The sequence below is a fragment of the Aythya marila genome (genome assembly GCF_965140915.1).
Source record: "Aythya marila genome assembly, chromosome: 7".
Classification (NCBI taxonomy): domain Eukaryota; kingdom Metazoa; phylum Chordata; class Aves; order Anseriformes; family Anatidae; genus Aythya; species Aythya marila.
This window is the reverse complement of record NC_139048.1, coordinates 2,466,358-2,593,127: the sequence shown is the minus strand read 5'-3', so window position 1 is coordinate 2,593,127 and position 126,770 is coordinate 2,466,358. Positions and strand designations below refer to the sequence as shown.

Below are 126,770 nucleotides of genomic sequence, written 5' to 3'. Positions count from 1 at the left end.
ATATACCTCATATATAGTCAAATTTAGCATATGTACATAGACGACGTCACTCAGTATATGATTTACGCACTGAAGACTAAAGGGAAGCATTTCAGCCCTCCTAAGCAAATAAGAAACAAAAGACCCATCTCCATTTTCCTTCCAGACCTCCGGTTAAATTTTAACCTCAGAAAAATGGGTAAACTTCACCAGACTGGTCACTGCTATGGGTTTGTTATCCCGGCCATTCTCCTTGCCATGTGGTTCCGTGCACAGGGAGGTGCTGCTGGTCCTCTCCCAGGAAACTTCTGTTAAAAAGGAGAAGTTCCTGTGCTGATTCATCTGTGCCACTTGCCCCTCTATGAAATACATTTAAAAGATACACATTTAACTAGAAATCTTTGTCGTGGTACTAAATTTGAGGGAAGACATTTGAAGCTGCTGCTCAGTGGTCTTCCTTTGGCAGACTCAACCAAATGCAAGTGAGCTGAGTATTTGTGCCTTTAAAAATGCTAAATAACAGAGACTAAGAGCTGCAGGAGATGATCTGTACTTTCTCTCCACATAATGTTAATGATCTTTACTTTTCAGTGGCTATGCTCAAATTTTTGTGGCTCAAATTGTTGAAAATCTCCTGAGGCCAGGGGAATCGGCCCTGCAAATAAGCCCATAATTTTCCTTTTCCTTTCTTGTTACCTTGTAGTTAATCTATCCTTTTATGATGGTACAATTGCTTGTATCTTTTCTCCTCACAGCTACCTAAAAAACAGTGTATAACATATATTCTGCACATTGCTTATGCATTTCACAACCCGTCCAGAGTGAAACCATCACTAGCCAACGTGGTGCTGCCTGCTCCTGTTAAATCTGAAGGATTACATTAATGGGTCCAGGGGCTCGCCAGAGCAGTGGCCGAGTCCTCGCAGCAGGCTAGCTCCGTGCAAGGAGCTTTCTCCTCCAGTGGCAGCATTTTTGTGCCTTACTCCAGATCAGGCACTCACATGGAAATTGTAGTTTGACATGACACGCCTCATCACTTCAGAGAAAAGAGAAGAGATTGGTTTCCTCCAGCTGGGATAAAATGTTTCCCCACCAGCAGCTTACCAGTTCTGCTGCAGCCAGTGAGGACGCCGTCCTGCACAGCAGTTGAACAGAGAAGTCAGGGCAATTCACTGTCACAGGCAGCAGAGAGATTTGGGATAAAATTGCACAGAGCCCTGCATCTTTAAAGGTGGAATATATATTTATCTTACAATTATGTACAAGTTAGCTTGCTCCAGGCATCCAGATCTGCTATAAAAAATATAAAATGAAAGCTTTTACTTGCAAACTGAGTGTTCAAGCCTGGTGCTGATCCAGGCAGGGAATACCCTGTGCCCCTGCTAACCAAGGCTACGTGAATGGCCTCTGGCCAGGCTACACAGCCTCCTTTAGCTAACCCAAAGACATTTTCCTGCGGTGGCTTATGACATTTCATAGGTTATTTCGTTTCCTATGTTGCAAACGCTTTCTCTGGGCAGAGGACCCCCCAGCTGCAGCAGCCCCAGCAGAGCTGCTTGCAGGTCAGTGCGCTCATCCGTGCCCAGCACAGCTGGGGAAAAGTCACGGAGAAGCCACTGCAGGTCAGTTTCTGTTCTATTGCAACCTCAGCATTTAGTGAACGTTACTGGCAGTTTATAAAATTTCATATTTAGTTAAAACCTTTTGTTTAGAAAAATGTTATAAGGCAAGTCAATCTAGCGTTGTGGCTGGCTGGCAGGTGCACTGGTATTTGCGGTTTTCCCCAGACTCCACCTTTGAGGTGCCCTCTGGCAGATCACACAAAGCTTTTATGTTCTTTTTAGTTTCCTTTTTTCCACATCTAATTGCAGAGGAGCACAGCAGCTAAGATGGCAAGTCCTTGGGCTGCTCTTGGCTCCAAAAGGGGGTCGATAATGCTCTACGTGTGCACAGCATTGCAGGATCAGGCCAGGCATTATTAATTGTCTCTGCCTCTTCTAAGCTGGATAATAGGTAATTGAAACAACTTGCTATAAATGTAATAGAGAATACTAAGAAAGAGATTGATTTTTTTTTTTTTTTTTTTTTTTTTTTTTTCCTGGTAGCTTTGCAGCCAGCTTTCTGAGAGGTGGTGGAAATAGGAATCTGCTTATGCCTCTTGGACTGGGTGAGGGAAATCGGATAAGGCTTCGTGAACTTTATTGTAGCTGGAGATGAAAATTTGAAGCTCAACTGAACTGCAAAATTATAGCAACAACTGTTTGGGAAACTTGGATGTGATACTTTTTCTGTGTGTCTGTTCCCAGTGCCGCTGTGCAGTGGATTTGTACTGTTACATCCTCCGACTTCTTTCTTCTATTGCTCTGATCTTTTTTACAGCACTGTTGAAAGAAAAACAAACACGTTTCAAATGCCGCTTGGAATTCTTCCCAGAAAATGACTAAATCTTCTCAACTGAGAACTCCATCACTAGATAGTTATTGATTCCTGAGCTCTGACATTGAAGGGTATTGGTAAGCCCTGGAGTGACAGCTGGAATATTACGCTGCCTCCGGCCCCTCCAGAGCCGCATCCTTTCATGTGAGCAGCTATCGGAAGCAGCGACTGTTGGTTTCTGTGTTGATAGAAAGAAAAAAAAAGGCAGAAGATCCCACAGCCACCACATTGGTATCAATGGAAATGCGATGAGCAAAATCCATTTTTAAAATGATCGCCTCCTGTACGAGCATCCTTCAGTTTCACCATCTGAGCGAGCTGGCTGGTGTTTGTTCTGGTATCCTCAGGCACAATCTGTGCTACTCCCAAACAGCATTATAATGCAACTGTGTTTTGTGCTCAGGCATCCGAGAAGCTCGTGGCTGAATGTGCTTCATCCTGGGAGAGAAGAAGTCATGTTCAGCTTTGTCTTTTGAGCTCCTTGCCCAACTGGGACTTGTGTGTGTGGTTGCTTGGGCGTGTGGCTGTACCAGCTTCTTAAAGTTCTTAGCTGTTTGGAAAGGATAGTGTAGTCTACTCTGGTAAAGCAAGAAGTTAAAAATAATAATAATAAAAATCAACCTTTGAAAACAGAGGTGTTTCCCATTTATTTTTCTTTATACCCAAATGTCAGTGACTTCAGCTACCAAAACAGCTGAGTGCCATTAAAGCACTGAAGATATCCAAGGGTATCGTTTCCATGGCCCAAAGATGACTGGACTTTAAAATAAATAAATAAAACATAAAAATCTTAGGCATCAAAAAGCTGCTGTTATTCATGACTGAATGCTGCAAGTTGAGTGGCCCAGTATAGTTTATTGAAGGTGGGGAAAACACCTTCTGGTCTTGCATGAAACAGAAAATACCACTGTTACAATTTTTTTTTTTCAATTTAATAAAATGTGGCTTTGATCTGCTTCAAGGTTTGTAATGTTTAGAACAAATCCTGGAGGTGGAAACAGAGAGAAGAGCTGGCAGAGCAGGCTTTAATTTATTGCAAATTCTGTAACAATTATAAAGATATGTAGCCCTGAATACTTAAATATATTCCCAGATACTTATACTTTCAGACTCCAAATGTAAAAATCTTAGCCAAATACATCTTTGAAGTCATTAAATTAGCTACTGCTGCGATGTTATGTATTCATGCGCTTTTTCTCAATTATATGTGCTTTAGAGAATTTATCCTGTATTTTTCATCTGAGATATATTTGCAGTTACAAAACTGATGCCTGTATCTGTTATTTGCTGTGCTCCCTGATTTTATAATTTCTTCAGCACGTTCACAATTTGTGTTCCAGCATGTTGGGAAGGAGACTGATGTACTGTGCTGCTACCCAGCGTGTAACGGGCACTTACCAGTAAATGTGAAAGCCTTGCAAATATCTTGAGAGCTTTTCTCTAAGTGAAGGAAAGGGAAGGATTAGATTCTCTGTCACATACTTTAATAAGAGTATAGATGCTCCTCCTTGAAATCCTTTCTCTGATGCTGTGATCATTCATTACAGTCTTTTGTTTTTACAGGCATTGTCCAGACAGCAGGAAACAATTTTGCCTTTCTTCCTGCTATGAGGCTCAGTACCATGCTGGAATACTTGAAATAAATTGTTGGCATTAAAATGTTGTTGTGCATTTCTTACCCTGCGTTTCTTTAGCTCGAAGCCAAGAGGACACCGGAGAACAGCAAAGGGCCTGTGAGTGCTCACGGGGACGTTTTCAGCCCTGCCACAAGGACAGGGTTGGCACAGGGGAAGGAGAGGTGTGGGTATCGGGTCCTGCAGGAGGTCTGGCGGCTCCTTGGGCAGGTTGGGAGGGAGGACAGGATGGTTGCCAAAGAGATGACATTGCTGGGAGCGTGTCTGATCCGTGATGGAAAGAGAGGACAAGACAGATGACCAGTGGGCCGTGAGCTGGACAAAGAAAGGCCGCTGCTGGAGCTCTGTCAGGATACACATGCAAACAGCTATGGGTCGTTACCTTATTTTTGCTTCAGCTTTTCAGTTTTCTAATTTCTTGATTTTTTATTTTTCCTTTTTTATGATAAAGCAAGCATGCTCTGTCAACATAGCTAAATTCTGCCGTAACAGCCTCGCTTTTCATGCTCTGCCCTTTTTACAACAGCATAAACTCTCTTCTGGCCCTGTCTGGAGAGCACTGACAACAGGTTTAAAGGGGCTTCTTTCTTCAGATTGCCAGATCCTGGACTTTTTGCAGTCTCATCCTAGTTTTCTGGATAAAGCACTGCATCAGAGAACATATGTTTGTTGTTTTTTTTTTCTTTTTTCACACTAGCCAGCAACAGAAGCCTGAGGCTTACTGGCTGCTATCTGCCTGCAGCTTGTTAGTGTACCCTGAAGACATCAGCCCCTTAAAAAGGGGTTGGAAGTGTCCTGGGTACAGGCGGTGCTAGAGCAAGAGTGACTGTGTGAGCCCCTGAGGGCTGTGCCCGTGGCCTCCTGCTCCCTCAGCCCTCGGGGACATCGTGTGCGAGCTGTGCCCTGTGCTGCAATGACACGGGGCTTGTATGCAGTGTACAGGCCACCCAAGCTTCTTTCACAGCTTTTTTTCATGTTTGTACTATTTCTTTAGATATTCCCATTGCCTACAGCAAATCTCTTTTCCCCAAGTAATGTATTAATAACTATCATGTGCATTGTCTTTGTTTCTTTTTTGTACAACTTCGGCTTCATATTAATTTTTGAACCACAATAAAATAGGACTTTTAATCTTTGCACTAATACAGAGTGGTAATTTTATCCAATATTTATAGTAATCCCATTTATTTTTTTGCTTGGATGTAAGCAGCCATTCAAATTTGTATACAATTTCTTGTAAATAGTTACTCGCAAGAAAATTGCTGACTTGAAGTCACTTGATCTACAAACATATTCATTGAAATCAAACACCTTCCTGGTATTGTGCCCACTCGTGCCTCCATTTCTGTTGAAAAAATTTAGTATTGTAGTAAATTACTGCCTCCCAGTCAACGTGATGCCACAGGGATGTTGTTATGATACAATTAAGTTTTCTGCAGAAGACAGAAATATTCACAGGTGCCACAATATTTTGGTCTGACAGCCTTTTGCCACAGTCCCTGGTTGTCTGCCATCCTTTGGTGCTCTTCAAGTCAACACGGTGCACACGGACATGGGTTTTTGAGAGTCACATGTGGGCAAGTCACAGAATCATAAAGGCTGGAAGAGACCTCCTGGAGGAGAGGTTTCTTCCACAGGAAGATTTCCTCAGTTTCGGGATGAGGTATCCTAGGGACTGGAGACAAAAGAAGGCAAGATGTGAATTTAGGCTCCTTGATTCTCTCCTTTCTTTCATCAATCCCCTCCTCCTTGCCCTACTTTTCAGCCTGATGTTTCTATTCCGGGTTTCACCGCCTTGACTCCTGCAGCCCAGGCTGTGCAGGGGTTTTCTGGAGGGGCAAATGGGTACGAAGGGCCCCAAAAAGGTGCTCCCACCCCACTGGTGGCCACCCCATGCCCTGTTAGTGACAGGGAGAGGCTGGCGGTGGGGACCTGCGTCTGCAGCCCGGAGGATGCTCAGGTCCCCTTGAGCCATACCCCAGCAGAGCCCTGGGGAAAGGTGGTCAGGGGCCAAACCCCGGCTGGAGGCGAGCACCCAGCCGTGCCCGCAGCCCTTGCAGGGAGGAGGGAGATGCTCAGAGATGCTCGGAGATGCTCGGGCAGCAGGGCCGACCCGCTGGGCGCCGGCATCCCTTGGCAGGCAGGGGGGGGACCCCACGAAGCCCCCTTGGGGGGTTGCGGGATGGGGGCTGGATGGGGGCTCCCCCGGTCCCCCAGGAACCAGCCGGGGCTGGGGCGAGGCTCGGAGCCCCCCCGGGCGGCCGATGCGGGCCGTGGCCGCCAGGCGGCTCCGCGGCCGCTCGGTGCCGAGGGGAGGAGGAGGAGGAGGTGGAGGAGGAGGAGGAGGAGGAAAAAAATTTCCTGCCTGGCTGCCGCCGCCTCGGGCCGGAGAGCGCCAGGGCGGCCCAACCGAGCCGCCGCCGCGGCGGCGGGGGGCGAGAGAGAGCCCGAGGGTGAGCGGGGCCGGGGGGGGCGAGGGGTTGGGGGGGGAAATCAGGGACCGGGGAGCAAGGAGCAGGGACCGGGGAGCCGGGAGGATGGAGCCCGGAGCCCCCCTCGGCTGTGGGGCAGCGCGCTGGGGGTCCCCATCCCCGCTGCGCTCTCCCCACGCGTGTCCGCGGGGGGCTCGGGGCCGGGCCGGGGGGGTCGGGGCTGGGTGCTGGGGATGTGCGGGCCCCCCCCCCCCCCCGCACGGGGTCCGTGCTCTCCGCCCGAGAAGTTTGTGGGTGCAGCCCGCGGGGAGGGCTCGCACGGGGCTGGGATGGCAATGATCCTGGAGCGCTGCCCCAAAGCGGGGGGGTTTTGCGGCTTCTCCTCCCCTGCTCGTGGTTTTTCTCCTGCTCGTGGTTTTGCTTCACACGCTCGGAAAACGCAGCTGAGCCTCCAAGGGAGCAAGGCAAGGGCAACTCTCAGCTGGCTCCCCTAAGGAGCCGGTGTCGAGCTTGTGCCCTGCGGGTGGTGGAAAGGGTCGGTGGGTGCCTGCTGTGAACCCGACCGGCGGTGTGTAATGAGAAGAGGGGAGCCCTGAGTGCCATTTTCCTGAGGTCCCTCTCCTTCTGCCTATTTCGGAGGAGTTGGGTGCTGTGCGTGATGCTGCGGGGCTGCTGAACCGCTGCCTGCCTCTGATCCGCGCGGTGTCGGGGCTGGCAGCTTGGGAGGAATGACATTGCTCACCCCGCTTCCTTCCCCGAGGTGTTACAAGCTCCGTGAGAAAACTTGGGAAGGAGACAGAGAGGGACTGAGAAATGAGGAATGTTACAAATTGGGAAATACCGTACCTTGGGAAATCCTGCTGTTTGCACGGCGATATTCTGTGCGTTAGGGGACTGTACAAATGAACACAGGGATTAACTTTTGGTGGCAATTCATGGCATTCAGGTGGAAACTGGCGATGTCATTTTGCAGGGACCTTTCTGTGGGTACATGGGAGCTCTCCTGGCCCGGGGGCGTGTTAGTTTCCCAGTTTGTTCCTGGTCCTGGCCCTGATGCTGCCAGGGTGATGATTTGGAGCCAGGGCTGGCTCCTGTGCCCTACTGGGCAGGCGGGGAGTGGGCGAGCACAGGTAGCTCTGTGCACGGGTGAGCAGAGGGAGCTGAGCTCAAGGCACTTGATTGCTCAAGTGACCAAATCAATTATTGTAGAAATGTGGGAGAAGGCAGAGAAAATGATGGGAGAAACAAAAGGACATGGGCGTAGTCTGCGATTCCTTTAATTTGCTTTGTCTTTGCTTACAAATTAAAGAGTTGTGCAGGCGCTGTGCTCTGTCGCACCAGCCGTCCTCGTTGGCTGTGTTTAAGTAACATATGCTGTGTTCCTAAACGTATTTAATGTATTTTTCCAGGTAAAAAACAAACACTGAAAGCTTCCTATGCCCCAGACACCTTTAATAAAACCATATACCTCAGTCAGTGTGACTGTGATGTGTGGACTGCAGTAATTTATCCTGAGCCTGTGAAGTGCAGGTGTGATGCTGACAATTTTAGCACATTTGGGTCCTTGTTTGCTTTTGTATCTTGTTTCTTTTCCTCCTTTTCACTTCATACATTTATGCTTATCTGTGTGCTTTCTGTCTGTCTAGAGTTCCCATCTTGAACCCCAGCTTTCCTTGGCTCTCTTTTTCTGCCCCTGCCCCCTGTTGCCTTCCTGGGTCTTGTTTTAGGCAGTCCACTGATGGTGTCAGAAATGCACCGGGTGGCCCGAAATGGCCTGATATGGCCATGAGCTGGGCGGCCCTGGTCTGGGCACTTGGCATAACACCTTCCTCCTGCGCTGTCACATGTGGGTGTCCAGCAGGATCCCTGAGCAGATCACTTGTACTACAGCAAGGAATAAAAACAAGCCGAGGCAAGTGCTGTAAGGTGTGCACGATGCCAAACGTTGTGTATAAATGAAAAGCAACCTTCAGCGTTTGCCATACCGGGCTGCGGTTCTGCAGGAGCTGTTCAGCTGTGCAGAGTCTGAGGATTACGTTTGTATCTCCTCTGAGTGTGTCATTTTGTAAATACAATGCTGTATTTCAAGCCGTTTCCAAAATAATCTTCAGCATGGATTTGTGGTAGGGCTTAACACCAGCGAGAGCCCGTGTCTGGAAGTTGTAGCAGCTCACTTATCTTCATTTGTGGCTCGGTGGAAAAGCCGTGTCATTATGTAGCAGCACCAAGCTGGATGGCTCTGTCTGAAGTACCACGAAAACTTCTCAGTGCAAGCAGTTTCCAAAAAGCCATGTTTTGCCAGAAGGTGCTGATCCACCCACATCAGGAGGTCATCAGGGAGGGGACAGATCGGGCTGTGTTGCTGCCTGGGGAGCGGGGGAACCCGGCAGCCCCAGCAGGGCACCAAGCCCTCAGAGGGTGATGCTGATGAGCAAGGAGGGGAGACTGCTCAGCGTGCTGGTACATGTGTGAGTTTATTGAAAAGCAGCTCCTGGAAAGGACTCTTGGGAGCTCTGTCAGGGTTATCAAGAGCGACGTGTTTGAGGCAGACGGGGAGATGCGTGAGGAACTGCTGCCTGCTTAAAATGGAAGGCCGGCTGTCCAGCGGTGTGTCTGATTTCTGAGGTAAACATGTGGTTTAGCCAGATCCTGGGCTGTCAGGCTGCCTTTTAGGGAAATACTCGTTTGCAAACAGCTGCATGAACAGTGCAGCGAGAACAGCCCCGAGAGCAGGGGGCGCGGGCTGGGGGCTCAACCCCTGTTCACTCCCCACACACACAGCTCGGAGGCGGCTCCCAGGCCGTGGGGCTTTTTGGTGCTGGTTTCAATACAATATAAGGAAAACAGAGGCTCCCGTAACCTAAAATACACTGTGGTTTCCCTCAATCAAGAGCGCCGTACATTGAACGGATGCGTTATTGAGGAGTTGTGAATCGCGCCTTCGCTGCGGAGCTGAGTGCGTGGTCGCCTGCGTGCACTGCTCGTCTTGTGGGGTGCGAGCAGTCTGGGAGAGGGATTCAGACACTGCCAGAGCTGATGTGATGCAGCAGAATTCAGGCTGAATGAAAAGTGGCTGGAGCCACCGGGCTGCTACATGCAGGCTTTCTGCAGCTCTCCTCGTGGAAATCTTCTATTTTTCCTCATTGCCTGTGCCCTTCTGCGCAACGTTTTATCCAGGTGTAGTCTGTCCTGGCTAAAATAAGTATTCTATAGTCCCAAATTCTATAAGTATAAGGGTTGTATTAAAAAAAAAAAATAATGTTCCTATTTATTCCAAACTTTTTGCTGACATGTAGATGTCTTAAACAAGACAGTCTGGGAGAATTGTGTGATTCAGAGCTGCAGTGAGATGCTGGTAAGGCAGAGATTAGGAGAAACCCTGCACCAGCAATTTATTGAAGTATTTGTACAGGATTTATTTTTTTCTGAGTAACTCACAGTATGGAACCTATTTTTAAGGTATGTCTTATAGTGTTGTGTTTTTAATTCAGTCGGCTTTCGGCAGGTGTAATGATTCCATCAGTTAATCCTCTCACCTGCCAAAATGTACCGGGTTGTCTGCAGAGGGTGCCTGTGGGAGAGGGCAGAATGGATGGGAGATTTCCTTGCTGATAAGCAAGGCTGATACCTCGCACTGGATTTTGAATTGCAGCGTGCTCAGATTTCTCTTTCACAGCGAGCCAGCCAGCGGATCACCTGCAGTGGGACAGCTCCCTGAGCACAAGTGCAGTTAAAGGCTGTTTTTTCTACTGTTATGCTCTTCCACAGCAGGGCCAGCCAGGTGGCCTCGCCAGGTGAGGTGCTGCAGGAGAGCCTGGGTGCCTGCTGCGTGTCCCTGGGTGCTGCGCTTTTTCCAGATTGTGGGGAGTGAGCTGAAAACCAGTCTTTTAGCTTCTCAGCCCGCTGAGTACATCTGCTGACAGTCTGAGGGATACAGCAATGCCCTAAAAATGCCCTTCTGCCTTTGACTCCTATTGCCTCACTGCTGAAACGGCAAAGTAAAAGGATCTGGGCACAGAGATCTAGGGCAACAGTCCTGTCTGTTATCAAGGGTGTAATCTGGCCAAGAGAAGAAACAAAAGTGGAAATAAATTTATTGGGGTTGGTTATTGCTTGCAGTGGCATTTTATTGTTACAGGAACTCATGGCATGACTCAGCTGTGGATTTCTCTGTCCCTTTTAATCTCAGTTGTAAAGAGAGTTCAGGCCTTAAAACTTTGATTATCATAGATCTCCATTTTTTCGACTGTAAAGTGATAATCGTCAGTAAGAATAAGGGATCTGAACAGGTAGAAACAAAAGTGTAAATTAGGTGGAGGTGAGGTGAGATGCAAACTATAAAATGAGTGATGTGTGGCTGTGCAGGAGATGGGTGCCTCGTGACCAAATGCCTAGGGGAACCTGCACCCACTGCACCGCTGAGCACCGCACACCTACACGGGTACAGCTACGTCAGGAATCACCGGGAAGGATGCAGTCTGGGCAAAGCTTTGGATAAACAGCAGTATGAATTTTTAGGTAAAAGCAAATAAGAGAAATTGCAGAAGGTTCACAATGGAAGTTAGTAAAACTTGTGATACCCGTGTTGGTTAAGATAAGCAGAACACTTAGGTAAATTGGAGGACAAACTTCTCTGCCTAAACCACAGTTAGATGACTGAAGAGGTTTCCTCCCAACCTCTAGGTTTGGTTGCTCTAGGAAGGATTAGAAGATAATTTAGAAAGAAATATGCAACTATCTATTCATGATAATCTCAGTGCTCTGATACAAGCGAGTTTCCTGTTTTCTGATGGTTGGGTTTTAATTTAGTTGTAGCTCTTGAGTTTTCTTCCTTTTCAGTAAAATTGCCATCTCTTTCATCTGATGTAGCGATTAAAGAAAGCTTGAGTAAAACGGAAAGCTGCTGCAGTTCATGGCAGTGCCCCTTGCAATGCACTAACCCAAGACCAGCCCAGTGTTATCTGCCAGAATAATCAGACTGAGATGAGTTGTGGGAGCATGAGGCTCCTAAGTGTCACTCACTCTCCCGTGGATGTGCTGTAATGTGCATTGCACCAAGGACAGAATTTTGGTCGGGTTGTACAGGGCTTCTACTTTCAGGGCCTGAGGTCCTGCAACCTGAAGGTCACAGCACCCCGTGGTCTGCTGCTATCTTGTTTAGGTGGTCCTGGCATGGGGCTGCGCTCCGTGACCTTCCTGCTGTATCTGCAGGATCTGTTGTAGAATCCAGATCTTAGGTTTTATAATCCATTTTTGAATCATAGAATCATTCAAGTTGGAAAAGACCTCCAAGATCATCCAGTCCAACCTTTAACCTAGCCCTGCCAGGTTCACCATTAAACCATGCCACTTATCTTGTCACTTGCTCGCAGAATTTGCCACCTCCCTTGCTGCTTTTAACGAAAATGTTGATCAGAAATCAAGGATGAGGGTTTGACCAGTGACAGAAAGACCTTGTGATCAACACTGGAAGCCAACTGTGAGAACTTGTGGTTGAAGACCGTCAACTACTTGCAAATATTTCCTTACTAAGAGCTGTCATTATTTGCCTCCAGCGCAGTCCTCATTTTCTTAGAAGGCCAATTCTCTTTTCAACCAACTTTTCTGGCTTTTAACTTATTTTTGGCACAGTGTGGCAGTTCAGAAGCATGTCTGCGTGTGAACTCCACCAAGAATTTACTGTAACTTATGAGGACATTATTTTTGTAACATGACTTATTTTGTAACCTGCCTAACTCTAGTACTGGGTCTGCTGCCACTTCCTAGTATGCTTCAGCTGCACTTTTTAAGCCTTTTTAATTTTTAAACTTTTTAAACTTACAGTGCTGTAAAGCTTTGTTAGGAGTTTGAATCTGCCAAGTTGTACCCAAATTACTGTTTTTCTTAAAAGATCTTAGTGCTCCACATGCTTGTTTCTTCCTGTGTAGCTGTTTTCATAACAGAGTTCCAAACTAATAGCAGAATTTAATAAACAAACAAGCAAAGTAACAAAACCTGTCTTTATCCAAAACAAATCAATGCATTAACCCTTCCTTCACCTCATGTACTGTTTCTCTTAGTAAATTACATTTTCATTGTGTCATTTCTCCTTTAATCTTATCCTCTTTGCTGCTTGTCCTTTGATCATTATTTGTCTTTGCCTTAGTTTCTGCTGTTGTCTGTTGTCTATTGCTTGAGCTACAGCATGGTGCTTTTCCCGAGTACTGGAGTATTGATTCAAACAAGCAATGACCACTGCTTGTATCCTGTGTTCTGAGGGATTGGATGTCTCAGACGCTTTCTGAGTTATTTAATTTAGATCTGTATTTCATGGGCGTATTTAATTACATTGCACAATGTCTCTTAAAAATTGGAAAAAAAAAATGTTGAAAAACTGAATATCTGCCGCGTTCCATCCTGCTGATCTTGTACAACTGGGCAAAGTTTGCAATTTGCTACCGAGAGCTAGATGATGGTTAAACAGCTTTCAGAATGCAGAAGAAAAGCCTTTGTATAACCAAGTGAAAATGATATACACTTTTCCTGTTAAATATAGGGATCAGTTTAAATGGATCCACATTATCATTTTGTTTGCAGTTGTCAAAAGCTCATTAATTTGAAGTTAAACTACCTAGCTTGCTGCTTCAAATTGCTTTTAAATTACATGTGTGCTGATTGGTCTTGAAAAGCTAATTTAAAACCCCAGCTGTGGGCACATTTCAAGGCCACGGGTACAACACTTTGTTCCAGTCTGGTTTTCACAGGCTAAGCTGTCCCCTGTGGCACCTCCCTGGTTCCCAGCAGAACCTTTGGGAGAGGGACTTGTGGTGACTTCAGTATTTCTGGGAAGGCAGGAAGAGGAGGAAAAGGTGGAAACGGGGACCTGTATTCAAATAGCGACCTATTTGCATTAGTTAGTTTAAACTGTTAAAAACAAATGTACGACGATGTGGTGTTGAGATAATTGGGGCTGTCATATCAGATGATTATTTCCAAGGAGAGACACTCCTAGTCTGCTGCAAGCCCCTCTCTGTTTAACACAGGCCCCTGGCTGCAAATACAGAGCGATGCACAGGAAAGCTCTGAACAGTCACATCCTTCACTTTTTTTCTTTCTGAATGTTTTTAACTAACAAAATGGCAAAGTAATTTAAGTTCCATGCATGTAACTTGGGAGTATAAGTTGCAATTTGTTTTGAAAAAGGTTGAAAACTGCTGCATTGGATCAAACTATTTGCCCCTGAAATTGAGCCTCATTTACCAAGATCTTCAGAGGAAGAAACTTACATAATTTCCTTTAAAAATCACTGAACCCTCAACACTTTATCTGTAAATGCTGTTTTACATTTCTAAAGGCCCTTGGTTAGCAGTTCTTTATTTGAAATGAAAGCTTAATGCCTTCCAGAAGAAATTACACATTTTGTCTAGAATTACTTCTGTGTGCAAATAAAATCTTCAAGCTTAGTCCTGATAGCGTGCTGCTGCTGTTTGCCCTGCCAGTGGGTCTACATCCTGCTTTTTCCTCTGGCAATGTCACATTTAAATGGAAGAGATTTTAGCAGGTTAATCATGCACTTTTCGATTTTGGTGGGTTTTTGTGTTTCTTTCCTTTATTCCGTCTTTATCTACCAGTCTCTTTCACATCACAGTATCTGCAGGAGAGAGGTTTTTTCCCCAATTACTCCAAACCCTTCTGTGTTTTTGTTTGTTTTTAGTGATCCTACAGGCAGGGAGGTGCAAGGAGACGACTCACATTGTTGTCACACTGCTGTGCAATGTGTCTGTGTCACTGCTAAAGGAATCGGAGAGTCTTGCGTGCACCACCAGCATCTCTGGGAGCTGTTTCACTTTCTGGATGATATTTAGCTGCTGCTATTTTCATAGCTTTTGTGGTCACTGGGGGGGTACCTTCTGTTCCTCTTTGGGGACCGTGTAAAAGAACTGAGATGTGGGGAGGGCTCAGGGGGAGCAGTGCAGGGTTGCTGAGAGGTGCTGCTGTCTTCAGCCACCACCACAGCACTGATGTTTTCCGCGGTGGACGCTTTAGGATGCTGGCGGAGCTCAAGATAGATTTTAAGAATGCTTTTGCTGTACTTGTATTCAAATTGGACTTAAAGGTAGCTGGTGATGAAATGCTGAAAGGAGAGAGAAGATTATATTAGAAAATTCCCTCTGGTGGGAGGGCTGTAATTTATTTTTTTTTTTTTATCGGATAATTTATCCTGCTTGCAAAATGAGATCAAGGGCAGGCAGTGCTTGCTCATCTAGAAATAGATTAGCAAGAAGGAAACCCTTCTGGCTTTTGAGGTGCATTTACTTACCTTAACCACTGTGGCAAGGTAAGAGCCTGAATCGCCTCGGTGATTTTGGAGATGAAACTCATGTCGGGGTACTTGGCAGGTGGATGAGGAGGAACCCACTGCTCCCGTCCTGTCCGGCTGTGCTCTGCTGCGCCCTGTCCTCTCTTGAGCCCAACTGCTCTGCCCCTATAAGCAATATAATGTCGTTAGGGGCCAGAGCATCCCCAGCTTTGTCCCAGCTGCCCTGAGGAGCAGGGCTGTGGCTGGGTGCCATGCAGTGACACTGCTGTCACTGGAGGCTGGAGGCAGAACCGCTGCTGGAGCGTGGGAAAGGAAGGGGCTGGCCTGCAGGGCTGCACAGCATGCCTCTGGTGAGGGGGGGAGAAGGCAGTGTTTTATTAGGTTTTAGGCTAGAAGCCTACTCACAGCTGTGTACCAGTTTTCAGAGGTGTATGCAAAGCTTTTTTTGCCTTGATACCTACTTTTAAATCTGTTTCCAAGTCCTAAGTTTAATGGCTTCTGTGGAACATTGTCTCCTTGTCCAACACCTCCAGACTCCCCTGCTCTGCGTAATGTTCTGGTGCATATCCCTGTAGCTCTCCAGCAATGCTTTGGGCAGCTCTTAACCTCTTCGCTGGCGATGTTCCTGCCCAGAGGTCGGCTGGAAGGTTGGATTTGTTTGTTCTTACAGCTCAGCACACAGCAATGGTGGTGCTGCTGGTGGGGCTCTCCTGCGGAGCTGTGCCATGCCCCGTCCTGCTGCCCTCCACCCTGCTGCATCTCAGCTTGTGCAGCTTGTATTTAACATCCTCATCGCTCAGTGGATCCACTAGGCTTGGCTTTTTTTTTTTATTATTATTTTTTTTAACTAAGCTGCTTGCAAAATATTTTTTCTGAAGCTGTCAGTGACTCAGACGCATGATGGTTATTTCCCCTAAAATGTGTACACCCTGCCTGGAAGTGAATAAGTGAGTAGCTGCACCTCATCTGCATTCCTGGGCTTGTGCATTTGTTGATAAACCCTGTAACAGCTGTCCACAGAAGACAGCCCTGTGATTGTGTGGCTGATAAGGGGAGCGCGGTCACTGTCACAGACAGGGTAAGGGCGTGACATGGCTCAAGTGGTTTTCAAGTACCTGGGCTGCATTACAGAAACCAGCAGAGCCTCCTCGCTTGCTGTTCTCTGGAGGTGTGCATTAATATGGCCAAGAAAAAGGGGCTGGTAATTCAAGAACAGTGGGCAGGCAGACTGGCATCATGTGGTAATAGTTATGTTAGGAAATGTTCTTGTAGGACCACTTCGAGAACATTCCTTTTATAAAAGTAAACTTAGGAACATTGTTTTTACTATATTTTGTTCTTAAAAACAAAACAAAACAAAAAAACGCCTACAAGGCTTGTCCTGCCAAGAATGACAAGCCTGTTTTATGATGCTTCTTGCCTTAATGATTAAGTTCATCTGCTATCCTTTTAAATGGAGAACACATTGAAATTTGGTGGAGAAGTGCTGAATTAAAAGGTTTCACACCCATGCAGTTGGAGCTCAGGCTGGAGCAAGGATATTGTTCCTCGGTGTGTCTGTACACACACTGCTCTCTGTTACATGTATAAGAAATGTGTGTTCGCACTGACTGTGCTCTGAGGGCACTGCTTTTGCCATGATCAGGATGGAAACCATTTGCGAATGCTGCATAATTGAAGCCCCCAGGAAGCCAGATATATTGCTATTTTAGTATTACTGGAATTTTAAAAGCTTGTATTTTCCAGTTTATAAACTTTGGTATGTGCACCACCCAGCACTAAACCCACAAACTAGCAAGCTGCCTGCCTTAAACTCTCCCTTCAGTCTTTGAAGAGGCTTTTCTTTGAGGCAGCTCGGGCACCTGCAGCAGGCTCCTGCCCAGTCCCTGACTGATGGAGGAAGCTTGGGGAGATTAACTGCTCAAGTCTGAATGTTGGGTAATGTCCATTTCATATGTGTCTGCGCATTTGTAATGATTTTCTTTTCCTTACAGCTAAAAGTAATTCAAATGGAGTGTTGTTTTCTTTTTAATTATTATTATTTTTATTTTTTCCCCAGCCATAGGACAGCAAGTAGTGTCCCTGGGAAATTGCTGCTTCCTTCGCCAATAGTTCATAAGACGTGTATAAAGACCTATACTGCTAGACCAGTATCAGACTAACAGTTTCAGTAAAAAATAGCTGGAAAAAAAAAAAAAGTTGCAGCAAAAGTGATTACTAATGGACTTTCCTGTTTCAGCGTTGAGTATGAAAAATCTGAATACCTTGCAAATGTATCTTTATGTGCATAACAGACTTGATGTGAAGAAGATTTTTATGGCAAAATCAAACATCATATTTTTAATCTATTTTTTCTAATGAGTTGAATCTAGGCATGTTGTAGCTTTCACAAAGGTAAGCACATTTTCTGATTGCATTTCGTTTTGGGATGCTCCATGGCTGTGGCAGTTGCAGTATTTCAGGTTGCTTAGGGATTCAAGTGAACGCGAGAACGAAGCAAAAAAAGCTGACTGTAAAAAATAAAAAATAAAAAAAATCCAAAACCTATTCTATTTATTTGAGTTTTTGTTTTTTTTTAGCAGAGGTGATAAAAGCACATCTGCTGCTGTGTGGTAGGCTGGTGCTCAACCCTAATGTGAGGAACCACAAAACCCCGTTGTTTTGAGCGCTGTGCTGGCGCTGGAGCTTCCCCGTCACGCAGTGCCTAACACTGGAGCTATTCATGCCGGCTGATTCAAGGGGCTGACAGCAATCTTTATCTGGGCATAGAAACTCGAATTTTCCTCTGGGACAGAACAAAGCTTGAGAAAAATAACTGCGCTCAGCAACAATTTGTTTCATCCTGCCAACAGCGAGGCAGGGGTGTAGGGAAGTCCCTGCAGGTGACAGCAGCTCTTCTCTGCCCGGGCTTTATGGCCGTGCTTTGCCCTTCCTCACAAGTGAGTTGTGTTTTTTTGTTATTGTTTTTATGTTGTTGGGTTTTTTTAAACTAGTATTTTTTTAAAGACTCACTACGTTGGGAGTCTTGGACATAATGCTTTCTATACAAATCCCTCCTAGCACTTGTCTGTTTTCCTAATACTGTACTGATTATATGTGCATTGATGTATTGTATCTAAGAAATGCAGTTTCAAAATATTATTGTGATTCAAAACAGAAGGAAAGGGGAACTTTTTGGCCAGTTTCAGTGTATAAAATCAATAGTTAGATTACAATATGTACAAATTGCAAGAAATGCTGCAATTTTTGAGAACTGATGGCATGCTAGGGTTTGCTGCTCAGGGACTTGCAGCAGTTGGACAGCAGCCAATACATTATCAGAATCTATTAAATATTTTTGTAAATTTTCAGAAAGGAAACAAATCTTTAACTAGATATTTAAGAACTCCTCTGGAAACCTTTAAAGACCAACAGGTTCTTCTTCCTTTATGGTTTCCTAGCTTTTTAGGTCTCCCTGGAAACATACAAATGCTTGCATCACATATCTATTTTTTGATCAGTTTTTAAATACTACAACTCTTTTAATTGCAACACATGCTGTTTGGTAATATGAATTTGTGAAATACTGTGTCATTTAAATCATTTCATACTTGATTTGTGGTAAATACATAGTCAGATTCAAGCTGATGTGCCAGGATAGTAAGCAGTGATAATTGGTTGCTGTTTGTTGGGACAGTAACCTACACTTTTTTTTTTTTGTCTATTTAATTATGGTCAAATTAAATGATCAAGCAAAGAAGATGTTTATGGTAGCAATTCCAAAAAGCTTCAGGGTCCCAAAACAAGAGCTTTTTCTGAACCAAATCCCCACAGCCCGTGTTGTGTCTGGATTATGTGTCAGCCGTTGTTGTTTCTTTTTTTTTTTTTCCCCCAAGTCACACAAGCAGGTATTGACTGTGTTTACGCTGTCATGTCTTTCTGTAATAGGAATGGGCACATGATCTTGTTTATAAGGTTTCTGGTATGCCAGAATCATGTGTGTTCTTTGTTTCCAAGCAAACAAAGTCAGGACAATGGAGAAAGGATATTGGTATTAGGCCTCTGGGACATATTTTTTTTTTTAAATAGCTTTTAATAAGTCTGACCTGATATCCTGAGCAATCACGGAAAATTCCAAACGGACATCTAACTTTCCTTATTTTAGAAATGCGTCTGATTCCTCTATCCCTCATCTTTCTCTTTTTTTAATTTAATATGCAGGTTATTATTTGAATGCCAAAGTAGCTAATCTGCTGGTGGTGTACCATTGTATCTGGAAAGTTCAGCAAACATTAATTCTCATCACAGATCAAACCAACTAATATAGATTTAGTGTCGTGCCAGAAGGTAAAATGAAAGTAAAAAAGGATATAAATTCTTGAAATAAATGGCATTGCAGGAGGGAGCCTCTGAGTATGGCATTAGATGATAGACTTTGTGTGAGAGTGTCCTGAGTGTCAGCCCCTGAGTTTTGTCCAGATAATATGAAGTCTTTCAAATTTTTTCCCAAATCTTTCACTTGTGTCTAAATGAACCAGGAGCCTTCGTAGTTTTGGTTTGTAAAGGGAACAAAAACTGTGTGGTCAACTTGTGGTCCAGAAGCTTGAATCCAGACTGTTGCTCCTTCCACCCTTTGAATAATTATTCCATGTGTTTAAAACTGCATTTTAAAGCATTGTTTCCTGATAACTTGCTATTACTGTTCCAGGTCCCCATGTGGGGATAAAGGCTCTGAAACAGCCAAAGGAAATGGGAAAAGTGAAAGCAAGGGAAAAACACCTTGCTGCAGTGCCCATGCTTACCTTCTAACACCCTTCTCTGACCTTTTTTCCCCAGGCAGTCCCCGTCCCTCTGTGCCTAAATTTTCACTGCCCTCTGAGGGAAGAATTTCTTCCAAATATCTAATCTAAACCGGCCATTTTTTTTATTTAAAGTGATTACTCTGTGCTTTATTGCTTCACTCCCTGATAATGAGGGAGTTTGTTACTGAGACAAACTGTGTTGTTCATCTAGCTGGAACTGAAGTAGTTGGAAATGTCGAATGTGAGGGGATGCAAGGGGTGCTGCGGGTGGGTGCAGAGCAGGGGCCTCCCCTCGCTGTTGCAGGCCTGGCCCCAGTGCAGTGCAGACATCCAGTTTGATGTTGTTTGTGTCCAATTTGTTAGAACTGGGGTGTTTCCAGGGTTGTTTGGACAACAGAAGGAATAACTTTCTTGTTGGGACCACTGAGCAGCAGTTACTGTGCGTGGCTGTGTCTGAGCAAGGCTCTGTGTCAGCTCAGCTGTTGGGTTTGCTGTCAGCATTTCCAGAAAATTTCTGCACTTTCTTTCTCCTTTTGCAATGTTTCTGCATAACGGAACAAACTTACTGCGTGTTCTCGATGAGTGAACTTCAGTGGCTGGCTGTGCTCAAGGACAAGCCGCTAACCAACATGGGCTGTGCAGTCAGCAGCACTTCTGCTATCCCTGAAACAAACCACTTGCTGTTATTGTGAGCAAAGCATATGATATATGTGGACATAATGTGATATTGTGTACATCTGTATGGTGTTCAGGAGCTGGGGGCATCTACGTTAATGTTGTGGTACATTGGGCTGTTCCCTTTTGAGTCTATGCCTAGGTAATTTGGGGAGCTGAGTGTGGCTCTGCTGGCAGCCTGGTAGAGACAGGTCACACAGGAGCTTCCTTAAATGTTTTTACTAAAGCATGAAGTGATCATCTGTGGTAAGAAAGAGATACCTATGTTGCTTGTTAGAGGAACAAGGATAGCTGTCACATAGGAAATGACAAAATCCTTTCTCGTGATCACGTACATAATTTGCCACAAAACTGAATAAATCTTGTTGGCAAACGTAGGTTTTGCAGAAGAAGAGCTACAGAGAGGTCTTAGCCTTCACAGTAAATGCAGGAGGAATGAAGAGAGAGAAATCTCACCACTGCTGTGCCTTCACTAAATGCACAGATGTATTTACTGCCTTCAGTAAAAGTGACTCAGACATTTTGCATATTGCCTCTAAAAGATTTAAAAAGGATTGTAATGATTAGAGGCTTTTGACTTGGTAATTGTCCTCAGCTTTCAGTGTTGGTGCCATCATTTCATTTCTGAAGTCCCCGGGGCATGGTTCTGAGTGTTTCTCTTTTTTCTGCCAGTGTGATGAGAAGCTGCCAAACTGAGCGTAGCTCTGAGCTCACGCGCCCCCGTCTCAGCATCTTCAGAGTCCTGCTTTCGTGTGATGAAAGCAGTGAGAGGTTAACCCCAGACCCTGTCTATTTCTGTCCCCTCCCATGGATCTCCATGGGAATCACAGTTATGGGGATTTTTTGTGCTCCCCAGAGAGATGCAGCAGAGGAACACACAGTGATGCTGTGCCGCAGCCCCACAGAGGCCGTGGCCAGGCGTCGGTGGGACCTCTCCGTTTTGGGGCAATTCCCATCACTGTGGCTGGTTTGTGGACCTGCCTGCCAGGTCCCAGCACCATCTTGGTTCCTTCTCCACTTCAACCTTGGAGCAAGTGGAGAGAAGAGCAAATGAGGGGAGAAGGCCTTCCTAATGTGATAATTGATTTCTGGTTCTGTACTTCTGGGAGTTGAATTCGTCCTTGCAGGCCTACGTGACCACCAGTATCAGATGGAAAGGCTCATCTGGGAGATAAGCCCTTTTGTTTGAGTCTTTTGAAGGCAATCAAGTTGCAGAAGACACTTTCTTCATGGAAAAACAGATGACATCTGCCAGTGATTGGGCATAACTGTCCACTATTTAAGGAGCGAATGAAAGTAGGGGATCAGAAGAGCCTCTGCGGAGTGTTTTAGTCTTTCACCTTGAACCCCTACCCTCTATGACAAGTAAAGTGGAAATCTGACGCATTTAGTGTATTCACAGGCTTTCACAAAAGCTTTATAGACTCATGCAATTATGAGACCTCTTGACATTCAAACAAACAAACAAACCTGTTACGTGTGGACTTCACTCTGAAAAAATATGTGCAATGTACACAGTGGAAGTCATGGGACTCTAGGGGAGTCCCAGTACCTGTCCCTGTCCTCAGCCTTGAGCTAGGTATTTGTTATCAGTTTCACCCTGGAGTTGTACAACTCTATCTTCGTTGTATAAGAAGATAGTAAGGCTCCATGTGAAATCTCCCATTGTTGAAAGGAGGTTTATCTATTTTCATTTCACTCTCCCCCTGGTAGATTTTGTTTTGCATCTGGATTTCTGATTGTTTATCCAAGCCTCAAACATGAACATCTGACGTGCTTCTGGAGCCAGTAGAAATACTGACTTAAGGAGGAACAAAGTTCACCATTTCGCTTTGGATAGTTGTATGGAAGAATAGCCGAAATAACTCAAACTTACACCAGTTTTTGTTTTTCATCTCCTGTGTTAAGGAAGTAGTGGTTCTGAGTTTCTGCAAGATGGTCTTAGGATGGCAGCATCCAAGCAGAAAGGTCAAGTCCCTGTAGGACATATCCAGAGTATTTAAATCAAGGGAACTATGTATAAATGCGAACATGAAATGCTCCCTGAGGGCAATAGCTTTTATTTATCCCCTCAGTGTGACAGAAAACAAGCCTGGAACCATCTTCTTAAAGCATTGCTGCAAGTCTCTGTGGTGGGTGCTGTCCTCCTTTTTGCGCACCTACAGAGGGCCTCCAGGGAAGGGTCCTCTCCAGGCAGGTCCGTATTTGAAGCTGGGAGTTTCTTCTGCCAAACTGTAGTTTCTTCTCTGCAAACTGTAGAGAAACTTTTTTTTTTTTGTAGAGAACAGTTTTTTCATGTTTGTTCTTAAACTCAAAAAAAAAAAAAAAAAAAAAAAAAAAAAGGCTATAGGTTAACTTGCTATCAAAGCACAGTTTTAATGAAAATTGTCAATTGTAAGGGGGGGAAGTCACATCTATACTGCAGCGTTAGATTACAGTGTAGCTGTTGGCACATAATTACTTGAATCTTACTTACTGCCAGGTCTAATGTAAGGCTGTTCTGAAATGAAGATTAAGGTGATATTTAAATGTTCCCTTTTATTGAGGTATGTGATCATGAGAATCCTGTTGTGATAAAACTTCATGCCTCAGTACGCAATGCTCTTGTTTCTGTTTCTGTTGTACTTATCTAGGAGTTACCTTTCTTTCAGGCTGCTAAAATTCAGAGAAGAATAAAAACAGAAATTACCATCCACTGACTTGCGCCATTGTATTTGGAATAGTTTTTCTGAAGCACTCCAGTTGATGGAAAAATATATTCTTTAAATAATAATTAATGCAGTCTGTCAAGTACGTGAAGTAGACTTGAATGAAATGGGTTGTGGAAGAGCGAATGGAAGGAAGTAACTTGTTCACTCTTATCAGTGATCTGGCAGCGTGGACTCTGCTTCCAGGAGCACCCATTGCAGCAGAGCTGGTGACGTCCTTCTGGTTGGGAACGGGGCTAAGGTCTTCTTGCATGGTGGTTTCTGCCACTGGAAATAACTCTTCTGCCGTCTGTGCCAGTGGTTCACAATTTACTTAAGCATTACATGGAGACGACTACGGGACCTGTGAGTAGAGTCTGAGCATGGCTCAGATTTGCTCCTATTTGTTTCACTCAGAGGGGTCGGTCTCTCTGGGCTGTTTGTCTTTGCTTTTGCCTCCAGGAAGCCATTATGTGAAGGAGGCTTTGGACAGGAAAAGTTATAAAATAAATAGAGAAGACAGACAAAGGCTGAAATAAACGAACTAGTGGTATTCTCATTTTGTCATTGTGAATGAAGGCTGGTAAGGTTCTGTGGATATCATCTTCCAGCAGAAGTTTGTTATAGGTTTCTGCCTTTCCTTAGTTGCTTTCATGCCTCTGAACTGCCATTTACTGATGATGTATAATGTTATTTGTGGCTGTAAATCAGATCAGGGAAATGTTTCCTTCTGGAAGGACCTTGCTTTAGTATTTTATTTATTTTTAAACTGGAGAGTTTCTTAGGTTGGTGTATAGCAAATGGTTGTGCCAAGGCAAGTGGTGGTGTGTTGCAGAGTGGCTGGGGTGATTCTCAGGCTGATTTTCTGCCCAAACTAAAGCTCAAGTGTGACCATAAAAATGAGCTGGTGAACCCAGAAAATTAATCCATATCTCCTGAACCTCAATGTGATGTTCAAAAGAACTGTCATATTTTCCAGTATGTTTCAAGCCTCCTTTTTTTACATTTGATCTTGGACATTGTTTTTATTGCTGTTTGCATTCATCCACTCGCTGCATGCTTGTTTTCCCAGTGCTGTGAGCTGTGCTTCCTTTCAGCATAGCTTTGGAAAGAAGCCATAGGGTGGCCACAGCACAGCTGGTGGTCGTATTTAAGATGCCCAACAAATACAAAAGAAAAGAAACTGAATGCTAAGAATAATAGCATTTTTACTATTGAATCAGTATGAAACTTGCTTCAGAGATCCATGTCTCCATAGAAGCATGGATGGCTGTGAAGAAGCTGCCCTTTCCTTGGGCAGTGCTGCGAGGAGCCATAGCCAACACTGCCCTTGGAGTAGGAGTTTGGTGTTGCCTGATAACCCCAGGCGATGACTTCAATTTGTTGCTTCCCGTTGATTTCCCTGTTTGAGAGCGTACTCTTGGAGAGCTTAGTTTGTCAGATGTGTACTTCATTTGACACTTCTCTGATTGCCCCGGGGGAATTATCTTGGTCTCAGTAATCATTTCAGACAGAGTCTGTTATCAAACCCTAGCCTTATTTCTGGACGTTGCAGAATAAAACTCTTTTCAAGACATACACTGCTGCATGTTGATGCAGAGCTTAGTCATCAAATCCTCCTCCTGTTCATTTGTTAAATAACTACTTAAATGCCTTCAATGACAAATGTGTCTTCTTGTCAATTTAAAAAATGGAGACTCTCATGTGTCCTCTGTGTGTATCTCCTCTTATGTTCTTCAGCATTACCATCTTCCCTCCAACACTGGGGGTAAATCCAGAACCTATAAAGTAGAACCCTAAAATGTTTGCTGCAAACACACATCCCTTGTTAACTAGTATTTACATAAAACATGCTGACACCAGTTTGGGGAGACTGAGTAGGATGCTTTCTCAGCTGTTGAAATTTGCACACGAGATAGGAGATGTTTTGATTAAAAAAGAGCTGAATATTTTTTCCACTTATTCCCATGTGTCGGAATCAAAGCAGTGTTTCTCTAGGCATTTTGCCCACTTTCATTTTTTGTTCTCTTGTTCAGTTGTTTTGGATTTTTTTTTCATCAAGGTTGGGATTTATTTTTTTTCTCTTAATGGAGGCATGTAATAGCTTAATGAGATAAATACATGTAAAAACATCTTTCAGATAGAAATGAAGATCATACTGCTGATTTTAGATTTCTGTTCATTTTTAGCAGTATCTGTTAATTCATTCTTTTATTTACCAGAACAAGTAATAGTGAACCAGGGACAGGTGGTGAGAGACCTGTGAGACTTATTTCATGGGTAATGTCTTCCTGCTGTCAGAACAGCACAGGAAAAGATTACAGCTATAATGTCTAATTTACTTCTAAACATTCTTCCAACTTGTAAGATTTCTAGTATGAAGCCATTTCTGTGATAGCATTTTAGCATGTTGTTTGGTTTGTTTTGGTTTTGAGCTGTGTTTAAAAATCCTCCTCTCGAGGAAGGGAACTCCATCTTTTTTAATCAGTGTTGAAATGACTTTTTAAAAGCATAAGACAGGATCTTAGCTGTTCTCCCTGTAGTGAGAAAAACATTCCCTTTTTCATTTCTTTGTTTTTATTTGCTCCATGTGGATGCTGATGCTTCTGGCCACTCAGAAACTAGAGCAATATCTTTTTTTAGAAACTGGAACAGAATTTTCATAATAAACCTGATCTCCTACAGATTCAGAGCCTCCGCTGGGGGGAAGTGAAGGAAGGAAACTGGAATTAGGGAGGGTTATAAGCAATGTAATTTCAAGGATCCATATTCTAAAAAGTCTCCATGGGTTTGCTACTGCTGCTTGGATTAGGAGGCCCTTTAATTTGCTTTTAATTAAAATTATTTTCATTTATTCTGTGCCTTCTTCAAAGGTCCCAAGGCACCTTACAAACTTGTGATTATATATATAAAACACAAAATCCATATTCATGCGATGCTGAGGTTTCAAGTTAAGGATGAAAATGAATTTACTTTTTTATTACTGTTTTAGGAACCTCAATTCCCAATTATAATGTAAGTTTTAAAGCACTGCAGTTCTACATGTTTGATCTCAGAGACTGCAGGCCAAAATGTAAGCATTGACCTTTCATTAATATCTGATCTGAATCATATATTTAAATAGCCAAAGATTTATTTTTGCAACCTCAAAGTTGGAGGAAAAAACTAATAATGTAAATACCTTTTTTTTTTTTTTTAAAGGAAATGCATCTCCATTGCAGAGAACTCCAAAATGCTATGAAAATTACGTTTCCATGTAACAAATGGAAATTGTTACGTGGCTCGTAAATATAGTGTATGTACACCAATTTTAACTAGGTGATCTTAATGCTATGTAAATATTGAGGAAATTAAGAAAAAACTTTCCTAAAGATGACTGTCTTGTACCATGCTGCACTTCTGTACTCACAGTGCTTCCTCCACAATACCTACTAAAGAACAGAAGGAATGGGGCTATCAACAGGGAAACAGCCATATTCTTAAAGAATATTGCAGTGTTTTGTTTGTGTTTGGTTATGTGCTATTAAATAAGTGCATAAACCATAAGTCCAAGGAGTAGTATGGATAATACAGCCTCAGGTGTGCAGCTAAGCTGATGGTGGCAGGAGGCAGGCAGCAGCAAGAATGAATGAAAGCCTTCTTCCCAGAAACTGGAAAAGTTTATCTTAGGTTCATTCATTTTGTTTCAGAAGAAGCAAAAACTGCAGTGGCAGAGATGCTGCGATTTCTTTTCATGTTCATGAGTTTAGACAGCTCCAAATGAACACTGTGACATTTCGTAGCAGAACGGTGGTTTGCTGCAGGCACAAGTTCTCTGTGCATTTGTGCGATGTATGCGGTTGTACAAATTCTCTAATCGTACAAGGAGTTTTGAGACGCAGTAATTAAAATGGAAAAATAGAACAAAGTCATTAAAAGTGGTTTAGACATCTTATTTTGTAATAAAATTGTCTTGAAAAAAATGGGTCTTCTACAGTAGAAGGAAACCTGAAATTTCTGCTTGTTTAGAGAGAGCCAAAAATGTTACTGTTCAAGTTAGAGAAAGCAAAATGCCATTTTTGACATTACACTGTTGTTTGAGGATATTACACCAGAATTGTGAGCAGCATATTTTCTTATAATACGCTTTTTGTCTTCTAAATGAATCCAGCAGTGTTCACTGGTACGGGGGAGTTATTCATGAGGAGTTCACAGAACTTTCTCAGGATCTGGCAGCAGAGTAGAGGACTGTGCTCAGCAGTTCGAGGAGGCTTTTTCTTTTGCTCGAGTTAGCTTTTGGAAGGTTGGAATGTCAGCGTGAATGGCTGATGGACAGCATGAAGAGCCTGGTGTAGGCGGGTGGCAGATGCCAGCCGAGGTGGAGGTGCGTGGCGAGGACTGAGTGATCCCAGCCACCAGACAGCTTCAGCCTGCAGGATTTCCCTCCCTGACAGCTGAATGGTTCAGTTTGTGGCTTCTGTATTTTTTGTTTGTTTTCCTTCCACCTCTACTTCCCAAACCTGTCTCCCATCTGTTGCTCTGCGATCAAAACCATAAAGTCTCGGTGTTATTTTCTGGTATAACTGGTCAATAAAAGTGACTGAAGGTGTGAAAGCTGATGATACGTGGGGAAGCAGTAGTGAGAGACATCATAAGGTGAAGTATCTCCTTCTGCCTTACTGAGTTTTATGGTGGCAGCCGATTTCAGGTGGCTGAGTCTTTCTTCAGACCTGCAGTGGCAGGTTTCTGAGGAGAATCAGCCTGCTAAGGTGGGCCTCTGGCTCCTGGGGTTTCTGTTTTCTGAAAACATGGCTTAGGCTGTAGGAAAGGTGTATTTTGAAATACAGATGATAGCTGAAGATTAAAGGCAGAAAAGCCTTTTGTTTCTTTTTTCTTGTGTTCAGTTGGCTTGACTTACACAGAGTATGACATCTGACTGAACTATAAAGATGGTTAAAACTATCTTGTGAAACTGCTGTACTCTGTTGTGCTGGGAATGGATAATAATAAATGACTGTTTGGGGACTGTGGTCATCTGAGGCCAAGAAACATGCCGCAGGGTGATTTCTTGTGAAATTTTACTAGGTTAAGATGACGGACTTAGGGCCAGCTTACGCATTTATGGTGAAAACTGTACCAGTTGAATATTTTAAATGACACTGCAAGCCGCATGCATTGCATCTGCTATGTTTCATTGTTCCATTTAGGCCCAGATGTTAAAGAAATGACTGAAGTTATATAAACTTTCAGTGCAAATTATTCTCTTTGGAATTATGTTGGTCCCTTCTTGCTTTGGCTCCAGTGGGGTTAGCTGGAATAGGATTAGCAGAGGAACATCAACCACCACTGTTTCTATCTGAGTGTGACCCAGGTGCTGTGTGGGGCTTTTGTGGTGCTACCTCCCTGAGTCCCTGCCCTGTCCAGCAGTGTGGACAGGCCTGGAAATCCAGGTGAAGAGGCATTTCCCAATGTCCTCATGTGCTGTTTCAGGACAAAAGCTGTAGAAAAGTGCCTGGATATTACAGAGACCTAGAGGACAGCCTTATAAACGTCCCACGAAGCAGTTCTCACTGCTTTTCAGGCAGAGCAGCTGTTTTGAAGGCGAGTTGAAGGCATGTGGAGGGCAGGTCCCTGAGACAGCTGTGTAACTGCCGAGGGCTGGTCTGGCGTAGTGCCACCCTCTGGTATCATCAGAGTTTATCTGTGTGGTTATCCCCGGCTGGGTGTGCAGCGAGTCCTTGCACACCAGTGTTCCTTGCACACAAGGAAGTTCCTGAATGTGCACGGGGTAAAAGTCATTGTCATAATTTCTATTCTAAATACATGTAAGAAATACTTGTGGGAAGAAGTAGCCTAAGGCCATGCTTTCAACAGATGATTGGAGCAGGTGATCTCCAGAGCTCCTTGCCACCCTTGAGTTTTCTATGGTCAATTTTAAAAACACCTGTAATACTTCTTTCGGGACTTGAAATCTTGCCAGTAGATGCAATTAATTTATTTCAGGTGGAAAAGGATGCTTAAGAGAAGCCTTTAGGAGGCATGCATAAACCCATTTCAACCTTTTTTCCCCTATTTGGGGGGTGGAGGTGAGCCAAAAAATCTAGAAATGCAGGAGAGTAACCAGTGTGATGGAAATAAATGCAGTTGCACGCCTATCAGGGAATGTCTGAGTTGAGCTGTTTTCCTGCTGAATTGAGATGTAGTGACATTTGTGAGCTTGTTTCTCTTGAGTGCTTGTGGCAAATGGTCAAAACACTAGCAATTGAAGTCTGTTGAAATAACTGCAGCTCTTAGAGCGTTTTATATGCATCATGAAGCAATTTTTGTTGTTTCTCTAAGATGCAGTGGACGAGTTGGATGTTAGTTAATGTCCTCCTGAGTTTGTATTCTGTATACATACGAAACATCCTCACAAACATCCTTTGTACATCAAAAACATAGAAGGCATGCACAGCGTGACCTTTGAACACAGAGCTTTTTTCCTGTTTATGTTGGCCAGGACCCTTAAAAAATTATTTATTCTGTCATGAAGAAAACTGCCAAATAAGTTAACATCTGTGGAAGCTTGCGGAAGGTAGGTAGCGAAACTTGGCAGGCTTTGCACGTCAGAAGGAGGATGGGCCTTCCAGGAGATCATTCATGCTTTTGTGGGATGTGATATCTCCTTATCATTGCGGCCCCGTGGGATCTGAATGAAATGACTGCTACGACGCTCTAGCAGAGAGCAAACTGAAGTCACGTTTGCACAGCAGCTGTTCCTCGTTTAATCTGAACAAACAGGGGAGCAAAGTTCTTTATACATGATTTTCTGCTGGATGATATTCAGCCATGTATTCAGGTGTAACATCTCTGTCGGTGACCGGGATGGTGAGATGAAGTGCACGCACGGCGAGCGGGCTGGCAGGTGGCCTGGGTTCAGGAGGGCAGGGCTGCCCTGTGGGGAACGGGGAAAGCATGGGGAGCCTCCTGGTGTTGGCCAAAGCCAAGTGCAAGGCCGTGAGGACATGGAGTAAACATCACACCCCTGTGAAGGCTGGAGGGGAGACGGCTGCAGAGTAGGCCCACGCTGCAGTCTTCAGCTACCTGAGGGCAGCAGTGGAGAAGACCAAGTCAGGCGCTTCCCTGAACTGCCCAGCACGGGGACAGGAGGCAGTGGGCATAAGTTGACGCAAGAAAAGTTGGAACTGGCTGTACGATGGGATGAAAATTCTTCATGAGAGTGCTGTACGATGGTGGAGAAGGGGCCCAGTGAGGCTGCAGCACCCCTGCTTGGGGAGCCAGCAGCATGGGCACCCGTCCCACCGCCCTGAAGCATGGCCTTGCCCAAAGGGCCTTCTCAGCCAAAACTATTCAGTCTCACCCAGCACTGATGCCCAGCTAAAATCCTTCATAACTGTGAATTAAGGAAAAAAGAAAAAGGGCAAAAACTAATTCCCCAAATGTCTTATTAGAGTGAATTCACATCTATGTGCAACTGCAGCTGCACTCAGGTACATGCAGTGTTATTCTAAAACACGGGAGATCCTGCAAGCTTTTATTATCAATATGATTAACCTGTTCATTATTATTATGACCAGTCTAAGAAAATGTTTATCATTTATGTTGAGAGTTTGTACTGATGGAACAGTGTAGCTAATCACTGCAGATGGTTGTGCTGTTCTGTGGGAAGGCATAGCTTTAGAACATCCTCTGTCTGTAGCCACTCATTGAATTATACTTTAAATTAATTTTCATAAAGTGGCTGTACTTTTATGTTTCTATTTTTAGCCATGTTAGCTGCTGTACTATGAAAAATCAAAACCTATCCTGTTGATTCAGCAGAAAGCAAAATTTTATGTGTAAGTAATGCTCAAAATATTAGTGCCTCTAGCAGACTGTAAAGCAAAGTGGGAGCTTTATTTACACCTGGAAAGAGTTGTTTTCCTGTAATGTAAATCTGATCAGTATATTTGACTTCCTGAGTAAAACTGTTTGTAAAAGCATCATTAGAGTCCATAGTTCACAATTTTTAAAGAAACTAAAGTAAATCCTTATTTCAGGGATCAATAGATAATGTGTTTGAATACTGGTCAGTCACTACCTCCTGTCCTCTGGAAAGAGTTCATCTTCTTGAGCCATCCCATCGTATTTATATCAAAAACAGTGCTATTCCTACCTCACTAAACCAGGAACGGTTTGTAAAGGAAATGAGATACTGGTTTGTCACAGCTACCACAAAGTTTTGGTCTCTTTTGAATTTTCTGTGTTGAAAAGTAGTCGGTTTTGGTCAAGCTGGTGCAGTTAGTCTTACGGTAAGTCTGCTTTTGTGGTTTTAGAAATGCATTTTGCATATCTGAATAAGCATGTACTAATTAAAAGTCACAGACTGTTAAAAATCATGGATCGTTAATGATTTTCTTCAGTCTTTCAGCTGAAGCAAGGAAGGGTTTCTCTCTGCAGAATAGGAGGAGGAACCTCTGCGAGCCTCAAGTATTAACACAGAATTTGTTTGGATTTAGGTATTAGTGGAAGGAAAAGGTTGGGAAGCTGCACGGATATGCAGATAAGTTCAGGATTATATTCTGCTGGGGGAATTGCATTGGTTGAGAAAAGCTAAAGATGAGTGAGCCACTAGAGGAGCTCCTTTGGCCTCTGTTGTGCAGAGAAGTGCTTCGTTGTCAGCGCTGGTAGGTGAGGAGGCAGAGTCAGTGGTCGGGAGCCACAGCAAGTGACCCCCATGGTTGTGGTACAGCATTTAACAGAGCACCTCTGTGTTTCAGTGGGAAATCCCTCTCCAGTCTAAGCAGCATGGGGCAGCAGCTGCCTGGGGCACTCATGCTTGCTTGCATGAGTAATTTGGCAGAATTGTTCTGGTTTCAGGCAGGACCACCAATGATGGGTGTCCCTAGGTGCTGTGATTTGGTCCTCAGAGCTGAGCCAAAGGCTGCTGCTTTGGAGAAGTGCAGAAGCTGCTCAAAGCTCCAGTTCTTCCAGGCTTTCTCCTGACATTTGAATTCTCTACTGCCCTTTTCAGGGGCAGTGAGATTTCCTCAAGATCTTTGCTGTCTGGTGAGTTTAGAGATGACCAGCAGGGTGCACAGAAAGCATTTTTCCATGTTTTACTAGCTTACATTGAGCATAATTGGGTTGTGTCATATCTTTCCCTAGCTCTAATCAGGAAATACAAAGTTTGACCAGACCAAATAACTTTAAATCTGCAGATTTTGTCACCTCCCTATCTGTCCTTTTTCCAGGTCGTTGAAGAATGGCTTTTCTTTCATTTGTGTTGTCGAGATGCCAGTGCAGCTGCTTGTGAAAGACTGTTGTGAAAAAACAGTAAGTAGTTAGAGCAGAAAAAGTAAAGGGCAGAAGTAAGTGATTCACCTCCTAGCCGTTTGTCACCTGTGTCATGGGGTTAGATATATGACAATGTCAATATTTTGAAGTCAGTTTTATATTTTTTGAGGAAAATCCTTTAGATGCATTTTGTATCACAATATTATTCCTAGTGATCCCCTTCTATTTATTCCACAAAGCTGTACATTTTGTTTGTGTGCCTATATGTTACTCCTGAAGCAAGAGTTTTGCTTTATTATTGAAGAAGCATGATGTGCATCATTTAGAAAATATTCCCTGCAGGTTCTTCTTTCACCAGCTCAAAGTCACTTTAAGGAAGGCATTGCCTTATCTCAGTAACACATATTTGAAAGTCATTTAGTGAGCAAATTGCCAGATAATTGCATTGGTGGTAATTGCATCTTAAATTGATCTGCTGTTGAGAAAAATGCTGAAAATGAACTGTTCTTAATCTTGATATGAAAATATTGGTTCTGTTATATTAATTAGCATGCTGTGAAATAAGAATATTTTTTTAAGGGAGATGCTTAAGCTGATCTGTTTATTTTTAGTTAGTGCCTTTAGTTGGTTCCCTGGAAGAATCAAAGCTCTGTGCCTGTGTGAGAGAGAGAAAAAAAAGTTTATAGGTTGTCAGTCAATGAAAACTCGAAAGGTTTTCCATAAAACAGGAGTTCTGTGGCATATCTCATGGATTTTGTGTAGCTCTGTCAAAATACTTTTTTTCTCTTTCCTTCAACCCTGCTGTGTTCATAACTGTGTTGAATCCGTTATGGGCAGCAAAACTTCTGGGTTGATCTGAAGGGGTTTGAGAGATTGACCCGTCCAGGAAATAGCATTTCACTGCCTGTTGTACTTTGACCTGTAATTTTTCCTGATACTTCATTCCACTTCTTGTAAGGTAGCTTTGTGTCTGTGCATTTCTTCCTGTAGCTGGACGGGTGCATTTTCTTTCACTGACCTGGGTACACAAGGGATGACCATGAGGTCCAGAAATGTGAGGAGTTTGATTGACTGCTTCTTGCACTTTTTCCACACAGTTTTAAAGCTTTCATGACAGTTTTGGTGATGGCTGGAAACCTTTCCTTCAGACATGCTGGAGTTCAGTTTCATGGGATGTTTATAACTTTATTTGCTCTCCTCCCACAAGTGTGCTTTCTCTTTCCTTTAGAGTTGACCTACCTGACCCATAGACAAACAAAAGGTCTCTTGGAAGCCAGTGTGTTTTGATTGTACACGTTATAGGGTTTTGGTTGTTGATATACTTTTCCTTGAGAGGACAAGATGGGTACATGAAGTACTCAGAAATTGACCTAAGTTTAGTTACCATCACTTTTGTTGATAATTAGCCTTGTGGCTTTGTGCTATCCAGCGATCTCATTTTTTTTTTAATTTTAATTTTAATCTTTATATAGCATAGTCCTATGATACAGAGAAAAAATTCAGATAGTGAAAGGAGTGAAAAATCAGTTGAAGCCTAGAAATGAATTGCAATCCCATTATTTTTTTTCCCTCTTTTTTTTTTTTTTTTTTTTTTTTTGTTTTCTTCCCAGCAATATGACTATGGTTCTTTGGTGGCCTTTCAGGAAATATATGTGGTGCATTTGAGTATAAAGGGAGAAGAATTCAGTGTATGATTTCTTTTGAGAATTGCTCTGGAGCTGCTTCTGATAAGGCTAAGATATGTTTTATGAGACAGCTAATTTGCACTAAATTGTACATTAATGACTTCAGCTGGAAAATAAGATCGTAGGCACAAAATATGCGTGCCACAGGGCAGGTTTCTGTCGCCAACGTCTGATGTGATGGAAAAGGAAGGGATCTGCTTCAGACACAATGCAGAGCTGCTTGCAGACGTAGCCTCGTTCCATTTCTCTCCATCACTGCAGTGTGCTGTGCGTACAACTCCATTTATTTGCTGTTGAAAGGTGTGAAGGTGTGCAAAATGGGGACAAGCCAGCATCCCCTTCTTAGGGGGAATGGTAGACAGAGGTTTAGTAGGTCTATGAGGCCATAAAGGCCATCTGGGGGGAAGCAGGAGGCTGTCAGGACATCCCTGTGGGCCCGCTGGGGTTGGTGTGCGACAGTTTTTGGGACTCTGAAAATGGAGTTGTGGTTAAAACACTCTGACTTGGAGATAAAAAACCTGGCTTACTTTTTCCAAAGGTTTTCAGATTTGGTGGATGAGGCTGAGGACTGTCTGCTGACTTTTTTTTCATGTACCTGTATCAGAGGTAGATTTCCTTCATTGTTTCCCAGCATAGAGGTACGTGCACTGTGGCCAGGCTCTCAGTAGGCTGCTCAGCTGGAAAAAGAGAGGATTTGAGTTTGTTGTGGCTTCAGCCAGTCATCCATCAACTTGAACGTCTCCTTTTCCAGTCACAGGAGGAAAATTTTAATGTTTTAGCATGGGCAGAGCATCTTGGGTTATTCCATTGAATCCATGGGATGAGCAGTTATCACATGCTAAAGCCGCAAGCAAAATATTCAGAAATCAAGGTTTCCATTGCCAGGGAGGGACTACACAAGCATGCTGAATTTGGTCTATAAAACTGCTCACCCTTTCTTTGGCTGAAGTATTGTGAAGGAAGAGTTTGACGGGCAGCAGCGTTCAGGTGATCTGAAAAGATGGATCCCCTGGGGCAGCGGCGTTGGGTCTCCTGCAGTTCTGCATCGACTGCAAAACAGGTAAATAAAAGGCAAATTGACAGAATTGGTTTGTATAATGTAATTTAACAAATGTGTCTGTGTTTGTAGATGTGTGCTCTCTCTGGGACTACAGAAGGGAGATACAGGAGGTGTGTGTGCCTCCTGTCTTGACGTGTCAGGGTAAATTTGCCCAAAAGCTGCAAGGCACTGGGCTGGAGGAGCGCACATCTGGGCACGTAGCACCTGTGCACGTGTGTATTACACTGCTTTCATACTGAAGATCTCTGAGATGCTTTTTTAGACCTTTTTCTTCAGAATGGCTTGTCAAAAGGAAGGAAGGTTGACCACCGTGTTTCATATTCTCTGAAGCTAAAAGTGTCATTTAAGTAATTTCGGAGGATTTCTGTATCTGACAAACTAAAATTAAGTGTTTATGGTGCTGTGGCCTAAGGGAATCTCGACTCATCTTCAAGTTTTATAGTTGTCTTATTAAAAAGCTGCTGTTTAATTAGCTGTGTCATACTGGCAGTTTCTTTTTTTCTTTCTTTATGTCAGAAGAAGTAATGGGAGCACACTATTCTGATCCATAAAAACCTGGCTTGATACCTATAAAATCAGACTTTCAGCGAAAGCTTCACGTTCTTCTTCATATTAAAAGCAAAAGCATCTTCTGAAATGGGCCCTGAGGGCTGTGGTGGCTGTGTACAGGTACTACTGTGTTCTGCAGGGAAGCAAAAGGAAGGGTGTGTGGGGGATATGGAATAACAAATTAGTCCTGTACCATGCGATGCCTGCCCTGGAGCAGCTGTGCTGGTGCCTGGCTTGGAGTGAGAACCTCAGCACCTCCACAGCTCCCGGGGGTGGCTGCTGAAGTGCCCCTGTGGTGTGACAAGTGCTTCTCATTAGTCCTTCCTTCTCACCCCAAACCTATTTGTGTTCTGCCCTCAGTGTTCCACGTGAAATAAGTGAAGTCGAGGCAGTGTAAGCGAGGAACTGGAGGACAGGTTCGGCAGCAGCAGATGGCTCAGGCAGACATGCAGCTCTTGCCAGCTTTATTATTTCAGAGGATGCGATAATAAACATTGGGACAGAAAAAAGTATGAATTTTTAAATTAAAAAAAAAATATTAATTTTGCACTTTAGGAAACAACGGGTTTTGCAATGGGAGGAACTTCCCTACCCCATTATTTTGGTGGGTGTTCCTGGCACTTGGAGCCAAGGGGGGCGAGGGCAGCGCGGTGCCCACCAGCCCATTCCCCTGAGTGGGGTTACAGACGCTGCTCTTGCTGTTGTCTGCTCCTGTGTTTGTGCAAATACAGCTTGCAGACTGGGAACGGAGTGTCCTGTACAAATGCCGGATTCTTTTTTAAAATTAACATACTTCTTCATTTCCAAAATAGAAATATAATTCTCTTTGATCGTGGGTCCAGGATACAGTTTCGGTCCAAAAAGCTATTCCCATGGTAACAACCCAGATTTGACCAACGGGTATTTTCCACCAAAATATTTCTGGATGAAATAGCCCGGCATCTCTAAACATAATGGTCAAATCTACAACTTGTTATGCATTTCATATTGTCCCTATTTTCTGCATGTGTTGTCTTTTAAAGAAAGCTGTTCAGGATTGGTGGGAAAACAGAGTGACTTTTTTTTTTAACCCCTTTCCATAAAGGAAAACATTCCTTTATGCAGAATCCAACATACAGAGTAAGGAAGAGAAATAAGTGTTTTTAAAAATCCTTACAAAATTATATTTTTTTGTGAGCTATAAGAAAATCTGCTGTAAATACTCTGAGAAGCACTTGCTTGTGATAAATATTTCCCAAGAGCACATTTCTATATTATTACTGTTATTGTACTATTAATCAGATACAGTTTTTTCTTCCCCTTCTATTCCTTAGTAAATGTGCTTGAGTGTAACAATTCTTCTTAATATCAGTTCTTGAAAAGAATTGATAAGAATCTGAATGCTAACCGGTGCCTTGTCAGGGATTGAAAATACACAGGTGTTTATCAACGGTAATGCCATCAGGAATTCCAGAGGCGATTTTAAAGCACATTCAATAATAAAATCTCAGTTTATTCTGGGGAATAAAGGACAGTAAATGCATGCTGCTGTTGACACCAGCTGTCTCTGGAAAGCAAATATTATTTGGTTTGTTTATTTGTAGACAGCAGGGGCAGCGACAGCAACATTCCTGCACGATCGGGCAAGCCCTAGGAAAATCAATGGATGGATTTTCCATCAGGCGGTGCCTCTTGCCAGCCTGTTTCTGTTGAATGATACCGCCTCATGTTAGCATATGCTTGTGCACTCAGTGTTAGCTAACGTCCTCGATAGCCGAGCAGCAGCAGAAGGGGGCTGTGTATTAATATTGCGTATTAATAGCACGTGGCACAAATGGTCAGCGTGGGTGCATGGAGTGAGGTCTGCTTGCGACCAGGCTGGAGGGTGTCAGGGCTTCGTGCTGCAGTCAGATATTCCAGGAACGTTTGCTGTCCTGCCTGCAAGCCTCTGTTTCTGCTTTGGAGAAGATGTCTCATCATCTTTTGATTTATTTCTCATTGTATTTTCCCAGTTACTGGGCCTCTGCCAGTTCCTCTTCCTTCCATCTTGAGCGATGCTTTCAACCTAACTGTGTTGCTTGAAATGCACTGCTCAAAATTATCTGCTAATTAAACGCTGCGCTGCCAAGATTTGAAGTCCAGTCCCCTTAAAAAAAAAAAAAAAAAAAAAAAAAAGTTCAGAAGGACTTATGAGGACTTCATTCATGAATAAGTAATGGCAAAGTGCAGCCCTTTGGCCTGAGTTCCTAATGCTGCAGCGGGGAGTTCCTCCACATTCTGTCATTTTTCTACCACCACGACTTGGACACTGGCTTTAAACCTGCGATGTGAGGTGTTTGTACCTGTGAAGGTCCCAAAGGAGCCATAAGCCTTCCAGAAGGGAACAGAGCTGCCCCGTGTTCAGCGCTCAACTTTTCCTTCGGTGTGCCTTCCTGATTCCACGTAACCATGTGCAGCTATAGCCGTGTCTCAGAAACCAGCTGGCATCCATCTGCTCCCATCCACTGCAAGTTTTTCATTCTCCTGTTTACATATGTCACAAATGCATTTTTCTGGTTGCTTTAACCCAGTTTCTGCAAACCATGGTTGAAACTGGAGAGGTGGTTCTGCCCGCGTCTGTGGGCTTAAATGCAGTAAAAGAAGCAATTGGATTAGGGGGTGGGAGTGGGGAGTGCAAACGCATCCAAAGGTTGTAAAACTCCTGCTCAGCTCCTTCCTTCCTTGAAAGTCCTTCTGCTAATCCTTGAGCAGTGCTGTTAACTGGAGGCAAGAGCTTGGTATGTTGCTGGAGAAGGTGAAGTTGAGGTGAGCCTTGAGGGAGGGAGGAGGAAAGGCATCTCCCCAAGCAGGGGCTGTGTGCTCTGCTGCCAGGAGCAGTGCCCAGGTCAGCACGCTCTGGTCACAGAAGTTTTCTGTAATAGAAATCTTCTGTAATAGAAATCATCTTTTGTCATTATCGCTTCCATAACAACCTTCCAGGATGTCTCCTGGGCTGCATTTTTATTTCAGAGGTATAAAATGAGAATAATCAAAAGAAAGGAGGGTGCATAGCTCTATTGTCTTCCTTGAGCTATGACCCTTTTTGTGTGCTGCTTTGGAATTGGGAGGCTTCTTTGCAGGTTCAGAGTAACAATCCAGGCAAAAACATCATCGACCCAGAAGCAATCACCACGTTTCCATCTCTCAGCGCGTGCAGTTGCTACTGACTGGTGTTTATGGGGGAAATCTTGGCACTGTTGGGCTGCATGCTTTGTGCAGGTCCCAAAAAAACACTCCTTGCAGCAGCTCTGCCCAGCCTTCTCCTGTGATGCAAAATAAGATATATTGCATGAAAAAAACAAATACAACTATTCCTGTTGCATTCCTTACAGGTCTGGTTAAGCCAAACCTTTCATTTCTGCTTGCTTTTAGGCTGTGGGATCAGAAAGTATTGAAACTAGGGACTACCTACCTTCCAGCTGGCAATTCACACTGATAATCTTGTGCAGTGTCTGTCTTCTCCAGAAACCCAGCTGTAATGTGCGTGTGATGCTTACAGATATGGGCGTGTACTGTAACTCGGCCTGTGCACAACATAAAAAAATATTTCGGATATTAGAAAATAACTATGTGGGCTTTACTGCCAGGAGTGGTGGTGTTTGAGCAGCTGTCTGCTGTCAGTCTGGCTTGCAGGTGAGAACCTTAATTTTCAGACAAACCGAGCGCTGTGGGCTCTGCATGCACAAGAGCTGTGCCTTTGCAGGTTTGTTTCCATGCTGGCAAATCCTTTTCCTTTAGTATTTCTTTGTTGTTTGTTTTTTGTTTTTTTTTCCCAGTGCCATATGCTATACCCCATGACTGGGAAGGTCAGATGTGTGTCTGTCTCAGCAGGTAGCACCAGCAGATTTCTTTTTTGGGTGGAAAGGGAATTTTCCTCCAGCAGATGGTCAGTTCCTGTCCTCTGCACCTTGCACACTGTCAGTGAAATGCTTCCAGTTGGTCCAAACCAAAAAGTGTGAAAAAGTAGGGAAAGTATGTTGATAAATAAAGTTTTAGTAATTCCTTTTCTGTGTTGCTACCTAATTTAGTTGGGATCCTTAGAATAATTACAAAAGCAATTGCTGTATAAGTACAGAGGTGTTCCCTAGTCTCTTCACTGGTGGCTCCCCCTGGAGTGTGACACTGGGGTGGCAGTGGGGACATGGCACGTGTCTCCTTGTCCCCAGTGCTGTGCTGGTGGCCCCATGAAGGGCAGTGTCTAGTTTGTGCAGCAGGGCTCGGTCATTTCCATGCAGGAGCCCAGTTGTGCATCGTCACCCTTCTCATCGTGCTGCCAGGGCAGGATTTGCAGTACTAAAGCACACCCCAAAAAACCTAAATACACACTGCCAGCTGACTTCAACCAAACTGATGTGACCTCTTTTTTCCTTTGAAGTGTAAGCAGTAAAGGGAAGCGAAGCAGGTTTCGTTGTTGGTTTTTATTTGCAGTCTCTGCTGAGCCCCATCGTGTTTGCATCCAAAGGGTATTTACTTTACCAGCCTGCTCTGCTGTCGTGTGACAGATTGATGCAAGGACACGCTGCTGCAAGGATCTGCACGTGCAGCACAGTTCATTAGGAATATGTAATCAGATTTAAATCATTAGGTATTCTCTAAATGACTACGTTGGTGTCATATCCCTTCTCTGTATTATGAAAGGGAGAGAGCAAACTGAAAACGCGGCTTGTTGGGGGCTTTTTGTTGTTTTTATTTTTATTATTTTGACTTATGTGCCATACTTAGAAATTTAAAAGTTTGGTGTCAGAAAATATTGGAGGAGTTATCACTGTAATTTTCCTTCTTTTAATAAAATGCTGCCTGTTGAGAAGGTATGGCCCTGCATTGTAAATTAGTTTGAGCTGCATTTTGCCCTCAGAAGGGGGCTTTATGGGGAAATAAGGTTTCCTTCATGCTGGGAATCGCTGTCAGAAGCTGTTGCAGAATCATTCTCTGCTGTCCCCCCTGGAACAGCAGCTTCAGGAAACCACAGACCTCACATTTGGGGTGGTTAGTTGAGCCCAGGGCCTTGGCACATTGCAGCAACCTGCCCTTTGCTGCCTGTGCCTCACGTTCCCATTTAAGAGCATATAAACCTGGCAGTAAATCAGACTGCAGTCTGATCCTCTTCTGCAGCATGCTTCAAGAGCACCAGCCCCTACATTTCAGAGGCAAAGACAAATGCAGCAGCCTGCAACTTCACTGAAATAAATTGAAAAACATCCTCCGGTATGAATTTCAGCGTATCCAAGCTGCACAGATCAATAGCAAGTGATGCAACCCCTCTCTTGTAGGTAGGAAACGAAGGAATAAATGGATGTGGTTTAGCTTCATCTGTGTAGAAGTTAACGAGGATGTTTCTCTGTGTGTTGATCTGAGCTGCAAGTCAGAGGAATCGTTTCCTCTGCCACCCAGCACATTGCTCCTTCCAGCACTGTGGTGCCCACGTGCTGTGATGTCCCAGCTGGGGCACCGCCTTCGCTCCTGCCCCACGGCGGGTGCCATCGCTGCGGGTGCTGCACCTTGCGAGCCATCACGTTATGGGCTGGCCAAGGGGAGCTGCAGGTCCCGAGCAGCTATACTGGAAAATCTCCATGGCAACCCAGGAAAATAAGGGCCCCTTCTGGGAAAATGAGAGATCTCAAATTCTCTTGCAGCCAAGAAGTATTATTAGTGTCTGGCTGTAGTGCTGTCACATTCTTCTTTCAAAGTTTCTCATTGCTGAAAACAAATCATGATGGGGATTTTTCTAATGCTTTTGTAAAGGCCCTTGTAGATCAGCACTGTTGGCTCAATAAAAATAAAGGGGAATAAACCCAAAGTATTGAAGAAATGCAGCATTAATTACAGTCATAAAGTTATCAAGTGCAAGTTGTGTGTATCCCCATTTGAATGTTTGTACATACGTGTAAAAACAAACAAACCAGCCACCAGAACACCTTGATTTTGTAAGGGAAGCTTAAGTTACATTTTCTTGTTCTTATTTAAAGCCATCAGAGGACATATGCATGCATCCAGTCATTTTCTTAAATGCAAAACATGTTCTTAATAGCGAGCTCCTCTGCTGCTCCTCAGTGCATCGGTTCACTCTAGTTCTTTATATGCAAAACGTGCAGAATTAGTATTAAATTTTATCTGGAAGTTACTGAATTATTAAAAGTCTTGAACAGAACTGTGGAAAAAAAATGAAAAATTGATAATTACAAAGCAGCGTGCTACTGAGTCAGAGCCTGTTTTGCATTGAATTATCATTTCACGTCCTCTTCAGCTAAGAAGCTGAACTATTTAAGAAAATACCATATGATATTACATATGGCGTTTTAATAACACCTATTTTACTCTGCTTCTGCTTAACCACTAAATGCTAAATGTGAAATTTCAAAGCACCCCTGCCCCTTCTCACGAGAAGTCCAGCCAACTTGTCAAGCTTCGCTGGTTGTTCTCATGGCACGCGTCTCGCTGCCCTGCCTGCAGTGACCCCAACATCTGTCATAAAGTCAGACTTCAGTATTTTAACCTGGGTAGGAAACACACCCACGGGTCTCCAAATAGCAGTACTGCTGCTCCGGGTGGCTGGAGTTTGGTTTTGTCCATATCGATAATTTAAATTACTGGAGCGTTTTGGGTTGATAGCCTAAATCCATACATTTTTAGATATTTAAAGGAAGCAAAAGATTCCTGATGAAGTTTGCCAAAGCATGGAGGCACCGTGCTTTACACCTTGTGAAAGTACCCCTTCACAATTCCCCTTCTACCTGATTCGAAGAGCCGACGTGGTGGGTTACTTACTCTTAAGACATGTGGAAGTGAATATGAGCTGTTTTCAAACTGCAGGTTTGCATGCTGTGATTTTATCTATGGGAAACTACTTTTCTCATAGAAACTTAAGAATTGGAGGGAAGTTGCTGAAGTATTTTTAGCCTTCTACATAATTTGGGAAGTACTACTTCTTCGTTATGTATAAAACCAGTTCCCGAGGTTAACTAGGAATTCAAGATAATGAACAAGCTTTACTTGGAAAAGACACGTTAAGGGTTTTTTGGTCGGTTGGTAGTTTTTTGTTGGTTTGTTTGTTTGTTTGTTTGTAACTGCAGCCTTAGAATGAAGTTATTTTGGGGAAATATATTTTGGTCTATTACATCAATTTTTCCTAAGGTGGAACTTGAAGTTTGCAATAAAGAGCTGACCTCTACCCCTTTCCTCCCGTTATTAACATTTGAAGACTGCGATGGCTTTCCTCTGTTTGTTTATACGTGGAAAAAAGCTGACAGTTGAATAGATTAGCTCCATATGCCATTTCCTTCCTGAGAAAGTGGGATGACCTTTCTGAACGTACGGACAGGACGAGTATGGGCTGTACATCATTTGGATCATTCAAACCCATTATTTTGAATATTCTTGTCTCCATTGTGATATTAAAGCTAGGGATTAAGTTGCCTGAATTGCAAAGTAAACACTCACTTGAAACACGTACTGACAGTAAATACCTGAAATCAGAGAATCAGACGCTCTTAAGTTTAATAAACTGTGATTTGACCAAACGATCCTTAGTTTGTGGATGTCGTGAGGCTGCAGAGATCCTGCCTTGGCTGTTTTGCAAGCAACACGTAAGCAAATCAAAAGCTTTGCTTTTTTTGTCAAAAGTCAGTACAGCGAGCCCTACCTAGTGGTGCCTTTTGCAGTCCGTTGTGGTTCCTTGTTGTTGAGGGATAGAGAAGAATCTCTGGCACCAGTTCTAAAAGAAAGTGCCTTAATTACTGCTGTAATCTTTACCTGTGCTGCATTTGAACGCTGAAGCTCCAAGGACACTTTACAAGTATGTTAGAGGTACGTGCTAGACTTCACTCGAGTGTTTGAAGTTGTATTTTTTTCAAAGAACAGTTCCCAAGTTAACATCAAAATGGAACATTTTCAGATCTTTTTGGACATTTCTGGGAACACTCTATGAATTTGCCATCAAGCCCTCATAATTATTCCAGATTACTGTGTTACCAATCAGCCTATATAAAATATGCATCTAAAACAGCCCCGAAGAAAACTTAAAGCTGATTTTAATGCTTTGGGCTTAAATTTGAAGGGCTTTGCTGGGTTTGCTTGAAGAAATTCAATAAATATGTATTGGCTGTACTAGCCTAAGTGGCTGGGAGAACTCAGCGATGTGAATGGATTGTAATCCTTTGGTTAACAAGAATGGATCAGGAAAGTATTACAGGCTTACAACTCCCATTGTCATGAGCGTGCAGTGCATTAGCCTGCCTTTCACCAGCGATGTAGTCTTCCCTTTAAGTCAAGGTACCTGTTGCATAGAGGCAATGCCTACTTTGGGTATGTCGCAGTGCGTTCCAGCAGATAAATTAAATAAAAAATCTCTGCAGGTGATGTTTATTAAATTATTCACAATCAGAATAATACTTAAGTAATTTAAACGTGGTCACAAGATAATCTCACTAGAGAGCTCCCGTCAGGCAGCCACAAACATTCTCCTGCCCTGTCAGGGGATGCAGAGCCTGGATCGAAGGTTTTGTCCTTGTCTCGAAGGGGTTCCCCGCTTGGGTCGGTGCCTTGCTTTCTGAGTATGTGTGATGCCTCTTACAACCCAATAAAAATGTGCTCACTTTCAGCTAAACAATGTATTTCATGTTGATTAAAAGGAATGAAAGATTACAGGAGTATAAAAAGACAAGTAAAAATCCTGAAAATCTTAGAAATGACTGCTCCTGCCTCTTTGACGGTTATTTACATATAAACACGTCTTGTTTTCCAAGTAGTCTTCATTTCGGTGAAGAACCGAGCCCTACATCTCTGCTGTGAGATCCAGGTATGCATTTTAGAAGTGACACCCAAACACTCTGCCTGTTCAGTGGTCATAGCAAAGTTCAGGTAAGGCCGATTGTGATTCAGATCATCGGTGCTCTACATTTTGCAGCTGTCACATTTCTGATTCTGTTTAATTTCTTTGGGATTAATGTTGCCTGTGTATTTGGAATACTAATCCTTTCTTTTTCGGCCAATATCTTAGAAATACTGACAAAGTTTGCATGGAATTGTGGCTTAGCAAAGCTGAGATGCTGGGAGAGCTAAATGGAAAATTTATTGTTGTAGAAGATTCTCCCCGGATTTGGGATTAAAGAAAAAATGCGGCACAGGTGCTCGTCCAGGAGAAGGATCTGAGCCTCCCTTGTGGAGGTCTCTGTGCGCATCTTGCTGCTCAGTTTTCTGAGCCAGCAGGATGTAAATATCCAGGAAGGAAAAATAAAAGGTTGAGTGTAAACCTCTCAGATCAAAGGCCATCCTGCATCCTTTGCTCATTTCTGACAGACAAAACTTGTCTTCACTTTTCATACCATAAACAATCAGCCACTGCCCCAAATCTCTGGATTTTCTGGGGCTGGGAATAGGAGATTTAGGGGATGAGAGCTGTGACTGACACTGCATGCTTGCTTAGAGCAGATTCTCATGGGAAGGGGTTTTTGACCTGCACCTTTTTGACACAGACGTTAGTGTAGGTGAGGACGTGTCATGTTTAAATGTTTTTGCTGCAGATAATACTTATTTATCCCGGGAAGCTGAAGTTGTTATGACACTTCCATAATTATAACTGCAGTGGAAAGAGAGCTTATTTTCTATATATAGTGGTGATATTTAATTTATAATTCTCTGCTCTTGTTTGGGGCAAGAAAAGCTCACTCTCGCTGTCGTGTTTCTGAAGCAGTGAATGTGACTGCTGAGTGCGTAGGCAGAGATGAAACTAATTTGGAGGCCGTGCATACAGTTACATACTTATGCTGCACTCCTGCACTATTAAAATGGCTGAGTGAGGGTGTGAGACCCTGAAAGAGGCGCAGGCTGTGGTCAGGGGCAGTGAGGTGGCACGAAACTTGGCTGAACCGGGGAGCTCCAAGGAGAGCACGAGTGGGGCAAAACAGGCTCGCAGGGTCCGTAGGGTTGCTTCCAGCATCTTTGACCCCTTGACACCTGGCAGTCCCCCAGGCCAGCTTGCAGGTGGCATGGGAAGAGCTGATGGGGGACGTGGTGGCCGTGCTGCTGTGCAGGGGGACACGGGGCTCAGCGAGGAGAAATGCCAGGTCCTGCCCTGTGGAGCAGCTCTATACACTGGTACAGGCTGGAGGAATGCCAGTGGTTTCTCACGTCTGCTTTTTGTGCCCACCTTTGGGAGGTTATCCTTCGGTTGGCTGGCATCATGCCTGCTTGGCTTTAGCCCTGTGTTGTGCACTCGCATTTTAAACCCAGCTCCTTCAAACAGCAGCGCTTGCACAAATGGCTGATGCTTAAAACTTGGCCACGTGCGTATGGAATTGAGCATCGTGCTTGTTTTGCACAAATCAAGTTGGGATCTCCAGCTTTATTTAAAACCTGCGAGCAGAACAGATGTATGCATTGCACTGCATCTTCATCAGGGCTGGAAGCAGAAGCAGTGGGGAGGAGAGAGGGAACAGATGTTGCACGGGGAGAACCACATAAGCCCCTCAGGCCAACTCATTTTGCTTCTCTTTTTGTTGAAATTTCTTGGATTGAGTGGTGCTGCAGGATTGCAGTCACGCAAAGATGAATGCAAACGTTGCAGTTCCCATAGGGTGCTACAGGATGGCTAAGCTGCCCATGCTTAGTATTGCTCTTCCTCGCTTTGTCATTAATCAATTTATTATTTTCAGACAACTTGCATCTTCTGGCCCAGTTTTGTCCTTTGTGGATGCATAATATAGCAGGCTGAAGTTGCAACAGGAAGCATTAAGTAGTAAAAAGTTAGACAAAACAGAAATCAGCAAGTTTCACGAACAAAATTTGGGGTACAAAAATGACATTTCAAGCACCAGAGAGTAACCTTGGTTATTTTTCCTTAAGGTTTTCAAAGAGGATCTTCCTGCAGAAATTGCAGGATTAGTAGTTCATAATAAACATCACCGTTGACCAGAAAACCTATTTCTATATTGAGGGCTGTTCTTATGTGGCACTGAAGAGAGAAAAATCCTGATACAAAAACGTAGAGAGACCATTAGAACAAAATAAGTGCTATGTCCTTGGGTGCCGGATCTAATTATACATCCTCTCAAAAGACACAGCAGCTCTACCGGAGAGAGATTCCCGTATTTTGGGTAAGTGGCACACTTTTTGGAGAGGGTGGGGAAGCCACTGACCTAAATACATGTTTATCTGAGAACATACTGCATTACGGAGAGTTTTTTTTTAAAAAGCCATCTTAAGCTTGGTCCTCTGCATCAGTAAGGGTTTGGAGATTTTAAAGGTTACAGGACCCAATAAAAATTGCACGAGCTGTTCTTCCATGATTGTTTACTGCACGTTCTTTACAGTCCTTAATTTTCCTGCAATTTATCATCTTGAATGTTAGTATATTAGTATGTGGGCAGCAGCAATGAGGTGTAGAATAAATTGAAAGTGCACTGTGTAAGACTGAATATCACACCTGATTTTCACTGCTTTTTTTCAGTGGTATTTCAGAGGAGAACATTTTCTGGTTGTAACAGTTCAAATGTCTTTAAGGCTCCAAGGCACTAGGTAGAGATGCATACTGCTATTTTTTTTCTACTGATGAGGTGCTATCAATGATTTTTTTATGCTGTGAACACTGAGGTTTTTTCCAGTGTTCTCACATTGGAAGTTGCATCCCTAGCCCAGTAAGGAGGCTGCAGACATACGTCCTGCCACGTATCGCAGAGCAAATAGCCGAGAGATTCTGGGAGGGGACATAAGGGAGAAGGGCTGAGTTTTGCTCATATTCTGCTTTATCTAGAAAAAAAATAGGTATATTTGCCCGGACTGTTATCTTTACGCTGCAGAGCAATACTATGAGCACATAACAGTGTGCTGGGCTGTACAAAAGCAGTCCTGTCTCCTGAACTTCTTGAAACTCCCTGAAAAATGTATGTGCTCAGAAAGGTGTGTGCTCTCAGGAGAAGCCTCCGCAGCTCAGCACTTTGGTTCGGAGCTGTGCAGTAAGGTAGTTTGGTTTTCCTCCAATTTAACCCATGGGGTGCTGCCTGCCGGGCTCCGTTCCCTGCCAGCCTCTCCAGCCGCTGCCTTGTGGTTTTTCTCTGCAGTGCTTTGGGGAAGTTGCGGCAAACAAGGGTTAGCGGGGGCTGGAAAGGAGGCGGAAGAGGGCAGTCGGTGTGTCTGCAAATGCCTTGCCCCTTCTGCAAAGCTGCAGTACAGAGAATTGCCGTGTCGGCTGTGGAACTCGTTCCTGGGTGACTCCAGCCAAGGTGTCCCCAGCTCACCAGCTCCAAGTGTCCTGGTAGAGCAGGAAAGGACTCCTGGGTGTTTTATCTCCTTCATTAAGGATGGATGATAGCATCCAGGTTTAAATGAACGCACTGAGGGGTGCCAGGCTTCCAGCATGAGGAAACGAACTGGCAGACTTGGAAGTACGTGTGTGCTCTCAGCCCTACCCAGCTTCTCGAGCTCACCTGGCAGCTCCTTCCCTGAGCGTGCAGAACCATCTGTGCACAGCACAGGGCTGCACGATGCTGAGCATAAAATACACGTGCACACAAACACTCTATGAAATCATAATTTCAGCAAATTGTACTGGCTGTGAAGAATTTTTCAGACACGAAGGAAGAAGTGAGATATCACAGAAACAGGATAACTTTTTCACCTTTAAGACTGGACTGTGTAGAGAGGAGCAGAGGACTGGCCAGTGCAGAAACATTGTCATGAGACATCCTGCCATTCTGCAGGTTAGTGGAGATATATAACTGGGGACATACATTTTGTCATGTCACCTGAAGGAGAAAAAGGAGAATCAATGCAGTCGAGAGCCCTTATTTAAGGCAAGCTTTCCTGACTTGCATAAGAAATCACAAACTTGAGGTTGTGCACTAGTGCAGGTACTGAGAGCTGTTCACAGGTACTAGGAGTCACAACCCGCTATAGCCTGTATAGCACACTATATAGCTTGTGTTGGACTGCTCTGCTTTGTTCCTGATTAATTACTGGCTTAGATGGAAATTGTCCGTGTTTTGAGAGTGAATTATCACTGTTCAGGAGAGGTTAAGAAATGAAAAGTTTAATAATGTTCCAGTAATGAAATTTACGTTTTCATTCCAAAGAAAAAATTAGATCCAGCTGACATTAGACAGAAAAAGCTGAGAGAATTATCTGTGGGGCTCTTGACGCCTAAAGGCTGCAGTCTTAACCTTTCTGTCTGAAATGAGGAGCTTTAGGGGCAGATTAATTACGAAAGAGAAATGGACTTACTTTTGCATTTGCCAGTGTATTTTAATACACAAACAAGAATGTAAATAATTTTTTGACTTAACAAAGTTTAAAGTATCCAGTTTTCTTATGTGAGGCAGTGCGTGTCTGGGTGTTGCTGATGGGCAGGACATTGTTAGGCATGGACTTGCAGCATCGGGGGCAGCCCACCATTCCTAGCCAACCTGGGATGAAATCGCAAACACTTTGCTGCCTTTGTCAACCTAGTCTTTGGAGAGGACTACTCTACCTCTGTCCAGAGCAGATGTGAAAAAGCAGCTTCCTCATCAGGGTTTTTTATGTGGAAGTTGAGGGGTTTGGGTCGGTGTGCTGGTGTCAGACGGCTCAAGGAGATGTTTTGCTGGCAGCTTCTGGGAGCCACACGACCCCTGGGTGCCTGTCCTCCCCGTACCAACAGCAACTAGAAAGTGTTGTGGGTTTTCCTTAAAGAAAAAAGGGCAACCTTGCAGTATGTTAGCAGCTTCTGAACAGCGTCGTAACATCTGCTTTTTCGCCGAAGGAGCAGTGTGGTCAGCAGCAAACGAGACCAAAAACAGGTCAGCAACCTTCGCTTTTGTTTTGAGGTACTTCCTTCATTAGAGTAGCAAAAATACGTGAGACTGTAAGACGTGTTTATCAGAAGAGTGTTGCTTCATCAGGCTGGAGATACAGAGAGTGCAACTCACGTGCAGTTGGGTAAGTGGATGGGAGAGAGGAAGAGGAGCCGGGCGGCAGCGCGAGCGCATGGAGGCCAAGGGCTCCCGGCCCCAAGCAGGTAACACAGGGGGGAGCGGGGGGCACAGTTCCAGCAGGGATTTCTTTGTCTGTTAAACCTCCTGATGACCTTTTAACCTGTTCCTCAGGCTGTTTTGCATTCCTCCTTGTATATTGGAAGTTTTACCATTCTTACGTACTGTATTTCTATGTACATAGCGTATGCATGCAGTGCCAAAGTGTTGCCCAAATACCAAGAAAGAAGGAGTGGGTGAAATGGCTTGGCTTGGGTTGGCTTGGGTTGGCTTGGGTTGACCCACATGTAAGTTCTTACTGTACAATCGGAGCACCTTCAAGCTGAGGCTCTTTCTGATTTCTCATGGTAAAATTCATGTTAACTGGGAAGGTGAGCAGGCTGGGGAGGTCTGAGAGCTGGCTGTGCTGTTTGTGCCCACCCCAGAGATCCCCCAGTCCACCGTAATCGTAATTGTGGAGGAAAGTTGCCGCTTCCAGCCCCAATTTGAAGTGCCCATTAGTCTTTTACAGCATGTCAAGAGCTTCACTTTACAGTACGAGTGTCGTTGCCTCCAGGAACTGACATGAATCCATCCCTTTGTAGGGCTGTAAAACTAAGATAAGGACGATGAAGGGGAGGTAAGGAAGGCACGTGTGAAGGGCACCTCGGGCAGTGCAGCTGCTGGCAGTTCAGGCAGCTCGGTGTCTGCTGTCAGTGGAACCACCACAGATTGTTGCCTTCCTCGGTGGATTTTACTTCAAGTCTCCGTGTCTCTGATTTCACAACCAGCTTTATCTGAAATGGTCTTCATTTGCCATGCGGTACCTAGCATCATTTCGAAGTGTATGCTAATTTACAGCTTAATTTTTAAGCTTAACAATGCACACAGTGCTCCGTCAAATAATGCCTTTAGCTTTGTAAAGATTTCTCCTTTTTTCCAAGTTTAATGTAAAGATTTTTTTAACGCTTACTGTACATATCACGCAGTTCGTGCTGAAGAGTGCCTAATCAATGCATTAGGTTTCTAGGCCCCAAATCTTCACCTTCTCCCAGGTATCTATTTCTTGTTTCCATTGCACATTTCTCCTCATGGACAAGGAGAGAGGGAAGGCAGCGTGCTGTGTGTACCGGGTGCTTTGCAGGAGGAACAAGGTTACAACACCACCACCGGCAGGTTGCACAACACCGCCCTGCCGGCTTCTGCTCGGGGGGACGTTCATGGGGAGCCTCGTAATTTGTATGTCTGGGGGTCGGCTGTCCTGTCCCAGTGCCTTTTATAGACATGTCGAGCTATAATCCTGGGTCAGCCACAGAAACAGAAGTACTTTTTGCCTCGGGTTCTCATTCCTCCTTTTTCTGACATCAATTCAAAAAGAAAAAAATAAATAGATTTTCATTTAGGCAGCTTGCTGCCAATGTGCAAGACTACCTGTTTTGGGTCACCTGCACAAACTGGGAAATGTCACCAATTATTTGCAGTGCTGTGGCATGTCTGTGCACGGCCACCTGTGAGAGGTGAAGCTCTGCAGCACTGCCCTAGCTCAGCTGTGTCCTGGGGACACATTATCAGCAGAGCCTCAAGTTGACTTCTCCTCAACTACTGCTTCTGCAGAGATCAGGTGGTGGGGGGGGTTGTTTGTTTGTTTGTTTTGCTGATCGTTCTTTTCTTTGAAGTGATTGATAGAAGTTTAAAAAATATAACAAGACATTAAAAAAAAAAAACAAACACAGAATTTTGAGTGCAATGATTCATGTTAATATAAAGAGATGCAGTCTGTGTGCGGAGATTTTGAAGCACTTCACTGGAATACACTTGGTTTTCTTGTTGTCTTAATGGGGTTGCTTTTTTCTTTCCTTTAAAAAGCAAGTTTAAAGGAAATAAAAGTTTTAAGGCCATTTTTTGTCTGATGCTATTCATGGCTGTGATCCTGAAAAGCCAGCCATAAGCTCTAGTAACAGGACATCCATAGGACTTGGTGAGCTGGCTGGGGCCAGACTTATTTGCAGGCACTGAGCCTGGCTGGGTTCCCTGTGCTGGCACAGCACGTGTCTGTCTGTCTGTCTGCCGTGGTCACTGCTGCACCTCAGGCCGTGCTGCTTCCTTATTTCTTGTTTATGCACATTTCGGCAGTCTGGTGCTGATCAGAGCTGAAGTGACGGAAAATTTGCTGCATTCCCATGCAGCCTGTTTCGGTGGCGGGTCACCCTCGCAGCCCAGCATCGGTGTTTGTGATGGGAAGCTGCTGCACAGCACCAGTGTCACCGGGCTGCTCGCTGCTGTCACTTGGCCTGGGGGCTTTTCCAGCCTGCATCACCGCTTTTCCTCTCAGGGTTAACTTTTTATTTCTCGTTCCTCTTTTATGATACTAATGCTTTTTCTTTCTTTCTTCCTTTTTTTTTTTTTCTTTTTTTTTTTCAAACTTGAGCAAAGGGAAATCTCCTCCCTGCCCCTTCCTGCCCAAGAAAGCCTAATCTGCCCTGAAATACATGCCTGCATCCTGGGGTGCAGCACAGGCTGCCGGCCTGGGTTTTACATTCCCAGTAACTCAGAGGCTTGCTAGCTTAATCTTAGTCGTAAATGCATGGCTTCTGTTTATTTTTTGAGACCCTAGGCTGTAAAGAACTTACTGTTTATTTTTTGGAGGCTCCAGGCTGTAAAGAACTTCAGCATCCCTAGATATTTGCATTGGTAATGATCTTTTTTTTTTGAGAGAAATGGCCTATTAGTAGGCGTGTGACTTAATAATGCATGAGAAAATCAGATGCGTTTCATGTCCCAAGGCCTGATTTTGAATTAAAGCTGCTGCTTTTTGTCATATATTTACTTTATGTAGCTAAATTTATCTGCTAACTTAGTGACTGTTGCAGGAGGAGAGAAATACAGCCCCCTGCCACCAGCTGCTGCAGTATCCATGCGGCCCAGCTATCGCTGTGGCTTTCAGTGCCGGGGAGCTGCAGGACCCCGGAGCTGCTGTCTGTCCCCGCTGCAGCTGTGTCCCTGCAATAAATACCCAAGGAGCAGGTTTTAGTGCGTGCCCAGCCAGCCCCTACGTGCACACACAGCTGTTACCCCGAGTGAATCTTGGCACGTTTCGCCGAGCGCTGCTTCGCCGTACGGAGCCGTCTCAGAGCAGGTGGCACCAGGATTTATCCAGGGCATGAGTTCAGCATCTGGCTTGGCTCGCTTCCTTGGTTTTGTAATGGTTCCTTACACATTTTTGCCAGAGAGAATTGCTGGTCAGGGGGAATGATTTCGTGCCGGGGCACAGGCTCCACAAGCAGCTGTGGGCAGCTGCGGGGTCGAGTCCTGCAAGTGCGGTCCCCGGCCGTGCTGTGCCAGTCTGCGTTGCAGGAATTCCTGTTGCTGCAGCTTTAATCCCCCAAAACAATATTGTTCTTGCTGCTCCCATGTCTTTGGGAAGGTTCTGGCTCGCGCTGCTGCCAGTGTTTGGGTTTGCAGCCCTTTCCCAGCCCTGCTGGGGTTCCCAGTTACAGGGATGCCAGACTGGGTGCCGGGGTGGCTGCATCCTTCCTGCATTTCCAGGTCTGCATTCACCAGGTTGTAGAGTTACCACATTTTAATGGGAGTTCAGAACGGGGTTGAGCATGGTTATAGAAAGGTTTCTGCATGCGAAGAAAGTTGTCAGAGCCTGGGAGGCTTGTTTTAACCCAAGCAGTTAGCAATGTGATTTGTGATGGTGCTTTGTGATTTAAGTCACAAAACTACTATATAACTTTTTGCGTAGCATCTTTCTTGATGTGCTATGAGTGAGTTCTCAAATATCCAGAAGTCATGTTCTCCTTTTCTGGTTTGTCTGAGTGTGCAGACAGCCCATACATCGTGCTTCTGTTTTTCCCTTCCTCCCCTCCTTCCCTCCCAAATGAAATACTTTGCCACTGAAGCACAAGCATTTAATCTGGCCATTGTGTGGCACATAATTCTCCTGTATGTATTTTCCATCGTATGTAATTAGCTTTAGTTCTCAAGAACCGATTTTAAATATTCATATAGATCTATTACAAGGGAGCATCTGTATGATGATATGTTTTCTGCATCTGAAAAATAAAAGGACCACTGGGATGGAACAAAAGGCAACTTCTCAAGTTAATTGTAAAATTTTATTGGTGTTTCACTCTGCTGCTCTAGGGTTTCTCCTGTGAATCAATTGCAGACTGCCTAATTTATGGATGAACTCTGTCTGAAAGGCGTCGCAAATTGATTTGCTGACAACGCATGGGGAAAGGTGACCCTAATTTGTTACTTCAATCTCCTGTACAAGCCTACTGGGGGAAAAAAAAAAAGTGATACTGGAACTTGCAAAAATGTAAATGCAATCTTTTTTGCTCATTGTAAAGGTTTTGCATGCGTATTCAGTAAAGTGTAATGAATGTAGGGTGTGGGCAGCAATTGCTTAGTATTATCAAAGATATTAATGAGACTTTAAAATGAGTCAAGATGTTTGTCCTGCAGTGTTAGTTCCTATAAGATTTTATACAGAAGCCCTGCAACTTCTTTGTTGGCCAACGTTAATTGTTTGCTTGGTGCCCTGAAAAGCCCGGTCTGTCAGATAAAGCTCTTTTCTTTCTCCATGTTTCTGTCTTCGTGAACTTACTCCTTTGGTGAGCTTGTAGGTGAGATAGTAAATAATTCAAAATACAGCCTTGCTGCAGAGATCTTTATTTAACTAAAATTAGACCAAGAAGGACAGATAATGAATATTTATGCAGCAGGAGACACGTTTGGATATGAAATAGGGCTGTAAAATGGCTGTGGCGTAGACCTAATGGTAGACATCTGCTTATAAAATAATTCAATGTTTTTCCTTCGTTTTTCACCATAATAACTACTTGTGCTTTCATCTCAACTCAGAATTTTGTGGCTGGATCCTGCCCTGGGGCGGGGGCCAGCCCCTAACACCAGCTCTGCTGTGAGCATCACCCAGGGGACCACAGCTGGGCTGAGGCTGTGTGCCCATGGCGCTGGTGACCAAAAAATGCAGGTTTTGTGCCTTGTGAGGCAGGCCATGTGCTGTGCAGCACCAGCTGCTCCTCGCATGGGTTTACCCAGGCTTTTCACTTTATAAATCGTTATCTGGAGGTAATTTCTTCCATGCTGAGCATCTGTCACAAAACTTGAACTGGTCTCTTAGGATTTGGCCCCTGATGGAGAATTTCTAGTGGTTCCTGGTAGCAAAGGGATCAATGGGGTGAGCTGAGGTTGAAAGTAATAACTCAGCAATTTATAAACCTCCTCTGCTAAAAATAAGCTGAGGCCTTTCCTCCTACACCCTTTGAGTAGGTTTGCTCCTCTTTGTGTGCTCCAAAAGCTGAGGTTATTCAAATGTTCATCAAAATGCTGATACAATGCTCTCTCACACAAGGGACTGTCGGAAAAGGGAGGGCTGGCTCTGCATTGATGGTAAGCTTTTCTGCATATAAAACTGTGGGACTGGCTCAGGATGTTGATAACACGATGTGAGGTGCTCTGTTAACTGTTTCCTAAATTCTGCCCCCAGCAGCAGCAGGACTTGCTCTCCGTAAGGCATTTCTCTACAAGCTCAGTGTAGATTTTGTCAGGCACACAGACCTGCACTGCAGAAACCACTACCTCAACCAGGGGTGTCGCCAAAAGGAAATGGTGAAAGTGGTCAGGAAACGGGGTAATCAGTTCTAGAGGTAGAAGCAGGAAAACTGCAAAAAGCTGGAAACTGTTTGTTCTTTCTGAAAAAAATGGGATATCACGGAGCTTCACCTTACAGAATTACCTGGTGAGCCTGCAGGAGCACTGCAGATGTAAATACGGCAGACATCCAGCTATCTTAGCTCAGAAAACACATCTCCAGCAGCCTTTGTGCTTCTCCTGGGAGCAGGCTCGAGGCTGTGTGTGGAGGCACCGGCTGGCGGCTGGAGTGATGCCAGGCAAGGTGAGGGGCAGGTGGGCACAGCAATGGCATCGAGGGTCTGGTGTTTCGGGTTCAGTCTCTGCCTCCTCCCTGCTGGCTGAAGCTGTAGCGTGGTGGACGCTTGGGCTGGCTCAAATCTGGTACTTGGGGTCCAGATTACCTCTGTAACGAGCATCTCTCTGCTGAACTGTGCTTGCTGTTTGAGGGAAGGGCTGTGAATTCCAGCTAAGCCAGGAGGAGGAGCACCTGTGACTGTTAAAAGAACCAACTTCTTGTGAAGTTTTTGCTTTCTGACAAGACTTCTGTTTTTGGAGAGCTGAATTTATTCCCCTCCTTTACCCGCCGTACCCTAACGAGATGACTGGGATCGATTTGCCTTAGGTGTCGGTGAACGAAGCGGTCCTTCAGGGGTACTGTGTGTGAATAGATAGTTGAAAAAAGGTCTGCAAGAGCATCTCCTTGGGCCATGGATGCTCAGTGCTGCTCATGAGGCTCCTGCCCTGCCTGGAGCAGGGACCAGGCCACCTGGGCCATCCAGTGCTGGTGCTGTATTGCGGTCTGTGGTGGGGCCAGGACAAACGGCGTCCCAAAGGGCTTGGTGTCTCCAACCCAGACCAAGCAGCCTCACGGGGGCCGTGTCTGGGAGCTCGTGGGGGCCAGCAGGCACTGCTCAGACTGGCAGAAGATACCGTATGAGCCCACTTTGGGAAGGAGATGAGGGGGAGCTGAAGGTTTCACAGACCGGTCAGCTTACCTTCATTTCCAGGACAAACCCCAAAACAATGAAATATCCCGGGAAGCAGTTGGAAAGATGTGCAGGAGGTGACATGGCATGCCCTGTCGGATCAGGCGTGTTCCTGTGGCAGTGTGACGTGCCCCATATGGAGCAGCCACAGACGCTGCCCTGAGGTCCTGACCCCATCTCAGAGGATGCTGTCTGGGAAGCAATTTGGGGAAAGATGGATGCAATGAAACCCAGGCCTTTAGAGCAGCAATTAATTGGAAAAACCCTGCCCTGAGAAGTGCAGGTGTGTGGCCTTCACAGTCCCCTGTGTGGTGTTATGTATTGTGTCTGTTAATGGCTTGGCTTGCATGGGAAGTGTTACATTAATGGCATTCAAAGCAGCCTTGAGTAATTAGGGAACCACTGTGGAGAGGACAGCATGCAGATGCAGAGCAGGTGCAGAAGGCTGAAGCAGGAGCAACGAGTGGTACAGGACGAGCTGGGGAAGTGCTGTGCAGGGCCCTGTCTGATCTGTCCTGTGCCACCATGCGTGCAGTGTGCCAACCTCTGAGACCATGAACGGATCGTGTCCTTTGCATTTGGACTGGTGAGGCCTTCCTGATGCCCTGCGAGCACTTGGGGAAAGATCTGGGCTGGGAGAGGTCAGAGGGATGAGAATCACCAGGGTTTAGAAGAGACTTATTCAAAGAGGCTGAAAGAATTAATTGTTTACTGAAGATATGATCAAAGGGACCTGGGCATCTGCAAGCATTGGAAGCTCAAATGGGAATGATAGGATGGCTCTTCATGGGGTGGGGGGAGCATCCAGACAACAAAACAAGAGAACCCAGACAAGTGGAGGACTGGGACACATTGCTGAGGGGTGCTGAAGAGCATCACTAGAGGTTTAGAAGCACGCTTCAGACAGACATCACGAGTGGTGTAGGTCCAGCCGAGGTGATCTACCAGAAGAGGGCCCTTCTCACTCAGCTGTGTTATTCAGTGCTTTTACAGCTATCATGGTTATACTTAGAATCTTGCAGTTGTGTGAGCACCTATATAAAAAATGATTCATTTCCTTAATTACATTGAAACCATGGGGCTTTACACTTAGCCTCAGATTGGAGTTATTTTAACTTACTCCTTTGTGATTAAAAACTCAGTTTGTGGGTGTTAATGGGTGCAAATCTTTTTAAAAATGTTACTTGGGGATTTTTAGTTAACATAGATATGAGTTTTTTTTTATAATGGATGGAACAGCAGGAATTTTATTTGAGGTTTTCAGGGGTATTGAAGCAGTTTTCTGTATATACTAGGTATGAAAGTTTTGAGGTGGTGTCCTTGTGCATGGCGCTTGGAACAATAGACATATGGTGTCATTTTTAGGAAGTCATTTGTGGAACCAAGGGTTGGGCTCAGTGATCCTTGTGGGTCCCTTCCAACCCTGGATATTTTGTGGTGCTATAGCTCCTGGTTGTAGCAGTCCAGATTTGAGAGAAAGACATGCTTAATAATACTCATCACAAGTAAAAGAAAAAGCATTGCATCTACAAATATTTTTGTTAGTCATTGGACTAGGTGATCTTGGAGGTCTCTTCCAACCTAAATCATTCTGTGATCATATGGCAAACTATTTTATTAGAACTGTAATTTGCTTGCTGACTTCATCCTGGTTATGTATACTTCATTAAGCGTGGACCTACTTACCTTAGCCCAATCTCAACTCAGTGCTAGCTGATGGAGATTGAGAATGTGCACTTCAGAAAAGCACCTGCTGAGAGAGCTACTGACAGAGCTGATCAGACAACTGCAAAAGCAGTGAAAAGAGTTCTTTAAAGTGTATGCAAATCTATGTACCTCTGTGAGAAAGAAAATGCAGTAATTGTCCTAAGCTTTGTTTACTTCAGCATGGAAGCATAGCTTTGAATTTGGAAACAATTCTAATTTCTCTGAAGTTGTCCTTCCTTTACTGTTATTGTCGGCTTGATCTTGTGCACTGTTTTCCTAATTTTGGATTTCTGTGATGTGAAAACTGAGAGTTCTAAGTCTCACCTGTGTAATTTTAAATATGGCATCCCTAAAGCCTTCACAGCCTTTTTATCGCTTCATTGAGAGCCACTGAGCACAGCATGAAAAAGAAGTGTCCCTTCAGATAAGGCATACATTACCTGAATATGGAGAGTTTTCCAAAAATTAAGGCTACAGCCAAAGTTCAATATGTTCCTGGTTTGAAACACTTCTAAAGCAATTATCTTTTTGCTGTGATTTATGGCACATCTCCATAATTGCTTTGATTCTAATCCCAGTAAGTAGCAGCGCCAAAAAGTCAAGCACATAAAATTAAAAAAAAATATATATATATGCTATAATACTCTATACAACTGCCTCATGATCCTTGATGCATTTGTAAAGTCTGTTTGATTGAAAAATTTCTCGCCATTTTTAATGCGGCAAGTGTCACTTTTTAATGGTGGCATGTCAACCCTACTGCAAACACTGTCATTTAATCCTTCGCGGAGCAGACCTGCTAATGCAGTGCTTAATCTGCTAGTGACAACCGGTGATTTATATTCACTGGAGAGCTCGGCATTACTAATTGAAATGGATTTGAACTACTGCTAGCCATGGTAGGGTTGGAGACTTGCTTGTGATGTTGAGAAAGATAGGTAGGACTGGCTCTACATGGTCAGTGGAATTAAAAAAAAACAAAAAAAAACCTGCAAAAATATTGATTTTGGTCTTTAATAAGATGTTTATCTTTAATTTTTTTTTTATTTTTATTTTTTTTTCTAACAGATAACATGTTTTCTCAATGAACTCTTGCAAGCTGTGTTATAGTCCATGAAGGTGGGCACCTACAGATAGTGTGACTACCTACCAAACTAGCCTTTGGCAGAGCAGAAATTTGCATTTCTCAGCTGTCCGCTGTAAATTTTTGCCAGGCACAAACTCTGTGCTACATATGCTGACCTTCCCTCGCCTGAAAGTGAAAACAAATGTAATAGTTTGTCTGTGTGAATTAGGGACGAAGTGACTAAGCGAGTAAGACAGTCTATCAAGCTTCATTATTCCAAATGAAAATTCATTTTATTCGGTTAATTGGTACTTTGCCTCACTCGATCTCTTACGTGTAAATGGTTATTCTAATTTGTAGTCTTTAATCTGATTATTTCCATCTCTTTTAAAAGCCCTTTATTGCACGTAGTCTATACACATCAGGAATTATTATTGTCAGACACAATTTTTTGAGCAGTTCTATTAAATTATATAGGATTTTAAATGTTAAGTATTTATCCCTTACATTCTGTTTCTATTCCTGAAGAGGCCAGTAGCAAAATCTGTATTTATATGTCAAAAAAAAATGGAAGTGAGTGTGCTGTAGGCAGTCCCATTTTAAAACAAATAGGTTTTAATGGCAGTATTGCAGTGTTTTTGTAACTCACCTCTAAGAAATGGCTGTGCAGCAGCCTGTGCAGCTGATTTTTAGGAATATCTCCTTCGTAGAGTGATCCCTGGCAGAGTTTCTTGCTGGCTGAGCTGCAAGAGATGCACTCGCACGATCAGCTTGTCTGGCACTTTGAAAAATGAACTCAGTCACAAAGAGCGGAGGTTGGAAAGACAAATTCAAGTCATTCTGAGTAGCTCAGGATACTAATTTTAGGTTCTTACTGCAGTCTTTCATTGTGTTTTTGGCTTCCAGGTGTCATTACAGAAAGAGATAGGACTCTGCTCCATCAGCTCACACAGTTTGCCAGGCTCATCTACACCGCTGCATTGCCCAGATACACCTTTGTGTGTATGACAGATAGATAGTGTGTAGATGTATATATGTATATATTTATATTTTCATACATCTAAAGGCATTTATCTTTTTTCTTTTTTCCCAATGCACACTGCAGGAGGGCAGCTTGATCAGTTGTTGGAAGTCAGACGTGCCTTTCAGTTTTGAGCTAACCTTTATCCTGAATGCAGACAAACTATCACAAGCTCTTTCCTTATCCTCTGGATTCTAGGATATCCTAATTCTCCGAGCAATAGTGAATTACAGGAATTAAATAAATAAATAAATAAATAAAATACCCAAGGTATTTATTTTTACAAAAGTTCCTAATTTTTAAAGCAGATCAAAACATTCAGCTTTTATCAAACTTCTTGAATTTTTCATTTAGGGCTTCCCACTATCCTATTTCCATGTATTCGCTATTTTTGGTATTTGTAAATCCTTAGATATGAGTTATGAAGTAAGTTCTTTATTCTGTACTCACGATACCCTGACATTAAGCAAGTGCTTCATTTATTCTGCGCTAATTTCTCAAGCGGGATTCCCAGAGTTTCATAAACAGGCATCCCTGCTGGAGAGATGCGCTTCTTTTTTCAGTGATTTTGGAAAACCACAATCAAATGATTAATTTTAAAAACTGTCAGGTCAGAGGAGGATTTACTTGTGTGGCCAAGACAGAAATTAAGTGTGTCCCAGTGCAGTAATCCCTGCCAAAAGTGCCATTTCCTCACATTTGGGGGCTGAGCCATCCACTGTGGCGTGTCCCTGGGCCACCCAAGGACCAGTGGTGATGACAAATGGTGGGCAGGGGCTTTTTTGCATCTTCCCGGGATTTCTACACCAGGATTGCATTTGGACGTTACATGCCGTGCCTCCTGGGCAGGATTGGAGCTCGCTGTGCAGTTTCACAGTGACTTTTTTTGGTCATGCTGTTAGTCTCTCTGCTGGACATGGAAGCATTTTTCTATAACAATGCAGACTTTTAGAACTGTGATTGTAGCAGCAGGCTCTAACAGGTTTCATCATTTTAAGGCTTTAGTTACAGGAATAGCTAATAACCTCTACTACAAAAAATGGGATTCTGTGGAGTTAAAGCTGAAGTGCCTCAGCTAGTTACCCACAAATATCTATGAAATAAGGACTGGATGTCGTGGGATACAAGCAGGCAAAATGCACGACATCCTCATGCAGTTCCTGAAGCAGCTGCTGTGGCTTTTTGCAGGCAGGCAGCAGTGGTCTTGCAGAAGGAAGGTGGCCTTGAGCCCTGTGAAAGCTGTGTAATAATGACAGCATGCACCTCACACCTTGCTTTCTTCCTTTCTGATCTTATCAGCAAGAGGCTTCTTTAGTGTACACGGTTGTCCTTTCCTGTTCAGCGGTGCCTTGCTGCCTGCCTGCTCTTTCTGGAGACGAGTTGTTCTATTTTTTATTTTCTTTATCAGATTATCATGACAGTGCACCTCCTTGAGAAAGGAAAGCATTGCTCTGTCTACAGGGGTTGTTTTTTTTGGTTTCAGAAAATGCTGTAGTATAGGTCCTGTAGTAACTGCATGCGTTTCAGCCCATGAAGCAGATAAATATACATACACAGTAAAATTCACAGTATTTTAATGTATTTTATTCAACTTGCTTACTCCCTATCCACCCCTGTCTGAAGACAAGCGCTCGGTGCTTGCAGAACTTGGTCATACTGAGCTCAGGCTCTGTCATCTGCCCCCAACATTTGCTATAATTTTTCATCCATCCTTTGCCGAGCAAGAATACGAAGCACTTAATCACGGCTTCAGACAAAAATGAGATCCCAGAATTTGCATAAACCTTGTAGGTGCGTTTGTTTCTGATAAATCTGGGGGCATCAAATGTGTAATCAAGCTACACTGTATCACATTGAAGAGACCAGATATGAGATGTTTGGTGCTGTATGTCTGCCTGCAAAACTCTCACAGCAGCAAGGTTGTGAGGCACTTTGCTCCTTACACTTTTCAGCCCTTTGGACATGGCTTGCTTCCAAAATTACACTGACTTCCACTGGGGGTATTCATTCTTCTGAACTGAACAACTCCTGGTAACTTCAAGGCTTTTAGTGCAGGTGATTGTCTTATATCTATTGTCTTACATCATACAGATACTGCCTCTTCACCCTGTGATGTTATTATAAATATTAACTTCTTACTCACCTCTTACAATGGATAGAGAAGACAGAAAAAAATATATATATTTGTTTAGCTCACTCCTGGTAGCCTAGTATAAGAATTCACATAATTGATAGCAATATGGTCACTATAGGAACTGCCATAAAAAGCTCTCGGTGGCTCTGATTTCATCCAGTTAGACCTGGCTGAAGCAGTGCCTCGTACCTGGGGAGTTTCAGAGGAGGAGGATGGATCCCTCGGCTCGGCTGGGTCGGAGCTGGCAGACCAGGTCTGGTGCAGCAGTCCCACTGAAGCAGTTTGCAATTAGCTGTTATGCGTAATTAGTTACCTAATCCCATGAACGGCCAGGTCAGGATTAACTTGTAAGATGTCTGGTCTGCTTACGTTATAAACAGTAATAGAGGGAACTGAGAGAGTAGATCTGTCAAGAAGGAGGCTGGACTGAAAAGGGGAATTTAGGAAAATAAGGTTTGATGCTAATAACACTTTTTATTATTTTTTCTTTGTTCATTCTTGTAAAGAAGAAAATTCAGCTAGATCCACTGAGCTTCCAAAATATAAGAATGGGAGCAAGAATAAAGAAATTCTATTGTGTGTGCTCCCATGTAAGAAAGCATTATGTGTTGTTTTTTTTTTTGCTAAAAATATACATTTTGTCTTTTTGTTTTCATGCTATGTTTTCTTGCTTCTGTGTTTTCTGTGTTTTTGCTTGTAAGAGTTTGAAATGTCACATATTTAGATGTAGGGGCAACGTACAGAGGCACAGGCAGTCGCTTCTGGAAGGAGCTACCTTGGCAATTTACCTTGTGATTTCAGTAGGCAGGAAGGCTACTTTGCATCTTATGGAGCCTTGAATAAATAATTACATAAATAAATAAATAAGCTTTAATATAAGATTATGCAAAATCGACTTTGTGTCCTTCCTTGAGGCACCTGTGGGCATCCCAGAGCTGCTGGTGGGCTGGGAACAGGGGCCCTGCCCTGCTGGGGCAATCTCCTTCTGAGAACAAGATCAACAAGTTTCAAGTCTCACTGTTCTCTTGTTGTTTTAATTCTTCTTATTTTTACCTTTTTCGTTTATAATCATACGAGATGTTAGTTGAATTTGAAGGTAGCCCTATGCATAGTGAAGAGACTGGGACTGAGGTTTGGGTAACAGGCATGGGCATGGTGAATGGGCAAGAGGCGGTGAAAGCTGCTATTAAGGGAGGTTTTTCATCGTGGTTATTCTCATGACTACCAGCATTTGTGTTGGTTGTTTTTTGTTTGGTTTTGGGTGGGTTTTTTTTTGGCCTGTTGTTAAGCGCTACTATATAATATCCTGTGTAAATTGTGCTATTAAATATTTATGCTGGTAACATCGGGGAGCTTTGTCGTGCTGTAGTGCTGTTGTTACAATTTCAGCCATGGACACAGACCCACCGTCTGGCCGTGTTCTGCCACTTGTGAAAGCCAGCACGAGCCCACGGTGCTTGGGTGCAGCGTTTTTGCCAAAGATGACACTTGAAAATCAAACAAGACTGCCTGCTGCCTGGGGCGGCAGCCTGTTGTAATTAACCCGACTATTAGGGACTAGATAAATGCTCAGAAAAAGTAACAAGATTAATTTTTTTTCCATTATAAATATGTACCTCAGTTTTGAGGGACTGGAGTGCTTCTGGAGCAGGTTGTCTGCCTTCAGCTGCCGACTCACCCTGCTCCTGCAGCAAGCTCCTGAATTTCTCTACAGTCCCCACAGCAGCAGCCCATTTTCATCACCTTGATTCTAAGTTTTTCTACATTGGAAATTATTTTCTGGTCCCACAAAATATGAAATGTTCTGTATTTGAGAGGTTCTGATGCCATATTTTAGAGCTTGATAGTTGCGGCACATGTGTTCTCCAAAAAAATACATCATGGTGCTCTGCGTGCGTGTGTTTGGGGAATGAAGGTAACATAAGAAAACATAGAAAGGTAGCTCACAGCCCCAAAAGTTGTGATACCTGCAACGAGGACAGGATCCACCAAACCTCTATGCCCAATTTCTGCCCTGTTTACTCTCACGATGCCAGTTACTGATACTTCTGTATTTTGGAAATGATTTCCAGATTCCTTGCCTCCATGTCCTCAGCTGCTGTGTATTGCTGACACAGAACAGCTTTTCTGCCCCAATTTCTGTAATCATCTTTGAATGATGGCTGAATGCTGTCTTCCTGTTCTTGCACTTAAGACATTTGTAATGAATTCTTAATGCCGACAAGTTGCATTTCCTTCCCCTTTGCATCAACAAAGAAAGTTAAGTGAGCAGGCAACAAGTTTTAAAACTTCCCTTGCGTAAAGTAAGCATTGCTTTTTCTTTAATTTTGTTCTGAAGAGCGGAAAAAGGTAATAGTAATTTGACCCAAAATTTTATCTTACGCTTTTCTTGTCTTTCAGATCCAGGATGGAACATCCCTGTTCGTTCCTGCTACTCTGTGTTAGCTTTCTGTTTGTGCACGCTTTACCACCGAATGGAACTGAATTACCCAAACCCACCACAACGACAAGTAAGGCCATCATTTAATTGGCAGGGGTGGGAATAGGGAGGGAAAAGGACTTCAGGTGAGGTCCCTGCAGTGACATCCTGAATATTTCTCCATAATGTTCTAATCTTGCCTGATGACATCTGTGTTTGACCTCTCTTTTATTGGTGTTGTAACTTTACTTTCTCTTTCCCACGTGTGGGAAATACACAACTTGCACACTGATATTTTGAAATAGAGGCAGAGTTGCTTAAACAGCAGAGAGAACAGCAGGAGGAACTACAATATTTATGTTGTCTTTTCAGTGATGTGAGCTATCTAAGGCAGAGCTGGAGGTGGATAATAGTGCAGGTATCCTGCCTCAGGTGAGGTCAGGTGAAAAATAAAACATTTTTTTTCGAAGACCAGAGAGCAATCTTCTACTCTCTGATCCACCACGGCGTCTCCTATTTCTCCTCATTTCCTTCTTTCTTTGACATTTCTTCCTCTTGCTTCAGGACCTCCAGTAACTGGCTTAACGCAGCACAGTCCTGTAGAGGGGCTAGTTCAAGTCTGTTTTGTTTTGTTTTGTTTTATTTTATTTATTAAAGACCATTGATTCTGCTATTATGTACTATGACTGGATGGCAAATCTGAGCTGCACGTTGTCCTTATCCTTCATAAACCTAGCTAGGTGTCTTCAAATGCCTATGCGGCTGCTGCTGGGTGTTGGCAGTTTGACAGTGCGTATTTATTGGTTTAGGCAGTGGCCGTGCACAGCGCTGTGCTCACCTCGGAGATGGATTTCAGAATGAATAGCTTCTATGTGGCCTTGGCTGAAGGATAACAAAGCTGATTGTGTTCCATATGAACACTCTGCTAAAATCTCAGTAACTTTTCAGGTCGCTGTTGTTGTCTTGTCATCCAGTCTTTATAGAAGGGTGTGTTTTTGCTGTTTTCTTTTTCTTTTTAATCTGCCTGTGAACTTCACACCCCTATGGATGGAAAGCCAAGCAAGAGTCACCTGCCAAGTGCAGCTGATGGCAGTGCCCATGGCCTGGCGGGTCTGCGTGGGGGCTGAGCTCCTGATCCATGGCAGCACGGCCTTTTCTCATCCAGCTGCAAGGGACAAAGCCAGTAGCAGGGCTGGCTTTGGTTGTTTGTTTTTTTTTTGTGGTGTTAATGCCACTTGACATTCAGTCAAGCAGCATTGGAAATAAATTTTGTTGTTCGCACTTCAGAGCTGGTTCTTCAGGTTGTCCAAAAACTCACGTGGCACCAGCGGGTTTTGGATCCCACGTTCATCGTTTTGGTCTGTATTTGTAGCAACTCAGGTCTTAGGCATTTGTGTTCAGCAAGGTGTAAGACTTCAGGGCAGCAGAGGTCCAGCGGTGTGCTGCTTTCTCTTGTTTTGCTTAGGTCTTTCAAATTAAGTAAAATGTTAATATAAATAAAAATGAAGCTATGTACAAGATACTAATAAATAGCTCTATTGAAATACTGTCAAATAGTTGTCTTTGCCCTGCCTCTTGTATAGCACCTGCAGCTTTAGAAAAACAAGTTATTTATATTTGTCTGAATATGTAATATATATTTGTATGAATATGGGAATTGAGAAGTAAGCTTGTTAGCTGTTTCAATACCTAGAACATTTTAATAAAATTATTTAAAACAAAAAAGGACTTCCCCATAGATGCTGTTCACCTTAATTCAAAATTGTGTTGAATACGAGCATGATAATGTGGGTAAGAGTAATCTTATCTTCCATATTTTGATTAAATCTTAATTTCAGTGAGACGAGTTAGAAATTATTAGTACAACTAAACTTTTTTTTTTTTTTTTAGAAATATCAAAGCCTTTGTTACTTTGCTGTGAGAAGCAAAGAAGAGTTCTGTCTGATAAACAAAACATGCACACTGAAAACAGATTGCTGTATAGAGGGTTCCAAGATAATAGGATTATCTAATACTTTTAATAGCTACTGAGCTAATACAATATTTTAAAAAAATATTAAAGATTTCTGATTAAAGTATGAAGAAATTTCTGTTTAAAAGAGTATGGAAATAACTGAGAAGAGTTGTCATTTTGCATGCAGATTTGATGAATGATCCAAAAAGATAGGATGTTTTTGAGTATTACTCAATTTTTCAGCACTGCTGCCATTTTGCTTCCTGCAGGAGTACCATGAAATTGCTACCATGAAATTCCCATTTAATACAATCAGAATACTCTGGGTTTTATTGTACCGCCATTTACTGGAGAAATTGTACTGTGACTTACTCAGTATTCAACTGCATTAAATATAAAGCAGTATTTATTTATTTGGATTTGCCTAAATTTGTTTATTTGGATTTGCACATACGTTTCAGGTAGATAAAACTTTATGCTATCAAATACATATAACAAACTGTTTAGAGATGATGCTGGTCCATTTAATTCAAATATTTTCTGGTTACTTAAATATTTATTAGTTATCCAAGGTTAATCATAGCTAGGATCCTTTTATTTATTCTTGTTTTGTTTTGTTTTACACTAGTTATGTCATTTAAATGTCAAAGCAGCCTGGGAGCTGCAGTAGTAAAACTCTTAAATTTAAATGTTTGGAAAGGACTTCAGCAGTGTTTACTGCCCGAATCTTTCATGGTATTCATGCCCCTCTTTACACTTTCCACCACCAATGTATTAAGATGCAGAGACGATGACTTTATCAGATGAGTGGGAGCACCTGAGCGGGGTGCCCAGCCCCAGGTCCCGGTGGGTTTGAAGCTCTCCAGGAGGAGCCCCCAGCCCCTCTCTGGGCAGCCTGTGCCAGGGCTGCGGCACCCGCCCAGCACAGACCAGGGCCAGGGGCAGCCCCTGGGGCTCCAGCTTGGGGCTGAGACCTCTGGGCCTGGCCCTGGGTGCTGCTGAAAGGAGCCTGGGTCCGTCCTCTTAGGTATATAGGACAGGTATTTATGGACATTGATGGGATCCCCCAAGCCTCCTTAAGTACAGCATATCCATTGGTCTTCGGGATGGCAAATGCCAGCATGATTCTTTCATTTGCTGCTGAAGAACATGAGGAGAGAAGTGGGCTTTGGATGCTAGTTTGTTTCCCCCACCTTTCTGTTTCCTTTAGTCTTTCTTCAGCATTTTTTTTATTTTTTTATTTTTTCACTTTGGGTATATTTTTTATGCCTATCAAAGCCTGGTTATTGACTGTCTGTCTGCTTCCTCTCTGCAAGTAGCTGCTGTGAAGCACAGCAACTCACTGCTACGGGGTTTTATCATCCAAAAGTAGCTTGAGGGGGCTCAGGCTGGACTTGGGGCATCCCCGCTGTGTGGGGCACTTGTCCTGCACTGCCTCGCAGCACGAGTTCAGCCGAGCCTGCAGGAGGCAGCACAGCTCTGGGGAAACTGAGGCAGGAGGCGAGCTCTCCATGCAGCGAGTTAGCTTTCAGGTTTTTCAGAGCCTGTAAAGCACATGGTAATTGCAAGAGGCTTGATTATGGTAAATCAATCACTGTTAAACCTGCTGAGAGGCAAACTGAAGTTAAGCACTTGCAAAAGCTTTTATGGCAGCAGCAAAATATTTTGCTACTCACAGAGTCCTGAGATTTCAGAACTGCCCGTGTCCATGAAAAGTGCTAAGGACTGCCCAAAGTATGTCTCTTGGGTCTATCTTCAGCACAGAATTAGTCCAAAGGACAGCACGAGGACAGCCTGTGCCACACGTACATCTGCAGTGCAAGTAGCATCCCCAGTACCTGCAGCTCAGCAGTAGTGTGAAAGGGTTTCTGTGCCAGGGCTGCACGCTTTGGGGAGCTTGGCTGCTCCCTGCAGTTACTCTTGGTGAATTTGGAAAGAGTTATCTGCCCTTTGGGGCTTGTGAGGAGCATTGAAAGGCCACAATTAACAGTGAAGAAGCTTGATTTCTCTTTGAAACATGAGCAGATTTAGTGGTTTAAGTGAGGGATCAATGTAAAAGATACTCAGCACTCCCATGAGGTAGATCGTTTGGTCTGACATCTCCCCTAAGTTATGGCATGAGGTCTTGCATGGCCACCAGGCAAGCTGGGTGCAACATCTGATGCAAGCTGAGCTGAAATCTTCAGCAGAGACGTGGCCAAGAGCTTCTCCATCCATCCTTCATCTGACAGGAGCGCTGCCTACATACTGGCGTTGCTGTCCTTTGCATTAATGGGCCACTGTACTATCCCAGTCCTACATGTAAAGGAAGTGATCCAGGGATGAAGAGGAGCAAACCTGTGGAGGGAGTATGGTAGGGGGACAGCAGGACATGCACTGTTGTGTAGATACTGCCGTTAGTTCCCTTTTTTGTTGCGGTTGCTTTTGTTTTTAACGCTAGCACACTGAAACTAGGAACATCCTAACCCTGGAGGAAATGGTGATGCATTTCCAGAAAAAGCCTTAAAGACAACTGGGACAGCAGTGCAGGGAATAAAGCAGGGAAGGACCCATGAGTCAGACTCGGTGGGTGGCAGGGGAATCACGAGGGGTTGTCACCATCCTTCTGGTGACAACACTCATCCTTTGCCAAGTTCAAAGTCCCTATTTCATTGTAGTTCTGAAATGTACCCTCCAGACAATTGTTTCCATGTAGCTGTGAACAGAAAACCATGCGGTTTGGGGCCACTGCTCTCTTTGTGTTGGAGCAGCAGGAAATTTTTCCCAGCATGGCTGTGGTACAGAAGATGCTTTAGAAGACATCTGCCTTTTCTGCATGTACTTACTCATGTTTCAGCTGTCAACTTTGGAAGCAGCAGTGATTAAAGAAATACTTCACATCTCTGTTTCAGTCTCCCAGTAAAATCCGACTTAATACGTAGCGAGTTATCTTGGCCAAAGATCTTTCCATCTGTGAACCTGCAATGGCCTAAGCCTTGTCACAACTTTCTGTTGCAGTTTTTTGGTTGTGTTTATAAAATCACCAGTGCAGACACTGAAGAAAATACAGGTAATAAATGCAACTCTTTAAAAACATGCAATGCCTTACATGCTGGCTCTGCAGAGGTGAGGCCACTGATGTGCCACTGCAAGGCTTCAGAAATAGATGTGCCCACAAATGAGGAAGGAAGAGCCACTCATGGGTTTTGACCTCATCTCCTTGTAGGGGGAGAGGAAAGATCTTGATGCAGAGAATTGCACCAGGCATTGCAGGGCTGCCCTGTGCTGAAAGAAACGTGGGCAGTCCTCTGGCATGAGGCTGCACTGCTCCAGGGTTGCACTGGAAGAAGTTTGTGGCCCTTGTTCATGAATCACTTTTCCAAAGTCCCCTTAAAAATAGGGTGTGAGATGTGTCAGCTCTTCGGAAAAGTAGAGACAGGGGCTTTTGTGTTGTGTAATGGACTGCGGGAAATTTTAATTCCCCCGTGACTCAGAATTTTTGCTGTCATTTTGTCTTAGGCATCTTGAAACAGAACCGATTATAAGAACTACCAAAACCCCCAAATCCTGGAGGATCTGAAATATTCAGTCTCAAATTTCCAAACTACAGAAGTGGGCTAAAGCGGTTCATTTTGCCTGTGAAAGGCAAATACATACTTCTTGTTTCTTTATTTGCCAGATCATTGTTTCTATAGAGAGTTCAGTATTGCGAAGTGCTACACAGAAATTGTTAGGCTGCTTCTGCCTGATGTGATTCCATCCAGACATTTCCTACAATAGTGATTTTCTGAAAGCCTGTCAAGTGCTGGTTTCTGATTACGATTTTGTCATGCCTGTCACTTTTGTCTTCATATACCACTGAAATGTCAAGTTTCGTGCATTTTATTGCCTTGCCTTTCTTCGTGCTATTATGTTGACTGAGGTAGCTTCTCTCCTTGTCTGCCCTGTGGATATGCCTATAAAGGAGGTTTTATTCCAGGCCCTAATATGCTACTTGCAAAACCTCACATTTCTTCTCTCCAAATTTTATTTTTCCCCTCTTTGTGGAGTTTCTTTTTAACAGTGTTAATCAAGCTTGCCTCCTGCTCTCTCACCCGTGACTTAAATATGACTAGGCTCATTTGTTTTGAAGCGGTGATTACCCACGACGTGGAAAAATATCGTTTGATACAGGGCTGGTGTTGTTAGGAGGACCACTTTGTAGTTTTAGGTAATTATTGTAATCTTGTGATTGAATGATATTTTATGTCATGGCTTGTGGCCTATTCAGAAAGTGTTCGCTGCAAGTAAAATGAAAGAGTTTAGGTAAGTGTGAATGCAAGAGGTGTTAGAATTACTGCTGCCTCTCTCCACATTCAAAGACCACTGTAGAAATTGTGAGGAACTCATTAAGAATGTGTTAATACAGTTTGAAAAGAAAGCTACCAGCAACCAAAACTGCCTTCTTTTTGGTAGAGCATATGTTGGTAAGAAGGTTGACAAAAAGAGCACATGAGGAAGGCTTCTGTACGGATGGAGAAGTGGGGGTCCCAAGACCCATACTGGCAGATACCACGAGCAAGGGCTGCTACTGCAGGGATCTTATCTGGCTGTGACCAAGGAGAGCTCTGTCCACCTGCACAAGCTTTGGGCAATAATTCCTGACCCCATCTGCCCACCCCGATGCCGAAACTTGGGTTTATGAGCCTGGTCGGAAGGAGAAACAGGCAGCAAGGCTGTATTTTGCTTGCTGAAGACTAAGGCCGAGAGTTTTGTTTGCTTAAACAAAACATGCTCTTTTTTTTGTGTGTTTTTAATGTGTTATATGTTGTTCAGTAGCATTAAAAGGTTACAGAAAGCACATTGAAACTGAAATGTGAAGTGCCACATACATTGAAAAAAAAAAACACTTAACAGAAGGGTGAGACTTGCAGTTCATACTGGATATAACATAGATTTGTTTTTATTTCCATTCTGAGCATGTATAAAAATCCCTGCCTGTATTTGCATACATTGTGGCATGTCACATTGGATAAGTTGCATGTGTTTTAAACAGACACCATGCCTTTGGAGTAGATAAAGTCTAAGGAAAGGGTGGCACTCCTGGATGATTTCTGGCTGGTTGAGAAGCAGCTGCTGCGCGCAAGGGTACTTGCAGATGGAAACGTGTAGAATGGGCTTCAAATGTAGTTCAGGACCTTGCAGCACTTAAACTTATTTTAATTACAAGTAAATTTGTTGCTAACCAGTCGTCCCCAAAATATACGTGACACTGTCAGCAACAGATAGAGAGTGCTCTGTGCGTGTGTGCCTTTGGGGGGAAAAAAAGAAAAAGCTTTTAATTTCAGCTTTGCATATATTAAATAAATTTTGTGATGCTTTTTAGTAAGTGCAAGCAGATCGTTGCGTAGAACCAACGATTTCTGATACCCCGGGCTGGTCCTGCCTGTGCTGGATGAGGCAGTCTGCATCTGTACTGCTTCACATTGACTGTCTTTCATTTTGCAGACTCTACAGAGGAGAACAATTTACACAGGGACCTGCTGACTTCCATGCTGATCCTGCTGCTGGTGTTCATCATCTTCATTCTGTTGGCTGGCTATTTTTTCAGGTACGTCTGTGTGGAGCTCTGCGTGCAGAACTAGTTCAGTCTTGTTCTGATATGATCTAATGAGGAAACGAAAGCGTGCGTGCGCATGGTGCGGCAGGAGCCTCCATCACAGCGCAGGGCAGGGAGCCGTGGTGCTAGCGGCTCTCGCCGTAGCAGCTCGCGGAAAGATGAACAGAAACAGCTTCTCCAGGCTTACATGGTTGGTAAAGGCTGATTTGGGAAAATGCATGTTACCTTTAAACGTAGTTTCTCAGATTAACGCGGCGTGTGTGTTTAAGGTTCAGAAGACATCGGAAAGCTGTTGTGAACTCCGGTGACAAAAAGATGCCAAATGGGATCTTGGAAGAACAAGGTAAGGAGAGATTTGCTTTCCTTGTCTGTGTGAATTGTGTGTGTGCACACACTCTGTCGTTCATCAGGAATTCAATTATTCAAGCATTAATTATGCTTGCCTCTTATTTTATAATGTAAATTCTAAGATTATTAATAAAGAGAAAATAGTAAAAACAAAAACATCAGAAGAGGTCCATACGCATCTATTCCTCTATCTCTATCTATCTATCTATCAATCTATCTGTATCTATTTATCTTAACTTTCAGGCGTTGGTTTTAAATAACTTTCATTTTATGTTGTGATGCAGCAAATACTTCTTAGTAAATGTTCTTCAGGTTCTTTAGAAATGTTTTATTAGGATGCTGACTGAGATTCAAGTTTCTGGCACTGTGATCATTATATTAAGAGAAAGGTTTGCAATATTTTGTCTTAAAAGACAAAATAAAATAAATAAAATAAAAAGCCTTTAACTCTTTGTGAAAGTAGCAGGTTGTTCCTGCACATAAACAGGCAAGCAAGGGGATGAGATAGGGATGTGTTGTAAGCCAGTTGGACTAAAATAAAGTACTCCCAGGAATTGGTAAATGTTTTCCCCTGGCTTTTTTGAATGTGCTGCTTTTATTTCCTTGAGCAGGGAGCCTCCAGGGCTGGTGGCTCGGTGGGGCTCAGGAAGTTCAAACAGTACATGTGGAGGAGCCATTAGTTTCTTGCTTATAAATTTTGTGGCCATAACAAAGAGGAAAATGTAATGAAATGGAACAGTTACAGTGGTTCTTTCTGACAAATCCACAATGCTACATATGAACTGAAGACTTGGTTAAAGTACTGTGGAAGAAAACATCAAGAAAATCAGGCTTCTAAATACACCCCGGGTGCTTCCTGTTCAGTCCCGGCGGTTGTGCACAAGCCCTGCTGAACCTGCTCTGGAGTTTCTCTGTGCCTGTCCATCAGTGGTTCATGCACTCAATGGGAGGGTTTAGTTTCGAAGCCTGGCTGCTGGAAGTCATGCTCATCTGCCAGGCTACAGGTGCCTTATGTGTGAAGTAATCCAGTCGTATCTCCTGCGGATAAATACCAAAAATTGTCCCTCCAGTCCCTGCTGTGCTACAGAGTGGCTCTCGGTTGCTGTCTGTTCCTCAGCAGAAGGGGAACCTTCTTCTTTCCTAAACAAAACTTGGTCGCACTGTAATCTGGTACAGAAACCATTGATTTTACCAGTAGTGGTTCTAATTGAGCTGAGTGTGTCTTGAAGAAGTCACTTGGCCTGTGGCTTTGGTTTCTTATTTCATTTAAAATCAGCTTTATCACTGATTTAAGTCTCTTTTGAGGAGTATGTTTTGACATCCTCCAACATAGTAATTAATTTGCAATTTGAATTAATTTATTGGTGTGCTCTGAACAGGGCTTTAACATTTATTTTCCTTGAACTGACAGAACAGCAAAGGGTGATGCTGCTCAGCAGGTCTCCTTCGGGCCCAAAGAAGTATTTCCCTATTCCAGTAGAAAATCTTGAAGAGGAAATACGGATCCGATCAGCAGATGAAGGGAAACTGTTCCGGGAGGAGTTCAATGTAAGTCATCAGATTTGGGGTGAACAGCTGCATAGTGAAAAATAGGGAGCAAATCAAAATGTCTGCAAATGTTAACAATTTGTTAAAAAATGTGTGTGTGATGCTGGTATCTCAGAACCTTAGCATACGTTGTGTGAGTGTGCTGGTACAGTTTGTCCTCCTTTAACACTTTTTAATTTTGTCTGGGTCAGTTTTGAGGCCAAAATGCTGTTTTTATTACATTGCTTGGGGCATTTGAAGAGGGGGATGTTCTGCTTCAGCATTCCTGTCCCGGGCATTACCCCTCTGCACACCTGCTCACACTGCCCTGTGGCAAAATCTGAAAGGTTAACTGAAAGGTTAGCATTTAAAGAAGGTCTGTGGTAGAGAGGAAAGTGGAATAAGAATCTCGTTAACTTTGATTTTCTTGTTGGTAGGGGGAAGCAATTATTACGAGTGCCTCACCTCTATGGGAAGTACTTAGGGTAAAAGAGTGTGGCCTGTAATATTGCCCTAATGAGTTTTGGGATTTTTTTGGTGATTTGACCTTTTGCTCGCTGTTATCCTCCCATCACTTCCCTTTTCATAGGTCTTGGTGCCCTAGTAGATACGTTTCCATGAAGTATCTCAGCTGTGAGGGTTTCTCTGAAGCGTTGCCTTAGCCAGAAAGGAGATTCTGTTTTCCCCACATAACCCAAACAGCTGCGTGTGGTTGTGAGAATGAGTTGTAACCAGAGCTTGTGGTGAGCTGCTGCAGACCGGTGTCCATGGTGAAACATGGCACTGCCAGCCAGCCCTCGCATGCCTGTTTCATGAGCCTTTACCAAACTTTCATTATTTCTCTTCACTTGCCTTAGCAGCAGAAGCAAGTTGCACAGAGCAGTAGATTAAATGTCAAATACAGAGTTGTCAAAGCCAATGCATGCATTAATTAGACAGCCTGTTATGTTACCTTCTTAATTGGTAGCATATTTATATCTGCAATTTGTTTGATGGTATATTTAAAAGGTATAATTTCTTTGCCTTGCAAGAGACACAGCATTGTGGAGATATTTATCTAACTCGACAAAATGAATGTGAAAACTAATTTGTCAAGATGCACAGTTGTGAATTTTGACTCTCCTGATTAATATGTTCCACAGTCAGGAGTGAAACAAGCAATCTATTTTTATTTTAAAACCTGCTCTGCTTGGATCGTTTTCTGCATCGTGCTGCGAGCGGGTGAGCTTCTGTCTGCACACAAGCTCCAAGTCTGAAAACCGTGGTCCAATACCTGTAAATGAACAGGCACGTGTAGAGCAGGCTTGTAAGTGACTGTGGGTGATTGTACCTAACGTCTGCTTGATGGGTTTTGTGCTGTTTTTTTCCCCGTTATATTGCCTGTGGCTGCTTGCGGACTTGTATGTGCTGCTTGCTCAAGCCTGAGAGGGGAAGGAAAGGTGAAAATTGAACTTTAGTTATCAATATTATGACATAAAACAGGAAAATGGATAAACAGAACTCTGCTGTTGCAATGTGAGAAAGAAAATGGTTGAGAAATCGAGACCCGCCAGCATGGGATGCCTACGTGCCAGCCCCTCCTTCAGAGGCCCGAATTCAGCTCCCGCCAGGCACCAGGCCATGGCAGCTCCAGCCCAGCAGGCTGTCCACAGGGTTACCTCACTGGGCCTATATAATGTCCCAGGAGACACATACAAGGTCTCTTCCTTGAGAATTTGAAATGGATTTGGGCTGATTTTGATGTTTTGGCACTCCTGCGAGCCAGCAGCGGCTGCGCATGTGCACCGCCCAGAGGAGTTGGGCCCTGAGGGATTTTTCTAGTGGAAGTAAAAAAGCAAGCACTGGTAGGCAAGCAGTGCACAGCAGATAGAAAGGATTTTTGAGGACAGTTCTGTTAGATTTATTGTGTTCTTCAGTGCTTTTGATTTTACCCTTAAAGCCTAAACTACCCTAAATTGCACAGTTGCACTTGTACACTGAAATAGCAGTCTCCTGCCCTCGGTATCTTCGTTTTATTAATTTTATTTGATTCCTGTGTATACATAGGGCACTAGGAAGCGTGTTTTCTTTCTTCACAGCAAAACAAACAAACAAAACAAAACAAATAATTCCTTCCTGTATTGGTCCCTCAAATAAGTCTTACCTCTATTTATTATCCATAACACAAAATGAGCTGGCTGTTTGTTGAAGTGTATGATGGCTAGGTCATTGCCTCAATCTTCGGATTAATGTCTGAAAACCTTCCTAAGAATTTGCCTTTGAAGTTTTAATTTTGATTTAAGATGTCCCTGTGGTTCATGCAGTGAAAAAAAAATGAGAAAATGTGCTGATGCTTGGATAGGTCATACCGCTCTGTCACTTTGCAGAGCTTTTTAGGGTTCCTGCGAAGTGGGAGCAGATAAGATCGCAGTGACCCCGTACCCACTGGGCAGACAACCCAGTGCCACCAAGACTCATCATCTCCTCATGACACATAGGAGGATGGAGAGGACATGATCAAGTGCATCTTTGTTGACTCCCATCCTCCCCTCTGGAGATGGTTGGGTTGGGTTGTGAAGCCCATTGAAATGGGCAGCGTCCTTGCATGGGGTCCAAAGCACTCCTTAGGCAGCGTGGTGCGACGTTAGGAAGTGTCCATGGAGGTGTTGTGGCCTTGCAGAAGTAAGGAGCAGGGACTGGAAAGATTATTGTGGAGTAGTAATTATTTTTCATGCATTTTTCACATAAACATGCAGGACTAACATGACGTTTCATTGGGAATTTTTTTGGCTATCTTCAGAATGAGTGCTAATTATTTACTGTTATGCAAAACATAAATTCAATTTCTGTTTCTTAAAATTGTAAATGTGCTTTGATTAGTTTTAATTAGCAAAAGCATGGGTTTCAATTGAATAAGGAATTAGGCAGTTTACTAGAAGTAGCTTTCTTTTTTAACTGGTAGCTCTTTTTTCTTTCTTTTTTTTTTTTCTTTTTTTTTTTTCTTTTTTTTAGCCTTCTTTCTCTTACATTCACAAGTTTAGGTGGTATAAAGAAAAAAAAAAAAAAACAGAAATGCAAGTTGCTGTTCTTTCTGTGTTGGTGAGGTCCTCCCTCCTTTCCTTCCTCCCTCTTTCTATGCTATGTAACCCTGACAACACTGATTTCTGTTTGTAAGGGGAAAGTCCAAACAGTGCTTTATGACAGACAAGCAGGGACAGTTGCTTTAAGCTAATTCTTAAAATACAGTCATTTCCCAATTTTCCCTTCCCCTAAGTGATTCAGAGTAGGCTGAGCAGATTTGGGGGAAGTGGAGGAGGTAGAAAGGGGGTGGGAGAAGGAGGTTCTGCACTCCCAAACTGCTGGGATTTTACCTCACTGTGATCCAACACACCCTAGCATTGTTTGAGGAGATAAACATACCAAACCTGATGGACCTCCATGCTCCTTTACACTGTTTGTCATGAGCAGGGCATCTCAAAGCACAGGGAACATGAGTCTCATGCTGTGTTTCTGGATGAGCAGCATTCCTTGCTTTTTCCGTGGGCCTTTTCCATAGCAGCCATATCTCTCCAGCTTTCAGGGAAGCCCCCGTGACCTCTTGGTGATGGTATTCCGTCAGCATTGACTGTGGAGATGGAGTGTTACCACCTCTGGCACCTCCTTCTTTTTATCTTCACCATCTTCCTCTCCATTTTTCATTTCTGCTTTTCATTTGATTGTTCTGAAAGACTTTTTTTTTTTTTTTTTTAAGCCTGACTAAATTTATCTGCAGCCTTAGATCTTGCTGATTACAAGCAAAATTTTTACTTGTGCTCTTACACTGAGCTCTGAGCTTCAATACTAACGAATTGTGATTTATTTTATTCCTCCCTTTCTGCCAGAGTTGGAGCCTCACCTGTAGATCTGGACAAGACGGTTGATATTTCATGTTCTCAGCACTGAGCTATTAACAATCAAACCCTGTTTCTGTTATTGAACCAACTGCTATTGCTAAAAGTAGCTATTGGAGCAGAGCTCGACAGAGCGATGCATCCGCATGGCTGGGTCACGGCGCTATGAATCATGATGGCAGATGGCATCTTAAAGCAGCAGCTCAGATTTTAACAGTCTTCTAAATAACTGTGATTTCTGGTGGAAAAATTACTTATTTTTCAAAACTGCTGAACTCGTTTTCTGCACTGAAATCTGCCAGGCCATGGTTTCCTGTTTTAGAGTAATGAAAGTTATTTTTTTGGAAAAAAATAAAATATGTTTAATTCTGTTGGATGAGAGGCATTATGTAGAAATGCAGATTTTTCCTATGCTGTGTGCAGTCAGCAGTTAGCTATTTTATAACACAATGACTCTTTGTGTCTTTTTTCAGTCATTAACACCTGGATATGTGCAGGGAACATTTGAAATGGCAAACAAGGAAGAAAACAGGGAGAAAAACAGATACCCTAACATCCTTCCATGTAAGACATTACCTTTTCTTCTAAATCAGATGCTTTATCTGTCTGGCATTGAGCATGGTGGCGGTGTTCATTTGCTGAAAATATTCAAGTAACATAATCTCACTGGTCACAGGTGTTCTTCATATCTCTGTAAAACCTGTTTATTTTGCTGTGGCATGTCTCTAGCTGTTGATCATCTTAAGTCATGTTTTTCTATAATGCTAATCAGGTGTTGTGATATAAAAACTTAGTGTTCTACCTAACGACTATATGTCAAACTGGTGTTCCAGGCTTGAAATAAAATAGAGTGAAGTTTGGGCTTCCACTGCTCTGGAGATGCAGTCCCAGTAACTCTCAAGTGTGAGGACAAAGCAAGACTTGTGTGGAGGAAGTTTCTTGATGAGAGCTGGGGACAGCACGCAGCTGCTGCTGAGTTCAGCAGAGCCCCCGCAGCCGCTCTGGGCAGCGATGTCCTCCTCCAGGTCTGGCTCTCCCAGCCACAAACCCTTGTGAAATTGCTGCGCTTTGCAGCGTGCACGTACAGTCACCGTTCTCAGGCTCTGGCAGGAGGATGTGAAGGGCCACCAAAACCCACTCGTGGTGTCCACAGGGTTTAGCTGGAGCAGAGCAGAGCACCTCTGAGATAGCTGGGGTGCAGCCTGCAGTTTGAAGACAGCTGATGCTAAGCCTGTCCTGATATTTATAAGGAACTAACATACTGAAGACTGATTCAAATGCAAATGTGCTTGTAATGCCTTTTTTTTTTCCAGATGATCATTCCAGAGTGATTTTGTCCCAAATAGATGGAGTCCCACCTTCAGACTACATTAATGCGTCATATATAGATGTAAGTTCAGTTTTCCACTGCTAGCCAAACTGCTAACTTTGACTGTAAATTAATATTAAATAGGCATTTTTCTGCCAGCACACACTGACATTTCATTTTTTAACTCCTATGATATTTATTTCCATAGGGTTATAAAGAAAAGAATAAATTCATAGCAGCACAAGGTAATTCATTCTCATCTCTCTATTATGTGCATTTTATGGCTGAATGTATTTAATTTTAGAAGTTTTATAAAGGTTATTTTCGGGTTCAGATGGTGGCCAAATGTGAGGTGAGCTTTAAAGGTTAGACTGTAAATGAAAGTGAAGTGAGCATGGGGGCACCCACTGCATTTCAACCTGCAGGTACTCTTCTTAGCTTGGAGAATTGCCTTTCTCCACTTCCATCTCCACTTTGTTTCTCTCTTCTTTTGTCTCATCTGGGGGTTTGGGTGAGGAAAAATAATTGTGTAAAAGATAATAGGATTTTATTTATTTATTTATTTAGTATTAGTGTTACTGTTTTTAAGAAATACGCAGTATGGGTCAAAGCATGAGTAGTTTGTAGTAAACACAGTTCTGGGTGGGCACCCAGCACAGGGGATGTTGGCGCGTCCCGTGGTGCTGCTGGTCTTGGGCACATCTGTTGAGCAGAGCTGTGTTCTGTGTGCAGGACCCAAGCAAGAAACGGTCAATGACTTCTGGCGGATGATATGGGAGCAGAAGTCTGCAGTTATCGTCATGTTAACAAACTTGAAAGAAAGGAAGGAGGTAAGGAGCTGTCAGCGTGACAGAGGATGTCTCTACCAACGTTGAGATCCAAAAGTAGCTGCGGCTGCTCAGCACCTGGCCAGCCGTGTATCTGACCACTTCCTTTTCCAGCCCCTAAAAGGAGCTGAAAGCTCATCTGAGTGCCTGCTAATGAACGTACTTTTAGCTTCCCAAAGTCCAAATTTATGCTGGTAGATCTTGAGGATGAAATTCTCCTAGCTGATTTTGTCCTGCGTCACCCGTAGCCAAAGGCACATTCTTGTGCCTTTGTTTTTTGTCAGCATAGGACTGCACTTGTGGGTGGTTTTGGTTAGAAACGAAGAGAAAAACGCTATTCATTTGTATTCTGAGTATTATGCTTCAAAATCCTTTCTGGGGCATGCACACAACAATTGAAAAACAAGGCTGCTCTCTTGTGAGAGCGATTCTGCTGCTTCCTGTTCCCACATTCCCCCGGCGCGCGGTGCTCCTCCTGTTGCGTGAGACTTTCTGCGCGTATTGGCTGAGCACCGAGACGCAACGAGCTTCAAACATTTAACTTCTTTCCTGCCTCGGAGATCTTAGAAGCTAAGTCAAAGCATTAAGGAAGTGCACCATCACGAGATTTTGACAAGAGATCCTTAAGTAGTCTTTTTTTTTTTTTTTCCTTCTGGGGTAAACTTTGCTATGCTGTTTGTGCCGCAGCCTTATTGTATGAATACCTAAAGTCCTCCAAACCATACACTAGAAGCAAACCTCGTTTCCCTGTTAGCTGTGAAAGCCAGAAGGAAAAGCAGGCAGAGCCCAGCAGCTTGCTGGTGCCTGTTCTGCTGCTCAGAGGCGACCTCTCCTGCCAGCCGTGCTGTGGTGGTGACAGTGGCACCTGCCTCGGGACGGCAGTGGGCAGCTCATGGCTTGGGGGAAATGGCACACTGGCCTTCATAAGTGTTATTTATTTATTTATTTATTTATTTATTTAAAACAAGAAAGAAAATACAATTCAGGTACTCTCATCTCACAGCAGTGATGAGGAAAGGCTCTCCTTCTTCGCCTGTTCACCGTGGTACTTCTGCTTTACTTTACTGTTAATTGTAGCATTGCTTGATCAAGCTCTCAAACTGCAAAGCAGTCTGTAAGAAGAGCTTGTTTCCAGTGTGAGAAGGCAGAATTGTTAAACTGTTAAAACTCGATGTTCCTGATGACTCCTACATAAGGACTCCCTCACATTTCTCACTGGCTACACCCAAAGCTTAAAAATAAAGGGTCAAGACATCAAAGTTCCCTCTCTATCATCAGAAAGCCCCCCCTACCCCCCCCCCCCCTCATGTGGTTTAGATCTGGATAGTTTAAAAAACAGCTTCAAGGCTTTTCACACCCTTCTCTGCATAAATTTAATCATCGATAGCACTGGCAAAGTGTTAAAGCTGTCTTCTGTCAGATGACTAACTCCACATACTCTAATGTGCACTTCTGCGCACAGTTTTCAAATACCTGCCTTGTTTTATGTGTGACCAGCAGTGAAGTCAGATTCAGCGTTACAAACTGCACCGTGTGTTTGTACAGGAGAAATGCTATCAGTATTGGCCTGATCAGGGGTGCTGGACTTACGGGAACATCCGCGTGTCGGTGGAAGATTGCATCGTTCTCGTGGACTACACCATTCGCAAGTTCTGCGTCCAGTCGGTCAGTAACAACGCTCCTCTCTGCATCCATTTTAACTTTTCAAGCAAATTGTTGCAATGCCAAATTAAAAAAAAAAAAATAGATTTGGAAAGTAGATTAAATATTTGCAAATCAAGAAGGGTGCTGTGCTGCATCTGGGCTGGCTGGCTCTGCGTGACAGCATGCATCGTGGCCACAGCCATTTAATGAATTGCAATAGGCTCTGCTCAGGTTTCTTCTTGCCTGTAGCCAAGTGCCACAGCATTTCTTGTGATTACCAAGGAAAGAGAACAGGAGCAGAGTGATGAACTTCTGGGGGACAAATTGTATAGATAGATAAATGAGTGAATTTGAATATAGCTGGGCATTTGGAGTGGTCTGTGGATTCTGGATACTGGCTGGCCAAAGTCAGACAGCATTAGAGTTTGGCTTCTCTCATAACCTTGGTCTTCAGCACAATGAAAGCTTTAGATCACAAGAGAGACAGAGGTGATGACTGCGTGCACATCCACAGTGTGTTGCCTCTTACAGGGACAAGCTCCCAGAGATCCTCGCCCCATAAAGGGGGGTTGCTGTGTTTGTAATGCAATTACAGTGTAATGCAGGTTGAAGTCTTCAGATAGAATCACAATATTTATTTCAGGTAGCATGTCTAGTGAGAGCTGATAAGCTGTGTCCAGCCATATAGAACTACTTTCACTTTATTTTTCACGTATGATACAGAGTGCTGATAATCCACACAGGCCATGTGACGCAGTGGATAATACTCATAGCTGTCCTCTAATGTGTTGATGTGAAATGTTTATCCCCATCTTTCAGGTTTTGTGATAAAGCAGTTTGCTAAAGTTGGAACTCGGCACCTCATGGTGATGTAGGTCTTCAATGTTTAGAGTGAATTTTCTGAGTTTCAGTGAAGTTGCTCAAAGTGTCATGAGGATTTTATAAGAGAAAAAGGACTTGAAATTATTTGCATGAATTGTGAATTTTGTACTTTACATATTTTAATTTGGGATTATTCCAGTTTTCTCTGCAAACATGCATTTTAAGAATATATGGTAATTCTACTCCGTGTTTATATTGTACATATGCTGTAAGTGTCTAATCCTTGAGTCAGGATCCAGGTGTTGCAGGAATACAAGTCATAATCATGGGAGCTTGTTTATAAATCTCAGCATGGAAAATGAGATGTCCAACTCAGTCTGTGTGTTCCCTGCAGCTGCATGATGGTTGTAAAGCGCTGAGGCTCGTCACACAGCTTCACTTCACCAGCTGGCCTGATTTTGGAGTGCCTTTCACACCTATTGGGATGCTGAAATTCCTGAAGAAAGTCAAAACGTTGAATCCTGCCCATGCTGGGCCAGTAGTGGTTCACTGCAGGTAGGTTTGAACTCTTCAAACCATTCCATTAGTTTGGCCTGGAGTTACACACGGAATATTTAGGCTGAATGTTTATTTTTTGTTAATAGGCTACGAGCTTACTATGCTAAGCTTTTTAGAGCCAGGGGTAAGAACAGTTTCAAAAGATAGGTCTTTGCTGTCACTGTAATACTCAGACAGAAGGTTTTGTTTTATCCATGGATGATCTTTGGTATAAATATGCTCTTTGTCAGAAAAACAGACTTGTAATACAAATCTGTGACCTTTGCCACTAAATGCTCCTCTGAGAATTCATCCTCCACTTTTCCCACAATAAAATTAGTTTGCTATGTAAATCGTCCATTAAATGCCTTGAAGTTTTTAAAATAAAGGCTTGTATTTAAGAGATTGAAATGCTGCAATTTAAGAAATGTACTACATACCGATGCAGAACACAATCCCACTCATTCAGTCGCAACCACGTGAACTTGCTGCTGTTAAAAGTTTGTGTTAAGGTGTTTGAAATTAAATGTTAATGAAACCTTAATCAAAAAATCATTTTTAAAAGAATAATTACAATCTCTGTAGCAACTGTAATGTTACAACTGAGGAAGAAGTGACTTTTTAGGAACAATTATCATATTGAGGGAGGTTAGAGTAAAAAGAAAAGAATAGCAGCTTTGTCTTTCTGGGTTTTGTTTTCAAGGAAATGGTTGTAGATTCGTGTATTTCTTTCTTTTCTGTTACTTTTCTTGGACATCTAGAAATACTCTGAGAGTCCTTGAGGACTCCCTGTGCACTATTGAGAAGTGCATGGTTGTCCTGCCCAGCCAGCCTCTTCTTTTTTTGTTTCCATTCAAATTTTGTCTTCTTTCCCAAGTGTCATACATAAGAGTCTTAAAGAAAAGCCTCAGAAGGAACAAGACTTTAGGAGTCTCACATAACCTTTCCTTTGAGAAACCCACTATATTTTTTCAGCCTTTAGCCGTGATGTTCTGTGGAGACTAATACTGGGTTTGAGCTTTATTTTGAACCAGGAGGAAGTTCCGTGCTTAATTTAATTAAGAAAAGTAGAGACAAAATAAAGATAAATCTCTGCAGACTTCTAATGAGATATTTTATATTTAAATGAGATATTTTATATCTATATACTTGTCCAGCAGCATGCAGTCACTGCACTACATGCCAGGTGGGGATTTGTGTGGCACTTTGGCCTGCTTTAGAAGTAACGAATGAGAAAGGTGACACTTAATTTCCGCTACAGGCAGGATATGACACTATTGAATTGTTGGGAAAAGGAAAGGGAAACTCATCGATAGTGAGTAACCGTGCATTTGGGGGGGGAGCTTTTACAAAAATATCTTCCAGTCATTCTGGGTAAAAACTGCTCAGTCAGAGATTTTTGAAGGTTAAAAAAAAAAAAAAAAAAACCACGCTAATTTGGCATTTGGAAGTAAAAAGCAGTAGGTAAAACACTGGGAGGGGAGGGGAATTGGCAGTCTCTGACAAAATAAGTTTTTGTCGTACTGAATTTGATGTTGGTCTGCAGGAAGCTGACCGCAGGCAGAGGGGACGTGGGCACCCACGGGTGAGGGACGAGAGAGGGGCCCAGGGGTGTGAGGCCAGCGGGTGGGTGGCAGAAGGCACATCACGGCCAGGGGTGGCCTCCGGGACACGTCAGGAGGAGGAAAATCTCCGTAAAGTGTGAGTCAAGAAAGCAGGGCTCGAGGTGGAGTCGGCCGCTGTGGGAGAGGTCAAACGTGAATGGAAGGAAGCGAGAGGGAAGGGAGGCCTGGCTGCACTGAATGGCCACATGCGGTAATTGTTTTCTTCAGAGATGATTTAAAACCTGCCGTTTCCTTGCTGAAAGTTACTCCGCATCTTTTGGGCACGTGGGGATGAGGGGAGAAACGTTTGTCGTGATTCAGAAGGTGTTTCTGGGCGTCACGGCAGTTGCTGTATGAAGTAAGCTAACAGGAGGTTAAGGGAGAGCTATTAATGCCTAGCACAGGATGCCATGCCCTTTTCCTCTGAGAGGAAGAGCTGGAAATCGGGAGCGATATAATTTATAGTAATCTTGCTCCCTCTCGTGGCTGTTGAAGGATATTTAAAATATGTATCTATTTGGGGATAGCAGTGTTCGGAAGTGTAGAACTTGTAACAGCAGTCATGCAGAAAAGAGGAGAAAAAAAGGAACAATATTTAAAATTTAATTTTAGACAATTATTTTAACTGCTCAAGCACAGTTGTGTGTGTGTTTTGTTTTGGTTTTTGTTTGTTTTTACCAAAGGTGTCTGAGTAACATAATTGTGATCTTACCTCTTCAAACAGCTTAGAAATGGTAACTTTTTAGGTTACAAACTTAAATCCTTTTGTGTTGCTGTCACTACCAAAATCAAAAATGAAAACGTGTTGCACATTGAGTATTTCAGTTCAGTAGAAACAGCGCAAGTTCCACCTCTGTCCTTGCCATAGCAATTCTTGCAGACTTTGTAGTTCAACTATTTTTTTTGTCTTTTTTTCTCGCCTTTTTAAGCGCTGGTGTGGGCCGAACAGGCACGTTTATCGTTATAGATGCCATAATAGACATGATGCATGCTGAACAGAAAGTTGATGTTTTTGAGTTTGTTTCAAGAATCCGTAATCAGCGTCCGCAGATGGTTCAGACTGACGTAAGTAGGAATTGGTTGAAATTACAATTTTTCATGTTTTCTTCAAGTCGATTAATGCGCATCTTTATCTCCAGTGTGATATTCCCTGTTCTGTTGCACACCTGGGTAACTGGGACATAAGCAAAGCCCAGAAGAAGGGTAATGCTGGGGAAGGAGATAGAGGCACGTTCGGTCTTTGGTATGGAGATAGATCACTGTAATGCACGGTATCTTGTGGTATCATGTCCAGGGTTTCCCCTTGCACAATTAAGTGGAATTTAAGGAGTGATGTAACAGGAACTTTGTTTTACCCTAAGGTATACGTTGGTGATCAGTGAGTTGTAGGCCAAATGAGGTGAATGAAAGTGCCAGACATGGTATGGTTTGGCTTCCTTGACGTGCATCATGCTTACATGCCTGTTGCTTGTTCCAGATGCAGTACTCCTTCATTTATCAAGCCTTACTTGAATACTACCTCTACGGTGACACGGAGCTAGATGTGTCATCCCTAGAAAAACATCTACAAACATCGCACAGTGCAGCGCCAAACCTTGTCAAAATAGGGCTGGAAGAAGAATTTAAAGTAAGTACGAAGGGTCTAAGATTTTCAAATGTTGAAACACTTGGGACAAAAAGATACTTCAGAAGCAGGAGAAGGGCAACTAAAAAAAGAAAGGGACTGTCAAGACTGAACCACCCATTTTTTATAGTGGATGTAATGGGAATGGATCCTGTGGGATCAGTGAAGGAGGCCTGGCCTTAACACCCTGTTCGAAAAATGCACGTTCAAACCTTCATCGTTTGATGGATATTTTCCTATATGCATTTGGTTTGCTTGTAGAAGAAAAACGGAATTATTCTTTCAGTCTTATACTGGATGCCAGATCAGATACTGCTGGAAAACGGAGCTGGGTTACATTGACCGAATTGGCATGTCAACAGAAATGTTAACTCAGTCACCACCGTGACAGCAGAGTGAATTATGGAGAGTTTTCAGGTTTTGTGCTGAGTATCCACAACTACCAGGAGGGAAAAATATATATTTAAAAAGTGGAGAAATAAGGCATTCTTGTTTTGTGGAGAAGCCCTGACTGGAAATACCAGTGACGCTGTCTTTCTTGATCCCTGTTTAAAATAGACTTCAACTGTGCTGAGGAAATAGTTAGAACTTTTCTGTGACATTTCCTATGCTAAAAGACTTATTCTATATATGGGTTGAAGACATTAAATGACTTAGTCATTTAATCAAATGAATTCAGTGTTAACTGAATTTCTCTTTTTCCTTTAACGGATTAATTTAATCAGAAATTGGGAAGTGTGAAAAGAAAACTAAGTAAAAAGTACAGCAAAAAGTTCAACATTCAAAAGATTTACACTCTTTGAGGGAAGGAAGCAAGTGAACACATTGAGTATTCCACTTTTTTTCAGAATTCCTAAGGTGTTGTTTTTTTTGCTGTCCACTGTGCTAGCTTCTGTCACAAAGTACAGAGAGCAACGTTTAGCTCGGCTGTGTATTCTGAAAAGCATTTAGATGGGCCAGGAGCACTGAGCCAATCTGCACAGAAGAAGAGCAGAACTCTGTTGTAACCACTACCAGACTCTCTGACATAAAGTCTGTTAAACATGGCATTACAGACTAACTGGAAGGTGATTTCTGAGATATGGGAGTTTCTTTTTATTGGTTTGCTGCTGGTACTAGAGCTTTTACTGGCATTAGGATGTGCTGCTGCTCAGTATCTGGCAAATACAGAGAAGTACCTGAAAAACTCTTTGCAGCTTGAAAATTAGAATAAATGTGAACTGAGTTTGTATTAAATAGCTGCTGAAATGCAGCTGTGTAACTACAGTCATTGATGGGCAGGTCCCAGCCCAGCAGAAGCAGCCTGTTGATGTTAGTGGGCACAATCTCATGTGTAATCTCTACTACAAAAAAATGTTGGGGATAGGGCAGCGCTTGTCTTGTATGTCCTGGGAATACTGTCATCCTATACTGAATAAATAACAGAGGATACCACTATCTTCTGGTCCCTCTGCTAGCAAAAGCTGGAAATGTATAGAGCCTGGTTACAGTAGGTAGTGCACAGCCGGCCCTACATTCGTGCAACCTCGTTATGCCCAGTGGTGCATCTCAGAATTTTAATAATCTGAAAAGGATCGTTACACTGCTAATATCAAGGAAATGAGTATGAATGCTTATGAAATGAGTTTGTGCTTGGATGATAAGGGAAGTGAAGTTTATGAAAGAGAAGCATTTTAGCACTTGAGAAGAATGTGGAAATGAAACGGCCGCTATTTCAGTGCCGGGCTTGCAAAGCTCCTGGGCTGGAGCTGCAGGAGTGGAATAGTGTTCAGTGTGCTCCTCGACCTTCCTCTGCTTGCTTAAAGGCTGGGAAGAAAAAAATGAAATTAATTTGATAAAAAGGTAATGCAGACAGGTTTTCAAAAGTGGCTAAATTTGTGAAACTCAATTTCTGAATCTGAAATTGAAGAAACTTTTCAAAGGGCGTGGGGACTTTGTGCTTTTGGAAGCCACGCTCAAATAGTCCAGAAGTGTCATTAAAAAAAAAAAAAAAAAAGAAAACTTGCTGCCATTTTATTGCATTTAAACTTTACTGATATGCTTTGGAAGCATGTTCAGACTCCCAAAAATATTTGTTAGTATGAAAAAAATTACGTGACCATCATTCGTAATTATACTGTACAGACAGGACAACAGAGTGGCTTTTCTGAAAAGTCAACCTGGCTTTGACTGTAGGACTGCTCCGTACCTGATAACGAATCCTCTGGGTACAGGTTATGAGGAACATGGTGAGAAGAGAACCACTTCTGTTTCAATTAGTCCTCATCGTCATCTGTGTGTTTTATTGCAGAAATTAACAAATGTCCGAATAATGAAGGAAAACATGAGAACTGGCAACCTTCCAGCAAATATGAAAAAAGCTAGAGTCATCCAGATCATCCCATGTAAGATGATCAACTTTATCTATAGAAACAAGTGCTATAAGTGCACGGCTATCCTAAGGTTGTCGTAAGTAAATATTCTACCTGTGTGTTAGTACCAGCACATCTCATATCAGCATATGGCTGCGTTGGCTGGGTCCAGAAGAGAGGAAAGCCCAAACTTGGAAACTGTAATTCTGCAAATAATTACTGCATATGCCTTGAAGAAAGAAAAGTTGTAACTTTTACATACTGCCTGTAAAATTCAAATGCTTTGAAAAGTGTTTTTGTTTCATTTTTAGGTAGACCACATTTTTGAGGGTTTACTTAGCTTCCCTTTGGTTTTGTCGTCCTCTTTGCAGACATGGCTGCTCAATGCTTGGGCAACGACACAGGCAGAGTATCCTGTCCCTGTAATGTGTGGTGTCCTTATGGAGAGTCTGCACACAAATTATTTATTTATTTTAACTTTTTCAATGTAAAATATGTAATGACCAGATTTTTTTCAGGACTGAATGAAATAATTCAGCAGTTTCACCCACTTAACCAGCATACTTTCTGTATGTTTCCTTGCCCACTCTGGAGCAGCACTGCAATGTCTGCTCATTAAAATAAGTTTCAGACCTTGCTTGTCATATCCTGTGTGAAAGTAAAAATAAACCACAGAAGAGCTAGTGCTCTCCTCCACACGCTCAGTAAATCATGGATAAGATCTGTAAGACACTCCTTCTGGCTTCCAGCTGAAAGTTTTGTTGTTGTTCTTTCACAAATGTAAGAGTGGAGCAGTCAACATACAGTTAGCAAAAGAAAGAATAGACGTGTGTGTTTGGTTTTTTTTCCAGATGATTTTAATAGAGTGATTCTGTCAATGAAAAGAGGGCAGGAGTATACAGACTACATCAATGCTTCCTTCATAGATGTAAGTATAAATGTTTTTGATATATTTAGACTACAAGTCAAATATTTTTGATGTTGCTTGTAAGTCTTTTTAAAGAGATTTGGCCAACTTGGCTTATGAAGAACAGTAGCTTTTTTATTTGGGTTTGGCTTATGAGAGTTTCCAAATACGTTTCTTATCTGGCGTTTTCAGTTTCAATTTAAATAGTTGTGTAATTTAAACATTGCTGATGTGAGCTGTATAAACTAAGGTTTGTATTAAGTCCTGAAAAAACAGGGAGTGAAACAGGTTCTATTACCTGCATGCAGGTTAACAGACATCCTGACTCTGGTTGTCTAACTTAGAGGAGGGGTGGGAGGGTGGAGTACATATTTAGCATGGGGAAAGGCTTTCAGAGTGTTTGGGAGTCAGGATTTACCTGGGGAGACCTGCAATAATTTCCAGCTTTGTTCCTGGCTTCCTCACGGAATCTGGCCAACGCCTTCCACTTCTTTTTTTTTTTTTTAATTTAAATATGAGAATTAATTATATCCAGAGGGGCTCAGAGAGAAGCTGGGTGCTGCGCTCTCTGCATACCAGCTTCAGTCACTCTCATCCTCACGTGTCATTACACTCACGTGTCTCTTTCTCTGCAGGGCTATCGCCAGAAGGATTACTTCATTGCCACTCAAGGACCGCTGCCCCATACCGTGGAGGATTTCTGGCGGATGGTGTGGGAGTGGAAGTGCCACACCATCGTTATGCTCACAGAAGTTCAGGAGAGGGAGCAGGTAGGCATTGCACAGCTGCTTTTTAAAAGTGCAGTAAAGATGAGTCTTCGTGTTAGATAAACACTATTATACACTATTTATAATATTTACACTACTTATACTATTTGTATAAACCCTTATACAAATTTTAGCAAGATTTTTTGCCTTCTCTGAAATGACCTCTTGCTTCACTGTTAGGTGTAGGCCAATGTTGCTGCTTTTGCTTGAATTGTCAGGAAGAACACAGAAACTTACGTTTTTTAAAAGGGCCCAGTTCGCATTAAAATCACAACTGTTATTGGGATTCCTGGTGTGAATGCCTGTGGAAGAGTTGCTTGGGATTTGAGAACAGCTGACAATGTTTTCTTGAGGAACTCCCCCATTTTTTCACCACTATAAGCTTCTGAACCTCTCCTTCTGCATCCTTCCTCATGAATTATCAGAGACCCGTATCCCTGCAGTGTTGCAAACTCAGGGTTCAATTCATGTTTTAGTGCTCTGCGATGTTTTCTGGTGTTTTTGGGAGGCTTTTTTACAACATTACATTGCATTGCCTGTAGGAGTTACTTAATTTCCTTCTAATTTATTTATAAAGCAGTATTTATCAACTATGACTTCTGAGCCCTTTTCATCTTAATGCTTTACACTGTAGAAATATTTTATTCCAATACTCTTGGTTATTAGCCTTTTCACTGCAAACTGTCTAGAACATGTTAAGCTGTATTTCACATTTTATATCAGAGATTCGTCATTATGCAGATAACTGGGAAAAAAATAATATCACAGAATGTTTACAATTCTCTCTCAATTTTGCAGGAAAAATGCTTCCAGTACTGGCCATCAGAGGGCTCAGTAACTCATGGAGACATAAATGTAGAAATAAAGAATGACAGTCTTTTAGATGCCATAAGTGTAAGAGATTTCATAGTTACGTATAATCAGGTATGTTTTTTAAGTTGCTTAAGTTTTGTTTTGTTTTGTTTTTTTTTACATTTGAAGGCATTTACAAATATAATTACGTAACTTAAATCCTGGAATTTCTATCTAAAGATAACTGCAGACATTTTAGCAGTCACAAGGAACCTTATAGGAAATATTTCGCTTAAAGCCCCATGAAAATCCTGGTCAGTAAAACACGTCCTTGATCAAAGTGGGTTTTTTTGCTAATGTTTTGCTGTTGCTGCTAGTCTTGCATTTTTTACCATTTACCATATATCTAGTACAGAGAATTTGATTCAGGATTTTAAATGCCTGGGAAGCATTTACAGCACAAATACAAATTCTCTGCCTACCAGCTGTTCTGTAATGCTGCTGTGCTACAGGCATGCTCTACAGATGACTATTTTTTGAACTTTTGGACATGCATTTCTTCACTCTCTGAACCATTTCTTTAGGAACCCATTTACATTGCTGTGTTTGAAGAAAAAAAAAATACTTGCCATTTAGCATACCAGTAATTTAACTACCTATTATGTTACATGTAATTTATACACTTAAATAGTTGGCACATGCAAAGCAAAAGGACTTTAAAGGGCTCTGCATTTCCTTCTGAAGGAAGGTGATGGATAAGGCACAAATACACACTGTGCTCACAATGCAGAGTCCTTGTCCCTGTGTTGACTTCTGTCCTATTTGAAAGTGTTTAAAACCTGAGTAACACAATTTTAGATAGTTTTGGGTTTTCTGATTTTGGTTTTCATAATAATGGTTTTCTTCCTTATCTATCAAATCACAATTTTAGCACCACTAGTGAAGTCCATTCCCAACAATCCTGTTTAATTAGCTCTGAAATAACGATGCAATATTCAGATTGCCTGCCAGAATTAGTATGACATTAATACCTATATGAACTTCTAGTCAGCAAGCATAAAGACAAGACAAATAATTTTTAAGTTTGAAGGTCACAGGTAGCATTGTGCAAAGATAAGTGGATTTCATTAGCTGATTTTTTTTAGCACGGTGCATGGGGAATGTAGGCACATCAGGTATGCATGAGCGGTGTATTATGGACCAGGTTGAAATTAGCCCGCTTTACTGTAATGGTGAAAAAATTATGCTACAGCTGTTGAATGTAAGAAGTGTGTTTCCATCTGGAATTAACAGCTGGATGAATCTGGTTTTTGCACACACGTAGGGTAACCACGAGAAGCAAAGCAGGCTGGTTCGGCAGTTCCACTTCCATGGCTGGCCAGAAATTGGAATTCCTGCTGAAGGAAAAGGGATGATTGACCTGATCGCAGCTGTCCAAAAGCAGCAGCAGCAGACAGGGAATCACCCGATCACAGTGCACTGCAGGTAAGGCTCCCCTCTCCTTCCCACAGTTAGCTGATAACTTTTTCTCCAGTCTGGTTGTGGTTACAGCACTTCTTTGTAACTAGACTGCATCCTTTAAAAATAAAAACTAAGAAATATGAGCAAAAGGTAGAGAAATGGAAAAATTGAGATTACATAAATGTGAAACGATAGTATTTTTGTTTTGTTTTGTTTTGTTTTGTTTTTGTAGTGATTTGTAAAATACCCCAGCAATACGGGGCTCAAATGTTCTATCAGGATCAAAGTGATCAAATTATTGGCATGATGGAATATATCCTTAACCTAATCTGAACACAAACTGTACCTCTGTTTTTGAAAGCAGGAAGGACAGAAAAACCAGTGTACTGTCATTTTTTCTTTTTCCATAGTTCTTTTAATAAGCTGTATTTTTTGGACTTTTCCTTTGTGTTTTCAAATGCTATTTTTAGAGTTTTTTTTTTTTTTTTTTTTTTTTATCAGTCTTTTAAATTGTTCTTTTCCATTTCTGCACTACATCTGCTGACTTTAAAAGTAGTAATAAAACTATCATTCTGCCTCCGCCTAATTCAGAAATAACACTTCCCTTTCAAAATACTGGATTTTTTATAAGTGAATAAAGCCTTTTCTTTTCTTCTGGTCAATACAAAGTCAAGCTGACAGTCCACAGAGGCAGAGTCAGCAGAAGAGAGGTGCCTGGTTTGTTTTGTCTTCTAAATAAGAAGTTATTAACCTCAAGAAGTCACCCTTTGACATGAACTTTTTTGCTGCTGTGGGCTCCATGGACCTGTCTGCTGTGGGAGAGGTGCTGGCAAATTCAGCGCTGCTCTTACCCAGACCGGCTTTCGTAGGGGCCTCATCTCTGCTGCGTTTGTCTAAGATCTTGTGCAGTAGAGTGTCTCTTGTGATTGGAGCTTGACCGTGACATATTTTGTCTCTCATTGCCCTCAGAGTTGGTAATTGAATACACGTTAGATAGTGGCCCATTAGATCTTTTCTTCTTGAGCACGTTGTATGAGTTCAGCTGCTGTTGCTGGACCGTGGTCTCCTTCAAGCCATGCACAGAGGCTGAGATGCTGGTATTTTTATATCTAACAACATTTATTATTAATAATTGTGGTATTTTCTTCCCCTTTCTGTGATCCCACTGTTGAGCAATGCTTGGCACCTGTACTCCGACAGGGATCCTCCCTGCAGGAGCTGTGCTCTCCTGCATTTTGTCAGCCAGCGGTGATGTCTGGCGCTGCTTCTGGGGTTTTCCTGCATTGCAGTGGACACCCAACAGGTTGCTTTTCATGCTGCAGAAATTGCAGTAGTGATTTATGTGACACTCAGATAGTCTCGTAGCATTATCCGCAGGGAAGTATGCTCACTGACTGTTCGGAAATGTTTTGCTAGAAGAGCACATGGGTGCTGTTAGAGTTAGAAATAGGAAAGGCTTTGTTAGAGCTGCTCTCTGCGGAGTGCACTGACTTTTATTTTGCTCTGATTTGAGTTTTAATGGGTCTCACTCTCTGAGAAGTATGGTTTGTATTTTGGCTACCTGAGGTGTCACAAGTATTTTCATCAGCTGCTGAAGCAAAATGATCCAGGGAGCTCCTGGATTTGTTGGCGTTTTGGGATAGGAGCATACAGTAATGTGTATTAATTGCTAAAACTTCTTCCTCCTTGCTTCTGAAGTGTTTTCTCTTTGCAGTTTTCATTTATGTTCCCCAGGGGACTGTGGGTTTTCCCACCCGATGGTGGCTGAACTCAATGTTACTGCTTTACAAATGCTAGGGAAGTAAAATTCTACATGATAATTAAAGTGGGCAAAGTATCAACTAGTTCTAACCGATAAAATAAGAGGTTAAAATAGCTGATATCTTTGATATACATAAATCAGATAGATAAGAACTATCTGAGGTATGTATTGCTTCTACTTTTTTACATTTTTTGAGCTGCAGACTCTCTGAAGCATCAGCTTAATTATTTGATGCGAGTTTTTCCTAGATTTTGTTCAAAACTTACTGCAATGATTATAAAATTTACTAAACAAGAAAATAAAAGCAACCACGCAGTGTATCCTAGGATTTTTAATATTGCACGTTTTGTCCTGCCCCTATTTTGACAGCCTGTATGTACAGTGCACTTTAACTGCTCCATGCAGTCATACCTGAGTCTTCAAATGTAGATTAATGTAAATTTATGAATAAGTAAACACCTTTCAAGAAAAGACTGATTTCTCAGAGCATTCGCATACACTTGTGAAACCTTCTGTTAATTTTTTCTAACTATGAATGGTTTCAGGAGCAGCTAGAAGTGATAATTCGTATGTGGAATGAAGACCTAGCACTAAATAGTTTCAGAAGGGCTTTGCTAACTGAGTTGCCAATAGAATTCAAAGCCAATCTGCTAAATCCCAGTGTTTGTCTCCTGCTGCCTTCTGGTTAGTCCATAGCTACCTGTGCTTTTCCTCTCTTTGCTGTCTCCTCCTCTCTGCACCGTAATAAACCAGGCAGGACTGCTTAAAGATCCTTTGCTTCACTCTTTTGCCCAGTCTTTGCCCTTTTGGAGCATCCTTTGCTTTTGAACTTTGTCTCAAGAAATGAGGTCTGAGAGTCAAATTGAAAAGTTATCTTCCCTTTAGAAAAGTGTTGAAGGAAGTACAGAGAGGGAAGCGAGTATGAAAGGAGTAGTGCTGTGTTCCCGTGAGACAACACGTGTTTTTCCTGCATCTCAAATGCAGTTTAGTTCTCCATACCAAAATTTTTCAGCCAATTAACAAAACAAAACAAAACCAAAACAAACAAACAAACAAACAAACAAACAAAAAAAAACAAGCAAAGAAAAAACAAACCAAAACAGCTAAACAAACAAAACAGACCAAAAACTTTACATGGCCTTTAAGGATTTATTAAAAAGATGTTTTGGGAAGAAAGAAGGAAAGAGCATCTAACACAAACAGTATAAGCAATGGAGTGAAGAACAATGTGTGAATAAGTGAATAAACAACATTTGATGATGTCTGTGTGCAGCTTTACTTTATATCTTTATTTCCTCACCTTTTTATTTATGTAGACCTATTCCGAAGTGCATCACTCATGGGTTACTCTAGAAAGCACACGAGGTTACTACAGATTAGCTAACGACAAATAAGACTGAACCCTTTTGGATTTTGCATTTTTCTTTAATCTGATAAAAGTAGTTGTCTGAAGGGAATAGTGCATCTAATATGTTGTACCTGTTCATTTTCCCTCCAGTCGGACTTTTAATGTATCCAGCTGAGGATACATGCATTTGCACTTAATCTTTTCATAAGACTATGCTTCTCAGATTTTTTTTTCCATTTGAGGGAATTAAGGTAGAAGCAATGATGTGTGATTACACTTCACCTGCTATAAATGATTAAAAAACATGAAAATTTTAAATTTAATAAATTATTTTGTGCTTATCCTTGTTCAATCCAGTGAACCTTCTGCTTCATCTTAGCACTGACTGCTAAATTCCAAAGTCTATCCTGCTTTTAGTTATTTCCTATCAAAGCTGCTGGCCTTCCAGGGCACAGCCCCTGTTTTTTGGTGACAGATAGCCTGTAATTTGTGTGATTAAGAAAGCAGAATCTTTTTGGCTCCGATATTTGGCTCTGATTGTGTTCTGCCACATCCAGAGTAAACCTGAAAGCAGAGCATGAGAGCACGGGAAGCTTTCTTTGCTGAAGACTAATGGATACATGAAGAAGCAGCTTTGCTGGCTCGTAATTCAAGTGCCAGGCTGGTGCTGACAGCATCCATGTGCTGCTGCTGCTCACAATCTCCTGTTTGAGGGCAGAAGTTGTCAGCAACGGGGCTGGAGCAGCTCCTGCCTGGCTCACGATGAATTTCGATTACTGCTGGCTCCCTTCTAGCGTGGCTGAAGTGGCAGAATAGGCTAATGTTTGTGCTTGGGTATTCTCTATCAATATTATTTTTAGCATTTTTACCCTGCTGCATGCCAACCAGGTGTGTTTCCGTTGCAGCGCTGGTGCTGGCAGAACAGGTACGTTCATAGCACTCAGCAATATCCTGGAACGAGTGAAGGCTGAAGGGCTCCTCGACGTATTTCAAGCTGTGAAGAGCTTAAGACTGCAGAGGCCACATATGGTGCAAACACTGGTATGATATTTAACAACCCGGATCTTTGTCAAAGGATGTGTGTTTGTAAATATTCTTGTGGGAAGAGAACAAAGGATTTTTTTTGCAGGTGGAAATAAATTATGTATGATGGCTGTGTATGTACAAGGTATTATCAGAAATCTGTATTTTTACAGATTTTTTTTTTATGGCATTTCTAAAAAATAAAACTTGGCTAAACATTCAGTGTTTTTTTAGGAACTGGTGACAGTTAAATAAACCAAAATCTTTTGAGAGTTCCAGATGACAAAACTTATGAAGTAAATGCCTTTTAAGCCATATATATCAGGTTTTCTTTCTTTACCTGAAAGTGTCGAGGCTTAAACAGGCTTGCAGTTCATCTCTGAAAGGGAGACGCTGACTTGTTTAAAGTCAGCTACAAAGAATATGTGAAGCTTGGTCCTGACACTTTCCCTTACAGAATAAACATTAACAAGGTTTATGGAGGTGTGTTTTTGGAAAACACATAATGCCGATATTTGGTATTTTGATAGCAGCTCCCATTCGGCAATGAGAAACTTCTTTAGGAAGTTATCTCAAAGCTCCTTTCCCAGGTAGATGTTTTCTCCGTAGTGCAGAAAGGGGAAAGAGGCTGAAGAAGTGGAATTGGATTATCTGCAGTCACGCTGAGACAGGGATGAAATCTTTCTTTTGGGGTTCTGGCTCTGTGATTTAATAACGTCAGTTAAGGGTGTAATTGCTGTTATTGGATTGATATTCCCAGCTGAGCCTGTGGAAAGGCTTCTGCTAAACTCTGCTTTCCAGCATGAGTGAAGTCAGATGCCAATTCCGTTCATTATCAGGCGTTAGAGATCTGATAATGCAGCAAATCATGTCGAAGGCTATCAGCATGCCTACGAGCTCGGGCTGTGCCCCATCCTTGGGATGCAGAGGACTAGGCAGCAGGCTAACGTAGCCAGAGGATGAGTATACACAGACAGCATTTACAAGTGAAACTCCACTTCAGAAAAAAATGAACTTAAGAGTTTTTTTTTTTCAAGTTCTGTGCATTTGAAGTTGCATTGTCACACCGTTTCAGCCGTGAAGCTCAAAGCCTGAAGTTAAGCAGCCGGGCTCCCTGGGGAAGGCGCAGGAAGAGTTACCTGCTTTAGCATGAGACGGGGAACAGCCAGGTGCAGTCAGCAGCTTAATTTAAATGAGGAGACAGGTTTAAGAATTGATGTTCATTTGAAGAACTATCCCCTAGAAAGCTTGAAGAAATCATTTTAACTGACAGGCAAGAATCAGCCTGTATTTGACAAAAGAGAGGTACCGTTGCTTTTATTACAGAAAAAAAAGAACCAGGGTAGACTCGTGCTCAGCTCCTCCTGCACATGAAGGGAAAACAGGCGGCTTTGAAGAGAATACCCTGCTGACGGGTGGGTGGCTCTTTGAGGGCAGGGCGTTACCATCCACCTATTATTAAAAGTTGGTTGCATGTGAGAGGAGAGAGAAGCCTTTCATATCAGAACCCATGGCGAAACCGTGGCTTGGCTCGTGTTGAGGACCATGTCGAGGTCCTCTGCTCACCAGCCTTTGGTTTCAAAGCTCCTTGCAGTGCCAGTGTCGGGAACCAGCCAGGAGTGAGGCACAGAGGAACACAGAACTTGTGGGCAGCCATCAGAAACTTTGAATCGGTGGGCAATTAGGTGGAACTGGTAGCTGCTGTGAACTCACAGTGCTCCAAACTGGAGCACCTTGCCTTTACCACGAGGATTTGCATAAGAATGATTTTTTTTTTCCTGACCTAATCATATGGTTTTGATATTTTCTTCCTCTTTTTCAGGAACAGTATGAATTCTGCTACAGAGTGGTACAAGATTTCATCGACATATTTTCTGACTATGCTAATTTCAAATGAAAATTCCTGCCTTATTTTTTAATTTGTCTGTATAAATAGTTGTATATTATATTAATTTATTCCGTGTCATTTCGATTGACTTTTATTGTAAATATGCCTTTGTGTTTGCCCTAAAAGTTGCATTTGCTGTACAAAATTATTTCTGAAATATAAATATCTTCTAAAGCAAAGTATAATGTTCATATACAGTATATTACTATAAGATGGTAGAGAAATCTTTATTCTAAATAACATTAAATTAATTATTGAAGTTTTCTTTTTTTTTTTTTTTTCCCACTTACAATTATTTATCAATAATGCTGTCTCCCAGTTCTTGAAACTTTATGCAGGTGATTTACATTTCATACTAAAAAAGTGAACTGTGGTATATATGGTTAAACTAAACATGTTTTGGCCATAAACCTTTCTTCACTGACGTCAACAGCAAATGAAAACAGATGTTTATCTGGGGACACACACTGCTAACCTACTCATGCTTACATGTAATTTATTTCCTGGTCTCACTGAAGGGCAAAGAGACTTCGAGGTATCAGAATATGGCCATTTTTGTGTAATAATGTACAGTATAGCTGAAAAATATAATTGCTTTTAAAGTCTGTTTTTTAGAACCTCCCAGTGGATGGCAGTTCTATTTTGAGTCTTAATAAGATATAATCATTATAAATACAGATTTAGATTTTTGTTTTAATATAACTTTAAAAGTCCATTTATTTTGTTCTTTCCTAAATATTACACCAGCTTAAATCAATCTAGAAATACAATAATGTGAGTTTGCCACTATTTGAGAATATTTTGCATATCTGAAGAGTCTATTTTGCAGCTCCTGAACTTGTCTTCTTCAAAAGGCTCTACTCTCCTTCTTTTATTACACTCAACAAAATAATTAATAGTATTTGCTAAAATTTTGAAGAAAAAAAAAAGAGTAAATTTTTAGCGCTAGCAACATTGAGCACTGTAGCTGAAAGCTCCTTTATGTTCTTACTTTCCCATGTATGTTATCAAAAAAAAAAAGATCTAAAGATCTTTATCTAAAAGGGTTATATGATTGTGTATATAGATATATTTTTAATGAAAGTACTACTGATAATATAATTGGTGAAATAAATTTTAAAAGTCTTTTATTATAGCCCAGAACAGGATGTGCTTGGGGGTTAGAAAATCCAAAAAAAAAAATCACAGGGCATCTGAATGTTGAATAATTCAAAAGTATTTCTTTTCCATTCTTTAAAATGCATATATGAATTAATGAGCACAAAGTATGTACTTCAGTTACTTAACTAATATGCAATAGTCCTGTCTTGTCCGGTTGGTTAGGTTCTTTCGATGCAAACATAAAAGCCTTATTTAAAATTAAACAACTTAAACTGATCATTTCACTGTTCTTGCACTATTTTGCCCCATGACCGTTTCTCGTATCTGGTAACAAGTAGAACAGTCGTACAATGCAAGGAACAAGGGAGGTGCTCATCCCTCTCCTTTCATTTCATACTGAATGGAAAAGGTGCAGTTCAGCCATTTCTAAGCACACTGTTCTGAACACTGCCATTTACTGCTTCTTGTCTTCCCATTGATGCACTTCTGTATTTATTTGTACAGTAAATTATGCACTTAAAAACGATTGTTTAAAGACTAAACATTTGTTGTGACTTGTTAGAAGATACACTCAAAACACAGAAAGCATTGAGGAGTAAAAGAACGCAAAGTTTACATTACTACTGCATGCTAGAATTCTATCAAATTTCAAAAAGGCATCAAATAAATTCAGTAGGAAAACCAATGCAGTGAGGTTTTCAGTATGATCATCTGCAGCACAGACAGAATCAGAGAGGTTAAATGATGATAGAAAAGAATGCAAAGAAATTTTCATTATTTTCCAAAGAAGCTTTTCTTACAGTCCCGTTAGATCCTAGGATCTTTCCAAATGTTTACTTTGCAATATAAAAATAATTTGTCTGTCAGACAGCCCATCTCCTAGGGATCTCACATAAAAGCCAACACTGAGAGTTGCCTTGTGAAGCAATCCTCCTCAGCAGGACCACAACGCAGCGTGATGTTACGGGGACCCGATGGGCAGCAGCTAAGAGCAGGCTGGAGCTAAGCTGAAACATCGAATGTTAAGTGGGTGCTCTGGTTTTAGCTGCTACCTATATTATCAGTTAGGGAACAGAAAAAAATGTAACACATTTCAGAAGTCACAAACATAATGACCTTTTTTCTTTTTCTTTCTTTTTTTTTTTTTTTTTATTAATCTGAGACGCTTGCTTTCCAGTTGTGTTTGGTGAATAAGCTGCTTACTGCAGCAGCCTCGTAACTGGGGAGCTGTATCTTGACATAGATATATCTGATTTTTTCTTTTAAATTTTTCCTACGTTGCATGAAATTACTTTAAAATGCCAAATAGTTGATTGGAAGTTGTACATTCTGATCGGTATGTGGCTTTGGTCACTATGTGACTTGACTGTTTTCACGTGTTAAGATGGGTTCCAGTTCACCGAAGCATTTAAGCATTTGCTTTACGACATCGCTACTCCACAAAGCATACAGCACCCTACGTTCTTTGTTCCCGAAGCAATCCCTTAAGTGCTTTGCTGAATTGGGCCTTAATGAAGAATGCATACTGTAATTACCAGTGTTTTTTAGGGTATTTTTACGTATCAGTTTTTTAAACTTTTAAAATGAGCCTGACCGCCTGTGTTCAATATTTTGAAATGTTTTCATTTCCCTAGTACCATTTTTAATGTAAAGTTATTGAAACTTTTCTGTATGACCAAACTGTATTTAATTTGTCAGATCTTTATAATATATGTATGTATTATACAGTTTCAGCTACTATTATTTTCTTTTATTACATTTATAATTTGATCTTGCTGTGTTTTTAATGCCGGTGAATGTTGCTGAATTCTTTGTATATGCAAATTGCAAGATCTAATACATTCTGATGCAAGAACAAAGCTCTATTGTTATTCTTAAACCGTATTACTTTCTTTAAACCTTTTAATTTCATTCCCGCCCTGTGTGCTCATTTCAGTTAACCATTCCAAAGAATTGAAAAGCCATTGCCTAGATAGGTAATTTTTTGGTGCTTATCACCTGTAGTTATTTGGAAGTAGTGCTGATTCACGTATAAAACATGGATAAATTCAGGGTAGCAGTTAGCAGGCCAAGTCTCCCCAAAGAGTATGAATAATTAAGGCCTGGTGATCGATACAGAGCTCCAACATGGTGAGGCCTTGTGCAGCACACGACTAGGCCCCGTGCAGCCTTCCCTTATGTAGCACTTCAACGATTTGGAGCCTGGCCCTTCAGTATGGTGACAAGGACAACCCCCAAATACTCTTGTACAGCTCCAATGGCTCCTGTCAGCTGTCACCTGTCATCAGTCAAGTGTAGGATAGGCCAAGAGGGCCTCAAGTTGTGCCAGGGGAGGTTCAGGTGGGAAACAAGGAGCCATTTCTCCTCAGGACGAGCAGCCAGGCGTTGGGACGGGTTGCCCAGGGAGGTGGTGGCGGCAGAAGAATCTCAATCATTAATCAGTAATTATTGACTACTTACTGCTTAATTTAAATAATTATTATCACAATTATTGCTCATCTGCACAATTTCTAGTATGATACGGTTCTGTCTAGCAGTATAGGAGTATCACCATTATTAAAATATTCAAGCTAAATAGCAGGGGTTACATGCTATGAGACACGAAGAACGACTTTTCTCCTGTGTCATCATAGTGTGCTTCTGTTGGTCTCTTTCTGTATTTAAGATCAGTGATAAAAGGCACCTTTCCTAACAAACCTCAAATTGTAGAAAAAACTTGGGATAATGTGATCCTCCATTCCTTGAAGTACCTAACAAACTGCTGTTCAGATACTGTATTAATAATAAAGTTTTCAAATTTGCCTCTAGCATCCAGTAAAAAGAGATTTTAGGGAGGAGGTGGCGGTATAATTATGATCCAACAAGTGGAAATGTTTCTCTCACAACAGATACCCTCTGCTCTCTACTATATCCCATTTTAGTGACAAATCTGGAAAAAACACAAATATCACGACTACTGAAATACAGAAATAATACAACTACACAAAGTGTGCAGCCTGTAATTTTTATATACATAGATTATATGTAAAACCTACTTTTGGCATTCCATTTCTCCAGCAATTAATTTTTTGACTCATCTGATGAGAATCTGCACTATTTCCTTTTTTTTTTTTTTTTTTTTTTTTCTGTCCTTGAACTTGCATTTCTTTCTGCAGATTTTGCATTTTACAGCTTGGAGATAGTTATGTTTATAGAAAACGGACTTTAGAAATAACAAACTTCCATTTTAGACTACTTGCGCAATACATTTATTTCAATAGGCTATTTAAGCAATATAGACTAACCGAGCTCAAAGCCATATTTGTTCTGTATAGGGCATAAATGTCAAGTCAAAGCCAAGATTTCCTTCATACAGAAATTGCTCAGTGCCTCTGAGAATTTTTCAAGCAATTGGACTTTACTGTGAATGTTCTTCATTTTATGTATTAGGATTATTTTGTAATTTCGATATTTTAATAAGAGCTTTCTTCAAATGATTTTTACACGTTTTCTATGCTACTTCTCACAGAGTAAGAATTAGCAAATTATTAATCCAGCTAAGACTTTGTCCTGGAAGTTCTTTGCACAAATAATCCTTCCTTCCCCTCTGCCCGTTGTTCCTGTGTTTTCACGCATGGCGCTCAAACCTATTTATAACCCTTGAACAGATCTAAATTGCTACTGCATGCCAGTTGGGTGAACACCAAGAACAGCAAAACTGAACCACTTTTGAGGAGCTCGAGAAGGAATCAGCACATTGGCAGTGGCATCAGATTATGAAGCTCAAGGTGTGTGCTCAGTGGCAGTGATCTGATACCAGCCTGTAGGCCGTGCCTGTCCTGCTCGTGGTCTCTGCTCCTGGCTTCTCGGAAACACCACGAGTGCCTCAGGCCCTGTGAAGTAGATTCGTATTTTGCTTTTAAGTTATTTTGACAGAGCTCAGTGGAGTCCTGCCCCGTCCACAATAAACGAGTGTACACACGCGTTTACTTACACAAACAGCAGACATGTTTGATAGGAGCCATTTTGGAAAACCGATCCTATTTGTTCATAAACTTACACAGATTCCTCTCACGTGAGAGTAAGTTGTCAAAATTTGGTTCTCTGTATGAATACAAGCGTCTGAAAATCTTAGGTGTGGTAATGTCAGAGCAATAAACCATTTTAAGAAGTCTATTGCAAAATAGATAAATAGATACTTTTTCAGAGATTCATCATAAAATAACTTGTTTAATCACTGGGCTTTGCTTTACACAGCATCAATAGCCTGAAGTGTAGAATCTAGAACAAATGGTCTTGTATGAGGACCTTCATATGAGGAATTAAGATGTTATTTTTTCTAATTCTTTTTAATTCTTTTTAAGTTAAAAAATGTCTAAGCTGGCAAACACATTCAAGGACTGATTCAAACTACTATATAAAACTACTTTTCAACACATTTTGAGAGTCAATTGTCTTACTTCAATTTGTATGTGGTGGTTTGTAATCCTAGTAAATTAAATGTTGACAGATAAATATTACCCAACAGAAAATTTGAAGTAAATGTCATTTTTTCCCTCCTGTAGATATACTGTTGCAAATATCCGTGTATCCATTATTTAAGAGACCACTGCTGAAGATGGATTTGAGGCAAGGCACTCTCAAAATCTTTTTTTTTTTTTTTTTTATAATTTGTGTTTTCTTGTAGGTATTGTTCTGTTGCAGAGACGTTTATCACAAAGGTTGTGAAAAGATACTGCGTGGTAAGTGCACTAATAAACCACTGTATGATCATACCAGAATATACAATTATTGGCATATTCCAGAGCAATATTTTTTTATTTTTATTTTTTTTCCTGTCAAAACATCAGAGCCCTTGTCAACATAAAAATGCCCATACAATGATAGCGGAAAAATTGCTATTTTGCTGCCGTTTCAATTCAATGTGGGCTAATAGACACTGTAATGAATTAGGCTTTTAAAGAATTTTGGTGGTGTAAACTGTTGTTTTTTTTTTGGTAACTTCTGTTACAACCACGCTTGTGAAGACCCCCAAATGGATCTGACTTTGCTATCTATTGATTAGCAATGATACCTAGTGTTAAGAGTTCTGATTTTGCTTGAAAGTTTTATGGTTTACACCTAAATAAAAGATTATCCAGTAGCATAAAGCTGTCACGGCTGAAGGTGAGATGGTAAATTTGTGTTAATATGTTAAACTAAATTAACCCCCTACCGAAACTTATGAGATAGACTTCAGAGTAATTTAATTCAAAAGAAAAAAAAAAATCTAAGTTGCTTACATCTAACTTTATCATATCTAAAGTCCCCTAAAGTCATTATACCACATAAAAATAGTATTTGAGGCAAACTAGATAATTAATTATAAAAGTAATAACATCAAAAGGAGTTCTGCTTTGTGAAAGATCTGAATATTAGGATCTTTATCGCCTGAAGCACAAAAGACTGGATGACCTTGTAAAAGGCCTTTCTCCCTTTGTATTCCCCCCATCCCACCCACCCACCCACCCACCCACCCACTCTCTCACACACACACACACACACACACGTAGAACTTTGTTAATTTGCAGTTAAGGTCACTGGATTATTTTTTTATTAAAAAAAAAAAAAAAAAAAAAAAAACACCTCAGGCATCACTCAACGTGTCTAATTTCTCTTGGATTTTCACCATCCACCTTGGGTGGAAAACCATACGAGTATGATGTTGGTAGACAGCATGAATTGAGGGAGGAGGCTGTCTTTGTTGTAAATTAGTTATGGTAAAAAATAAGGTTTGCTTTTTGAAGGAGCCCAGTAACTGCAATGTTTTAGTTTCTGCGTGGTTGGTATGATGGTAAGTGTCAAAAACACCATGCAAGTTGAAGGCCACAGCGCTCCTTTAGGCTGGTTATCCTGTGGTCAGCCTACAAGATCGCAGCCAGGTTTTAGTGCTAGTTACCAGCTTGTGTTTGGTGGCTAGGAAGTTGTGGGAGACAAATCAGAAATTAATACCCTGCATAATACACATAATGATAGAATATCCCAAGTTGGAAGGGACCCACAAGGATCATCGAGTCCAACTTGAGTCCAACTCCTGGCTCCACACAGGTCTACCCAAAAATTCAGACCATAGGACTGAGCACAGTCCAAGCACTTCTTAAAATTCAACAGCCTTGGTGCCATGACTGCTCCCTGGGGAGCCTGTTCCAGTGTGTGACCACTCTCTCAGTGAAGAACCTCTTCTTGATGTCCAGCCTGAACCTCTGTGTTACAGATTGACACCATTCCCTTGGGTCCTGTCACTGGTCACTAAAGAGAAGAGATCTCCCCTCCGCTCCCCATTGCAAGGAAGTTGTAGACCATGATGAGGCCTCCTCTCAGCCTCTTCTCCAGGCTGAACAGGCCCAGTGCCCTCAGCTGCTCCTCATACATCTTCCCCTCTGGGCCCTTCACCATCTTGTAGATGGTGACATTCTCTGGACACTCTCCAACCGTATAATGTCCTATTTGTGCTGTGGTGCCCAGAACCGCACACAGTGCTCAAGGTGAGGCTGCACCAGGGCAGAGCAGAGTGGGGCAATCATTTCCCTTGACTGACGAGCAATGCTGAGTTTTTGAAGTATTTTTGATTTCATCCGTAAGAGTAACTTGTTCTCTCTGTCTTATTATTCAGAACTTTTAGGCGTACTTTGTTTTTTTCGTGCTTATTTTAAATATCTCAACTCTGTTTAACTCTGGCAGTAGGTAAAGGTCAGTTTGGCTTTCATTTTTTGTGAAACCACAGCCTGAAAATGAGGTTTCGAGCAGCCAGGCTAACCAATGCCCAGAGAGCAAGAAGTCACCTGCATCTCCATCTGCTGCCTGGCCTACCTCTACTCCCTCATTTCTAAGAACTTTCCTGTTCTGTTTCATAGAGGGGAAGAGAGCCGTACTCTCTAATCGCTTTTATAGAAGTCCAAACTCTTTTGTGACTCCCTTAGGCCTCAGAGAGAATCATCAGAGAGCAAATACATGGCTTGCTTTTAAATTGGCTTTATGTACTGCGTGGAGGAGGCTGGAGAATGAAACATGAGGTAGCTGGGGCCTGTGCTTTGTAACTGCAGGCCACTGGTAAAAATGTTCAAAATGAAGAAAGAATTGAGCATAATGATGGAAGTTATGTGTCTTAATGTAGTTAATTTTTCATCTGTGCATAAATATTTTAAAGAGCATTTTAAAAATAAAACTAAGGGCTGAGGTTGAGTCCTTCCAGTCTAAAAAATGTTTCTGACCCGAGTCTATATTTAAAGGGTTCAAAGGCATCTTCTGCTTGGCTATTTTCAAATCGGGGTTTCTTGTCATTTTTCATACCATATTATCTCATTGACTGGAAGTTCATGTTTGCTTAAATGATAGATATCAAGCGTAGACTTGGCCAAGAATGTGGATGGCCGTGATGTTGGATGTGGTGATGACGACTTTCTCCCGTATCAGCTTTCTACTTTTATGCAGTCAAGGCCTTCTAGTCAAGGCCTGAGTCATCCTGGCTCCTCACCATTTTATTTTTTTTTAAATCTTCACATACAGAGCAGCATGGGGTTTGTTTTGAGTTCTTGGAGTCTCAACTTTAGGCCTTAGTACTCATTTCCTGTCAGGGAATAAATTTTTGTACATAACGGCAGGTAACTATTTAGGCGAGGACAACAGACTTAAAAAGCTGGTTTAATTTTTAACACTTTTACTGCTGCTTCCTTCCGCGCTCCCCCTACTGTTACCCCTTCGAAGCGCCCTGTTTTTATGATGAAGAAAACAAAAACAAAAACAAAAACAATTTGAATTAGGGGAGGAGCGGTTCAGAAGCCAGACTCGGCTGTCTGAGTTAGTTTCATGTTAGTTTAGGGAGCTTTTAGCGAGCTGCTGCCCAACTGGGGCCTACCCGGGTCCCCACAGCGACGGCCATGCCCGCCCGCCCGCTGCGCCCCGCCCGCTGCAGGCGGGGCGGGCCGGGGCCAGCCCTGCGGCGGCCATTTGAAATCAAACGCCCTCCGCGGCTCCCATTGGCTGCGCCGCGCCACACGCCGCTCCCCTCGGGCCAATGGGGACGCTCCGCGCTCCTTTTCGAATGCGTACAGAGCTCCGCTTTGGTCTCCTTCCGCCATAGCGCCGGCCGTTACGGCTAAAAGAGTCCGTCCGCTGAGCGGCGCTGGGTAGAGCCGGGGGGCCTCGAGGCGGCTCGACCGGGGCTGGGTGTGCGGGGCCGTGTCCCGTCGGGGCGGCTCCAGCAGCTCCCGGTGCCTCGGGTGCCTCAGGTGCCTGTAGCGGCTCGGCGGAGGGATACGAGCGGGCGGAGGCGGCGCTGGCGCGCGCGGGAAGGGCGGGAGGGGGACGCCGCGGGGAGCGGCGGCGGCGGCGGCAGGAGGAGGAGGAGGAGGGAGCCGGCACCGCGCTGAGGGGGTGAGCGCCGGGACGGGGCGAGGTGAGGGGGGACGGGGGGCTGCTGGCGTTGGGAATAAACCTTAAAACCACACGCGGTTATTGCTTGGGGAAGCGGAGTGCCGGGGAGGATGCTGAGAGCGGGCTGGGATCGCTGCTTGGTGCTGGCCTTGCGCTGCTTGTGGTGTGGGGATGATGGGTTTTAATCCCATACGCGGGTTATAAGTGTTTTTGTATGGCTTGCTTTAAAATCAGCGCTATTTGGCGCTGCACCGTGCATAGGCAAACAAGGGTTTGCTGGTGGAGGGGCGCTGTCAGTGCTGTCACACGCTGTGTGTGTCTGTGGGAGCCCCTCAGGGACCCGGCCCCGCAGGGCTCCTGCCAGGCCTTACCCCTTCGTTCCTTCATTTGCTGACGGGCCAAGGGGTGAGAAATGTCGTGGTTTGGTCAGGTTTGTGTTTAACGCAACGCTGGGGACCCTGATCCTGTGGTAATAACGGGTGCTTCGGCCTCCTCCTGGGGGAAGGTGACGAGGCAGGTTTGTTGCCCCCGCTGTGCTGCCAGCTCCCTGAGAGCCCAGGAGATGCAGTCGCTTCTGAGACCCAGCCTGCAGCAGGGTTTCTGTGAAACCGCTGCGGGTGTGAGAACTGGCACTGACAGAGAGCTGCAGATAAATAGCTACAGCCGCAGTCACGGCTTCTCTAGGTTTACTCCAAAGGCAGCTTTACTTGAAAGCCAAGTCTGAGATACATCCCAGTACATGAGAGGAAAGTAACATGCCAGGAGTAGGTGAGCAGGAGTGACTGCTTGCCTGAATATAGCTTTAAATCCCCAATGGAACGAAATATTGTACGTGTGGTCCTGCCTCTTTGCAGGCTCTGATGGATAACAAGCAGCTATCGCATACGTAAAAGCGGTATTGCTAAGTTTGTGTGAGCACGTGATGACTGCTCTTACCACTTATAAGCGTTGTTTCCTCCAAACGTGTAGTGCCCGCGCTCCTGTGCATGATTTCAGCCAATGCTCGTGGTGGATAGTTCCCAGGTGCAGGGAAACACATGGAAAAGGCACTTTGTTCACGTGGCACGGGCACAGGGCTCTTCTGCTGTACTTTAGGAAGTGTTTTGAATGGCATTAAAAAAGGGTTATGTTGCTTTACATATTTATAAAAATAAATCATTGCTTGGATGAGTAATTTTGACATTCTCACGTAGGTAAGACTTCTTATGTTTGAAGATGCCGCTCTTCGGGAAAATAATTGTAATTAAACGGAATGGGACCGATGGAATTCACTTTCCACTCACTGCAAGTTCTTGTTTATTTGGAAGGTGAGAATGAGTTGAGTACTCAGATGCATTGAAATAATATTAATGATAGTTCCCATGGACAGAATCTTTTTAATATTTACTTGCAAGAAAGAAATGTTTGTATTTGTGAATGCTGTTCAAGGTAGGAAAAGTGGTATTGGACTAACATTACTTGAGCGGAACTTACTGTTTGTCATCGCTTTTTGACCTTTCTGTGTTAAAAAAGTTCTTTTTTTTCCCCGAAGCTTCTGTCAAAGAGATCTGATAGAGCTATGAGATTACAAGTATTCTACATGTGACGTATGTACAATTAGCAAGTGGTGGCACTTTTATCTGCGGGCAGGTCCTAGAGAACCAACCAGTGCAGAAGGGAAAGTGGCTTGCATTCAACTGTGATCATACCAGTGCTTTTTTGTATGTATTTTATTATTATTTTTTTTTAATTATTTTTTTGGTTCTCCAAGGCCTCAGTAATGGAATGCACGAGCTAGTATCAAGAATTGATAAATGTTTTTATTTCTCTTGAACTGGGTTTGCTCAGCACTTCTCTGATTGATTGATTAATATCTTAACTAATTATCCAGTCCTACATCAGATCCCGTACTGCCAGTCTGTGGGAAGCACTGCAGTGTCAATAATACTCTTCTTTGGCTTCAGCAGAGCTGCCCAGGCAGATGATAATTAGTTTTAATGTCTTTTTAGGCTTGTCATGATAAGATTTTTGGTTATTTTACCTTTTTTCCAGTATGGATTCTCTGGCATTACAGAAACATAAGCTCCTGATATTTTTTTGTCACAGTTGAAAGCCTTAGGTGGTTCATTTCTTCCCGTTCATTGCCTAATGTCCTGCATTTTTTTTCAGACTTAATTGTCTTCAGGATCTCAACTCTTTTATCCAATTAAGGTGAATGAGTTCAACGCTCCCTGGTGGGTTAGGCAGGGCAAGCCTGCATTCTAACAATTTTGGCCACTAATGGTAATCTGTGGCTTCACACTGGAGCCAGTTCTATAATAATTGGCTTTACTGGCAGATGAAAAAGCTGCTTCTCAGCCAGCTGTGCCATACTCAGACACTGTTTGTTTTTTGTTTTTTTTTTGATCTCTGTATTGTTAGCACTAGGACAGATTTTGGACAGAGTGTATTTTGCTGATAACGTGACTTAGAATCCAAGCTTTAGACTCCGCGTTTCTCTTTCAATCCTTTTTACTGCAGTGCTGTTTTTTTCCACCACTTTTCATCACAGAAATTAGCACCAAGTACAGCATTCCCCCCGTTTCTTACCTGGAGAACTTAGTGACTACTCTCTTGCCTTAGGTCTGTTGGCATATATTAAATGTATGTGTCCAGAGAAAAGTGGTGGAATTTGAACTGCTGATCACATTCACTTTTTTCTTTGGTGGAGAAAAGGTTTCCCTGGGGTAGCAATAACTTTCTGGCTTTTTCCTAGTGTTCCAAACTCTGTTGGTGCAATAGACATCACGTTAAGTATTTCATTCAATGTATTTTCTTGTCCCTTTGTTCTTCTGTATACAGTCATACAAATTATTAGCGGAAATTTGGGATGTCAAAGCACCAAATTCTACAGCAGTGAGATTTTTTTGTCTTCTCTGCATGTCTGTAAACACAAATTATATTTTCACCTCTAGGAGAACAGAATGTGACATCCGCATCCAGTTGCCTCAGGTCTCGAAAGAACATTGTAAAATTGAAGTAAATGAAAACGAGGAGGTAAGATATGCATATTTTAATGATATTTGTATTGCATTGTTGCATCTCATCAGGCTACTGAAATTTTTGTTTTATTTCTAGGCAATCTTGACAAATTTAAGTACGGTAAATCCTACGCAGCTGAACGGTAGCTGTTTTCAGCAACCTGTACCTCTGAAGCACGGAGATGTGTTAACTATTATTGATCGTTCTTTCAGGTAAGTGCCAGTGACAAACTGTCTCTGACGGAGACAATGCCTTGATCCTAGAACATGTTCTGCAGCCAAACAGTGTGGGGAACTCTGGACAGTCTCTACCTGCCAGATGAAGATACAGGAGATAGCAGTAGATGATTGGGAAAACCTAAAACATCATTTTACCATTTTCAGAAAGATAATTTAGTTTATTTTGTATCTCTTTACAATGTCTTATAGAGCTTCTTCAGAAGGCAAGACGGCTTAAAGATTTTTTTTATTACTTTTATATATTATATTAAGCTAAATCAATAAAGATAGAATTGTCTGGAGAGATCATTTTGATTTTGTTTCAAGGACAAACACATTTCTAGGAGAAGAGAATATTTTGATGTAGTGAAAGTATTTTAAAGCAATATGTTGGTATTGCTGGGAGTGGGACAACTCTTTCTAGGTCATTTATCTTAATCATGGGAATTTAGTTATCAGCTATTTAACCAAAAAATGCTTGTTTTTATTTTTAAAATATTTCATCCAGGTTTGAATATCCTCTCCAATCAACTCCAAGAAAAAGGCGATCCAGATCTCCAAAAGATGAAACGCGGCAGGTAAATTTGTGGTGACAGGCTTACTTATAAGTACATCGGTATCAGTATTGATAAGGATAAATTCTATTTCCCTGTTTTCGTTGTGGGTTTTGTCTGTTTTTTTTTTTTTTTTTTAAATGAGGAATATTTTTTCAATCGTAGGCTAGCTTTCTGTTTGAAAACGCAAATGAACTCGTATCTTTTTTAAACTCAATATATTATTTTTAGAGTTATCAGTTTCTGTTAATAGATCTATTACTCATCTATTAAGATTATAGGCAACCTATTGAAACTAATCCTTATCTTTTTTTGAGGAGAGGATATGATGCAGGAAACAAAGTATTAACGTTGGATATACTTGTACTTTTAAATGGGGATGTTTGCCCTAGAACCTGAGCATTTTTTTCCTCCAAAAGTGTGTTGTTTTATGTGATAGTAAATTGTTGGAATTTATAAATATCAAACGAAGTTTATCTTTTAATAATTTATTTGCATTTGTTTCTTTTTTTCATTCCCAACAATGTTTTAACCCTTCAAGGGGATATTGCTACTTAGTGAGTACCGTGGCTATTGAAGATTTTTGTACGTTATGTTTCTCTTATTTAAATAAAATTCTTCCACTAGGTCTGGTACAAAAGTGAGCTTAGAATGTGCTTGTACATGTTCATATGCTACAGCTGCTTTTAGAGCTAATAATGATAAAACAAGACTTGAGCTCTTGCTGTGTGGAGTATTGGTTAGTGTTCTTAACTGGTGAAATGTGCTATTTTAATTTGAGTGCTTTTAAACCTGTTCAGGATGCAGTGCTTACACATTTATAAATTTAGTGTTTTTCAATGTTCAGTAGAAAGCTAAATAAATATTTGTTGCTCTGCTGTAATGTTGTACAAATTTACAGGTTCTTCATGTTCAGCAGGTGGCAGAAGTGGAGTTATTACATAAGCAAACTTCAGGATCTAAAAGATCTTCAGGTTGGTACCTGTATTAGAGGGGGGTTGCGTTCATCTTCCTCCTTAATTTTATTTTAATTCTTAGCATATGGAGGAAAAACAAGGTTGAAAAGAGCAAAAGAAATATATTTAAAGATTTTTCAAACTGAGCACAGTACACATTCCTGTGTCAGTGTACTACTGCATTGTACTTAAATGCTGTGATTTACCCATGCCAGGGGAAAACACATTGTTGCCTTCTGACAAATGGGCAGTAACACTTTTTGAGAAACAGTATTGAAAGCTTTGCTGAAATCCCAAAAGATCACGTTTAAGGATCTCCTTCCTACCCCCCCATCTCCTTTTCCAAAAGTTGATCAGTGTGCTTTTTCCTTGTCTGTTAGTCTCTACATCTTTACGTGTATTTCCCGTTGCATCTAAGAGAAGTGGACATGTCAGCATTTGTTTTAGCAGACGTTCATGCTGGTATATGGCAGTGTTGAGACTGTGGATGTGTAAATGTTCACGAGGGCTCAGCTTCTTGTGGCTTAGAAAGGCAACTTCTTGGATGAACCCTGCTAGCTGACTGCTCTGTGCGTGGAAAATGTGAAGTGAAGCATGTTACTTCAGGCCTCCAGCATGCGTGCGGTCACTTGCTCTGTCTCATTTGGGAGGTGCTAGCTCTGTTTTATTGTCTTGCTTTACCCTAGAGAAGCATTGGTACAGTTAAAAAAAAAAATAAAAAAATAAAAAAATACAGCACCTGGGTAAATGCAAGACAGAAAACTGACTGAATTGTGGAAAGCTGATCTCAGTGATTGTTTAGTTCTGGGTTCACAGATTTGTCTTGTGGCAGCCATGAAAGATAGGTATATAAGCCACCGAAGAAAAACAGCAGCATGAAATACAAATTGCCTTATCTGAATTTGGGATAAGGTCCAGATTGCAACTTAAAATTTATTAAACATTTCACAACTAATGTTTTTATTATGAGAGAATTGTTATTGTAAACAGCTTTGTGCACGGTCCTATATCCTGGAGCCTGGTTGCTAGTCTTGGTAGAGGAAAGGAGGGAATTCTCATCTGTATTTAAGGAACTTTACTTATGTTTCTGCTTTTTTTTACATAACTTTGTTTTTGCTTTGCTTATGCTGTAGATCATTCTGAGTGCGAAGAACAAAATGCTGATGAAAATAAACAAAGTACAGAGGAAAATATGTCCAAAGCCTTACCAGTTAAGCTACAAACACCTAAATCTTCATATAAGATAAAACAATCTATTAAAAAGCAAACTGAAATGTCTCCCTTTAGTAAACTCTATGAAACACTGAAACATGAGATTAAAGTGAAAAAAACTCTGCAAGGAGGAAATGTACCTGAAAAAGCTGGAAAAGAAGGTGGTAAGGGTGCCCTGCAGGAACCAAGTGCTCAAATTACATCAAGTTGTGATCTTGTAAACCCGACTAAAGGAAAAGAAAATGGCATAAGTGAAAATAATGAAGAATATAAAATGAAACAAGAAGTAATTAGTTCAGAACTTAATCAAATCTCAGTGGTAGGAAGTGCTACCAAGAAATGTTTTACCAGAAGTCCGCAAACTTCTGTTTCAAAGGAGATGACAAAAAGTATTCGCAGGAGAAGTAACTTGCAAGATCATAAGGAAGAAAGTACGCCAGGTAAAGCTAAAGGCACTGAAGTTACAGCCAAAACACCCAAACCCAGTAAGGAGAATGACAGAAATGCAGCGTGTCTGCTGCAGCCATGCTCCATAGAACGCTTGGGTTATGCGGATGAGGTGAAAATCTACAACTCTGCAATAACAGCAGAGAAAATAGCACAGACAACAAACATGACAAACGTTTCTGAAGTAGACAAACATGTTATGTCTACACCAACCCCCAGAAGGAAGAGTCCTCGATCTTGTTTCATGTCACCTACCAACGAAGCTACTGGGGTGGGTTCTGTAAATATTGGTACTCCGACAGCTCGAGGAGATGTGCTGTTGGAACTTAAGTCTTTTTCAGAAATTTCAGCTGAAATTCAAAGGGAAGATTTAGTGTGCAGAAACGATAGCCTCCAACAACTGCCTTTGGCAGAAAATAAATGCGTAAAACAGAGACGAAATAGTAAACAACATACACCAAGAAAATCAGGGAAAGTAGAAGTGCTGAAAGAAATCTGTGATCAGACAAATGTAGATTCAAAAAAGAGAGATTCTGAGTCTCCTGCTTCTAATTCCAAGAGTCCCAGAAGAAATGTCAGGCAAAGTAAAGAATTTTTAAACAAAAGCATCCATTCAGAGACACCAACTTCAGGAGAGTTAACATCAGAACTGGCATCTCCTGCTAGTCAGAAATCCAGCTCTGGAAGAAAAAGGGGTAGGCCGAGGACCTCTGAACTGCGAACTGAGAAAGCACTGGAGACAAATGCAGTTGAAGAACACGACAATAAGACTGTAGACAGACAGGACAGTGGAACTCAACAAGATCTGACCACCAATGGGTGTAATCAGAAATCAGATTTGGAAGATGCCAGTGTTCTAAGACCTCGGAGATTATCATCAAAAAGGTCTTCGGGAAGTGCTAGTGTACTGGAAGGCAACGAGGCTGTTTCAGAAATGAATGTTTCTGATCTGTTGGCTGAAGAAGAATCAGGTAAATAGATTTCGCGCCTTGTTGGCACTTAATTGGAGAAAATCTCTTAGTTTTTGTGAGAATTTTTCCATTTAAATATATAATTAATTGCATTATTAATTAATAATGTTGGTTCTGTAAATTTATCATGTTTTTATATATATGACCCTAAAAATAACCAATAATTTCTATAAAATTTTCTCCAATTGAATGTAAATGAGTTACTTTCTAATATGTTTCTGACTTTAAAATGCCCAAGTAAGCATTGTTTCCTGTGCTGGTTAAAATGGTGACTTCCTGGATTCTTTGATTTGTGGAGATATATTCAATTATTGCTATTTTTTGTTTAGGTAACACAAAAACAGTATCTCAGAAGAGGAAGAGCAGTGATCTGTTACCTCAGCCTTTAGGCAAGAGAAAAAGAGTGTCTTTTGGTGGTCATCTAAGTCCAGAGCTCTTTGACAAAAGTTTGCCTCCCAACTCACCCCTTAAACGAGGTGCGATTCCTGCAAGACTGAGCTTACCGTTTGGAGGCTCCCCACGTGCAGTGCTGAAAAAGGCTCAGGGGCTGAAGCACTTTGCAGTCCAGGTAAATAAATGCTGAGGCTAATTGAGTTGATAAGCTAAGTAGTGCGAACAGAACTTGTAAATTCAAAGACTTCTAAAAATTAAAAATAAATAATAAAGATGTATGTTAGGAAGTGGACATATTCATTGGGAATTAATATGGTATTTTTTAATCAGCGTTTTTAAACTTTTTCCTCCAAAGGAGGATGTGCAGCTTATTGTTCGTCTACCTCTCTCTATCCAGTGGGTGTGTTTCATTTCACCACACGTTTTTGCTTCTTCTCATGCATGTTTAGGAGTATATTTGTGTGCTTGTGCTTAACAGCAGAATCTACTGGCACCAGTTAATCGTAAATAGCAGAAAACAGACGCAATCTAGAAAAAGTAGTTTGTTGCCAGACTATGCAAGCTATGGCCATGTGGCTTGGCCAGAAGTCTAAAAACATTCAGCTGCTGATTTAAACTAGTGAAAGCCTGTAGTGCACTTTATGGGAATAAGACTGTTTTGAATAAACTAGAGTAACAAAGTTAATTTGTTCAATTGGATTTGCACAGGCTATTGGAGGCTTTTGAAATTTAAAAGTTGTTGCCAATTTGCTTTCTTCTTAGAGAGTAACATCTAAGGCTTTTTCAACTGATCTGATGCTATTTTATACCATTGCATTTACTTTTCAGAGATAGAAAAGAACATCTGTAGTTTAGCTTTGCACAGTAATTTTTTATTTTTTTTTTTCTACCAGGAACTTTCTGTATGTTTGCAAAAAGAAAAAATGTCACCAAAAAAATTGCCAGCCCAGACACCCCCAGCTGCCTCTTCCCCTGACTCTGGAAAAGCAACACCGCAGCTTCCTACAGGCTCTCCAGCACCTTACACAAAAGGACGTTTCTCTGTTTCGCACATCACAACACCATCGCCAATTGCAGAAGAGCAGAACGGTGTTGCAAAAGATATGAATACAGGGGAGAAAAATGGTGCCCTAGAGAAAACACCTAAATCTAATCGTGTTAGCCAAGATGATGAAACCTCAGTGGCAACACCTAACAAATTAACAAGAAGTTCACGACGTAGTTCAAAGAAGACTCCCATGAAGAGGAGGAGTGGTGCTGTAGCAGTTATCAATTCAAAAAGAAGAAGCGGTGCCTCTACTGCCAACTTGCTAGGTTTGTATCAGCAGTTAATTTTAATAAGATTTCAACTGCTTTAAAAAACAGCTACAAAACTGAAGTAGTCCTATTACTAGTTTTATTCTGAGACCACCAAATGATCGATGTATATTCTGATGGTTTGGGGGATTTTTTTTGAATCATCTGAGAATTGCAAAATTTTATGTTCTCACACTTACACATTGCTTTAGCAATTAGATTTATAACATGGTATTTAGAACACAAATCCTAATACTCAGAAACTGAAAAATGGTAGAATTAAAGTTCTGTTAGGTTAATTGCGGTATTGATCCTCCAAGTCCTCAATTTGGAGTAGTACATAACTGATACGATTTCAGTTCAATAATTTTTGTTGGTGAAAACATGCATTTTACCTGTATTCAGCTTAGTTTCTTTATGCCTTTTTCCCTAGCCAGTTCACACGCTGTCAGTTGTAGACTGGACTGCCTGTAACTGTTGGGTGTATGGCAGACATGGATGATAACCATTGAGACACAAATATTTTAATTGTTGAACATTCAAATTCAAATGTTGGTCAAAATAGTTTTGATACCATTGGAAAAATTGAGAGGGAATCTGGTTCTTGAAGATTTAATCTTTACGAAAACACTTAAAGATGAGATGTCTTTAATTTATGAAAACAAATTATATCAATTTGACTCTTTCAGAGTCAAATTTAAAATTTCCCATCAATATCAACATTCATCTGGCAATTTATTATTCTTTCCTATCTTCATTTTCTGTAGAATCATTTTAAAGTTGTGAATAACATGCTGTGTGCAGTGTCTCAGTGATAGCCCTATTATATGGTGAGATAAAATCACAGGCCTTCCTGGTTAATCCTGGATATGTTTCACTTAACAAAAAAAAATAAAATAAAATTTTGCTGTTAAACCTTACATTCTGTTAAGGAAAAATTCAGGTAAAATAAAGTGCAAGACTGAAAGGCTTATGGCAAATTTGTAATGAGGAAAATATTTCACAGAATCGCAGAATATCCCGAATTGGAAGGAACCCACAATGATCATCAAGTTTAACTCCTGGGTCCTTAAATGACCGCCCAGAAAATCAGACCACATGTCTGAGAGCACTGTCCAAATGCTTCTTGAACTCCAGCAGGGAGTGAGGACAGAATGAGGTCAGCACTACGTTCCAGAATCTGTGCTGTATGATGCTTTTTGTTGTGGAAACGGACTGGATGCTTGGACAGTCAGTCGTTAAGATTCAGCTTGCAATTGTGTTTTCCAACTGGAAGCATTTTCCCCATAGCTCTTGAGCATAGTTTGATATTGCTGTTATCAAACATTCAGACTTCTAGTTCTGATTTCTGACTGCAGCAAATCCTTTGGAATCATAAATAGCTGTGAACTCCTGTTTACACAGCTGACAGTTAAGGTTATTGTGTCTGTTTTGCTTTGTAGTTGCGAAATCTTGGGCAGAAGTGGTAAAATTGGGTGTTGCAAGACCACAGGCAAAGGCCGTTAAAAAACATGCCCCAAAAGGAAGACCAATGAAGAAGACAACACAGTCGCCAAAGGTATTTGTTTTACTTCTTTTTAAGGTTTGGGGGTTTGCTTAACCTTGAAACAGCTTGTTGGCATTTAACTGCAGAAGCTGGAAGTTTGAGATTTTGGCAAGATGTTAAATGGGTATTGGTGTCTTTCTCACAGCGTGTAAATCTACTTGAATTTACTGAACTGTATTAATTCAAAACATCTTAAGAATATATCTAAATAACCAATTGTGTTGTGTGGATGGAGTAAGTATTTGTCCCTTGTCTACAGTTGAAGCTGTAGTGCTGTTTGAAAGAGGTTCTGTTACGGTTTAACCACTTTACGTGGTGGTGAGGTTGGTCGTTGGATGATTGTGAAGGTCTTTTCCAACCTAAAGGATTCTATGCAGGTGGAAAGGAGTAAGACTGAAGCACTCTCAGGATAATCCCTGAGCATTTCTGAAAGCTAAGAAAAGTTGTCTCAGATGCTCATTGAGCATAGTCACTCTAATCTTAAATGAATATATGAGCTGCATTTCACAATGAATCAGCCCTTTAAAGTAGCTGCAATTTAACACTTCTGTACACCCAGCAGTCTGTATTAGCTAAATGTGACCAGTAAATTTGTGGAATCTCTTGAGTGATTCTGGCTAGGTTTTAAATAAAAGGGATCTTTGTGTCCTAATTTTTATTTATTTTTTTCCTTTATAGACTCCAGAAAGAAAAATAAAAGGTCATTTTAGCACAGGGCACGCAGAGTCTCCTGCTACAATAGTTGTAGGTAGAGCGTACTCTACCACTGTTAGAATGGCTGGACAGGTCCCTAAAGTGGTGAAAAATCCAATCTTGAAACAAAACTTGAATATGGATGAGAGCTTCACAGGTACGTTGTGAGATTTTTAAAACCTGTTACTGGTTCTGCCAACTGTGCTTTTTTTTTTTTTTTTTTTTTTTTTTCCAAAATAAGTGCTCATTTTTCTGAATATAATTTATAGGGCTGGCTGAGATGTTTCAAACTCCAGAAAATACGAGTGGAAAAAGATCACCTTCGAGCACTGTTCATAACAGTGATTTTACACCACCGTGCACCTCAATGGACATTTCTGAACTGCATACTCCTGAAGAATCTGGTATGGTTGTTAATGGGAAAGAAATATTAAAGTATACTTTGGGGTAGCTGTGTCTGCAACTCACTGACAGTGTGTAGCCTAATGCTAGGCAGACTTAGTGTAGAGATGAAGCAACTTGCAACCATTGATTTTTTTTATCGTGTATTGGAGGACGTTTTTCCAGTAGCTCCAGTTCATTTTTTGGTAGGTGTTTTTTTTATTCATTCAGTTTTATATCGAACTTGTAAATGCTGAAGTATTGTTTCAGACAAACCTTGTGTTGAAGCATGGCAATCCTTTAATCATTTGTCAGGGGATACATCTAGATTCAATGACAAAATCCTACGGCAGGGAGTGGTTATGCTGTATAATTTTGCAAAGATTCTACTTAAGAAAAATGTCAGATTAGGAAGATTTGTGTTAAGATGATACTTAGCTTTTTTTTTCCTGTCTTTTGCATATGACTTTGCATATCAGTCGTGTTCCTGAATAACTTAGAATTCTTTAAATTCTGTTTTACTAAGAATTTAGCAAAAGTGAGCATCTAGTGAATCACCAACAAAAATCAAGAATGAATTATCCAATATTCAGAGTAGTAATACTAATGATTTTTATCAGATTAAATAAAAAATCATCAAGGTTTTTTAGGCTTAATTTTTTTAACGTATGCTGTGCCTTGTAGGAGCTAATTGCCTTCTTGCTAATTATCAAACCAATTGCTGAAACACAGTTTTGGATTTAGCTTGTAGAAAGCTTTGGCTGATTGAATCCATTTTTTACTTAGTTATACAACGATTGGAATGTTTGGATTTTCTGCTTAGTTTGTTTGCCAAATTAGATAAACCTACTGTTTATTTCAGGAGAGATGATGGTGTCACCATTAAATACTCCAGATGCTTCAGAGCAGAAACTGGATTGTCAAGACATTTCCTATTTGCTGAGAGAGAAGGAATCTCCAAAGTCTGTGTTTGACATAATATCCACCAAAACTCCTGAAAGAAGAAGAGCTGTGCTGGAAGAAGATCTTGATGTGGATAGTGTGTCAGTAACTGCAGAGAAACAAGCCTCTCGGGTGAAATTGGCAAGTAAAAGGAAAACTCCAGATCAGAAATTGGAGTCAGTCAAGGTTGTATCAGGCATCAAGCAGCTATTAAGAACCCCAAAGAAGAAGCCAGAACCTGCAGAGGTTCTGTCGGGCATCAAGCAGCTCATGAAGACCCCCAAGCAGAAACCAGAGCCAGCTGAGGTCCTGTCGGGCATCAAGCAGCTCATGAAGACCCCGAAGCAGAAACCAGAGACTGTAGAGGTCCTTTCGGGCATCAAGCAGCTCATGGAGACTCCGAAGCAGAAACCAGAGCCAGCTGAGGTTCTGTCGGGTATCAAACAGCTCATGAAGACCCCAAAGCAGAAACCAGAGCCAGCTGAGGTCCTGTCTGGCATCAAGCAGCTCATGAAGACCCCCAAGCAGAAGCCAGAGCCTGTAGAGGCCTTGTCAGGCATCAAGCAGCTCATGAAGACCCCGAAGCAGAAGCCAGAGCCAGCTGAGGTCCTGTCTGGCATCAAGCAGCTTATGAAGACCCCCAGGCAGAAACCAGAGCCAGCTGAGGTCCTGTCGGGTATCAAGCAGCTCATGAAGACCCCCAAACAGAAACCAGAGCCAGCTGAGGTCCTGTCTGGCATCAAGCAGCTCATGAAGACCCCCAAACAGAAACCAGAGCCAGCTGAGGTCCTGTCTGGCATCAAGCAGCTCATGAAGACCCCAAAACAGAAGCCAGAGCCAGCTGAGGTCCTTTCTGGCATCAAGCAGCTCATGAAGACCCCCAAGCAGAAACCAGAGCCTGTAGAGCCTACTGATTTCCTGTCAGGCATCAAGCAGCTCACAAGGACCCCACAGCAAAAACTGGAACCTACTACAGATGAAAATGCCTTACAAAAATTGCCGGAGACTCCAGTACAAAACAAGGAGGTAGTAAAAGATGTGACAGGAGTTAATTTAATCCAGAAAAATCCAAAATTGAAACATCAGCCAGTAGAAGACATGGTTGGGGTCAGCCGTATTTTCAGAACTCCAAAGGAAAAAGTTGAACCCATAGAAAATATGTTTGGAATTAGTAGATTAGTGCAAACTCCAAGAGAGAAATATCATCCAGTTGATGACTTTGTGGGTCTGGAGAGGCTTATGGCAGAAGCCAGACAGAAAAATTCTGATTCTGAAGTGGACTATGTTGGAGTTAAGGAAATGTTTGATGCATCAGAGGAAATGAAGGTAAAATATTTTCTTTAGCTTCTGGAAAGAGTTTATTTAAGCTTGGAGCCTGTGGTTGAAGTGAACTCTTAGGCCATCTAATAAGACATGTTTTATATCATTGTATTTTCATTAAAATATCTCATGCACAAGACCTGTGGCTGACAAAATACCTTCTGGAAGAGCACCTGATGTTTATTTGAAAACAGTAAAGTTAGCAACCTGTGTTTTCCTTGGTAGCTTTGTCCAGGTGAATGGGTAAAAACTAGAAGATGCAGCTGATCACAAATTTGAAGGAGCACTTTTTTTTTCTAGTCATTTGTTTCTGTTATGTTTAAAGCACCCTTAAATTACTTACAAACTACAATGGAGTTCTTTCTGTGCCTTCCTTTTCATAAGTGGGATATATGCATGTTTGTTTTTTTGTACAGCTTCTTCATAGCTTGTAGATTAAATTCAAAACACTTTTTTTCTTTAAACATCCAAGAGCACTGAGCTTTTGCCAAAATTTTGTGTTACCATGTAGTCAGTTGATTGCTCTTCACACCCATAAGGCTTTCATTCACTGCTTGCTGAATGGACACCAATTCTACTCTGTTTGCTTGTATTAGTATGTACTTTGTTTAGAGGAACCCTATCTAAATGGCTGCTGAGGCTGCTCTGGGTTACCATTTTGACCTTACAATTCGCACCTTCATCACTCTTGTCATTTGTGTATTTTATTAGCATTGATTTTTGTTGACTCCCAGATCCATAGATTAAAATGAGTATTGCTGGTCTGTGTAGAACTACAATAAAACACTTCAAAACATTCAAATGATTTAGATTCAATAATCCTCTTTTTCTAATCTTACTAGACAATTTTCAGCCCATTTACTGAATGGTTTTTAAAACTCTACTATGTTGTCTTTCACTGTAAAAACTGCTACACTAGCTCAGATAAAAAGTATTAAGTTCAATTTTGTGCTAGTACCAAATATATGATGCAGTTAGCAAACGAAGTTGGCTTCATTTTCTCATAAAGTACTTGGCAGGACTTTTTTCAACTGTTTCACTCCTAATTTTCTATTAGTTAGTTATTTCTTGTCCTGTCAGAAACACACAAATGTATTGATTATTGCTTATTTCCTTAGGTCAGGTCAGAAAATGTTATGGATCCTAAGCAAGAAGATGCTGTAACTGCTTGTACTAATGGCAGTCATGAGTATGGTAAGTACAAATACTTTTATTTTAACTAGAGTAATAATGAATATACAGGACTGTGTGGTGTTAGTGAAGTTCCAACACGTTGTAAAAATTCCAAATCTCATAGTATGGAAGGAGCAAAGCAAGCTCAGGGAATTTGAGTAGTAATCTGTAACAAACATCAGTGTTGACATTCTACTGGTGTTAAAGAAATGGTGTAGTAGTTTGATGTAATAACAGTGGCATCTCCAAACATACCAGTGTTTTAAAAAAAAAAAAAAGACAAAAACAAACTAACAAACAAACAAAAAAAACCTTGATAAGGTATCCACTTAAAATCACCTTTATTTGCAAAGACTTTCAAAATATATCTTAAAGCCTGAGTGCTACCTGTCAAATAAAACAAATAAATCTGTGTACTAAACTGGGTTTTATTCTAGGATTCTGTTCAAATCCCTATTACTTCCTCAAATTAAATATGATTCATTTGAGCAAGACCACTTTACTAGGAAAATTAAAACTCAAGAGATACTTTGATCAGGCATAGTAATGTATAACTTTTGATTGTGCTCTTTTCTATATTACAAACTTTGTAGGAGGGAATAAAACTGTTTTAGAAGACAAAGGAAATACTTCGCAAGATAAAGATTCTCAACAAAAGTTGTCAACTAGTGAAGACCACTCTACCCAGAGACTAACAAGGGGCAGATCAAGGAAGACTGTACATCCACCTTCAACAAAGCAGTGTGAAAAGGATTTAAATTCAAAAGAATTGCAAGGTCTGGAGAAAATGAGCATCCAAGAAGAGACGGGAGAGATCAGTACTTCAACTTCAGTAGCTAAAAATACAGGAAGAGGAAGGAGAACAAATCCATGCATGGAAAAAGAAATTGTTTCAAAGCATCCTGATGAGAAAACAGTTAAAACCATTTCACTTGTGGAAAAGCAAGTTGATACTCAAAGACCGAGAAGAGGTAAAACTAAAGAACCAAAGGAGTTAAAACATCCTAGTGAGGATATTGAGTCTCGTGAAAAAGATTCTTCAGTGCTACAAAAAGATCCTGCAAATAGGAAACAGACTTTGCAGGAGTATGACATCAGTAGCACATCTGTAACTGAAGATGATCAAAGCAGAAAGACAGAAAGTGTATCTAGTAGCAGTCAGGATGAAAATCACCAACTGCAAACAGATTTAAAAAAATCTGAAAACGCATCTGACAAAGGTAGTGTAGAAGACAGAGAAGAAATTCTTCTATTGCATCAGAAGAGGTCTAGAGGAATGAAAAAAATAGAAAACACAGAAGCACTGCTTCCACCCAAAAGAGCAAGAAGAGCTAGGAATGAACAGGTTGAACAAGCTCCTTCAGAGGAACTTCATGGGACAACAAGGAAACTTCGTAAAGACCAACCAGCAAAATTACTACAAGGTGATGAGCAGACTTCTGGGACTGCCACCACAGAAGCATCTGGAAACAGAACTGAACTTGAAGTAAAGGTAACAGAAAAAAGAGGTAAGTCTTCAAGAAATGCTAGAAAACAGCCAACAGAAGTAAAAACAGACATGTGCGGGATGGCACTTGAAAATACACAGAATGTTCAGAAAGCAAAGGAGACTTCAAATGAAACCATTACCGAAACACAATCAGCCACCAAAAATGAGAGGAAAGTATCTCTGGGAGATGAAGCGGAAAATGCTCAGGAAAATACTACAAAGGCATCTCAAAGATTAAAGTCAGAATCACCTTCTGGAGAGACAGATAAAATGCCAGTTACTGTTCTCAACTTGGAATTCAAACAAGAAGCAAACAGAACTAGAAGCAGGAGAGGGAAAAAAGACTCTTCAGAGAAAAAGGCTGATGAATTTGCCCAGGATGTAAACAGCCTAGATCTTATGCTTAAATGTAAGTCAGAAACAGAGGAATCTTCTCCCAAAGAGTCTTCAGCCTCTAGTTGTGTCAAGCAGGCACACCAAGTAATGAAAGACCAGAACAACACAGCTGACACATCAGTAACTGCTCTAAACAGTGACAGCATTGCTCATAGACATCAAAAACAGACAAGAAATGAGCAGGAAGCAAATGAACCAAAGCAACCTGAAATCCTGCAAGAGAATCAAACACAAAAGAATGGAACTACACATAGAAGACTTAGAGGCAGAAAAGTTAATTTTAAACTTGAAGAAGCCAGTTCCGAAGCTCTAGGAGAAGAAAGGAATTTACCTGGGAATGAGGAAGGAATGGCTTGCAAACATGATCAACGTGAGGCTTCAGAAAATCCTTTAGAAGTAAGGAGGAGCAGAAGAAGGCAAGTTGATTCCATTCCACAAGCAGCTTGTTCTACCTTTACAAAAAAAGAAACCTTAATTAAAGATCATAGTAAAGATGAGACTTCTACAAAAGATCAAGATCCAGCTTTGGAAGCTATTCCCTCTTCAACAGAAGAAGTTCCACTGAGAGGACGAAGAAGGCGAGAGGTTGCTGTAGCATCACAAACGGTGAGTTCTCTTTCTACCAGACAAAAACGTGGGTTGCTAGAAGGTGATGATAAAAAGATGACTGTGAAAGAAGATCAAAATCCAGCATTGGGAAATAACACTTTGCAGGCAAAAGCAAATGCATCAGCAAGGGACAAAAGAAAAGAGATTGATCTAGCAGCAGAGGCAAAAAGTTCAGCTTCTCTCCAGAGAAAACGTGGCTTGTCAGAAACTGATGATAAAGAGGAGAGTACTAATGAAGAACAAAATGTGCTTTTGGAATCAGTGTCCTGTGCAAAAGCAAAGCCATTAGGAAGGGGTAGAAGGAAAGAAACTCCTCCAGTGTCACACACAACTAATTCCATTTCTCTTAGAAGAAAACGTGGTTTGCCAGCAGATGATGGTAAAGAAGAGGCTTCTAAAGATCAAAATGTTCCATTAGGTGCAGTTGTTTCAAGTCTAAAAGATCAACCGAAAAGAGGCAGAAGGAATGAAGCTGCCATCTTGTTAGAAGCCACAATTTCTACTCCTGCTCAGGGAAAACGTAACTTATCAAAAGAAAGTAGCAGAAATAATAATAATAGGAAAGCTAAAAAAATGATTTCTGAAAAACCTTCTTCCGAAGAAAAAATTGATCTTTCAAAAGGGTACTCAGGGAAAAAGTGTAGTATCACTTCACTGGCTGTTAGTTCTAGTTCACTTCAAGGTTTGCCAGAAGATGGTAAGAATGAAACTCCCGAAGAGCAACAGGGTATACTTTTGGAAGTAACCCAATCAGGAAAAGAAAATCCATCGAAGGCAGGCAGAAGGAAAATAGTTCCTTCCAAATCTGAAGAAACTAGTTCAACCTTTCTCAGGGAAAAGCTTGTCTTGCCTGAAGACAGAGGTCAAAACGGAATCCTTAAGGAAGGTGAAGGTACAGCTCTGGAAAATAACTCATCCCAGGAAAAACATAGGCAACTGAGAAATAAGAGGAAAAATGTACAATTCAAACCAGAGGCAGCTACTTCTCTTTGTGATAATGGCAACTTGCCTGAAAACGGCAACATTTCGGAAACGCAGTGTTTGATACCCACTGGTTCTGAAGAAAGTAATCAGTCTGGAAAAGGAAAAGAGGTTACCCCTACCCAACAGACAACTTCCACTTCTCGCAGAAGAAAATGTCAGTTGCCAGCAGATGATGTACCACCCAAAAAATTAAAATCAGGTGAGGGGAAAAAAATTGTTTTCTATTTTCTACATATAGCTAAGTTTAGAATTTTGTACACGTTGTTATTACTGTTGGCTGCCATAGTGTAATGTAAATAGAGAGTGGGTCTTTAATGTAGCAAAGAGAGGTA

At 42.0% G+C, this 126,770-nt stretch overlaps 2 protein-coding genes across 8 annotated transcripts in view; both read left to right on the top strand.

Moving 5' to 3' along the window:
- The first annotated feature begins 6,449 nt into the window (after nt 1-6,449).
- On the top strand, nt 6,450-101,314 carry PTPRE (protein tyrosine phosphatase receptor type E). Of its 4 annotated transcripts, XM_082764555.1 has the most exons (21): nt 6,486-6,502; nt 32,136-32,217; nt 64,406-64,515; nt 71,845-71,947; nt 72,226-72,299; nt 73,716-73,852; nt 78,174-78,264; nt 79,014-79,090; nt 79,218-79,254; nt 79,742-79,839; nt 81,382-81,501; nt 82,697-82,857; nt 85,373-85,508; nt 85,921-86,070; nt 88,358-88,451; nt 89,270-89,346; nt 89,961-90,095; nt 90,891-91,016; nt 92,209-92,369; nt 96,361-96,496; nt 98,301-101,314. In XM_082764555.1, exons 3-21 carry the CDS (start codon nt 64,413-64,415, stop codon nt 98,373-98,375), a joined length of 2,091 nt encoding a protein of 696 aa, XP_082620681.1. In that variant the 5' UTR covers nt 6,486-6,502; nt 32,136-32,217; nt 64,406-64,412; the 3' UTR covers nt 98,376-101,314. The 4 variants fall into 4 exon arrangements, with proteins under 4 accessions (XP_082620680.1, XP_082620681.1, XP_082620679.1 ...); XM_082764554.1 differs by lacking the exon at nt 32,136-32,217 and having other exon boundaries at nt 6,450-6,502; XM_082764553.1 differs by lacking the exons at nt 6,486-6,502; nt 32,136-32,217 and adding an exon at nt 49,389-49,474.
- Nucleotides 101,315-107,832: 6,518 nt separating this feature from the next.
- The window catches only part of MKI67 (marker of proliferation Ki-67), a 20,920-nt gene continuing 1,982 nt past the window's right edge, over nt 107,833-126,770 (top strand). Inside the window, exons 1-15 of one of the 4 annotated variants that reach the window (XM_082764478.1) lie at nt 107,833-107,858; nt 109,052-109,165; nt 110,792-110,873; nt 110,955-111,070; nt 111,585-111,654; nt 112,550-112,604; nt 113,720-115,216; nt 115,546-115,784; nt 116,503-116,923; nt 118,348-118,463; nt 119,130-119,301; nt 119,414-119,548; nt 120,388-121,793; nt 122,906-122,981; nt 123,554-126,637. In XM_082764478.1, coding sequence (XP_082620604.1) covers nt 109,074-109,165; nt 110,792-110,873; nt 110,955-111,070; nt 111,585-111,654; nt 112,550-112,604; nt 113,720-115,216; nt 115,546-115,784; nt 116,503-116,923; nt 118,348-118,463; nt 119,130-119,301; nt 119,414-119,548; nt 120,388-121,793; nt 122,906-122,981; nt 123,554-126,637 — 7,561 coding nt within the window. In that variant the 5' untranslated portion in view covers nt 107,833-107,858; nt 109,052-109,073. Of the gene's footprint in view, nt 107,881-109,051; nt 109,166-110,791; nt 110,874-110,954; nt 111,071-111,584; nt 111,655-112,531; nt 112,605-113,719; nt 115,217-115,545; nt 115,785-116,502; nt 116,924-118,347; nt 118,464-119,129; nt 119,302-119,413; nt 119,549-120,387; nt 121,794-122,905; nt 122,982-123,553; nt 126,638-126,770 lie in introns of all 4 variants that reach the window. The other 3 variants (XM_082764477.1, XM_082764475.1, XM_082764476.1) reach the window with 3 other exon arrangements.

Excerpts from the sequence above, each read along its gene's own strand:
- PTPRE (XM_082764553.1), top strand. The coding sequence starts at position 49,404 with ATGGGAGAGAGGAAGAGGAGCCGGGCGGCAGCGCGAGCGCATGGAGGC. Across the intron at positions 49,475-64,405 it reads GGGCTCCCGGCCCCAAGCAG|ATCCAGGATGGAACATCCCT; the intron begins GTAACACAGGGG and ends CTTGTCTTTCAG. Across the intron at positions 92,370-96,360 it reads CCGATCACAGTGCACTGCAG|CGCTGGTGCTGGCAGAACAG; the intron begins GTAAGGCTCCCC and ends TTTCCGTTGCAG.